Here is a 144179-nt window from a genome sequence, read left to right as displayed (position 1 = left end):
TATGCTTGAAGTATTATTATTTCTACGTCAATATGAACTTTTGTCTTGAATATTTCGGATCTGAATATTCATACCACAATTAAGAAGAATTACATTAAAATTATGCCAAGTAGCACTCCGCATCAAAAATTCTATTTTTATCATTTACCTACTCGAGGACGAGGAGGAATTAAGCTTGGGGATGCTTGATACGTCTCCAATGTATCTATAATTTTTGATTGCTCCATGCTATATTATCTACTGTTTTGGACATTATTGAGCTTTATTATCCACTTTTATATTATTTTTGGGACTAACCTTTTAACCGGAGGCCCAGCCTAGAATTGCTGTTTTTGCCTGTTTTAGGGTTTCAAAGAAAAGGAATATCAAACGGAGTCCAAACGGAATGAAACCTTTGGGAACGTGATTTTCTCAACGAACAAGACCCAAGAGACTTGGACCCTACGTCAAGACACAAAAGAGGAGGCCACGAGGTAGGGAGGCACGCCTACCCCCCAGGCGCACCCTCCACCCTCGTGGGCCCCCTGTTGCTCCCCTGACGTACTTCTTCCGCCTATATATATCCATATACCCTAAAAAGATCGGGGAGGAGAATAGATCGGGAGTTCCGCCGCCAGATGTCTCTGTAGCCACCGAAAGCCAATCTAGACCCGTTTCGGCACCCTGTCGGAGGGGGAATCCCTCTCTGGTGGCTATCTTCATCATCCCGGCGCTCTCCATGACGAGGAGGGAGTAGTTCTCCATCGGGGCTGAGGGTATGTACCAGTAGCTATGTGTTTGATCTCTCTCTCTAGTGTTCTTGAGGTGATACGATCTTGATGTATCGCGAGCTTTGCTATTATAGTTGGATCTTATGCTGTTTTCTCCCCCCTTTACTCTCTTGTAATGGATTGAGTTTCCCCTTTGAAGTTATCTTATCAGATTGAGTCTTTAAAGATTTGAGAACACTTGATGTATGTCTTGCCGTGCGTATCTGTGGTGACAATGGGATATCACGTGATTCACTTGATGTATGTTTTGGTGATCAACTTGCGGGTTCCGCCCATGAACCTATGCATAGGGGTTGGCACACGTTTTCGTCGTGATTCTTCAGTAGAAACTTTGGGGCACTCTTTGAGGTTCTATGTGTTGGTTGAATAGATGAATATGAGATTGTGTGATGCATATCGTATAATCATACCCACGGATACTTGAGGTGACATTGGAGTATCTAGGTGACATTAGGGTTTTGGTTGATTTGTGTCTTAAGGTATTATTCTAGTATGAACTCTAGGGCTGTTTGTGACACTCATAGGAATAGCCCAACGGATTGATTGGAAAGAATAACTTTGAGGTGATTTCGTACCCAACCATAATCTATTCCTTCGTTCTCCGCTATTAGTGACTTTGGAGTGACTCTTTGTTGCATGTTGAGGGATAGTTATGTGATCCAATTATATTATTATTGTTGAGAGGACTTGCACTACTGAAAGTATGAACCCTAGGCCTTGTTTCAACGCATTGCAATACCATTTACGCTCTCTTTTATCATTAGTTACCTTGCTGTTTTTATATTTTCAGATAACAAAAGCCTTTATCTACCATCCATATACCACTTGTATCACCATCTTGTAACATCCCAAATTTTCAATTTGGAATGTTATACATTTGATCATCTATGCATATCATATTTTATTTTGCATTTTGGTTGATCCTAGAAATTTCTACGCAACTCAAGGACCCACGGAGAGAGTTGGGAAATTCTTTATTTTCATATTTGAGTTTTCTCAAATTTTGAGAATAGGATCATTTGATTTTATTTATTTTATCATCAATTATTTCTATTACAAAAATATGAGAGAGGGAATAAAATGACTTTCCCAAAATAAAGAAATATTGAGGACTTAATAATAAAATCAAATAAGATTTTATTTCAGAGTTTTTCATTATTTTATTTGAATTTAGGAAAAATGTGCGTTTTTCAAAATTGCATTTAGGCCCCAAATAAATGTTCACCTTGTGCGGCTTGATTTTAGAAGCCCGGGAAAATTTATTTCGGGATTTTTGGAGTCCGTTTAGTATTTCTTTTTATTTTTCTTCTGCGTGTAATATTTAAAAAAAACGAACCGACCTAGGGGCCGTGTCCGACCCGGACTCCCGGCCTGCTAGGCTTTATATAGCCGGGGGGAGGCCCAGCCGAAACCCTAGCCAGCCCCAGCCGCCCCAAGCCGCCCCAACCGCCGCCGCCGCCCCGCTGCCGCCGCCGGACGCCGCTGCCGTCGGACGCCGCCGCCGCCGACCCGCCGCCCGAGGTCCGCCGCCGCTTCGATTTCCGCGCCGTTTTTTTAATTTTTTTTCGAAAAATCGTTCGGGTTTTCCGTTGGTTTTTTTAGTTTCGGTTTTTTTTATAGATCAGTTTTTTCGATTTATTTAAATAGCGAGCGTTTGTCTGTTCGTTCGTTCTAACGAACGTTCGTCGTTTTTCTTTTCTCGGATTAAATCCGTGATTTTTCTGATCGCGATTCCTGATCCGATTTTCGTTTTAATATAACTTTTCGCTCGTTTATCGGAATTAGGCGATTCAAGCGCCTGGAGATTCTTCTCGAAACCCTCTATCCGTTTAACCAACTTAAACAAGTTTTTGCTACTGTAAAAATTGCCTTAGATCCAGATTAGTAGAACGAAGTTGTTTTCTTTCGTCATTTGATTCTTTTTGCCAACAGGAGTTCTTAAGTTGAACCTTCTGGTTAGATCTCTTATTTGAGTTTTACCCGTGGATTAGATGAGTACTTATTGCATGCTTGTTTGTTTGTCTGCGATAGAATACCCGGAGTGCACGCTTGTTACTTCGAATCGCTATGTTTCCCGGATCATCAACAAGGCAAGTAACACTTTGATCATACCTTTTCTACTACCCAGTTTTATTGCATTAGATCAATCCTCTCACATTGCATGAGTAGGATCTAATTAAATTGTGGTATGGGAAGTAGTTGAGGTAGTACCTATTACCTGTTTTATTGTCAAACCTTTGGGAGTTACTTCTACGTTTGCCATTATGCTATGCTATGCTAGTAGACGTGGATTGGGTGAGTGATATTCATGACAGATGTGAGTTTGTTAATTAATGGTTTATCTAAGGTGGCAACTTAAACACACATCTGGGTGGATTGAGGTACCTGGTTATTCCAAGATTGCCTGTCTAGGCACCTGGGTAGACCAGGATTGCCTGATTTTTTTATGGACCGCCACCCAGGCTCAAAGGGATCATGGGATTATTCATACTAGAAACTTCCGTGTGCAGCCACAAGCCATTATGGGCTCTAGCATAGTTGAATAAGTCGTGCGAACTCTTACAGGGTAGACTAGCAGATGTAGGGGAAAGTAGGTGTAACGGTCTATCCATCGTAAGGTGCTAGCGCTTCTGAAAGATTGTGTCTCGGTCATCCGTCTTCTCAAACACCATGTAGTGCGAGAAACCAAACGGAGGCGATTGAGTCTTGTGGGGAAAGTGCGCAAACCTCTGCAGAGTGAAATAAACTAATCATGATTAGCCGTGTCCCTGGTTATAGACATCTTGAGTATCTAGTACCTGGATTATCATGTGAATCTCAACATGTTACTCTAAATTAATTTTGTTGGGTTTTGTTTAATGATGATGCTTAATTGGGATTGAGAATGCTGTCAACCATTCTCAATGTTTAACAACCACCATGATAGTTAAATAAATTTATTCCTTTGCAGTAGGGAAAATTTGGCTTTATGCAAAACTGTAACCATAGAGCTTTCCACCAGCCAAATATGCATATAGTATAGTGTTTCATTTCATTACTCTCTATGTGTTACCTTGCCAGCATATTCCATGTGCTGACCCGTTTCGGGCTGCAACGTTAATGTTGCAGACTTTTCAGACGACGATTAAGGAGTTTTTAGGTCGTGGTTCTATACTCAGTGATGCCGTTGGAGTTGATGGACTCACTTATCTTCCAAGCCTTCCGCTGTTATCGTTATTAGATGGCCTTAATCCATATTTATTGTAATAAATTCTCTATGAAGACCCTCGATGTAATAAGTGTGTGATTGCTACTCTGTTATAAATTCTCCGAGTACTGTGTGGTGTCAGCATTACTGATCCAGGGATGACACCGGAGCACAGAGATCAGAGTGTTTGAGGTCTGGTCGCTACAGAGATGGTATCAGAGCACACGCTGACTGTAGGACACGACCACTAAGCTAAAAGACCTAGATCACTATCCACTATCCACTCTCTTCTCATCTGACCTCTCATCTTTTCTACTCTTTAGGATGGAGGATGCAAAGAATAAGTTCACGCAACCGGATGAAGATACACCCTTTGGACGTCACTTCAAGGACGTCACTAGATACCTGAACATAGGAGTACCAAGCTTCACCGGAACCTACAACGCCATTTTACCTGAAGAAGAGTGCTGGATGATTCAAGTTCAAGTTCCAGGAAGGACGTTCATGCCAGTCATTGAGCCCATAGAGTTTTCTTTCGATGCACCAACTTGGAGTCTAGGAAAGAGCATGGCAGCTCACATCGCCATGGGACGCATTGGAGAAGTCTACCGCAACGATCTCAAGGATACTATCTACCAGATTTGTGGGCGCCGAGATGAGCACTGGGAGATGATTAGCACCAGAAGGGATAGATCCATTGCAGCTTTTATCCAGGAATTAAACCAGCACATTCGACGACAGGAGAATCAGATGTGCGCCGACATGATAGATATGAAGAAGGCAAGGACTAGAATCAAGGAACTGGAGGAAGAACTCAAGGCTACACGTGAAGATTATGAAGAAGAAATTGAAGTATTGGTGGATAAGAATGCCGACCTAACTATGAAGCTAGCGATATTTATGGGAGACCCTACACCAGTATATGAAGACGAAGAACCCAAGGAGATTAGCCCGGAAGACTACATCATCATCGACGACATAGACTCGGACCTAGACGAAAGCGATAATGACTATGTTGATGAAGCTGGAGCAGATATCATGGAGTCTGCAACTGAAGAATATTTCTAGTAGACCACCTCATCAGTAGTAGTAGTCCACCATGTAAATATAGTAGTCCGAGCACTCTTGTGATAGATAGATCGATTGTATGCCCTTGTTTGATTGAATGAAGTGAATTGTTTGCTTTTGCCTCATGTGCATATGGGTAGTGTTTTCTCTTTAGACCCCCTCTATTCTTACATCTCATCTTTTCTAAAACCCTCAGATGCCTCCGAGACGTGACCCCGGATTTACCTTTCCACCGGAGATCACCCAGTTGATCCAGCAGCAGAACACATTGATGCAGTTGCTAGTCCAGAATCAGAACCAGGGGAACAACAACAACCCACCACCCCCAGCACCTATTGATCACTTAGCCCAATTTCTTAGGCTGAATCCGCTGGTGTTTTCCAGTAGCACCGAGCGATAGTAGAAGATGATTGGCTCCGCAAGACAGCTAGAGAGCTGACCACAGCAGGATGTACAGATGCGGAGAAGGTGAAGTTTGCTGCACATCAGCTTGAAGGACCCGCAGCATCATGGTGGGAGAATTTCACAGCCACTTTCCCCGTCGACACTGTCACATGGGACCAGTTTCAGCAGGCCTTTCGTAGTGCCCATGTTTCAGCAGGAGCTATGGCCATGAAGAAGCGTGAGTTTCGCAACTTGCGCCAAGGAGGACGGACAGTTGGCCAGTATGTGGAGGACTTTAGTAAGTTAGCACGTTATGCCCCAGATGACGTTGCTACGGATGCAGCTAAGCAGGAGAAGTTTCTGGAAGGACTGAATGATGAGTTGAGCATGCAGTTGATGGTAGCAACCTTCAACAACTACCAGGAGTTGGTAGACCGTGCTCTTATGATTGAAGGCAAGCAACAGCAAATTGAGAACCGCAAGAGGAAGTATGGACAAGGGAAGTACAATTCAGGAGCTCAGCAGAAGCCACACTTTACCCCTAGATTGGGAGGAAATTTTCAGCATACCCATAGAGGAGGTAGCTCGCACAATCACAATGGCACCAAGAATGGTAATGGCAATGGAGGAAGCAACGGCCAGAATCGCACCAACCCATCAACCCAGCCAAGAAGGACCTGAGCCAAGTCACTTGCTTTAAGTGTCAGAAGACCGGACATTATGCGAATGAATGTCCTGAAGGACAAAATGGCAATGGAAGTTCTGGGAAGAAGCCAAACCCTTTCAACAGGGGACATGTGAACCACATTAACGTGGAGGAGGTTGAAGAGCAGCCGGATGCCGTAATCGGTAAGTTTTTGGTTAAGTCATTTACTGCACTCGTTCTTTTTGATACTGGTGCATCGCATTCATACATATCAAGGGTATTTGTGGATAAGTATAGCCTGCCCACTAAGGTTCTTAGAACACCTATGCTAGTAAGCTCACCAGGAGCGGAGTATATGGCCAGTCAAGGATGTTTTCAAGTGCCATTGAGTATAGGTAGGCATGTGTTTCCCTCAGATTTGATCATTTTGGAATCACAAGGATTGGATGTAATTCTGGGTATGGATTGGCTGTCGATGTACGGAGGAAACATCGATTGCACCAGTAAGACAATTTTTATTACCACCCCAGAAGGGAGAAGGATCAAGTATGTATCCCGGCATGTCCCCAAGAGGACTCTAGTAAATTGTTTAACAGGAGTAGTGCAGGAGGAAGTACCAGTGGTAAGGGATTTCCCTGAAGTATTTCCAGAAGAGTTGCCAGGCATGCCACCGGATAGAGATATTGAGTTTTTGTTTGAACTATTGCCAGGCACCGGGCCAATATCGAAGAGACCATATAGGATGCCAGCAAAGGATTTGGTGGAAATTAAGAAGCAGATTAAGGAGTTATTGGATAAAGGATATATTCGCCCAAGTTCTTCGCCTTGGGGATCGCCAGTACTTCTAGTAGAGAAGAAGGATGGATCGTTAAGGATGGTTGTTGATTATCAAGGATTGAATGAAGTAACGATCAAGAACAAGTACCCACTACCAATGATTAATGATCTGTTTGATCGATTGCAAGGAGCTAAGGTATTTTCCAAGATTGATCTGCGATCAGGATACCACCAGTTGAAGATTCGAGAACAGGATATTCCTAAGACAGCTTTTACCACCAGGTATGGGCTGTATGAGTATACCGTTATGTCATTTGGTCTGACTAAAGCACCTGCCTATTTTATGAACATGATGAACAAAGTGTTTATGGAGTTCTTGGATAAGTTCGTCGTGGTGTTCATCGATGATATCCTGGTTTACTCGAAGAATGAAGAAGAGCATAAGGAACATTTGCGATTAGTACTTGAAAAGCTCAGAGAACATCAGTTGTATGCCAAGTTCAGCAAATGTGAGTTTTGGCTGAAGGAAGTAGGATTTCTCGGACACGTTATATCCGGAGAAGGAATATCAGTTAATCCCACAAAAGTTGATACCGTGACCAAGTGGGAAGCACCAACCACGGTTGGAGAGATCCGGAGTTTCTTGGACTCGCAGGATACTACCGGAGATTCATTGAGAATTTCTCAAAGATTGCGAAGCCTATGACAGAGTTATTAAAGAAGGATACCAAGTTCAAATGGATGGAGGAATGTGAGGCTAGTTGCCAGGAGTTGAAGAAATGCTTGGTTACATCACCAGTGTTGATTTTGCCAGATCAGACCAAGGACTATGAGGTGTATTGCGACACTTCACGTCAAGGACTTGGAGCAGTGCTGATGCAGGAAGGGAGAGTTGTTTCATATGCCTCAAGACAACTGAAGCATGATTTGGAGTTAGCAGCCGTAGTGCATGCATTGAAAACATGGAGACATTTCCTCATTGGAAACCATTGTGAGGTGTACACGGATCATAAGAGTTTGAAATACATTTTCACACAGAAGGAGTTAAACCTCAGACAAAGGAGATGGTTGGAGCTCATCAAGGATTATGATATGAGATTGCATTACCATCCCAGAAAGGCTAATGTAGTAGCTGACGCATTAAGCCGTAAGAGCCATGTCAATACATTAATGACGGGAAAAATACCAAGGGAGTTAGCCGAAAATCTTCATGAACTATGTTTGGAAATAGTTCCGGAGGCTATGTAGCAGCATTGGAGATTCAGTCAACTTTGATGGATAGAATCAGAGAAGCTCAGAAGACTGACAAGGAGATTGCTTCTATTAAGGAGAAACTTAGCAAAGGAAAGGCTAAAGGATTTCGTGAGGATGAGCACGACACCCTATGGTTTGAAGACCGTGTTTATGTGCCCAATGACCCGGAGATCAGGAAGTTGATTCTGCAAGAGGCACACGATTCACCATATTCGATTCATCCAGGAAATACCAAGATGTATTTGGATTTGAAAGATATTTTCTGGTGGACCGGAATGAAGAAGGATATTGCAGAGTATGTAGCAGTTTGTGATGTATGTCAGAGAGTAAAGGCAGAGCATCAGAAGCCGGCAGGATTGCTACAGCCATTGCCGATACCCGAATGGAAGTGGGATAAGTTAGGCATGGATTTTATCACGGGATTACCCAGGACTCGTTCAGTCTATGACTCAATTTGGGTGGTAGTCGATCGATTGACGAAGGTAGCTCATTTCATCCCGGTAAAGACCACTTACACCAGTGCTAAGTTTGCAAAGATTTACATGACCAGGATCGTATGTCTGCATGGAGTTCCGAGGAGTATCGTATCAGATAGAGGAACCCAGTTTACCTCAAAGTTCTGGAAGCAGTTGCATGAAACCTTGGGAACTAGGCTAGAATTTAGTATAGCTTTTCATCCACAGACAGATGGACAGACCGAGAGAGTTAATCAGATTTTGGAGGATATGCTGAGAGCTTGTGCACTAGATTGCAGATCTAGTTGGGACAATAATTTGCCATATGCAGAGTTCTCTTACAACAACAGTTACCAAACCAGTTTAAAGATGGCCCCTTTCGAAGCCTTGTACGGAAGGAGGTGCAGGACACCGTTGTCATGGGATGAAGTTGGAGACCGCCAGTTGTTTGGACCTGACTTGATTAAGGAGTCTGAACAGAAGGTGAAATTGATTCGCGATAGGCTCAAGATAGTCCAGTCCAGGCAGAAGAGTTATGCAGATTCTAAATGCAAGGAGACAGTTTATGAAGTCGGAGATAGAGCTTATCTTAGAGTATCACCACTTCGGGGAACAAAGCGTTTTGGAGTTAAGTGAAAGTTAGCGCCACGATTTGTAGGACCATATCGAGTTTTGGAGCGTACGGGAGAAGTGGCCTACAAGTTGGAATTGCCCGAAGGATTGTCAGGAGTTCATGATATGTTCCACGTTTCCCAGTTGAAGAAGTGTCACGCTGAGATGGCTGACATACCCTTGAGAGACACAGTGCCATTGGAAACAATTCAGTTGGATAACGATTTGACCTACGAGGAGAAACCAATTAAGATCCTCGAGTTTGCCAGCCGAGTTACCCGCAGCAAGGTTATCAAGTTTTGCAAAGTTCAATGGAGCAACCACACGGAGGATGAAGCCACCTGGGAGCGAGAGGATGATTTGCTCAAGGACCACCCTCACCTATTTTCTAGCCAACCCGAATCTCGAGGGCGAGATTCATCTTAAGGGGGGTAGGTTTGTAACATCCCAAATTTTCAATTTGGAATGTTATACATTAGATCATCTGTGCATATCATATTTTATTTTGCATTTTGGTTGATCCTAGAAATTTCTACGCAACTCAAGGACCCACGGAGAGAGTTGGGAATTTCTTTATTTTCATATTTGAGTTTTCTCAAATTTTGAGAATAGGATCATTTGATTTTATTTATTTTATCATCAATTATTTCTATTACAAAAATATGAGAGAGGGAATAAAATGACTTTCCCAAAATAAAGAAATATTGAGGATTTAATAATAAAATCAAATAATATTTTATTTCGGAGTTTTTCGTTATTTTATTTGAATTTAGGAAAAATGTGTGTTTTTCAAAATTGCATTCAGGCCCCAAATAAATGTTCACCTTGTGCGGCTTGATTTTAGAAGCCCGGGAAAATTTATTTCGGGATTTTTGGAGTCTGTTTAGTCTTTCTTTTTATTTTTCTTCTGCGCGTAATATTTAAAAAAAACAAACCGACCTAGGGGCCGTGTTCGACCCGGACTCCCGGCCCGCTAGGCTTTATATATCCGGGGGGAGGCCCAGCCGAAACCCTAGCCAGCCCCAGCCGCCCCAAGCCGCCCAAGCCGCCGCCGCCGCCGCTGCCCCGCCGCCGCCGCCGGATGCCACCGCCGCCGACCCGCCGCCCGAGGTCCGCCGCCGCCTCGATTTCCGCGCCTTTTTTTTTTCGAAAAATCGTTCAATTTTTTTGTCGGTTTTTTCAGTTTCGGTTTTTTAATGGATCGGCGATTTATTTAAATAGTGAGCGTTCATCCGTTCGGTCGTTCTAACTAATGTTCGTTGTTTTTCTTTTCTCGGATTAAATCCGCGATTTTTCTGATCGCGATTCCTGATCCGATTTTCGTTTTAGTATAACTTTTCGCTCGTTTACCGGAATCAGGCGATTCAAGTGCCTGGAGATTCGTCTCGAAACCCTCTATCCGTTTAACCAACTTAAACAAGTTTTTGCTACTGTAAAAATTGCCTTAGATCTAGATTAGTAGAACAAAGTTGTTTTCTTTCGTCGTTTGATTTTCGCTGCTTTGTTCGATTTGATTCTTTTTGCCAACCAGAGTTCTTAAGTTGAACCTTCTGGTTAGATCTCTTATTTGAGTTTTACCCGTGCATTATTGCATGCTTGTTTGTTTGTCTGCGATAGAATACCCGGAGTGCGCCGCTTGTTACTTCGAATCGCTAGGTTTCCCGGATCATCAGCAAGGCAAGTAACACTTTGATCATACCTTTTCTACTACCTAGTTTTATTGCATTAGATCAATCCTCTCACATTGCATGAGTAGGATCTAATTAAATTGTGGGATGGGAAGTAGTTGAGGTAGTACCTATTACCTGTTTTATTGTCAAACCTTTGGGAGTTACTTCTACGTTTGCCATTATGCTATGCTATGCGAGTAGACGTGGATTGGGTGAGTGATATTCATGACAGATGTGAGTTTGTTAATTAATGGTTTATCTAAGGTGGCAACTTAAACACACATCTGGGTAGATTGAGGTACCTGGTTATTCCAGGATTGCCTGTCTAGGCACCTGGGTAGACCAGGATTGCCTGTTTTTCTATGGACTGCCACCCAGGCTCAAAGGGATAATGGGATTATTCATACTAGAAACTTCCGTGTGCAGCCACAAGCCATTATGGGCTCTGGCATAGTTGAATAAGTCGTGGGAGCTCTTACAGAGTAGACTAGCAGATGTAGGGGAAAGTAGGTGTAACGGTCTATCCATCATAAGGTGCTAGCGCTTCTGAAAGACTGTGTCTCGGTCATCCGTCTTCTCAAACACCATGTAGTGCGAGAAACCAAATGGAGGCAATCGAGTCTTGTGGGGAAAAGTGTGCAAACCTCTGCAGAGTGAAATAAACTAATCATGATTAGCCGTGTCCCCGGTTATGGACATTGAGAATGCTGTCAACCATTCTCAATGTTTAACAACCACCATGATAGTTAAATAAATTTATTCCTTTGCAGTAGGGAAAATTTGGCTTTACGAAAAACTGTAACCATAGAGCTTTCCACCAGCCAAATATGCATATAGTATAGTGTTTCATTCCATTACTCTCTATGTGTTACCTTGCCAGCATATTCCATGTGCTGACCCATTTCGGGCTGCAACGTTAATGTTGCAGACTTTTCAGACGATGATTAAGGAGTTTGTAGGTCATGGTTCTATACTCAGTGATGCCGTTGGAGTTGATGGACTCACTTATCTTCCAGGCCTTCCGCTGTTATCGTTATTAGATGGCCTTAATCCATATTTATTGTAATAAATTCTCTATGAAGACCCTCAATGTAATAAGTGTGTGATTGCTACTCTGTTATAAATCCTCCGAGTACTGTGTGGTGTCAGCATTACTGATCCAGGGATGACACCGGAGCACAGAGATCAGACTGTTTGAGGTCTGGTTGCTACACATCTCTTCGCCGAACTAGTGCACCTATACAATTTACCATTGTATTGGTTGTGTTGGGGACACAAGAGACTCTTTGTTATTTGGTTGCATGGTTGCTTGAGAGAGACCATCTTCATCCTATGCCTCCTACGGATTGATAAACCTTAGTTCATCCACTTGAGGGAAATTTACTACTGTCCTACAAACCTCTGCACTTGGAGGCCCATCAACGTCTACAAGAAGAAGGTTGTGTAGTAGACATCAGGCCACGCGTTGAGCAAGGTCGTGGCTCACCGCCGCCAGCTCTGGGGCGGCCTCTTGCTAGAACGTGGCCAGCTAGGCCAGGTCCAGGCCCTGGTACCACGCCTTGACGAACTCCAGGGCCCTCCGAGCGCCGGCCCGAGCCACGGCGCCCTTCCAAGCTTTGAAGTGGCCGACTGCTACCTCAAACCAGTCGGCAGTCTGGCTGGGAGTGCGCAGGATCTGGGCATCCAGCCAGAGGGCGGTCAACACCTGGGCCTAGACGCGCTGCAGGCGGTGGAGCATCCGATGAGCCGACTGTAGGCGGGCTTGAACGACGAGAAGCTGCTCGTCGAGGGTTCGAGGCGCGTTAGTCGCAATGTCTGCACCGGCCCTTCTTAGCTCATCGTAGCGAGCATCGATGGCCTTGCTGACAGCGACCGATTGACCGAGAAAGAATTCTGCACAAGAAAAAAAGAAGTTAGAAGACAGAAGCCAACTCATACAGTAGTCGGTCGCTGAATGAAAGGAAGAAGCAACTCACCATCGATCATATCCTCGATCTCACCGTAGCCGTCGGACAGGGCCTTCTCCTTCTCGGCCCAGTTCGAGCGAGAAGTCTCGAACTTGTCCTAAAGGTTGGCTTTGCTCTTCTTCAGCTTCTGGAGCTCCACCTTGTGCCTCTCCGCCTAGTCCACCAGCTCCTTGGCCAGGCGGTCGCATTCCTTGGCCACCTGGCTGCGCTCATCCTCCTTGGCACGAAGCGCGGTTTCGGCCACACCTAGGCGCTTTTGCAGAACTGCAGCAGCCTCTGCCAAGACGAAGAAGAAGAAGAGCATCACCAACAAAGAAACATAGTTGCCGAAAGATCCGGACCGACTTCTCAATAGTCGGCCTGAATCTCGGGGGTTACACCCAGCGGGTGCGCTGGCGCGCCCCCGTGAGGAAAAAGATAGACCACTTACTCCGGCTGGCATTGAGGTCGACGGCCCGATTGGCCAGCTCCTAGACTTGGGAGTTGTAGGCCACCGCACGGACGTTGTGATAATCCTGCAGCGAAAAGAACAAAAGGAAAAAACAAGTCAGCACTCGTAACTAACTTGAAGTTTCGAGCCGCCTGATCAGCAGCTGGTTCAGAACTCGGGGGCTACACCCAGTGGGTGCGCTGGCGCGCCCCCGCTGAAGATTGAAGATTACAAGGAATCAAAAAAATCAAGAAGCAAGAAACCTACCCGAACAGCTGCTCGTGTCGCAGGAACTCCTGCGTGTACTGCTAGAGGGCGGCGCCTTGGGAATTGAAATGGGCCTGGACGTCTTGCGTAGCCAAGTTCAAGACACCGGTGCCACCCCATACGTCGAACCCGGTGGGGAGGCACTGGTGGCCTCGGTGTCATGGGCCGACGAGCCGGTGGCCCTGATCTCCAATGGCCGCGGTGCTGAGAGCGCCTTCTTCGGACGATAGCGCGCTGGATAGCAGGCCACAGGAGTCGGCCCCACTATCAGCTCACCGCCAGATGGCGGCACCAGCGGCGCCTCAGGCTGACTGCCCGGTGAGTCGGCAGTCGGTGTGTGTAGGGGCACCTCCGCCCCCAAGACAACGGGGTCGCCCCCTCCCTTCTCCAAGACCGGCTGGTCGGCGCTGGCTTCTCCTATCGGCGCCTGACCTTCCGGCACCAATGGGTCCGCATGTTGCAGGCCGGTGGACTCCGGAGCTCGGCTGCAGGACGCATCCTCCGCCCGCGCCTTGGCAGCGACGTCCGCCTGCGCATTAGCCGCTGTGTTGGCCCGGGTCTTGGACGCGGCATCAGCCTCTGCTTGCACCGCATTGGCCGCCTCCGCCTTCACCCACTCCGCCTCCTCCCGCACCTCGCGTTCCTCTCGTGCGTTCCTCTCCGTCACCTCCTAGAGATCGGCGAGCGGATCCACACGGCGGGGTTCCACAGAGCCGCCTGCTGTCCCAATCACTGAGCCAGACGGGGCCCGCGAGAGAGAAAGAGGGGCCCTATTCGACAAGATAAGAAAAAGAGAAATAAGAGGTTTGCAAAGAAGAAGGAAAGCAAACGCAAAGCAGAAAATGCAAAAAGGATCAATACGCTTACCCGGACACCAGTGTGAGCCGCCTTGGGACCTTCTAGAATTGGGTCGCCTTCGCAGCGGCCTCCAGCCGCTTGGTCGCGGCAGCCGAGTTCTTGGGCTTCTTGGGCCGGCTGCCGTACAACCCGGCGTCGAGCAGTCGGCGGGGCCGAAGAACTCGCGCCTGCCCTGTCGACGCCGCGGCTATGTCGCGGCTCATTGTTCTCCTCGTCGTCATATGGACATTCCCCAAGGCCGCCTCTTGAGGAGCCGCGTGCTCCGTCGCCACCACCGCCTGTGGCGTCATCCTCCTCCATGCGGCTGATGATATGTGGCCGGGCCTGGAGAGGAAGCACTCGGCGCGCCACGAAGGCAGTCAGCAGATCCAAGGCCTTGAGGCCCTCCGACTCCGTCATCTCCTGAAGACGGGAGAGTGCGGCGGAGGAGGTGGCCGACAGGTTCTTCGGCCAAAATTGCCAATTGGTGCGGGGCTCGGTCGGCTGCACTGCATAAGCTGGCAGATTAACATAGTCCATCGTTGGATGGATATTCTTGACGTAGAAATAAGATCTCTGCCACATCTTGGCCGACTGCAGTAGGGAGAGGGCCGGGAAGCGGACCTCGGAACCCGAACGCCGCACTACGATGCAGGCTCCGCACTGGGCCGCCTTGTTCTTGGCGGCGGTACCAATCTTGAGGTAGAAGAACTCCCCACAGATCCTAAGGGTGGGGAGTGTGCTGTGGTAGCCTTCGTAGAGGGTGAAGAAGGCGGCCAGAAGCACCACCGTATTCGGTGTGAGGTGGTGCGGCTAGACTTTGTAGAAAGAGAGGAAGGAGCGAAAGAAGCCGCTCGTCGGCAGACCAAAGACGTGAAGAAAATGTGACAGGAAGACGACGTGTTCCCCGTCCTCTGGCACCAGCGATATCTCCGCCTCGGGAGGAACACTCACCTTTACGTGTGTGTCGCAAGGCATCCGCCGCATCTGGCAAAGAAAGGTGAGGTGTTCTTCATGGAGGTTAGAGCCATCCCAATTACTGGCCCGTTCGCGCCATGGATATGGGTGCTCGATGGAGGCGCGACGCAGCGACGAGTGGGCAAATCCGCGACAGAGCAAGAAAGCCGTGGTGCGAGGAGGCCCAGCGACGGCAAGCTGCTGTAGCGCCTCGGCAAGTGGAAGGGGCGCGACAACGCAAGGGGGAGAGAAAGGAGAAAGGCCGGGTCGAAGGGAGAGGAGGGTGTGCGTGCGTCTGCCGCCCCGTCCTCCCCTACTTATAGCCCCCTGGCGGAGGAGCCCAGGGGGCGAGACATGGGGGTCGTGGGATTAACTTCGCCCACTCCCGCCACGACCCCGCACCTTCCGCGCCTTAACGTCGTGCGGTTAATGGGCCATAGAAGCCCAACCGCCCTCTTCGGCCGCACTGGATCTGTGCGCGTGCCGAGGCCCTGTAGTGGCGGGCCCCGGCCTGCGGCGACGTCCCGTCGCACGTGTGGGCTGGCAGGCCGGCCTTGTCTGCTAGCGCCATGTGGCGGGTGAGCAACGGGCGACAAGCCTATCACCCAGCTGGCGTGCCACTTGGCCCCCACCACGACGTTTCGAATTCACTAGGCGGCCAGCCTGGCCCCGGTCGACTCCAAGCTGATGCCGCCTCCAGAAGACGAACGAAGCTAGATCACCAGGCGACTCAGAGTAGGAAGCTGCTGATGCTTCTTGCCTCTTCAGCCGCGGCGCCCCACCAGCTTCGGGTACTACTCTTGGAGTAAATGACCATGGGTAGCCTCTGGGCTCCCTTTGGTATTTCAAGACATTAGGGCCGACTGCGCCCATCACACCTCCCGGACGAACGGCTGCCTTCTTGGGCCGGCTGGTCCAAACAGCGGGCCCTACTTGTTAGCGAGCCCCATAAGGCGGTGAATCCCTAGCAGGCGGCAACAGGGGTAGGCCGCCTCCTAGCAGGCAGCCCCCTCCCCCCTCAAAGTATGTGCGCCATTAACAAAAAGAGACGAGGAATGGCTACAGTGAACGCCCACCAGGCGGCGGTACTGTAGCCATGTTTCCCCCGACAAAGCATCCATCATCAGTAGCAAGGCTATAGTGCAGAGTGATCAACCAGACCAGCAAGCGGCGGACACGGCCTGTTGGCCAAGTACATGACAGCCGGCGAGACCCACAAAGCGGCAGGCCCCAGCAGCCTGCGGAGAAGCCGGCGTCTAGAGAGACTGACGGCTGGGTCTTACACCCGGCCGGATTACCATTGTACCCCCTGGGGGTAGGCCTATATAGACCCCCTAGGTCACCCATGCAAAGGGTTCAGAACCTTAGAACACACACATACACCCACATAGAGAGAGTGTAGTAGGGCTAGCTTTGTTCTTCTTCCTTCTCGAGCTAAATAGCTCAAGGAGCAAGCTTGTAGCTACCTTGTTAAGATTGTGATCATGCGGAGACCCCGCATAGCAGGACTAGGGGTGTTATCTCCTAGGAGAGCCCCGAACCTGGGTAAGATTCGCAGGCGTATGCGGTCTCGCTCACTCCCGCTTCTAGAGCCCGGTGACATACTCTTGTCCCTCTCCATGATTAGCCATCCCTTGGCATATGTTTCTCCACAACCCGGACACAAACAGAAAATAAAGTCTATTCCTTTTTCCACCATACTTTCACTTTTCATGGCTAACCGTATCCACGGCTTCCTTCCATACAATTACTTTCCAAGGAATTTATTATTTGACAACATAAAGTAAATTCATTTTTCATTTCGGGACTGGGCATCCCTAATACCTTTGCCTTACTCTCGTGCAATGCCAAGTGAATAAACACTCATCGTGAGAATAACACATCTTCCATGGAAAATATTAGCCACCCCTCTCCGCTCCACGAGCGGAACGAACACACAAAAGACAAGTTTATTTTAGAAATTAGATATGGCACATACAAATTTGCTTAGAACGGCAAAAGAATACCACAAATAGGTAGATATAGTGGACTCATGTAGAAAAATTGGTTTAAAGGTTTTTGGATGCACAAGTAGTGATCATACTTAGTGCAAAATGAAGGCTGGCAAAAGATTGAGAAGCGACCAACCAAGAAACGAATAATCTCATAAGCGAGCGTTAAGCATAATTAACACCGAACAATGCACCACAAGTAAGATATAGTTTCATTGCATAATTATTGACTTTCGTGCTTGCATAGGGAATCAAAAACCTTAACACCAATATTCTTACTAAAGCATAATTACTTATCAACATACTCACATATCACATCATCATATCTCAAAACTGTCGGTGTTCTAGGAACGGGGGTACCCAGACTTGCCTGCCTGCGGCCTAGGGCGTGGCTCCACCAGTGGCCTGGTACGGCCCATCTTCATCAGCAAAAACTCAAGACCCTCGCGAGGCGCCAAGCCTCACGAGGCGGACGACACAAGACCTCCTTAGGGGCGGCCTCACTAGGCTGGCTCTCGAGGAGCGGAGCGATCAAGGCGAGGGGCACCTTGTGAGGTTTCCATGACGTGAGCCATGACGACCAAGGCCAGGCGGGTGCAAGGTGGGCGCCAGCGGGTGCAAAGTACCAATTGCCTCTTTGATGCTAAAGAGGCAAGCACAGGCGAGGAGAGCCGAGACATTAGGCAAAGGTTTCCATATCGGTGCAACGAGACCAAGACCAGCAGGACGGCCGGACGGAGGTCATCACGGAGCCCACGACGGCGTCACCACTAGAGCCTTTGGCAGGCGAAGACCACCTTTTATCAGGATAACTTGTACTAGTTGTCTCCCTTCGAATTGTCTGTTGTGGGATCCCTTCCCACCTAATATTTGAGAAGAGGACCCGGGCCTCTATAAATATTACCAGGCACCACCATGGGGATGGAATCTCATCAAATCTGGAGAGGAACTGGACCATCCACACACGCACAAGCTCATCAAGCTCAAGAACACCTCTCCTCAGGAGCCGTTCTTCCCTTGTACTTGTTCATCCTGAGCCTACAACGGTGGCCCGAACCAGTATAAACCCTTGTGTCCCTTGTTCCTTGGGTTCGGCGAGCTAGGCTTTGAGATCATTGTGAGAATGTGAGGTAGGGGGAGAGAGATCTTTGTGCGCACCCCCGTGTTCTAACCTCAAGGGTTTGCCAGAACCCGTAATCCGACATTTGGTGCACCAGGTAGGGGTGCACTAAAGCTTTTCTTCCGTCGATCCGCGTACCACTGCTCCATCGCATCCATGTCTGACGCTCGCCGAGCCCGTGCTGAGCGCCGCGCTGCCCTCGCCGCCCGCGTCACTCAGACGGCGCCCGTTGGCGGACCTCCCCGCTATTCTCCATCACCCGTTGCCAACGCCGCCACTGGCCTGGCAGCGAACAAGCATCAAGCGTCATCACTGCACCCCTCTGTGCGGTGGGACGGCCGCACCGTCACCACGTCGCTGACTCCGGCCGGCTCGTCGTCCCACGCTCATCGCGTGCCCGCGGACGTGCAGGCCGCGCTGCTCATGGCACGCGAGCTCCTGCTTTACCGCCCGGTCGAGGACCTCTACAAGGATTGGCTGGACCGCAGCGCCGAGCTTGTCAGCACCGCTGGGGGCTCCCCTGCACCGTCCCTCTCACTGCCTCGCCCACCTCCAGCCACGGGCGACATAGCTCATGGAGAGCCTCCGCCGCCTCTGCATCAAGACGGCGCCCTCGCGCCGAGACACTCTACTCACGGAGCGCCTCCGCCTCCTCCGGATCAAGACGGTGTCCTCGCCCCAAGACGTGCGGTCCCGCGGCGTGACCCACCACACCGTGCGCCCGTGCACAATGAAGGAAGCTGCCGGGAGGTCCCTCGACCTCAAGAAAACGCCCCTACACTCCCCGCACCACCACGTCAAGACCGTGCGCCGCCTACGGTGGCGGTGAGTGGCTACTAAGACCTGGCTCCACCACCACGACGGGCTCTGGTGACCACATCAAGCTGCTGAGAATTTACTCCAGAGCGGTGCACCGACGTCTGGCCAGGCAATCTCAAGCCGGACCTGCCTCCGCGCTATGAAGGCACCCCCGACCCTGTGGAGTTCTTGCAGCTCTACGAGCTGAGCATCGAGGTGGCCAACGGCAATGAGAAAGTCATGGCGAACTGGTTTCCCATGGCTCTCAAGGATGGTGCTCGCTCGTGGCTCCTAAACCTGCCCACGGTATCGATCTACTCCTGGGGCGAGATGCGCGAGCAGTTCGTCGCCAACTTCCAGGGCACTCGCAACCGCCCGCCGGCCGCGGGTGACCCGCGCCGCATCAAACGGCAGCCCGGGGAGACCCTGCAGAAGTACATCCAGTGCTTCAGCAGCGTCCGCCTTAAGATCCCCAAGGTGATAGACGAGGCCATCATCTCAGCGTTCTCTGATGGCGTCCACGACGTCAAGATGAAGGAGGATCTCACCATCCTCGAGGAGCTATGCTCGGCCCTGGAGATGTTCAACATGGCGACCAAGTGCGCAAGAGCTGAGGAGAGGCGCCTCTCCCTCCTCGAGCTCCCTACTGCTGACCCCGAAGAGAAGAAAGCCAAGGCCAAGGAGGGGAAGCGCAAGGGAGTAGCCGTGCTCGTGGCGGAGCCGGACACGAAGCGCGGCTGGGACCACCCCGAGTCTTCTAAGAGCAGTCGTCCGTTCTGCGCCTTCCACAACGTACACAGCCACACCACCAACGACTGCCAATAGCTCAGGGCTATTCGAGATGGACATTTCGGTCGGCGCCCTGAGCGCATCGACCGGGGCTACGACCGAGGAGTAAGATGAAGTGGGGGACGCTGGAACGACCGTGGCCCCCGTCAGGAATGGAGCGACCGGCCTCGCAAGGACCACTAGCAGGACCGGCCTCATGAGGGCGCCTAGAGGGACCAACCTCGTGAGAACCGTCCTCAAGGCAACGCTGGCCTCCCTCCGCTGCTGCCACCATGAAGGAGGAATGACGACCACCATCAGGACGAGGGGGCTAGGGGCTTCCAGGTGCCACACGCCATCGCCTGCATCTTGGGCGGTGCTCAGGCCCCAGCTTCCCAGCGCACCTTCAAGTAGTTTGCTCGTGAGGTGAACGCAGGCCTTCCCAGGCTCGAGGCCACGTGCCCGCTCAGGTGGTCCAAGTGCACCATCACCTTTAGCTCGGTGGACCAGCTCAAGTGCGCGGCGATCACCGGTGTCCTTCCGATTCTTTGCTCACCCGTCATCAGCAACGTCTAATTCACCAAGACCCTCATCGATGGCGGCGCAGGGCCCAATGTCCCGTTCGTCGAGACGTTCGACAGCCTTCAAGTGCCATACGATCAGCTTCAGCCTACCAATCCTTTCTCAGGAGTGACCGACGGCTCCACCACCCCGATAGGGCAGGTCCGCCTCCCTGTCACCTTCGGCCAGCATGACAACTACCGCACCGAGCTCATCGACTTTGACGTCGCCCACATCCGTTTGCCATACAACGCCATCCTTGGGTATCCAGCATTGGCCAAGTTTATGGTAGTGACCCACCACGGCTACAATGTCCTTAAGATGCCAGGGAGTGGTCACGTCATCGTGGTCCCCTGCGGAGAAAGGGATGCGGTGTGCTCCCTTGAGTGCGCCTTCCAAGCCGCAGCGATCGAAGACCCCGACAACGAAGGCACCCCTTACCCTCCTGAGGCCATCCCCAAGAAGAAGAAGCAGCTACTCCTCCCAGGGCCTCAGGAGAGTGGCGTCTCCAGTGGCACCACCTCAGGATCAGCGCCCGCAGTTGGGGCGCCTCCCTCCCTCGCATAGGAAGGCGTGCCTGGCGCCCTCCTCGGGCAAGGCTCGGGGGCTCTCTTCTGGAGGGCCTCAGACTTGGCCAGCATCACGAGGGAAGTGCTCAGACACCATGTGGAGGTGTGCTTCGCCGCATGTTTCCCTCAGGAGGGCGTTGGGAAAAGAGCGTGCAGTGCTCATGAGTTCATCGTCGGGGCGACCCAGGAGCTTCAAGAGGCAAGGGCCATACGTGGCGACCGCCACCCACCACCCAGAGCAGCTCCCCATCTTGGCGAGGACAGCGGGTTGCGCATCTGCGTCGACATTCCAGGGCTCAGTAGGGCCACATCTCAAGAGCGCTTCTGGCCTTCGTGCATTGGTCGGTGTGAGGGTCCACCTCACAGCTATGTTCGCATGCCGTTTGGTTTGCCGAGCGTGGCTTCCGCCTTCCAGTGTCACCTGTGGAGCATCCATGCGGCTCAGGAGTCCAGGCATCATGCTGGCCTGGTGGAGATGGCGACGGTTCTCCAAGAGCCACCAGGGCCCCCGGAGCCTCTTGAGGCTAAGGGCCCCGGCGGCTCGTGAGGAACGACTCCTTCAGCGTGCATCTTTAGCTACTCCAACATCACTCCAGCGGCGTTATCCGATGACCCTTTCCAGTTCATTCAGTTGGGGGCACCCCTCAGGCTGCATTATCCCCAAGTCGCAAGGGTCTGTCCCTACGACGTATATGCTTTTGCATCTCTAGCTTACTTTGATGGGGGCGCCCCTCGGGCTGCATCATCCCCGGACCGCATGGGTCCATCCCGATGGCATGTATCGTTCTTGAATTTATCTAAGCTAACCCGCCTCTCTGCTAGAGTCGTTTTATGACTATCACCTGCTTATCTGGTACTTTGATACCCCACCCGCAATTGCCCTCGTTACCACGGGAGCCGCGCGCCGGTTGTCTTTCTTTAGGATCCCTCGCATGAGTAGGCTAGGCACGGCGTCTGTGCTCGGGTCCATCCCTGCAGCGTCAATAAACCCAATGACTGAGATCAGTCTGGCAGGCCGGCCCCGTTCACGTCACCTCCTGGGGTCGTTGGTGTCTGGCCTTCTTATGTGACAGCCCCAGGAAATTCGTCTGGCGTAGGTTGCCTAACCATCTTGCAGGACCGCCAAAGCTATCAAGAACCAAGACCAGGTGCAACCCGCCTTGAGGTAGGGCCTCATGAGTCCCGCGCTGGCTCCCGGGTGCCTAGACAGACCTCGTCTAGCCCTGCCGTGCAAGCCACCTGTCAGGGCAGGGTTATACACGCCCCGGGGGCTGCACTCAGAGGGAGCCCTCACCCACACGCCAGTTGAAGCACCATGCTCCGCACTGGCAGTCGACACGGTCGAGGAGAAGCTATGCCCGTGCAAGTGTGGAAGCGCCATGCTCCGTGCTGGTGATAAACAACTAAGGGCGGCCCCATGGCCGTACCAACCTTAGGGAGCCACCCGGCTCATGTCCAGCCTCACCACAACGCTTTCCCCTCGGGAGAGTCGTGGGAGGGGGCTGGGCACGGGGGCTGCGCTCAAGCCTCGCCTAGCGTACGCCGCCCTGCCAGGTCCCTCGGACCTGGTTGTCACGCACCCCTCTAGAGAGGGACCTCGGCGAGGGCAGGTACGAAAGGTCTGTTTACATGTCAAGGGGGACTCCTGAGCATCGTGACTCAGAAGCCTAACTGGCCACGTAGCCCCTCACCCCTTGGTCCATCCTGGTGATCCGGATGGCCCAACGGCGGCTGAGGTATGCGTGGGGTCGGGCCCTGTCGACGTAGAACACTAAGGCCTACTTTAGCGACTCCTTCCTGCAGGCCGTTTGCGTGTCAAGGGGGACTCCTGAGCATCGTGACTCAGGAGCCTAACTGGCCACGTAGCCCCTCACCCCTTGGTCTGTCCTGGTGATCCGGACGGCCCAACGGCGGCTGAGGTATGCGCGGGGTCGAGCCCTGCTGACATAGAACATCAAACAAGCAGGAAGGAAATCTTGGAACCTAAATAAATTATTACACAGCCTATTGTCCCCTAAACGTCAAGCAGAGTTTCAACGTCTCCACGAGGCACATCTCGTTTCACAGGAAAGTAAAGTGAGAAGGAGCGTCGTTCTTCACCAGCAGGCCTTTTTCTTCAGCATTGGGCGCCGTCGTCAGGGAGTGCCTTCCGCCGGCAGCATCACCGCAGGCCGTTGACGGTGTCCTGGACTAGTTGGATTGGGCCGAGGACCCCATGGCCGTTTACTCATGGGCCAGTTCGGACAGCCGAAGACATATACGAGGAAGATTCCACAGGACTTGGTGATCAAGACAAGGACTCCTCTCCACCGACGTATTCGACTAGGACTTTTGTTATCCTAGGCCTCTGGTATGTTATATAAGCCGAGGCCAGGCTAGTCAATAGAGAATTATGACATTACTCATCATATCTATAGGGTTTAGACCACAACATACGATCTCGAGGTAGATCAACTCTTGTAACCCCTATACTCATCGAAGTTAATCCAGCAGGAAGTAGGGTATTACCTCAATCAATAGGGCCCGAACATGGGTAAACATCGTGTCCCCTGTCTTCTGTTACCATCGATCCTTAGATGCACAGTTCGGGACCCCCTACCCGAGATCTGCTGGTTTTGACACCGACAGCCGTGTCGTTGGCCTCCGTCGCAGGATCGGCGGGGCCATTGGTTGGAGGTGCAGGCTCGATGGCGAGGAACTTCTTCAGCAGGGCCTCCACCTGGCCCTCCACGGCTGCGGCAGCATCTGCGTAGCGCTCATCCTCCACGGGCTCAAGCAGCTCGCCGAGGTCGGCGTCGGGGTCGCGAAGATGCAGGTGGCTGAAAATGCGCGTAAGAGACGAATAAGAAAGCGCACGAGCTTCCCCCTCCACCATGGGGACGATCCCATTGATGACACCCTCGAGCACCATGATAAGATAAGGAAGCAGCTGGGCGGGGCCTTCATCGTCCATCGCCAGCGGCTTCTCCAAGCCCTTCTCATAGATTGTCCACAGCGCCTCGCGAGATCTCTCCTCAAGGGACTTAAAGGTCGCACGATCCTCTGCTAGAACCTCCGCCTTGGCCACCAGCTGGTCCTTTTCCGCCGCCACCTTCTTCTCCAGCTCCTCCAGGCGGCTGCATTCAACGGCCTGTACCCTCGCCGACTGCTCCAGCTTGGCGTCACGAGTGGTGACGGCGTCTTCTCGGGCCTTCATCCTCTCCTCCTCCATCTTGCGACCGCGGGCCTCGACCGTGCGCTCGTTGCGCATGGTCTCCAGCTTAGCCTCCCTTGACCGGCAGTGCTCCTTGGCAACCTCGGTGTCCTTCAGCACCACCTCACAGGCGGCCGCGGCTTGGTCAGCGACTCGCTTGTCCTCCTCGGCAGCTGCCACGGCCTGGCTCAACACCGCCCTGACAAACGCATCGGAATGCTGCCAACCAGAGATCAGCTCTAGGCGCCCTACCACCAGGCGGTGGTCGGCGCCTTGAAGGTCGCCCCGAAGCCGCGCTAGTGCGGAAAGAGCCTCCTCCAAGGTGTCGGGCGAAGCGGAAGGATCGCGAGCCAGCGATATGACCGAAGGAGGAGGCTGCGGCATCATCAAGACCTGCGAACTGATGATGGTGGGAGGAGAAGCTGGGGGCTCCTGAACCTTGCCCACATGAACGGGCGAGCTGGGGATGGACGCCTCCAGAGCCGGCTTGGCCGAGGAAATCGCCTTTTCTTGAGAATGGTCCGCTGGGCCTCTCGAGGACGGTCAAGTGGGAGAAGTGTGGGTTCCTTCACCGCCTTTCTGTGCCGGAGGGGGTGCGGCCAGGCCAGGATGCCGGGCTCATGAGGATGTGGTTGCCCCCCCTCTCTTCTTCTTCACCAACATCATCGGCCTGATAATGCAAGAGGAGAACATCAGGAAGAATTAACGGAAGCGGGTATAAGAACAAAGTGAGGGCAAGGTGCTTACTGATCCACGACGGTGTAGTCCCGTGCCCTCTTCAGGAGCATGGAGCCCAAGAGCCTCGCGGCCTGGGGCGCTGGTACTCGGGCTATATGAGTAGATGAAGAAGTAGCAGCCGTCCCAGCGGCAGCACCGGATGGCGCCAGGGCAGGAGCGTCGCCCTGGGAGACCAGTGACGGCCTGCTCTTCATCGGAACCACAGTCGGCGGCTTCTTCGAGGGGGTGACCTTGGACATTGTGGTGACCCCAGCAGGGGGCAGGACCTCCCTCACCGAGTGGTCGCCGCCATCGTCATCGTCAGGCAGGGCGCAAAGGAGATCGGCCTTGCGCGGAGGGGAGGTCTCCAGGTTTCCCTCCAGGGTCGCCTCCAAGTCCTGCTCCTCTTCCCCGTCAGAGTCGCCGGAAGACACTACCATCAGAGTCGTCGCCGCCGGGGCCTCGGAGGGTGCCGGCGGCACGAGCCCACATCCATCGAAGACAGGAATGGCGACGATAGCCTTCGCTCCATCGGGGCGGCCGTATAGAGGAACAAAGGTGTCCAGAGGGTACCCTTGGTCGTCCCTGACCAGGGAGCAAAGAGCCGTGCCCAGTTCCTTGTCAGACAAGGCCTCCAGACGCAGGTGGAGGTCGTCATCCTCATCCTTGAGCTTCCACAAGGGGAGCGAGCGCGCCTGGAGCGGAGCCATGCACTGCGACAAGAATTCCTTGATGATCATGGCCCCCATCAGATTCACCGAATTTGGGTCGTCAGGCTTTAGATCGGCAGTCATCTTCTCCAGCACGCGCTCTGCCCGGGGGTCGGTGAGCTTCGTGCGAAACCACCCATCGTGAGACGTGGGCATCCCCGTCGGCAGCACTTGCCGGGGGTGGGAGCACATGGCATCCATCAGGACCCACTTTCTCTTGAAGCCCTCGGCCTTCTTCCCGGCCTTCGAGATCGTGTTGGTCTTGTTGGCTGCAACAAAGTTGGCGCACCCAGAGCAATAGCCGTCCTTGATCCAGAGATAGAAGAAGTGGCGCAACAGCGCCACGGACGGCATCACCCCGACGTATGCCTCACAGTAGAAGGCGAAGATCGACAGAAGGAGGATAGAGTTGGGATGAAGATGGAGGGCATGCAGCTTGTAATGGCTGAGGACGGAGTAGAAGAAGTCAGAGAAGGGGGGAACCAACCTATAACGCCCTCAATGCGGCTATATCTCCCACATGTCGAAACACGACTTAGAGGCATAACCGCATTGAAAGCAATGTCGCAAGTGAGGTAATATTCACAACAACCCATGTAATACAATAAGGGAATAAGAGTAACATAGTTGGCTTACACTCGCCACGTCATAGAAATACATAAATAACATTACATTCATCCAAATACACTCAAGGTCCGACTACGGAACCAAAATGAAGATAAACCCCAAATGTAACATAGTCCTCGATCGCCCCAACTAGGCACCACTACTGATCATCTGGGAAAGACACGTAGTAACGATGAGAGTCTTCATCGAACTCCCACTTGAGCTCAGTCATATCATCGGGAACGGTATCATCGGTCCCTGCATCTAGTTTGGAAGTAATCTGTGAGTCACGGGGACTCAGCAATCTCACACCCTCGCGATCAAGATTATTTAAACTTATAGGTAAGGTAAAGGTATGATGTGGAGCTGCAGCAAGCGACTAGCATATATGGTGGCTAACATACGCAAATGAGAGCAAGAAGAGAAGGCAAAATCATGGTCGAACAATTATGATCAAGAAGTGATCCTTGAACAACCTACGTCAAGCATTACTCCAACACCGTGTTCACTTCCTGGACTCCCCCGAGAAGAGACCATCACGGTTACACACGCGGTTGATGCAATTTAATTAAGTTAAGTTTCATATTATCTACAAACGGACATTAACAAATTCTCATCTGCCCATAACTACGGGCATGGCTTTCGAAAGTTCAAATCCCTGCAGGGGAGTCCCAACTTAGCCCATCACAAGCTCTCTAGGTCAATGAAGGATATTCCTTCTCCCAAGACAATCCGATCAGACTCGGCATCCCGATTACAAGACAACCTCGACAATGGTAAAACAAGTCCAGCAACACCGCCCGAATGTGCCGACAAATCCCGATAGGAGTTGCACATATCTCGTTCTCAGGGCACACTCAGATGAACACTACGTACAAATAAAACCAACCCTCAAGTTTCCCCGAGGTGGCGCTGCAAGTGGCTCTATTTTGGACCAACACTCAGAGGAGCACTGGCCCGGGGGGTTAATAAAGATCACCCTTGGGCTCCGGAAACCCAAGGAAAAAGAGGCTAGGTGGTGAACGGTAAATGTTGGGAATTGCTGGAGGAGTTTTATTCAAGGCGAACTGTCAAGGGGTTCCCATTATAACCCAACCGTGTAAGGAACGCAAAAATCCGGGAACATAACCCGATATGACGGAAACTAGGGCGGCAAGAGTGGAACAAAACACTAGGCATAAGGCCGAGCCTTCCACCCTTTACCAAGTATATAGGTGCATTAAGATAAACAAGATAATATGATGATATCCCAACAATAAACATGTTCCTACAAGGAACGATCTCCAATCTTCACCTGCAACTAGCAATGCTATAAGAGGGGCTGAGCAAAGCGGTAACATAGCCAACCAACGGTTTGCTAGGACATGGTGGGTTAGAGGTTTGACATGGCAATATGGGAGGCATGATAGCAAGTGGTAGGTATCGTATCATAGGCATAGCAAAAGAGCGAGCATCTAGCAAGCAAAGATAGAAGTGATTTCGAGGGTATGGTCATCTTGCCTGCAAACTTCTCAGAGTTGCCTTGATCCTCGTAAGCGTACTCAACGGGCTCCTCGTTCAAGTACTCATCTCCCGGCTCTACCCAAGCAAGAACAACAAGCAAAAAGGGAGACAATCAACCATGTGCAATGCTCAAACAACATGATGCAAACATGGTATGATATGCGGGATGCGATATGTGATGCATATGCAAGATTTGGAAAGGAATGATTGAACCTGGCCTCAACTTGGAAATCCAAGAGTGCCATTGGAAATATGAGTTGATTTCGGTCGAATTCGATATAAAGATCACCGGAATCAGATGCACGGTTGGGAAATGGCAAGCAAAACAAATATGGCACCGGTCTGCGATAATCAGCACGAGACCATTTAAATGCATCAAGAACAACATGCTACAGCACTCCAACATGGCAACAAAATACATGGCAGGGATCCACTCATGATGCTTGTCAAAAGATGAACACTGAGCTATGGCTAATTCACTCAATAGCAAGCTCAAACAAGCATGGCAAAAATGCAAAAGATAACAGGTTTCAGGAATTTATCATCAGGAAGCAATCTTTAGAGCACGATAACTACATGCTACAGGAACATATCATGGCAAACCAAGGCATGGCATGAAGCTACTCAAAGAATATAACAAAAGTCCCTTAGTGACCATGAGCCAAAAGGGATCAGAAAATACAATTGCAAGCATGTGAACATAGCAAAACAGATAACGAGTAGGCATGTTTACGAGCTCGATGCACTCACCACGAGGCATTGCATGACAAACTAAGCATACACCCAGCAAGTAGACATGGCATATAAGTTATAAATGGCAAGAAGAACAACATAGCATGCATGGATCAACAACAACAAGCTCGGCAAAATTGCTAAACATGTTAACAATCTGCCAGGAACATTTTATAGAAAGAGTAGAGCTCAATTGACCCAAGCTAGTGTGCTCCATAATGGTAAACAAATACATGGATGGATAGAGCACAACATTATCTACAAAACATCTTTACTGATCATTCTCAAAAGAGGCATGGATCACTAGGAAACAACATGAACATACGACATAAAAATAATGACAGGGCAAGGACTTAGTGAAATTCTAAGTCCCTGAAATCAGCATCATTGAGTAAGCTACTTTGCATAGTTGTGCTAGTCACCACAAAGATCACAAAAATACATGGCATAAACCTCTGTAAAGATGGCATGGCATTCTTCAAAACACATGTAGAGCTCAGGATCATAGCATGCACACATTAATCGTGGCAAAAATGACAAAGGTGCATTTGCTGAAACAGATCTGAAACTATCCTCACAAAGCCCTCTTCCAACAGCATTTCGGGCATCAAGATGAGCTCAAATGAAAATGATGCAATGAGATGAAATGATGTAATCGTCGAGACGAACATTTTGATATGCTACACGCATGAATCAGAGCCACGTTGAGGAAGTTATGGCATGTCAAAGTATGCAAAAAAATACTGAGAGAGGGGGAGAAAGTCAACCCCGATCTAGGGTTTACTGTAGCTGACGAACGCACGTGAACCAAGGAGATCACCGGAATTGCTGCAACCCGCCAGAGCATCGCTGGAGTGGATCGGGAAGCCGGATCCGGAGCGGTTCTCGCCGGGGAGGAGGCGGACGGGCACCGGGGCGGCACTGGCGGCGCGGGGAGTGGTGGAGGAGACCGGGCGGCGCGCGCACGGCGAGGCGGCCACCGACGACCGGTGACGAGGCGGCGCGGTGGAGCAGCGGCCGGAGCGAGTCGGCTCGGGCGGCGCTCGGGGAGGACGAGGGCGTGATGCGGCGGCGGGGCGCGATGGGCCGCGGGGGCCGGCCACGGGGCGAGCGGGCCCATGCGGTGCGGTGAAGTGGGCACGGGGCGGCGGCCAATAGGGCGACGACATGTGGCGCTGGCGGGACGAGGCGGACGTGTCCGGCCGGCGAGGTTTCGTCCGGCGGCGCGTGGAGAGGGAGGGGACTAGGGTTTGCCCTAAAAATTCGGGGAGTGACCTTTATATAGAGGTAGAGGAAGCTAGGAAGCTCCAAATGAGGTGCGGTTTGTGGCCACACGGTCGTGATCGAACGACCTAGATGATGGAGGAGGTTTAGGTGGGTTTTGGGCCACTTTGGAGGGGTGTTCGGCTGCAACACACACCAGGCCTTTTCGGTCCCTCGGTTAACCGTTGGAGTATCAAACGAAGTCCAAATGGCACGAAACATGACAGGCGGTCTACCGGTAGTAAACCAAGGCCGCATGGCAAGTCTCGGTCCAATCCGAAAACGTTTAACACCCGCACACGAAAAGAGGTAGAAAGGGACACCGGAGGACATAGGAGCGCCGGAATGCAAAATGGACAACGAGGAAAATGCTCGAATGCATGAGACGAACACGTATGCAAATGCAATGCACATGATGACATGATACGAGATGCATGACAAAGACAAAACACACGGAGACAAAAACCTGACAACGAGGAAATAACATAACTTAGTGCCGGAAACGGCTAGAGTCGGAATACGAATAGGGTAAATTACACCCGGGGTGTTACAACACTCCACCACTACAAAAGGATCTCGTCCTGAGATCTAGGACTGGAAAACTCCGGGTACTCAGAACGGAGGTGATCCTCACGTTCCCAGGTGGCTTCACGGTCGGAATGATGTGACCACTTGACTTTCAGGAACTTGATTGACTTGTTGCGAGTCTTGCGCTCAGTTTCTTCAAGAATAGAAACTGGGTGCTCATGATAAGAAAGGTCTTCTTGGAGATCAATGTCTTCAAAGTTGACGGTGCGGTCAGGAGTCTTGAAACACATGCGGAGTTGAGACACGTGAAACACGTCGTGCACATTTGCAAAGTTGGAGGGAAGCTCAAGTTGATAGGCGAGATCGCCTCTCTTGCTTAAGATCTTGAAAGGACCCACGTATCTAGGGGCAAGCTTCCCTTTGATACCAAAGGGACGAGTACCTTTCATTAGAGAGACGCGGAGGTAGACATGGTCTCCGATCTCGAAAGCCAAGTCACGATGCTTGCTATCATAGTAACTCTTCTGGCGCGATTGCGCGGCTTTGAGATTATCACGAATGACTTTCCACATCTCTTTTGCCTCTGTGATCAAGTCATTACCGAGAAGTTGATGTTCACCAGTCTCTGACCAGTTAAGAGGAGTATGACACTTCCTGCCATAGAGAATTTCAAATGGGGCCTTGCCTGAACTCGCTTGGAAGCTGTTGTTGTAGGAAAACTCGGCATATGGAAGACAATCTTCCCACTTCATACCGAAAGAGATGACACAAGCCCTGAGCATATCATCAAGAATCTAATTTACTCGCTCGACTTGGCCACTGGTTTGAGGATGAAAAGCTGTGCTGAAGTGAATGTTGGTGCCCATGGCCTTCTGAAAAGAATCCCAAAACTTAGAGGTGAAGATGCTGCCATGATCTGAAGATATCAACTGCGGAATGACGTGCAGCGAGACAATCCGGGAGGTATATAGCTCTGCCAACTGAGCTGCTATGATAGATTCTTTGATAGGAAGAAAATGAGCCACTTTAGTGAGTTTGTCGATGACAACGAAGATAGCATCATTGCCACGCTTCGACTTTGGAAATCGAGTCACGAAGTCCATCTCAATGTGGTCAAACTTCCATTTTGGAATGGCAAGAGGTTGGAGGAGACCAACTGGTCGTTGGTGTTCTGCTTTCACTCTTCTGCAGACATCACATTCATTCACGAACTAGGCAATCTCACGCTTCATTCGAGTCCAGCAATACGACTGCTTGAGGTCATGGTACATCTTTGTACTTCCAGGGTGGATAGAGAGGAGTGAATTGTGAGCCTCGTCCATAATGACTTTACAAAGGTCACCTTTAGGCACAACAATGCGATCCTCGGAGAATAGAGTATCCTTGTCATCAAGGCGATAACACTTGTACTTGGATTGACTCTTGGCAATCCCAATCTTCACCTTCTTCACCATAGCAGCAAGAAGTTGAGCCTCGCGAATCTGATCTTCTAAGTAGGAGAGACTTGGAGGTTGGCCAGAAAACCTTGAGGAACAACTTGAAGATTGAGTTTGTGGAAAGCTTCACAAATCTCGGGTTGGTAAGGCTTGAGAATCAAACTGTTGCAGTAAGCCTTTTTGCTCAAAGCATCCACAATTACATTTGCCTTGCCTGGAGTATATTCTATACTCGGATTATACTCTTGAGTCATCTCGACCCAACGAGTCTGCCTGAGGTTGAGATTAGGCTGAGCGAAGATGTACTTGAGACTCTTATGACCAGTGAAGATGTCCACTTTTCTTCCCAATAAGAGATGTCTCCAACTTAAAAGAGCATGGACAACTGCCGCCAACTCGAGGTCATGAGTGGGGTAGTTCTTTTCATTGGGCTTCAACTGGAGAGAGGTATAAGCCACAACTTTCTTCTCTTGCATCAACACTGCACCCAGACCTTGAAGGGAAGCATCACAGAAGACCTCAAACGGTTTGGATTCATCAGGAGGAGTCAGAACTGGAGCAGTGATTTACTTCTCTTTCAGGGTGTTGAAAGAGATGTCACATTCACGAGACCAGACGTACTTCACATGCTTCTGGAGAAGGTTGGAAGTGGCTTCGCGATCTTAGAGAAGTTCTCAATGAACCTTCAACAATAGCTTGCGAGACCAAGGAAGCTGCGGAGTTGCTTCACGTTCTGAGGTGGTTCCCAATTCACAATTGCAGACACCTTCTCAGGATTCGCTGCTATGCCCTTGGCAGAGATGATATGCCCATGGTAGAGAACCTCATCGAGCCAAAACTCGCACTTTGAAAACTTGGGATAGAACTGATGTTCTCTGAGCTTATCCAGCACCCAACGCAAGTGCTTGGCATGATCCTCCTTGTTCTTGGAAAAGACCAAAATGTCATCGAGGTAGACCAAGACGAAGTCATTTGTGTAGGCGTTGAAGATGAAGTTCATCATGCGAGAGAATGTTGGAGGAGCGTTGACGAGGCCGAAAGACATGGCAGTGTATTAATATGAATCATAGCTTGTTCTGAATGCTGTCTTGGGGATATCTTCTTCATGAATGCGAATCTGGTGATAGCCCATACGGAGATCAAGCTTGGAGAATACTTGAGCACCTTTGAGTTGTTCAAACAGCTCGTTGATGTTGGGAAGTGGGTACTTGTTCTTTATAGTCTTTTTGTTCAATGGACAGTAGTCGACACAAAGTCGGTCTGTTCCATCCTTCTTCTTCACAAAAAGAACTCCACAACCCCATGGAGAAGAACTAGGTCGGATGAGACCCATTCGCTCTTGAATATCGAGTTGTTTCTTCATCTCCTTCAACTCTTCAGGTCCAAGCTTGTAAGGACGTTTGCAAACAGGTTCTGTGCCAGGCTCAAGATCGATGATGAATTCAACTGGCCGGTGTGGAGGCATTCTTGGAAGCTCTTCTGGAAAGATTCTTGATATTCACAAACGACTGGAATTTGAGAGATGGCATCCAGCTCGCCCTTCTCATTGAGAGAAAATAGTCGAATGGTATCATCACGAGCGGCAAAGACAATTACATCCTCAGACGAATGAGTCAATTGAATCTGCCTGGTGGCACAATCAAGACGAGCCTTGTGCTTACGAAGCCAGTCCATTCCAAGAATAAGATCAATATCCGAGTTACCAAGGACCACTGGAGAAGATAGAAAGTTATAGTCGCCGAACGTGATAGTAAAATCTGGGATGCAATTTTTAGATGTCATTTGCCTGCCCGGGGACACAATCTTCAATGGGAAAGGAATCTTTTCGGTCACAAATTCATGCTTGGCAACAAATGGTGTCGAAATAAAATAAAGCGATGCACCAGTGTCAAAAAGAACTTTTGCAGGAACATCGTTAACAGGAAGGTTACCCATAATCACATCTGGCGAGTCCTCTGCCTGAGCTGCGTTCAACAAGTTGACCTTGGCGTGCTTGGGGTTATGCTTGACCACTGCACTACTAGCAGATCTCACAGGAGGAGGAGGAAGACGCCTCTGATTGAAGCATTTGTTGGCATAGTGACCCTTCTGCTGACACTTGTTGCACGTGACCTCCGAGAGCGAACGGTGATACAGAGCACTTGATCTTGGAGCTTGAGACGAAGTCTTGCTCTGAAAGCCAGGGTTGGGTGGGTGGGAAGATCCATTGCCACTCTCACTCTTCTGCTGATAAGGCTGACGGAACGGAGGAGGAGGAGGCAGCCAATACTTTTGCTGCTTAGAAACCACTTGAGTTGAGGAAGAAGAAGTCACATCTCTGACTCGCTTCTTGGAAGCATGGCACTTCAGTTGAGCAGTCTCTTGCTTCATTGCCACATTGTAGAACTCATCGTACTTCTTCGGCTCAAAAAGGACGAGAGCTAGTTGGAGATCTTCTCTGAGGCCACCCCTGAACTGATAAATCATGCTCTTCTTGTCAGGGACATCCTGCTTGGCGAAATGAGCGAGCCTGTGGAACATAATGTTATACTGGTAAACAGAGAAGCTGCCTTGCTTCAGGTTGCGGAATTCCTCACGCTTGCTCTCAACAACACTCTGAGGAATGTGATGAGCTTTGAAGTCTTGACGGAATTCATCCCAGGTAATCACACGACCTCCTCTGGAATCTTTGTATTGCTGAAACCATTTTGCAGCTTGGTCTTTGAGTTGGAAGGAGGCAAATTTGACAAAGTCCTCAGGCCTGATGTTACTGCACTCAAAATGCTTGCAGATATCCACGAGCCAATCATCAGCGTCTGAGGCCTTGACACAGTTGCTAAAGATCTTTGGCTGGTTAGCGAGGAACTGGTTGAGTGTAGCAAACTGATTCTGATTGTTGCCATGGCCATGATTCCCTTGGTTGCGCTCTTGCAAGAGCTGCATGATCAGCTGCGTGTTTGCATTGGTAGCGGTCATCACAGCTTGCCATGCCTCCAGAGGAGGAGGTGGTGGCGGCGGATCAGGATTCGGAGTCGTGCGTGTTGGAGGAGCCATCTTGGAGAGGGTGACATCCGTTAGCATCTTGATAGACAAATATTGAAGCTGAATCAAACGGATCAAAATTGCAACATATAGTCTTCACATCCGAACAAAATGAACGAATTCATTCCAATTGAAATGGTCACATTTCCATAAATTGAGAAGCCACTTAGATATAGGAAGAAGAATAAAACAACAAGGTATGGATGAGAGCAAATACTTGGTAAGGATTACCCAATCACAAACCAAATATCCGCGGAAGAAGTACTAGAGCTACAAGAATTCCCACCTATGAAACTCCCGAACCTTTCTGGTTATGCAATCAGGTGTTGGGGATACAGGGGAAGCATAATATCTCACCCAAAGCTAGCAAATCCTACATCCAGCTGTATCCATCCTTCAACACATAACCAAGAAACCTTCGGAAATAATTTACCTCAACCTTCGAAAAGCATCCGTTATACAAGTTATGGCAATACTCCCGAACTGCCGCCCCAGTACTGGGTGGCGTCGAGGTTATCTGACCAACAACTGCATAAAAGAGATTTTCGATGTCGGCGAAACTCAGCTATTCCAGAATCTCAACGGTAAAATTGTGACGACAACACCTCGGAGCTCAACTCCCCGGGACACTGCCACAACCCCTAAATGTCAGGAGGCACCAAGAACAATGTTCTCGTCACAAAACCATCGAAACGATTCCAAGATACCCGCGTGATCCTAAATTTTTTTTAGTGAAATTTGAGAAGAGAAGAGTCAAAACTCTACATCAGGATGCCTCACCAGAGCGACGAAGGGACCGAGGAGTAAAAATAATTCCTAACTCTCGGATATATTTAATCCTAAATGACTCAAAACATTTTTTTCTAGACTCAACAACGCCAACGATTCGATCAAGCAGGGGGCTCCTAAGGTCGGGGAAGGCTCTGATTACCAACTTATAACGCCCTCGATGCGGCTATATCTCCCACGTGTCGAAGCACGACTTAGAGGCATAACCGCATTGGAAGAAATGTCGCAAGTGAGGTAATCTTCACAACAACCCATGTAATACAATAAGGGAATAAGAGTAACATAGTTGGCTTACACTCGCCACGTCACACAAATACATAAATAACGTTACATTCATCCAAACACACTCAAGGTCGAACTACAGAACCAAAATGAAGATAAACCCCAAATGCAACATAGTCCCCGATCGCCCCAACTGGGCACCACTACTGATCATATGGGAAAGACACGTAGTAACGATGAGAGTCTTGATCGAACTCCCACTTGAGCTCGGTCATATCATCTGGAATGGTATCATCAGTCCCTGCATCTGGTTTGGAAGTAATCTGTGAGTCACGGGGACTCAGCAATCTCACACCCTCGCGATCAAGACTATTTAAGCTTATAGGTAAGGTAAAGGTATGATGTGGAGCTGCAGCGAGTGACTAGCATATATGGTGGCTAACATACGCAAATGGGAGCGAGAAGAGAAGGCAAAAGCATGGTCGAACAACTATGATCAAGAAGTGATCCTAGAACAACCTACGTCAAGCATTACTCCAACACCGTGTTCACTTCCCGGACTCCGCCGAGAAGAGACCATCACGGTTACACACGCGGTTGATGCATTTTAATTAAGTTAAGCTTCATATTATCTACAACCGGACATTAACAAATTCCCATCTGCCCATAACCGCGGGTATGGCTTTTGAAAGTTCAAATCCCTGCAGGGGAGTCCCAACTTAGCCCATCACAAGCTCTCATGGTCAACGAAGGATATTCCTTCTCCCAAGACAATCCGATCAGACTCGGCATCCCGGTTATAAGACATCCTCGACAATGGTAAAACAAGTCTAGCAAGACTGCCCGAATGTGCCGACAAATCCCGATAGGAGCTGCACATATCTCGTTCTCGGGGCACACTCAGATGAACACTATGTACAACTAAAAACAACCCTCAAGTTTCCCTGAGGTGGCGCTGCAAGTGGCTCTGTTTTGGACCAACACTCAGAGGAGCACTGGCCCGGGGGTTAATAAAGATGACCCTTTGGCTCCGGAAACCCAAGGGAAAAAGAGGCTAGGTGGCAAATGGTAAAACCAATGTTGGGCATTGCTGGAGGAGTTTTATTCAAGGCGAACTATCAAGGGGTTCCCATTATAACCCAACCGTGTAAGGAACGTAAAAATACTAGAACATAACACCGATATGACGGAAACTAGGGCGGCAAGAGTGGAACAAAACACTAGGCATAAGGACGAGCCTTCCACCCTTTACCAATTATATAGGTGCATTAAGATAAACAGGATAATATGGTGATATCCCAACAATAAACATGTTCCAACAAGGAACGATCTCCAATCTTCACCTGCAACTATTAACGCTATAAGAGGGGCTGAGCAAAGCGGTAACATAGCCAAACAACGGTTTGCTAGGACATGGTGGGTTAGAGGTTTGACATAGCAATATGGGAGGCATGATAGCAAGTGGTAGGTATCGTATCATAGGCATAGCAAAAGAGCGAGCATCTAGCAAGCAAAGATAGAAGTGATTTTGAGGGTATGGTCATCTTGCCTACAAAGTTCTCAGAGTTGCCTTGATCCTTGTAAGAGTACTCAACAGGCTCCTCGTTCACGTACTCGTCTCTCGGCTCTACCAAAGCAAGAACAACAAGCAAAAAGGGAGACAATCAACCACGTGCAATGCTCAAACAACATGACGCAAACATGGTATGATATGCAGGATGCGATATGTGATGCATATGCAAGATTTGGAAAGGAATGATTGAACCTGGCCTCAACATGGAAATCCAAGAGTGCCACTGGTAAGATGAGTTGATTTCGGTCGAAATCGATATAAAGATCACCGGAATCGGATGCACGGTTTGGAAATGGCAAGAAAAACAAATATGGCACCGGTCTGCGATAATGAGCACAAGACCATCTAAATGCATCAGGAACAACATGCTGTAGCACTCCAACATGGCAACAAAATACATGGAAGGGATCCACTCATGATTCTTTTCAAAAGATGAACACTGAGCTATGGCTAATTCACTCGATAGCAAACTCAAACAAGCATGGCAAAAATGCAAAAGATAACAGGTTTCAGACTTACAGAAATTAACAACATATCAGGAATTTATCATCAGGAAGCAATGTTTAGAGCACGATAACTACATGCTACAGGAACATATCATGGCAAATCAAGGCATGGCATGAAGCTACTCAAATAATATAACAAAATTCCCTAAGTGACCATCAGCCAAAAGGGATCATAAAATACAATTGCAAGCATGTGAACATAGCAAAAACATAAACAGATTTAGACTTTGTGAAAAACTGGAACATGGCAAAACAGATAATGAGTAGGCATGTTTACGAGCTCGATGCACTCACCACGAGGCATTGCATGACAAACTAAGCATATACTCAGCAAGTAGACATGGCATAGAAGCTATACATGGCAAGAACAACAACATAGCATGCATGGATCAACAACAACAAGCTCGGCAAAATTGCTAAACATGTTAACAATCTACCAGGAACATTTTATAGCAAAAGTAGAGCTCGATTGACTCAAGCTAGGGTGCTCCATAATTGTAACCAAAGACATGGATGGATAGAGCACAACATTATCTACAAAACATCTTTACTGATCATGCTCAAAAGAGGCATGGATCACTAGGAAACAACATGAACATATGGCATAAAAATAATGACATGGCAATGACTAGTGAAATTCTAAGTCCGTGAAATCAGCATCATTGAGTAAGCTACTTTGCATGCTTGTGCTAGTCACCACAAAGATCACAAAAATACATGGCATACACCCCTGTAAAGATGGCATGGCATTCTTCAAAACACATGTAGAGCTCAGGATCATAGCATGCACACATTAATCATGGCAAAAATGACAAAAGTGCATTTGCTGAAACAGATCTGAAACTATCCTCACATAGCCCTCTTCCAACAGCATTTCGGGCATCAAGATGAGCTCAAATGAAAATGATGCAATGAGATGAAATGATGTACTCGTCGAGACGAACATTTTGATATGCTACACGCATGAATCGGAGCCACGGTGAGGAAGTTATGGCATGTCAAAGTATGCAAAGAAATACTGAGAGAGGGGGAGAAAGTCAACCCAGATCTAGGGTTTACTGTAGCTGACGAACGCACGTGAACCGAGGAGATCGCCGGAATCGCTGCAACCCGCCGGAGCGTCGCCAGAGTGGATCGGGAAGCTCGATCCGGAGCGGTTCTCGCTGGGGAGGAGGCGGACGGGCACCAGGGCGGCACTGGGCGGCGCGGGGCGTGGTGGAGGAGACCGGGCGGTGCACGCACGGCAAGGCGGCCACCGGCGACCGGCGACGAGGCGGCGCTGTGGAGCGGCGGCCGGAGCGGGTCGGCTCGGGCGGCGCTCGGGGAGGACGAGGGCGCGATGCGGCGGCGGGGAGCGCTGGGCCGTGGGGGCCGGCCACGGGGCGAGCGGGCCCGCGCGGTGCGGTGAAGTGGGCACGGGGCGGCGGCCAATAGGGCGGCGACACGTGGCACTGGCGGGACGAGGCGGACGTGTCCGGCCGGCGAGGTTTCGTCCGGCGGTGTGTGGAGAGGGAGGGGACTAGGGTTTGCCCGAAAAATTCGGGGAGTGACCTTTATATAGAGGTAGAGGAAGCTAGGAAGCTCCAAATGAGGTGCAGTTTGCGGCCACGCGATCGTGATCGAACGACCTAGATGATTGAGGAGGTTTAGGTGGGTTTTGGGCCACTTTAGAGGGGTGTTGGGTTGCAACACACACGAGGCCTTTTCGGTCCCTCGGTTAACCGTTGGAGTATCAAACGAAGTCCAAATGGCATGAAACTTGACAGGCGGTCTACCGGTAGTAAACCAAGGCCGCATGGCAAGTCTCGGTCCAATCCGAAAACGTTTAACACCAGCACACGAAAAGAGGTAGAATGGGACACCGGAGGACATAGGAGCACCGGAATGCAAAACGGACAACGGGGAAAATGCTCGAATGCATGAGACGAACACGTATGCAAATGCAATGCACATGATGACATGATATGAGATGCATGACAAAGACAAATCACACAGAGACAAAAACCCGACAACGAGGAAATAACATAACTTTGTGCCGTAAATGGCAAGAGTCGGAATACAAATAGGGTAAATTACATCCGGGGTGTTACACAACCCCGCCACAACGCTGCTCATGAAGAAGGGATAGAAGGTGCTGCCCGAGGCCTCCGGCTCGGCGGAGCCAACCCGGAGCGCGGTCTTCCTCTTCTTGTCACCGCTCTCCGCCGTCATCAGGAGTGTGGCAGCAAAGGTTCTTCTTCGAGACGCTAGGCGCGCTCACACCCGGCTCATACCAGGAGGGTAGAAGGGTGGCCTTTGCCTTGCTGGGCGCCATCGATGGCGGGCTTGGAGGAGGACTGGTGTAGATCAGGAGGCTTGGGAGCAAGGAGCAGGAAAGGGGACCTGGAGCAGGACGAAGGCAAGCATTGAATACACTGTCGCGCGTGCCAGCCTTTTGTCAGTCGGTCGGTTGTCGAGGCAGCATGGGGAAGTGGAGACGCCCACGTCTTGTCAATCGCCACGCGCCAATCAAGGCCTCAGACTGTTAGGGCCCGCAGCGCTCCGCACTCACCTCTTGGCTTCGCCTCAAAGCCAAGTATGAGCGCGCCTTGGGCCCATGGGCTACTGTCGGTGTTCTGGGAACGGGGGTACCTAGACTTGCCTGCCTGCTGCCCAGGGCATGGCTCCACCAGTGGCCTGGTACGACCCATCTTCATCAGCAAACACTCAAGACCCTCGCGAGGGGCCGAACCTCGCAAGACGGACGACACAATACCTCCTCAGGGGCGGCCTCACTAGGCTGGCTCGCAAGGAGTGGAGAGATCAAGGCGAGGGGCAACTCGTGAGGTTTCCTTGACGTGAGCCATGATGACCAAGGCTAGGCGGGTGCTAGGCGACCGCTAGCGGGCGGAGAGTACCAGTTGCCTCGTTGGTGCTAAAGAGGCAAGCACAGGCAAGGAGTCCCGAGGCATCAAGCAAAGGTTTCCATATCGGTGAAACGAGACCAAGACCAGCAGGACAGGAGGATGGAGGTCATCACGAAGCCCACGACGGCGTCACCACCAGAGCCTTTGGCAGGCAAAGACCACCTTTTGTCAGGATAACTTGTACTAGTTGTCCCCCTTCGAATTGGCCGTTGTGGGATCCCTTCCTGCCTAATATTGGGATGAGGACCCGGGCCTCTATAAATAGGACTAGCCACCACCATGGGGATGGAATCTCATCAGATCTTGAGAGGAACCAGACCATCCACACACGCACAAGCTCATTGAGCTCAAGATCACCTCTCCTTAGGAGGCTGTTCTTCCCTTGTACTTGTTCATCCCCAGCCTACAAGGCAATCCACCACTCCACACTGGGGTAGGGTATTACACCACAATGGTGGCCCGAACCAGTATAAACCCTTGTGTCCCTTGTTCCCCGGGTTCGGTGAGCCAGGCTTTGATATTGTTGCGAGAGTGTGAGCTAGGGGGAGAGTGATCTTCATGCGCACCCCAGTGTTCGAACCTCAAGGGTTTGCCGGAACCCGTAATCCGACAAAAACTATTACTAAGAATCAAGTTTATTTTGTCCAGTGATCTTCATGAAAGTTCTTATTATATCCTTCTTGGATATCTGTCACTTTGGGACTAATTTTCATATCTTGCTTTTGATAAGCTCAAACAAATATAAGTGAAGATCATGAGCATAATTTTTCTTTCTCTCAAATTAATTTAAGTGAAGCAAGAGAGAATTTCTTGAAAATTCTACAAACTCTCAAATAAATCTAAGTGAACCAAGAGAGCATTTCTTCAAAAATACTAAAGCACACCATGCTCAAAAAGATATAAGTGAAGCACTAGAGCAAGTCCATAGCTCATAAAAATTCAAGTGAAGCATAGAGAGCAATTCTTACAAGTCATAACACAATTTTGGCTCTCTCAAATAGGTGTGTCCAGCAAGGAATCAAGACTAAAAATAAAAATAAAAACAAGAAAAGACTCATATCATACAAGACTCTCCAAGAAAAACACATAGTATGTGACGAATAAAAATATAGCTTTGAGTAAAATACCGATGGTCGTTAGAATAAAGAGGGGATGCCAGTCGGGGGCATCCCCAAGCTTAGTTGCTTGTTCTCTTTTGGATAATAGCTTGGGATGCTGGGGCATCCCCAAGCTTAGGCCCTTCTTCCTCCTTATTCCTTCATCCATCGTAAGATAATCCAAAACTTGAAAACATCAATCACACAAAACTCAACAAAAGCTTTCGTGAGATCCGTTAGTATAAGAAAACAAATCACTACTATAAGTGTTGTAGTAAACCAATTCATATTTTGTTCTTGCATTATATATACTGTATTCGAACTTTTCGATGGCAAAAACTCATGAAAGAAAACCATAGAGCCCTCAAAATAAGCACACAACGCAAAGAAACAGAATCTGTCAAAAACAGAATAGTCTGTAGCAATCTGGGTGTTTCGAATACTTCTGTAACTCCAAAAACTCTGAAAACTTAGGAAGACCTGAGGAATTTTTATATTGATCTACTGCAAAAGTAATGGATATTTTATTTCTCTCTTGTTAAAAATGAGAATCATTTTCACGAGCGCAAAAGTTTCTGTTTTTTCAGCAAGATCAAACAACTATCACCCAAGAAGATCCTAAAGGCTTTACTTGGAACAAACACTAATTAAAACTTAAAAACACAATCATAACAGTAGTATAATTGTGCTTAAACTAAAGAATAGGAAGCAAAAGTAAAAAATAATTTTTTTCATTGGGTTGCCTCCCAACAAGTGTTATAGTTTTACGCCCTTACCTAGGCATAAAGCAAGGATCTACGTTCTGTCATCTCTGGTTCGAGATCCATAAGATGCCCTCATGATTGATTCATATGGTGGCCTAATTCTTGTTCTAGGGAAGTGTTACATACCCTTCCTCACAGGAAATTAGAACTTAATATTGCCTTCTTTCATATCAATCACGTCACCAATAGTGCGTAAAATGGTCTACCAAGAATAATTGGACAAGATGGATTGTAATCAATATCAAGAACAATAAAATCTATGGGCACATAATTCCTATTTGAAATAATAAGAACATCATGAATTCTTCCCATAGGCTTTTTGATAGTAGAATCCGCCAAGTGCAAATTCAAAGAACATGATTCAATATCGGTAAGACCAAGCACATCACATAAAGATTTCAGAATTGTAGAAACACTAGAACCCAATTCACACAAAGCAAAACACTCATAATTTTTAATCATGAATTTGATAGTAGGTTCCCATTCATCATGCAATTTTCTACGAATTGAGACTTCTAATTCCAATTTTTCTTCTAAAGCTTTCATCATAGCATCAACAATTGTTTAGTAAAACCTTTATTTTTTTCATAAGCATGGGGTGAATTTAGCATGGATTGCAACAAAGAAATACAATCAATCAAAGAGAAACTATCATAATTGAAGTCTTTGTAATCCAAAAGAGTGGGCACATCACTATCTAAAGTCTTGACCTCTTCAAACCCACTTTTATCAATTTTCTCAACAAGATTTTCACCCTCCGAATTATTGGGATGCCTTGTAGCTAAAGTTGACTCTTCTTCAGTCCCTTTTTCATCAATCTTAACTTTACTAAACAAGGAATCAATAGAAGAAACACCAATCATTTTAAGATCTTCATCACTTTTATGAAAGTAATCACTAGAAAACGCTTTTTCTAAAAAATCTCTTTTAGCTCTAAGCATAGCCGTTCTTTTCTTACTTTCATCCATAGAAACATAAAGATATTTAATTGATTCTTCTACCTTAGGCACACATTTTTTCATCTTGATACTTTCCACATCATGAGAAATTCTATCAACACTTCTAGACAAATCATCAATCTTATTCAACTTTGCTTCTATGGTAGTGTTGAAATTTTTTTGTGTGTTGATAAATTCTTTAATATTATTCTCAAGATCAGAGGTGTTCCTATTATTTTTATAATAAGGATTTCCATAGGAATTACCATAATTATTAGAGGAATTACTAGGAAAAGGCCTAGGATTAAAATTACCTCTATAAGCATTGTTGTTGAAATTATTTCGAGAGATAAAATTCACATCTACGGCATTACTAGTTTGCTCAATACAAGTAGACAAAGAAATATCATTCAAATCAATAGGAGCACTTTTACTAGAAACCATTTTCATAAGAGCATCAACTTTTTCACTCAATGAAGAAATTTCTTCAACCGAATTAAAATTTTTACTAGTAGGAGCTCTTTCGGTATGCCATTGTGAATAATTTGCCATGATATTATCAAGCAATTTGATGACTTCACCCAAAGTAATTTCCCTAAAAGTACCACCTATGGCGGAATCTAAAAGATTATGACAAACAAAATTCAATCCTGCATAAAAAAATTGTATGATCATCCAAAGATTTAAGCCATGAGTTGGGAAATTCCTTAGCATCATTTTTATCCTTTCCCAAGATTGTGCAACATGGTCATGTTCAAGTTGCTTGAAATTCATGATCTGGGTTCTAAGGGAAATAATTTTTGCGGGCGTAAAATACTTAGTGACAAAAGCATCTTTGCACTTATTCCAAGAATCGATACTATTGCGAGGCAAAGAAGAGAACCAAATTGTTGCAGAATCACACAAATAAAACGGAAATAATTTCATCTTCACAACATCGTTGTCCACATCTTTTTTCTTTTTCATATCGCATAATTCGACGAAGGTATTAAGATGGGACGTGGTATCCTCATTAGGAGTATCGGGAAATTGATCTTTCATAACAAGATTCAACAAAGCAGTATTAATATCACAAGACTCCACACTAGGGGCGGCAGGAGAAAGCGGAGTGCCAATAAAATCATTGTTGTTGGTATTTGAGAAATCACACAACTTGGTGTTCTCTTGAGTCATGATGACTACGCAACAAGATTGCACTCAAAAACAGATCCGACAAGAAAACGGCGAATGAAAAAAAGGGGCGAATAAAACGACAATTTTTGTGTAGTGGGGGGAGGAAAACGAGAGGCAAATGGCAAATAATGTAAATTGCGAGGAGATGAGATTTGTGATTAGGAACCTGGTATATGTTGAAGTTGTTCCCTGGCAACGGCGCTAGAAATTCATTTTGATGTCGCTTGAATCTACGTCGGTATTTCCCCAAGGAGGAAGGGCTGATGCAGCACAGCGGTGGTAGGTATTTCCCTCAGATGTGAAACCAAGGTTATCGAACCAGTAGGAGAACCAAGGAACACAACGTAAACAACACATGCACACAAATAACAAATACTCGCAACCCGACGTGTAAAAGGGGTTGTCAACCCCTTTCGGGTAACGACGCTAGAAATTGGCGAACGGGCGTGAGAGAGTTGTAAATATTGATAGATTGAACACCAAATAGAATAAATTGCAGCAAGGTATCTTTGTATTTTTGGTTTTGTAGATCTGAAAATAAAAGGCAAATAAAATAGATCACAAAGGCAAATAATATGAGAAAGAGACCCGGGGGGCCGTAGGTTTCACTAGTGGCTTCTCTCGAGAAAAATAGCAAATGGTGGGTAAAAAAAATTACTGTTGGGCAATTGATAGAACTTCAAATACTCACGACGATATCCAGGCAGTGATCATTACATAGGCGTCACGTCCAAGATTAGTAGACCAACTCCTTCCTGCATCTACTACTATTACTCCACACATCAAACCCCTTCTATCACTGGGATCAAGAACCGTAAGATCAAACCCACTACAAAGCACCTCTTCCCATTGCAAGATAAATAGATCAAGTTGGCCAACCAAAACCCAAATATCAGAAAAGAAATACGAGGCTATAAGAAATCATGCATATAAGAGATCAAAGAAACTCAAATAACTTTCATGGATATAAAAAGATAGATCTAATCATAAACTCAAAGTTCATCCGATCCCAACAAACACACTGCAAAAAGAGACCGTTGTATTGAGAATCAAACGAGAGAGAGGAATCCATCTAGCTACTAACTACGGACCCGAAGGTCTACAAAGAACTACTCACGCATCATCGGAGAGGCACCAATGGAAGTGGTGAATCCCTCCGTGATGGTGTCTAGATTGGATCTGGTGGTTCTGGACTCTACAGCGGCTGGAATTGATTTTCGTTGACTCCCCTAGGGTTTCTAGAATATTGGGGTATTTATAGAGCAAAGAGGTAGTCCGGGGGCCACCCGAGGTGGGCACAACCCACCAGGGCACGCCTGGGCCTCCTGGCGCACCTTGGTGGGTTGTTCTCTCCTCGGAGAACCCCCCCAGGCGCAGCCTTAGCCCATTAGGTGTCTTTTGGTCCATAAAAATCTCCGTAAAGTTTCATTGCATTTGGACTCCGTTTGGTATTGATTTTCTGCGATGTAAAGAACATGAAAAAACATCAACTGGCACTTGGCACTATGTCAATAGGTTAGTACATAAAATGACTATAAAATGATTATAAAACATCCAATGATAATATAACAGCATGGAACAATCAAAAATTGTAGATATGTTGGAGACGTATCATTATGCAGCTGGCAAAAACTACAAGGACGATGTTTCTTGTTGATCTAACAGCTTGGCCAACCAAGATCCTGGACTGAGGCATTGCTATGATCTTGTAAGTGCGTCTCTCTCTCTTGTATTGTTGTGTGCCTGCCAACGTGCTTTGCTAGGATTTTCGACCAGTAATCCCTTTGTGCAGACAATAATTTCCATTACTGGCTGCTAAATTAGAGATGTAGATGTCATACATGATACTCCCTCCGTTCCTAAATATAAGTCTGTCTAGAGATTACACTATAGACTACATATACAGAGCAAAATGAGTGAATCTACACTCGTAAATGCATCTATATACATCTGTATGTGCTCCATACTGGAATCTCTACAAAGACATATATTTAGGAACAGAGGTAGTACATTACACAAAATCGTAGGTGCCATGTAGGAATTCCAGTGCACTACATTAGGCTCCCTTAGAGTGCCTGCTAGTCCAGTACACAGACTCATGGCTAGTTTATGCCATGCACACAATCGTTAATTGGCGGTTTGAATATGCGCAAGAGATATGCAATGTATTATCATGTAGAGATATCTCAAATTAGCCATGTCAACTTGAATATGGGGTGCCGCAATGAAAAAGTACAAGATTTCTTAGTAGAAGATGTATGTGGCAATTTCATGGAACATCGCAAAAAAAGGAGAGGCAGCGGTGAGCATATACTATGTGCTATGGTTGGTCCATTGCAATCACCATGACATGTTATTTATATGTCAGTGTTGTTGGCCAAGTTTCTTAGGGACAATTATTTCGAGTTGTCCTAAGAAAATAAGCACCTTTGAATATAACCTCCAGATAATAAACCAACTCGTTCTTTTCATTGCCTGCCTTTTTAGCTTATTTTTTGTATGATGAATGAAAATTCTAGATTGCAATATATGTTGTCATTTTGCTTCCCATATGAAAATTAATTTGACTTGCAAACATCACAAATTGAACCTAGTGCAGTAATTAATATGATAGGAAAACTGACCATCAATATTTGTTCAAAATGCAAATACAAAGATACCATCTACTTGGCGCAATCTAATCTGGTCAAGGTCTTCCATAGAGAGCCCATTGCCTAATTTCAATGAAGAACGCACTACCTAAATTTAAATTAAGGACCATTAGTTATCGAAATTCAATGGTCCAAGTGGCTGGTTTTTATCAAATAGTAGCACCACCTGAAAGCATCATTCGCACCAACAACTCATAGCAACTCATCATAAAGCAGCAGCAGCAGCTAGCAATTCATCATATACTAGTAGCATGTCATAGCAATTCATCATATAGCAGTAGCAGGAGTAGCTCATAGCAAATTCATTATATAGAAGCAGCATGAGTAGCTTATGGCAACTCATCATATAGCAGCAGCAGCTCATAGCAATTCATCGTATAGCAGTAGCAGCTCATAGCAATTCATCATATAGCAGCAGCTCATAGCAATTAATTGTATAGTGGATCAGAATGAAAATTTGGCAAAAAATCAGAGGAGATCCTCACCTTGTTGGATGAGCTCATCTTTGAACCGCACCTCAAGGCCACGGCCTTGGAGGAGGGGAGGGGGAATGAGGTGCCTTCTGCCGGAGTGGGGCATCGGCCGTAGTTGTGCGGCGGCCACAGGAGTAGTGCGTTGGACGGACCATAGCGGAGCAGCTGCTGAAGTCCATGAGAATGAGGGGCAGCACAAGAGGGAGGAGCAGCCGAGGAGATTTGACCCTACCCGCCGGCCATGTAGCCTACACTACAAAAAAAGACACTTCAGTGATGATACGTGTTTGTCATAGTTGGTCACCTTTTCTATCATGCATGTACATCCATGACAATTTTATGACAGAATCAAGATAGTCATATATATGATGTCGTAGAAGTGTTCCATGACATTACCAAAATTATCTTCACGGAAGTGTTCACTTCCATGACGATAAATCGCGCGTCATAGAAGTGCTTTCGTCAAGGGTGACCGACACGTGGCATCCACCATAACGGGACGCCGTTAAGCTATCGGGTCCGCCTTTGGATCCGATAACCCGCTAACAGCCACGACCAATGCCGATTTTCCATGTGTAAAATTCTCATTGGCTGACGGAACCACGTGCCAGCTCCGCGTTGGCACAGGTGTCACTCATCCAATGGGTGAGATGCGCCTATGATACGTTGACACGTGGACCGGCCCAAAAGTGGCCCATAAAGATTAAATGGGCCGGCCCAACTAAAGGCCTACAAGATTTAGTGGGCCATAATGGGCCGGCCCAGCTAAAGGCCCACAAGATTTTGCAGACCATAATGGGTCGGCCCAGCTAAGGGCCCAACATTCTCAGTTAAAGCCCGTATGCCTAGTGTCAAATCTGCCCTTCAACGGCCCGTCCTAAACTTGTCATCATCGTGGCCCATGGTCACTTCTGGCCCATTAACACTCCGCTAAGAATTTGGGCTGACTTACGACCCGATGTGTTTCTGGCCTGTTAAAGGTCCTGCTTCATTTGGGCCCATTTATTGGCCATTGAAACTTTCAGCCCATAAACGACCGTGAAGGATATGGGTCATATTCGGCCATGTTTGACACTCGGCCTTTTAGAGGCCCACTACAGATTTGGGCCAATTTCAGCCTTTTGTGACTTTCGGCCTGTTAACGTCGGACGAAATCCATGGGCCATATGTGGCCCAACGCCACATCGGGCCTACTAATGGCCCATATAAAGATGACACTAATCAAGCTCGACCGAACTTCCGTCCTGTTAAAGGCCCGTGTAGTAGGTTGGCGCATTTACGGCCCATCTGAATTTCGGCCTGTGGACGATCCGCATAGTAAATGGGCCACCATTTCGGCCTGCTAAGACCAGCGGGTTATTGCTACCTCTTGAGCACTGCGTTGGTTTTCCCCGAAGAGGAAGGGATGACGCAGCAAGGTAGTGTAAGTATTTCCCTCAGTTTTTGAGAACCAAGGTATCAATCCAGTAGGAGGCTACGCACGAGTCCCTCGTACCTACACAAAACAAATAAATCCTCGCAACCAATGCAAATAGGGGTTGTCAATCCCTATAAGGCCACTTACGAGAGTGAGATCTAATAGATATGATAAGATAATATTTTTAGTATTTTTATGATAAATATGCAAAGTAAAATAAAGGAAAAGTAAATAGCAAAGGAAATAACTAAGTAGTAGGAGATCAATATGATAAAGATAGACCCGGGGGCCATAGGTTTCACTAGTGGCTTCTCTCGAGAGCATAAGTATTCTACGGTGGGTGAACAAATTACTATTGAGAAATTGACAGAATTGAGCATAGTTATGAGAATATCTAGGTATGATCATTTATATAGGCATCACGTTCGAGACAAGTAGACTGACTCCTGCCTGCATCTACTTCTATTACTCCACTCATCAACCACTATCCAGCATGCATCTAGAGTATTAAGTTAAGAACAGAGTAACGCCTTAAGCAAGATGACATGATGTAGAGGGATAGACTCATGCAATATGAAGAAAACCCCATCTTGTTATCCTCAATGGCAAAAATACAATACGTGCCTTGCTTCCCCTACTGTCACTGGGAAAGGACACCGCAAGATTGAACCCAAAGCTAAGCACTTCTCCCATTGCAAGAAAGATCAACCTCGTAGGGCAAACCAAACTGATAATTCGAAGAGACTTGCAAAGATAACCAATCATACATAAAAGAAATCAGAGAAGATTCAAATATTATTCATAGATAGACTTGATTATAAACCCACAATTCATCGGCCTCAACAAACACACCACAAAAATAAGATTACATCGAATAGTTCTCGACAAGAGAGGGGGAGAACATTGTATTGAGATCCAGAAAGAGAGAAGAAGCCATCTAGCTACTAACTATGGACCCGTAGGTCTGAGGTAAACTACTCACACTTCATCGGAGAGGCTATGGTGTTGATGTAGATGCCCTCTGTGATTGATTCCCCCTCCGGCGGAGCTCCGGAACAGGCCCCAAGATGGGATCTCGTCGATATAGAAAGTTGCAGCAGTGGAATTTGGTTTTTGGCTCCGTATTTGATCATTTGGGGGTACGTAGGTATATATAGGAGGAAGGAGTACGTCGTTGGAGCAACAGGGGGCCCACGAGGGTGGAGGGCGCGCCTGGGGTAGGCAGGCGCGCCCCCTACCTCGTGGCCTCCTCTTTTCTTTCTTGACGTAGGGTCCAAGTCTCCCGGGTCTTGTTCGTTGAGAAAATCACGTTCCCGAAAGTTTCATTCCGTTTGGACTCTGTTTGATATTCCTTTTCTTCGAAACCCTAAAACAGGAAAAAAACAGCAATTCTGGGCTGGGCCTCCGTTTAATACGTTAGTATCAAAAATAATATAAAAGTGGATAATAAAGCCCAATAATGTCAAAAACAATAGATACTATAGCATGGAGCAATCAAAAATTATAGATACATTGGAGGCGTATCAATCATCCCCAAGCTTAATTCCTGCTTGTCCTCAAGTAGGTAAATGATAAAAACAGAATTTTTGATGCGGAGTGCTACTTGGCATAATTTTAATGTAATTCTTCTTAATTGTGGTATGAATATTCAGATCTGAAAGATTCAAGACAAAAGTTCATATTGACATAAAAATAATAATACTTCAAGTATACTAACAAAGCAATTATGTCTTCTCAAAATAACATGGCTAAAGAAAGTTATCCTTACAAAATCATATAGTCTGGCTATGCTCTATATTCACCACACAAAATATTTAAATCATGCACAACCCCGATGACAAGCCAAGCAATTGTTTCATACTTTTGACATTCTCAAAACTTTTTCAATCTTCACACAATACATGAGCATGAGCCATGGATATAGCACTATAGGTGGAATAGAGTGGTGGTTGTGGAGAAGACAAAAAGGGAGAAGATAGTCTCACATCAACTAGGCGTATCAACGGGCTATGGAGATGCCCATCAATAGATAGCAATGTGAGTGAGTATGGATTGCCATGCAATGGATGCACAAGAGCTATAAGTATATGAAAGCTCAAAAAGAAACTAAGTGGGTGTGCATCCAACTTGCTTGCTCATGAAGACCTAGGGCATTTTGAGGAAGCCCATCATTGGAATATACAAGCCAAGTTCTATAATGAAAGATTCCCACTAGTATATGAAAGTGATAACATGAGAGACTCTCTACTATGAAGATCATGGTGCTACTTTGAAGCACAAGTGTGGTAAAAGGATAGTAACATTGTCCCTTCTCTCTTTTTCTCTCATTTTTTATTTGGGCCTTTTCTCTTTTTTATGGCCTCTTTTCTTTCTCCTTTTTTTAATTTTTCGTCCGGAGTCTCATCCTGACTTGTGGGGGAATCATAGTCTCCATCATCCTTTCCTCACTAGGACAATGCTCTAATAATGATGATCATCACACTTTTATTTTTCTTACAACTCAACAATTACAACTCGATACTTAGAACAAAATATGACTCTATATGAATGCCTCCGGCGGTGTACCGGGATATGCAATGAATCATGAGTGACATGTTTGAAACAATTATGAATGGTGGCTTTGCCACAATTACGACATCAGTTACATGATCATGCTAAGAAATATGACAATGATGAAGTGTGTCATAATAAACGGAACGGTGGAAAGTTGCATGGCAATATATCTCGGAATGGCTATGGAAATTCCATAATAGGTAGGTATGGTGGCTGTTTTGAGGAAGGTATATGGTGGGTGTATGATACCGGCGAAAGGTGCGCAGTATTAGAGAGGCTAGCAAAGGTGGAAGGGTGAGAGAAGTGCGTATAATCCATGGACTCAACATTAGTCATAAAGAACTCATATACTTATTGCAAAAATCTACAAGTTATCAAAGCAAAGTATTACACGCATGATCCTAGGGGGATAGATTGGTAGGAAAAGACCATCGCTCGTCCCCGATCGCCACTCATAAGGAAGGCAATCAAAAAATAAATCATCCTCCGACTTCATCACATAACGGTTCACCATACGTGCATGCTACGGGAATCACAAGTTTCAACACAAGTATTTCTCAAATTCACAACTACTCAACTAGCATGACTTTAATATCACCATCTCCATATCTCAAAACAATTATCAAGTATCAAACTTATCATAGTATTCAACACACTCATAAGAGAATTTTTTTTATTCTTGAATACCTAGCATATTAGGATTTAAAGAAAATTACCATGCTATTAATACTCTCAAAATAATCTAAGTGAAGCATGAGAGATCAATAGTTTCTATAAAACAAATCCACCACCGTGCTCTAAAAGATATAAGTGAAGTACTAGAGCAATATTATATAACTCAAAAGATATAAGCGGAGCACATAGAGTATTCTAACAAATTATAAATCATGTGTGGCTCTCTAAAAAGCTGTGTACAGCAAGGATGATTGTGGTAAACTAAGAAGCAAAGACTCAAATAATACAAGACGCTCCAAGCAAAACACATATCATGTGGCGAATAAAAATATAGCTCCAAGTAAAGTTACCGATAGAAGTAGACGAAAGAGGGGATGCCTTCTAGGGCATCCCAAGCTTTGGATTTTAGGTGTCCTTAGATTATCTTGGGGGTGCCATGGGCATCCCCAAGCTTAGGATCTTGCCACTCCTTGTTCCATAATCCATCAAATCTTTACCCAAAACTTGAAAACTTCACAACACAAAACTTAAAGTAGAAATCTCGTGAGTTCCGTTAGCGAAAGAAAATACAAGACCACTTCAAGGTACTGTAATGAACTCATTATTTATTTATATTGGTGTTATACCTACTGTATTCCAACTTCTCTATGGTTTATAAACTATTTTACTAGCCATAGATTCATCAAAATAAGCAAACAACACACGAAAAACAGAATCTGTCAAAAACAGAACAGTCTGTAGTAATCTGTATCTAGCGCAAAATCTGGAACCCCAAAAATTCTAAAATAAATTGATGGACATGAGGAATTTATCTATTAATCATCTGCAAAACTAATTAACTAAATGGAACTTTCCAAATAAAAATGACAGCAGTTCTCGTGAGCGCTAAAGTTTTTGTTTTTTACAGCAAGTTCGACAAGACTTTCCCCAATTCTTCCCAACGGTTCTACTTGGCACAAACACTAATTAAACACAAAAAACACAACCAAAATAGAGGCTAGATAAATTGTTTATTAATAAACAGGAGCAAAAATCAAGAAATAAAAATAAAATTGGGTTGCCTCCCAACAAGCGCTATCGTTTAACGCCCCTAGCTAGGCATAACAAGCAAGAATAGATCTAGGTATTGCCATAATAGTAAGATAGATTATTAAAACTCATCTCATATTCTCTATGTTCGGCGGCAATTTTTCTTTGAGGCAATAAAAAGTAATCAAAAGGGCTAAATTTAATGGGACAAAAGTCCCCAAGATCAACCTTGGGAGGTATAGGTTCCTCCTTTGGTCCTTCATATTGCACAACCAATTCATCATTATGAGCATTCTTTTGACAGAACTTTGTGAGCCTATATTCAAGAGAATATCCTAGTTCATTATTTCGAATAGCCAAATCATCATTAAGTTCAGAGATTCTGTCAACTAAAACATTGGTAGGAACCCTTTTCCTAAGATTTTCATTAAAAGCAACATAGTCTAGAGATTGAAAACACATTATTTCTTCTTGATCAAAGAGGATAGCCTCTACGGGAGGACGGCAAGCGTCCTTGGCCTCTTTTATTATGAATCTAAACTCATGAGCCAAAAAGATAGTAGGGGCACGCTTAACAGAAGAATGCTCAATATTAGAAAAATTCCAGAAAAATCCTTTGTATGGAAGGATGCATGTGCATGAATTGTCTTTCAAGTTCAACTACAAGCATGGCAATAGCGTTCGCAAGACTACTAGTTCTATGAACGATAGAACTACCCATAGAAGGTAAAGCACCGGCACAAGTAAAGAAATCTTGAATAACTCCTTTTCCAATAATATTACCACTACCAACACGGAATCTTTTTGTATGTGAGATAATGAGTTCTTTAGTAGGAGCATCAGAATTATTATCGACAATAGTTTCCCCAATTTCAGACATAGAGGCATAAGGTAAAGGACTAGCCATAACGACAAGCAAGCAAACTAACACACAAGCAAACAAAAAGCAAGCGGGCAAAAAGAGGCAAATAGAGAGGAAGAGGGAGGATAGAGAGAGAGGGAGAATAAAACGGCAAGGGTGAAGTGGGTGGAGAGGAAAACGAGAGGCAAATGGCAAATAATGTAATGCGGGAGATAAGGGTATGTGATGGGTACTTGGTATGTTGACTTTTGCGTAGACCTCCACGGCAACGGCGCCAGAAATCCTTCTTGCTACCTCTTGAGCACTGCGTTGGTTTTCCCCGAAGAGGAAGGGATGATGCAACAAAGTAGCATAAGTATTTCCCTCAGTTTTTGAGAACCAAGGTATAAATCCAGTAGGAGGCTACGCGCGAGTCCCTCGTACCTGCACAAAACAAATAAATCCTCGCAACCAACGCAAATAGGGGTTGTCAATCCCTATAAGGCCACTTACGAGAGTGAGATCTGATAGATATGATATGATAATATTTTTGGTATTTTATGATAAATATGCAAAGTAAAATAAAGGCAAAGTAAATAGCAAAGGAAATAACTAAGTAGTAGGAGATCAATATGATAAAGATACACCCAGGGCCACAGGTTTCACTAGTGGCTTCTCTCGGGAGCATAAGTATTCTACGGTGGGTGAACAAATTCCTGTTGAGCAATTGACAGAATTGAGCATAGTTATGAGAATATCTAGGTATGATCATGTATATAGGCATCACGTCCGAGACAAGTAGACTGACTCCTGCCTGCATCTACTACTATTACTCCACTCATCGACCGCTATCCAGCATGCATCTAGAGTATTAAGTTAAAAACAGAGTAACGCCTTAAGCAAGATGACATGATGTAGAGGGATAGACTCATGCAATATGAAGAAAACCCCTTCTTGTTATCCTTGATGGCAACACTACAATACGTGCCTTGCTGCCCCTACTATCACTGGGAAAGGACACCGCAAGATTGAACCCAAAGCTAAGCACTTCTCCCATTGCAAGAAGGATCAATCTAGTAGGCCAAACCAACCTGGTAATTCGAAGAGACTTGCAAAGATATCCAATCATACAAAAAAGAAATCAGAGAACATTCAAATATTATTCATAGATAGACTTGATCATAAACCGACAATTCATCGGTCTCAACAAACACACCGCAAAAAGAAGATTACATCAAATAATTCTCCACAAGAGATGGGGAGAACATTGTATTGAGATCCAAAAAGAGAGAAGAAGCCATCTAGCTACTAACTATGGACCCGTAGGTCTGAGGTAAACTACTCACACTTCATCGAAGAGGCTATGGTGTTGATGTAGAAGCCCTCCATGATCAATGCCCCCTCCGGCGGAGCTCCGGAATGGGCCCCAAGATGGGATCTTGTGGATACAGAAAGTTGCGGCGGTGGAAGTAGGTTTTTGGCTCCGTATCTGACCGTTTGGGGGTACGTAGGTATATATAGAAGGAAGGAGTACGTCGGTGGAGCAACAGGGGGCTAACGAGGGTGGAGGGCGTGCCTGGGGTAGGCAGGCGCGCCGCCCTACCTCGTGGCCTCCTCTTCTCTTTCTTGACGTAGGGTCCAAGTCTCTCGGGTCTTGTTCGTTGAGAAAAATCACGTTCCCGAAGGTTTCATTCCGTTTGGACTCCGTTTGATATTCCTTTTCTTCGAAACCCTAAAATAGGCAAAAAACAACAATTCTGGGCTGGGCCTCCGGTTAATAGGTTAGTCCCAAAAATAATATAAAAGTGGATAATAAAGCCCAATAATGTCCAAAACAGTAGATAATATAGCATGGAGCAATCAAAAATTATAGATACGTTGGAGACGTATCAGTTATTTGGCACAATCAGGGCCCAATCTTACTTCGGCCTATTAAAGGCCAATGTTTTTTATGGGCTCGAGATATTTACACATGTAAACGGCCTATTATTAGTGAGGGACCAAATTATGTTTAGGCCTGTTAAAGGCCCACTATGGGCACAGGCCTACCAGAAAAATATGAAAGTTTATGCTGATTTAGGCCCAGATATTTTTAGTGGGCTACATGCAAATTTCGGCCCAGAATTATTTTTAGCCCAATTGGAATGGGCCCGACGAATGTTGGCATGTTGGGCTCCTACGAAGCTTTCGGCCAAATACATTACTAAGATAAACCTATAAACCTACACTATACAAAAATAGCGTTGTAATTACTGCAGCCTTTGGCAGCATCATAAATGCTGTACCACAACAAAATAAATTCCAACCATACAACAAAAGGCATGTTGGCATAAAGTTTACAGTCCTTGCAGATAAAAGCACCATCAGATGTATAGAAGTACAAATCATTTGACCTGAGTGCTTATGTTCAGGCTGTAGAATCCGATGGAGCAGGACGATCTTCCCCCTTTTTCCGCATTGCTCTTGAACAACGAAGCAAATGTCCAATAGTCTAGTTTCAAAACCATTCATATCTTCACGACATTTGTCAACCACTATTTTTATTTCCGACACAACGTCCATTAGGGATTGGAGTTGTGTCTGGAGCACAGATATATCACTCTGTGATTTGGACGAGGTTACCTTGACAACCAACCCAGAATTACACAGGAAGGTGTTGTTTCCACTGTTAGCGGAGAGATACTGACGCACTGCAGCAAGAGGTGCCATTGTGCCTGTGGTAGCCTCGTCGCCTTTAGGTGGTTGTGGTTGTTCAATCATTTGTTCCATAGCTTGATGAAAGTTTGAACTTGTAGATTAGTGTACCAGATAAGTTACTAATGAGACAAAAACAAACAAAGTAGGTTTCACGTTTATACATAACTTATTTTGGTGAACTACTTGAATACATTAGCATGTATTGTAGTGCCAACTACATAATAAAATCACATTCGAAACATATGCCCATGTAGCATGCCTACTGTATTGTCTGTTTCCTCACATTCATTGACATCTAAAAATAAAGAGACATGGTTTAAAGTAGGATGAACATAGTATGACATCATTCATATCATGGGCAAACAGATATAAAACAAATAGGCTATTGTATCATTGTGTGCACACATGAACATCACAACTAGATTACAGATCAAGACCAAAAGAATATCCTTCATATCTTTTAAACCATGTAAGATGAAATGATATGTTAAAACAATTGTGTATAAAAGTGTGTCGGTGTACTAGAGTAGGGGTACCCTTAGTACCCCGAACTTGTGCACGGGCAGTCGCAGCGTCCCGCGGCAAGGCCTGCCAGGTCACCGCCAAGATCCTTCCGAGATTCCTCTGAAGACCATTCAAGAACAAAGTACTCAAGACAAGACCCCGGCAAGAGGAGCTTGCCGGGAAGAAGGCAAGACCCCGGCAAGAGGAGCTTGCCGGGAAGGCCATCAGAAGCGTCCCAAGGCCCCGGCAAGAGGTGCTTGCCGGGAAGGCCATCCAAGGCATTCCAAGGAACTTGCTGCGGCGCGCTACGCGCCCCGACAAGGCCCGGTGAGCGACAAGCTCCCGGAAGCAACAAGTCAACGGCCGCGGCAAGGCGCTTGCCGCGGCAAGCCCCCACTCCACGCCCGCGCTCCAGCACATCCACCCACGTGTCGCTGCGGGGCTCCTCCCGAGCGCACATGGCAGGAGGCTGTGCAGCTCGGGGCATGCGGTGGCACGCAGGCGCTGACAAGACAACCATCGTGGCAAGACGGTGGCGTCCCTAGCGGTCCCTTTCGGTGCTGTCTAGGCGACACAGACGGGCATTTAATGCCCTTGTCCCCTGCCGTCAGTGTTAGGTATGATAACACTGTAGCAGCTAGCTGTGCCTACTACAACACCTAGCCGTGCCTACCCACGGCACCCTTTCCATTTTTTCCCTTAGCCCCCGTTGCTCTATGTCGGTAACCCCTTGAGTATAAAAGGAGGCCCGTGCAACGTAGGGGGGAGGTCGGCCATTTTGAGAGCCTCGGGGTTCAGCAATTCCACACACTCACGCTCGGACTCGCTCCCGAGCTAGAAATCAATACCAATGCACAAAGCAGGAGTAGGGTTTTACGCATCCGTGTGGCCCGAACCTGGGTAAATCGCTCGCGTGTTTCGCCTCGATCTGCTCTTTGCGCAACCTCCGCCCCCGCCGAACCAAAAAGGTACCCGGTCCGCCGGTCCCATAGGTGCCCGTGGATCAGAAACCCCGGCATCTCTGGCGCGCCGGGTAGGGGGCGTCGAAGTTGTGTGAATCAGATCTGGCATTCTTGCGGGCTAGATCTTCATTTTCTTCATCGATCTTCATCTTCTTCATCAACATTCCACCGAAGAAGAAAGCTTCGGAGGCAGCTGCTCCGTCCGCGCCGAGCCACCCACCGCCGGAGCAAACGGATGGTGGTGCAGGCGCCGGCGGAAGGGCACGCATCGACGAGGGAACTCACGGTGCTGCCAGGTCCCAGGGCAAAGCTGCGCTGCCCATCGGCGGTGTAGCCGGCTCCCACGACGACCGGGCGCACTCCAAGACCTCGGCATCCGTGCATGCACCGCGCCCATCTCAGGAGGCGCGGGACCGGCAGCATCATGGTACACACGGTACCATGCACTCGCTAGATCAAGATCGAGTTGGTGGATCTCGGAGCGCCCAAGACCACCATGCATGTCAACACGCCCAGAACAGATAAGTTGCCAAAGCCTGAGCAACCGGATCTCTAATTTTTGAGTTATCTCCCCTGCACGGCCGCACTTTGTGTGGAAAACCTGAGCGCGGAGGAGCCAACTCGTAGCTGGCTGCGCCCTTGCGTTGTTTCAAGCTCGCTCAACAACATTAGGTGAGCTGCGGCTAGTTGCTACACTAGCCGCGCCCTTGCATTGTTTCGAGCCTGCTCAACAACATAAGTTAGCTGCGGCTAGTTGCTTAACTAGCCGCGCCCTTACTTTGCTTTGAGCCCCGCTCAGCAACTTAAGTGAGCTGCAGCTAGCTGCGACGAGGTTTCTTGCCGGTAGCGGCACCGCCAACAGCCTGCTGATGTTCCGCACTCAGCACTCGCGCCCCTGGTGCGTGCGCCGGCAAGTTCCCTAAAAGCGTGGGGTAAAAACACACAAAGTTGGCGCCGAAATGGGAAGGCCCTTACCGGGTGAAACGAGTCACAAGGCCCGGCGCTGTCCACCTTGGGACCGAAGATAGCATCCCAGCGAGTAATTCCTGGAGCATCGAGCATCTTCGTAAGTTTTACCCGTAAGGCGCGGTTGTCGGAACCCGTTCCGGCAACCACCTCTTGTACAAAGTCTTGCCGCTGTTGCATGTAATCCTTTGTACGAGGCCGGGCGCAGATCCCGTGCGCAGCAGAGCTCGCGTGCTCCGCACATTTTGTCGATTTTATGCTTTCTATTTTCTGGCATATATGATCTGACATTTGTGCAGCACCAACCCCATGGTAAGCGATAACGAGCCGCGAGGCTCTATATCTTTATTTTCTCTTCTTTCTTTTCTTCCCAGGAAAGAAAGGTTCCCTCGCCCACAAGTTTGCCGGGGGGGAAGGGAAAAGAAAAGGGTATGGACCAGGCGTCGTTCAAGAATTTCGTCTTGGCGGGAAGCAAACGACAGAAAAGCTAAGTTGCCAAAGTTTGAGCAGCCAATTTTTTTAAATATCAAGTTATCTCCCTTGAACGACTGCACTTTGTATGGGAAACCTGTGCGCGGAGGAGCCAACTCGTAGCTGGCTGCGCCCTTGCGTTGTTTCGAGCTCGCTCAACAACATTAGGTGAGCTGCGGCTGGTTGCTACACTAGCCGCGCCCTTGCATTGTTTTGAGCCTGCTCAACAACGTAAGTTAGCTGCGGCTAGTTGCTTAACTAGCCGCGCCCTTACTTTGCTTCGAGCCCCGCTCAGCAACTTAAGTGAGCTGCAACTGGCTGCGACAAGGTTTCTTGCTGGTAGCGGCACCGCCGGTTCTGCGCCCAGCGCTCGCGGTCCGGATGCCTGCACCGGCAAGTTCCCTAAAAGCATAGGGCAAAAACATACAAAGGGAGGAGTCAAGTAAAGGGAATAACATTGCAATGGCTACCCAAGATAAAGTTATATTACAAAATAGCTTGTTGCAGCTCTAATAAATGTTTTCTATGACATAGCTAGCAGCGACAAGGAAAGAAGGAAGCCGGCGGCCTAATCGACGCGGTCGCCCTCGACCCTCTTGATCCCGCTCACCTTGTCCACAATGGGTGCGACAAGGGCCTTGAGCTCTTCCTGATCAATATCAGGCGGCAAGGATCTGAGGACGTTGTGGAGGCGGAGGCCTGGATTGCGGAAGGCCACCTTCATCAACACCTTCTGAAGGGCTCCCGCACAGATCTCGCGCGACTCGTCGGCCAGCTGCTTCGGGATCTCATCCTGGAGCCGCTGGAGCGCCGTCGCCACGCCTTGGAAGAACATAGTGAGCTTGGCGCTAGGTTGGAGGTTCTCGTTGGAGGAGTACCCGAAGTCCTCCACCCCCAGCTGCGCCAGCTCCTTATCGATGTCCCCGGCGGCGTTCACGAGGCTCTCCGTCCAGTGCTCCACCGTATCCCTAAAGGCGTTTTGGGTGGTGGCAGCACTCTCCAGCAACGCCTTGTCGGCATCGATCTCCTTCTTCAGGGCCGCCTCCCGCTCCTTGGCGCCGTCCAGCGCCTTGGTCAAAGCGACCAGCCTCGACTCGAGGGCGGCGTTGGAGTCCTTGGCGGCGCTGAGCTCTTCGCCGTATGCTTTGCGGTCAGCCTCCAGCTGCACCACCTTCATCTCCAGCACCTTTTTGGCGGCCTCGGCAGCGGCGGCAGCGTCCTCCGCTTGCTTGAGGGCTCCGCCCAGCTTCTCCTCGCGCGTGGCAAGCTCCTCCTCGTGAGCGTCAAGGTTGACCTTCCGCTGCGCCTGCTCGCCCTCTTCCGCGGCTAGCTTCACGGCGGCAAGTCGCTGCAGCTCCTCGGCTTCGGCCTTCTCGAGGAGAAAGGCCTTCTTCGCTTCAGCAAGCTACTCCCGCTCCTCCGCCAGGGATCGGAGAGCTTCCCGGTGGAAACCTCCGAGCTCGTCTGCGCGCTTCTCAATGTCTGCTCCCGCCTTCGCGACAAGCGCCTCGTGGGACTCCAGCTTGGCTTGTCGCGCGCGGTAGAGCGACATCAACCTGCGAAGCAGCCGCTCCTCTTCGGGCTCGTTGCTGCTGCTGCTCGGCGCGTCGACCAGCTTCAGTCCCGCGGAGGCGAGCACTTCCCCGTCGAAGACCTCCCCCTCGACCGGCGCTCTGGAGCTTGATGCCCAGGGGAGGTTGATGAAGACGCCTTCGCCGGCTATCAAGTAAACGCCCGGCTGGGGCTCCTCGGTGCTTGGCGCTGCGGCCTCGGCGGGCGGGTCGGCGGTCGGTGCAGCGCCTGGCGCTCCTGCGGCCTCTGGGCCATCAGTACGATCGCCAGATCCCTCGCCAGCCGCCGCGGCGCCAGCCTTGGCGGCCTCAGCACCGGCGGCGTCGCCACCACCGGCTACGTCCTCGGCGGCGACCTCGGTCTCCATCCGCTCCGCAGCGGATGGATCTGATGGCCGGCAAAGGGGGGAAGAGTCAAACAAGATCCAGCCAAAAACTCAAGAAGATCAGAAGAAGAAGAACCCAAGGGAAGTTTTGAAGCAAGAAGATTACCTGCGCTGGGCTCGGTGGCCATGGTCTCTGCCGCTGGGGGGATGCTGGTGTCGTCCCTTGGCGGGGAGCTTCCCCTTGCCGGAGAGCCACCCCCTGCCGGAGAATCTCTTGCCGGAGAATTTTCCCTGGGCAGCGTAGTTGAAGCAGATGGCATGCCGGGGGCTGTCTCCGGACGCTCCTGGTCAGGCTGCTCTGCTCCTACACAAGGCAACAAGCGGATATCAGCAAAGACAAGTACCCATGCGCGCCTCACCACGGCAAAAAGTTCACACACTTACGCTGGGGGCTGCCATGGAGGAAAGTCGCCAGGTCCGGCAAAGTTGTCTCGGGCGCGCCACCTGTTGTCGCAGTGGGCACGTCCTCGATGATGACCACCGGGGCCTTAGCTCTCTTTGCCGCTCTCTGGGCCAGAGTCCTAAAAAGGAGCAGGCTCAGGGAAAAGCAATTGAGAAGCAAGAACAACAACAAAAACCGAAGAAATGCGAGTGCAGCAAGAGAAGCTTACTCTTCTTCATCCTCCTCGTCGGAGCTCAGCGCGGAGAAGTCGAAGCCCGGCGCGCTCCCAGAGCGAGGAGGTGGAGGAGAAGCTTCCCTTGGCCGCTTAGCGGGAGCAGTGGTGGCGGTTTGAGAAGACCCCGCTCCGGCTGTCGGCACGGCACGGGAAGCGACAGGGACCAAAGCGGTGGTCCGGCTGGACCCCGCTCCAGTTGCCGTCGTAGCATGAGGCGCTCCCGCGGCAACAGTGTTTGCCGTGGTCGAGCGTGTCACGCGGCGTGGCGACTGTTGACCCGCTTGCCGCTCCGCCTCATCGCCAACCTTGCGGAGACGCCTCCTGGGCGGCGTTGGGGCCTCTGATTCTGGTGGGCTGTCCGGAGGCAAGGAGGAAGAGGAGTCGATTTGCCGCGAGCTGCCCGTATCTTTGGTAGGCTCGCTCGGCTCAGCATCTTGCCCGGCAAGCCCCTCCTTGCTGGCAGGCTCCCCTTGCTCGCCACAGCTCGCCACTTCTGCCGCGTCTGCTTCCGCGGTGGTGAACCCAAACTCGCCCGCGGCTGCGGCTGCCGCCGCCTCCTCCAGCCTGGTGGCGATGCGCGCCATCTCCGCGTCAGTGGTGTCGCGGGTGAGGCCGTCCTTCTCGTCGGGGCGGACGGCCACTTCCACCAAGTTGTCGAAGAAGTGCTGCACGACCTCGTCGGCAGGCTCCTGCCAAGTTGGCACAATCCCATGCGAGTCGCATTCCGGCATCATCGCACGGATGCGGTCGAGCGCGGAATTGTTGCACAAAGGCACGACGCCCCCCGGCAACCTGAACACCTCGGGGTGCTGGGGGTCATACTTGAACAGCTCCTGCAGCATCGCATGGAGCTCCAGAACCGTGAAGTTGAAATTGAGGCCCGACCGTAGCCTCATGATGCCTGCCGTGTTCTTGAACTCCCAAGTGGGCCTCCCCCGCTCTTGCAGGGGGGCGATGCGGCGGCAGAGGAAGTCTGCGCCAACTGCACCGACAGTGAGCCCGGCATTCCGGAGGCACAGGATCCTGGTGATGGCGATCCCCAGCCTGTCGTCCTCCGGGGCCAGGTCGCTCCAGTCGTCGCCGCGCGCCACCGGGGTTTGGCGCCGGGCGGTGAAAGGCTGCGGACTCTCCTCGACAATCCAGCACCAATCAGCCCTCCACTCCTCCCACTTGCCGTGGAACTCTCCCTCCAGATAGGTCTCCTTCTTGCCGGTCCTCGAGATCTAGGCGATCCCGCCGGATAGAGGCTCTCCTCTCTCTACTCGAGGAGTGAAGAAATGGCGGAAGAGGGCTACGTTGGGAAGAACTCCGACAAAGTTTTCGCAGAGATGCGCGAAAACTGCCATCGTCAGAACGGCGTTGGGGGTGAAGTCGAGGAGGTGGAACCCATAGGTGTTCATGATGTCGCAGAAGAAATCAGAGAAGGGCGGGCAGAGCCCGCAATAGAAGAACAACGCGAAGAAGGCGTACCCATTTGGGGCAGTCTTACAAGCGGCGTCGGGGAGAACTCTTGTGCGCGGATGCGCGCGCGTCTCCGCCGACCAGAACAGAGAATAGTCCGCCGTCAGCTCCTTCGCACCGAGCCTGGGGGGAAAACGCCCCGCGTCTTCCGCAGCGCCGCGAGCCGCTGCGCCTCGGTCGTCTTCACGGTCTTCCCCCTGTCGGCTTTCGGAGCCATGGAGGAAGCAGTGGAGGGGGTCGACGGCATTGGTGGTGCTGGCGACGGGGGAGGGCGGAGCGCTGCTCTCTCTCTGCTTTGGGGAGGCGAGAGGGCGGCAGAGATTTCCGAGATTGGGAATGGCAACGGGCGAATGGGTCAACTGCCCCCGCTTCCCCTGCTCTTAAAGGGGGAAGGGGGCGGACGTTCCACATTTCGAGAAAAGGAACCCCCACGACCTCTCCCACGATGCCGCATTCAACGCGCGCCGTTCGGGGGGAGGGCGCGGTGGATGCGGGGGAAGATTCGGCGTAACCTAGGCCGCGCGTGCCCGTGCACTGCTCTGGGCCTGGCCCAACAGCGCTCGGCACCGTGTCTGGCCCAGGCCCGGGGGCTCCTGTCGGTGTACTAGAGTAGGGGTACCCTTAGTACCCCGAACTTGTGCACGGGCAGTCGCAGCGTCCCGCGGCAAGGCCTGCCAGGTCACCGCCAAGATCCTTCCGAGATTCCTCTGAAGACCATTCAAGAACAAAGTACTCAAGACAAGACCCCGGCAAGAGGAGCTTGCAGGGAAGAAGGCAAGACCCCGGCAAGAGGAGCTTGCCGGGAAGGCCATCAGAAGCGTCCCAAGGCCCCGGCAAGAGGTGCTTGCCGGGAAGGCCATCCAAGGCATTCCAAGGAACTTGCCGCGGCGCGCTACGCGCCCCGACAAGGCCCGGTGAGCGACAAGCTCCCGGAAGCGACAAGTCGACGGCCGCGGCAAGGCGCTTGCCGCGGCAAGCCCCCACTCCACGCCCGCGCTGCAGCACATCCACCCATGTGTCGCTCTGGGGCTCCTCCCGAGCGCACGTGGCAGGAGGCTGTGCAGCTCGGGGCGTGCGGTGGCACGCAGGCGCTGACAAGACAACCATCGTGGCAAGACGGTGGCGTCCCTAGCGGTCCCTTTCGGTGCTGTCTAGGCGACACAGACGGGCATTTAATGCCCTTGTCCCCTGCCGTCAGTGTTAGGTATGATAACACTGTAGCAGCTAGCTGTGCCTACTACAACACCTAGCTGTGCCTACCCACGGCACCCTTTCCATTTTTTCCCTTGGCCCCCGTTGCTCTATGTCGGTAACCCCTTGAGTATAAAAGGAGGCCCGTGCAACGTAGGGGGGAGGTCGGCCATTTTGAGAGCCTCGGGGTTCAGCAATTCCACACACTCACGCTCGGACTCGCTCCCAAGCTAGAAATCAATACCAATCCACAAAGCAGGAGTAGGGTTTTACGCATCCGTGCGGCCCGAACCTGGGTAAATCGCTCGCGTGTTTCGCCTCGATCTTCTCTTTGCGCAACCTCCGCCCCCCCGCCGAACCAAAAAGGGACCCGGTCTGCCGGTCCCATAGGTGCCCGTGGATCAGAAACCTCGGCAAAGTGAACAGAGTAACTGACATTGGCTGCAAACCAAGCAGTTAAATGAACACATCACAATACCAATCAGTTCAAAGGTAGGAGGAGTAAGGACTTACAATAGCGTCCTGAACTGGTGTGCTCATGGCCTTCATCTTGCTGGTGCGGAAATCCTTGAAGATTTGCACTGCATTTAGTTCAGGTTCTTTTTGGTCCGCATGGGTTTTCCTATATATTTGGAACAAGTCAATATAGATACGATAACATGGCACAGAAAAAAGAAGGAACTAGCAGCTATTTACAAGAGCCTCACAGTGTGCAATATAGCTACGAGATCTTGTTGTCTGTTGGAATTTCACTTTAGAATGGTTGGTCTTGTTCTTCAAATAGTTAGCCTATAAGAAGATACAGTTGTAAGGCACATACATAAATACAAGTTCAATATGTGATCTAATCAAATACATATACCCTACCTAATACTTTGGATCAAACTAGTGTTTAACAAGGGTTGTCCAGTCTTCATCTGTAATATATTCCACTTGAGATGTTTGGGCGATTTCATTGTTAGCCTTCCCTTCAAAGTGAGATTTTCTAAGGTGGTACCGATACTGTCGCAGAGCAGACTGAAAAACATGGGTGCATGCTTGTTTAGTTGCATCATCTTTCAGATCCAACTTGAACCTCATCTATTGAAAAAAGAATGTGAGTCTTATTAGGAGGAAGGTAGAAAGTATGGCACAGAGCAAGACAATATTACAAATTGCGATGAATAACATTACTTACGGATAAATGGTCAAGGAAGGTGTTAAACTAGGTATTGTCTTTCTCATTCCTGTACTGGATCCACGTTGGGAGGATACGTGCATGACACCTAACCGCAATGGCTGCCTCTAATACTAACTTGGCTGACTCTGTAGCATCACGTGGCCTTTTTAAACCTACCTCAAAATGGATCTCCATTCTTTCTCCTTTAGATTTTGTTAATCTGTCAAGCATTATCCCTTATGTCTGTTTCTGCTTGCGCCGTGGTGCTAGTTCAACAACGAATATGGAAAGTGTTAGTGCACATCAAACTATGAGAGTACATATAAAGGAGCATGCAACTGCAACTTGACTCGGTCAGGTACCGTCTTGGTGTTGATGCTCATGAGGTTCATCTGATCTTGCCAACTCCTGTTGTGTCAGCAGTGCTTCGGAAGTAGTGTTAGGTGTGAATGCAGCTTGGGAACTGACCAGTTCCAGAACAAACGAATGAGTAACTCGTTGATATGCTGGTACAGTTGAAGCGGGTGTTGCAGGTGATACTGTGTTTGTAGATTTAGCTGGTGGACTTGGACCTTCTACTGCACTATAAGTACCAGCAGAATCTCGAGGGCAGATCCTTTTCCGTTTCACTTGACGAGTAACACCATTCCCTACTATATTCTTTTCCTTGCTCTTTTTTGACTTTGCCATGTCAAGGTGTACCCACAACACAAAAGAATAAAATTGATCTTCAGAACTCATTGATGCATGATACAGACAAGCAATACTTTGATGTAAGACAACCGTATGAGGATGGAATATGTAAGAAAAACATGATAGCATGACATATTCACAGCTACGACGTGTAAACTAAGCAGAAGGATTTTCAAGAAAATAGAAGTAATGCAAGCTAGACACCATATGAAAGATGCAACCAACATCACTCTGCCTAGTTAAAAGTGTCTTGTCATAAGTGGCATTTCAAAAAATTAGAAGAAGTACAACGTAAAAATCAATGCAAGAGGCAACCACTATCAAACTGCCATGTTAAAAGCGTCCAATCATGAGTGACTAATGCAGGATACACAACAGCAGTACTTCGATGTAAGAACATGGTGTGATTGATAGATGCAGTGTATTGTAGACACAAAAAGGCATGTCATATGCACATGTATAACGTATAAACTCAGCAGGAGAAATTTAAACAAAATAGAAGAAATATAGGCTAGACAACATATGCAACATGAAACCAATTACCACACTGTCAACTTAGCAAGCACCTATGATGGTGGAGTACGGGAGATGAACTCACCATGTAGACTTGAGACTTCAACTTCATTGGCAGTAGCAGTGGACAATCTAGAGAGCCTCTATTTGTGTCAGTCCAGAGGACCACCTACATCCCCTAACTTACTCGTTTCCTTCCTATTTTCTCTGATATTACCTTATGAAGTCAAAACCAAAAGAAGATGAATAAAATTAGCTCTGCATAACTGGTTGACGCATGATATAGATGAACACTACTTTGATGTAAGGCAAACATAGGATAGGGGGAAGGAATATATACAAAAAAGACATCATTGCATATTCATACGTATGATAAGAGGATGGAATTATGTATGAAAAATAGTAAGCAGAAGGCATTTCAACAAAATTACAAGAAATTAAAGCTAGGCACCATATGAACATGCAACCAATATCACTCTATCAGGTAAAAAGTGTCTCGTCGTAAGTGCCATTTCAAGAAATTAGAAGCAGCACAAGCTAGAAGACAATGCAAGATGCAACCTACATCACACTCCCAAGTTAAATGTGTCTTATGGGTAAGTGATCATTGCAAGTATAAGTTGTAAGCTACGCAGCTGCAATTCAACAAAATCAGAAGCAATACAAACTAGACATCATACGGAACACGCAACCACATATAACAGTTCCAAGTTAGAGCAAGCACCTGTGATGGTGGAGTAGGGGAGATGTGCTCATCATCCACATGTATGTTCTAGAAATAGGAACAGGTGTCATATTCATAGGCATTATGTGTAAAGTAAGCAGATGCAATTCAACAAAGTTAGAAGCAATATAAGCTAGACATCATATGCAACATGCAACCACATATAATAGTGCCAAGTTAGAGAAAGCACCTGTGATGGTGGAGTAGGGGAGATGTGCTCATCATCTACACAGGTACGTTGACTGTCTAGCCTTGCGTTGTCTCGAGAATCCTGTAGGGAGGATGGCGGAGTAGAATATGTAGAGACCCTCCATTTCAGTTGCTCGGAAGGACCACCATCATCCAATGACTTACCAATTTCCTTCCGCTTTATCGATTTTCCATTGTGAGGTCAAACCGATAAGAAAAGGGAATAAAATTCGCTCTTCAGAACTCATTTATGCATGATACTGACGAATACTACTCTGATGAAAGGCAAAGTCATGATACGAGGATGGAATATGTATGAAAAACTAGACGGCTTGACATATTCACACCTATGATGTGGTAACTAAGCAGAAGGCACTTCAACAAATTAGAAGCACTGCAAGCTAGACACCATATGGAAGGTGCAATCAATATCACTCTACCAAGTTAAAACTGTCTTGTCATAGGTGGCGTTCATCAAACTAGAAGCACTACATGCTAGATATCATATTCAAGATGCAAACCAATATCACACTGCCAATTTAAAGGTGTCCCATCATATGTGACTGATGCAGGATACACAAGAAGAGTAGTTTCATGTAAGAACATGGTGTGATAAACAGATATAGTATGTACCAAAAACAGGAAAGCTTGTCATATTCACATGTATCATGTATAAGCGAAGCAGATGCAGTTTACACTACTTAGGAGCAATACAAGCTAGACACCATATGCAACATGCAACCAGATATCACACTGCCAAGTTAGAGCAAGCACCTTGGATGGTGGAGTAGGGGAGCGGAGACTTGGAACTTGTAATGCACTAGCAGTGCAAGGAGAATCCATACAGATGCTCCGTTTATGTTGCTGCAGAGGACCACCATCATCGCCTTCTATACTCTTTTCCTTCCACTTTTTTGATTTTGCCTTATCAAGTCAAACCCACAAGAAAAAGGAATAAAATTTGCTCTTCATAACTCATTGATGCATGATACTGACGAACACTAGTATGTACCAAAAACAGGAAGATGTAGTATGTACCAAAAACAGGAAGGCGTGTCATATTCACATGTATAATGTGTAAGCTAAGGAGATGCAATTTAACAAATTAGGAGCAATACAAGCTAGGCACCATATGCAACATGCAACCAGATATCATACTGCCATGTTAAAGCAAGCACCTGGGGTTATGGAGTAGGGGAGATGAGATTTGGAACTTGCACTACAGTAGGAGTAGCAGGAGAATCTACAGAGATCATCTATTTCGGTTGCTCCAGAAGACCACCATCATTCCATGCCTTTGTCCTTTTAGATTTTGCCGTGTCAAGTAAACAGAAAAGAAAAAGTAATTAAATTCGCACTTCCAAATTCGTTGATGCATGATACTGACGAACACAACTTTTATGTATGGCAACCACATTGTAGAAGGATGGAATATGTATGAAAAACGCTAAGCAGAAGGCATTTCAACAAATTGGAAGCAATGCAATCTAGACACCATATGAAAGATCCAACCAAAATAACTCTACCAAGTTAGATGTGTCTCATTATAAGTGGCACTTCACCAAATTAGAGTAAAATACATGTTTGAAATGATATGCAAGATGCAACCAATATTACACTGTCAACTTGAAGTTGTCTTGTCAGAAGTGATTGATGAGGGATGCAGAAGAAAAGTAGTTTGATTAAGAACATGGTTAATATAAAGACGTAATATGTACCAAAAACAGGAACGCATGTCATATTCACAGGTATAATGTGTTAACTAAGCAGATGCAATTTACCCTAATTAGAAGCATTACAAGGTAGACACCATATGCAACATGCAACCACATATCACACTGCCAAGTAAGAGCAAGCACCTGCGATGGTGGTGTGGGGGAATTGCGGTCATCAACTAGAGAGCTACATTGACTATCTTCATTTAGCCTTGCTATTTCTTGAGGATCATGTGGGGAGTATGACACTGCACTCTTTGAACGAGTAGCACATCTCACACTAACCCAATGGGGTGACTATCTCGTCATAAGTGATTGATGAGGAATACAAAAGAGAATTAGTTTGATGTATGAACATGGTTAATAGACATATGTAGTATGTATCAAAAACAGGAAGGCATGTCATTATCAAAGGTATAATGTGTAAAGTAAGCTGATGCAATTTAACCAAATTGGAAACAATACAATCTAGACACCATATGCAACATGCAACCACATTTGACAGCGCAAAGTTAAAGCAAGCACCTGGGATGGTTGTGTGTGGCAATTGAGATCATCAACTGCAGAGCTACGTTTACTGTCTCCATCTGCTGGCATTGCACCCTTTAGAGCGCTGGGAAACTTAGTGCTTGTCTTCGAATTACACTGGAGCGACTTCTGTGTTTTATTTTTTGTATTCATCAACACTGTGTCAGAGTCTGAAATACCCATGCATAAAAAGCAATAGTGTGAGTATGTGTGAAGTGTGTGCACAAGTAGTACAGTGTAAAGGTAGTAGATAGCAGGTCGGTGAGAAATATATGACGGGAGACATATGATAGCTCTACAACATGCATGGCACACGAAATTACTAGATTCTAGGATTTTGAAATATGAGCATAGGGATGGCTGGGAAATGCAGATGCTCCTCCAGCACATTACAAGATGTGGTCCTAGGAAAATAACAGTCGACTGAAAACAAATAGGTTAGTCCATTTTTTCTGCACCGTCTGATGTACGAAGAACGGGCAGATCGTCTTCATCTACCTCCAGCCAGTCAGTGTTACGATCTTCCTCGAAACGCCAGCGACCACCGGTGCAGTCCCCTACCTCCGCCCTCCCCTCGACCTCACCGCACCGCCGTGCTTGGCACCGCCCCCGGCCAACCCTTCAAGCCCCGCCGACCACCAGATCGGGCGCAAGCAGCTCCTGTGCCCCACACCCCTATGATAGACACTGATGCGCCGCTTCCTCGGCGAACAGGCGGACTAGGTGTTGCGCACGCCTAAGCGGGTGCTGCTTCTTTTAATTGTGATTCGACTGATCCTAAATTGAAATCCAGGCGGGCTACTGACCTCTAGCAAAGGTGAAATAGTAAATGGGAGGAAACCTTGTGCATTTAGTATCATGAAGAAGATGCAGTACAAAGTGCTCAACCAGTTTATTTTGTGGGATGAATACGGTGTGAGTAGAGACGTAAGATTTGCACTAATAAGGGAAGAGGACAACCTCTTTCTGCTGGCAGTGTTGTGTCCTCCTTCTGTTTTTCCAACGATCTTCTTGTGGTTCGCTAGAAAGGAGAAGTTGTGGAGGACGGTGGAGCCTTGGACGAACCCATGGCCAAGTTGTTGAGTGTGGTGCGGTGGCTGTCTGTTGGTGTCGGGGAACCAGATATGAGGCGGCGAGCGACGGTGTAGCGGGAACAACTCCGGTGTGGTGGACGCTTGCGACAGTGGAGCAGCAGCGGTGATGTGTAGGATGGCTTGGTCGAAGTGGTTCTGGTACAGCGCACGTCGGTGTCGGGGTCATGGAGGCAGCTCTGCCTCGGCTTCAGCTGCTAAGTCCTTGAGGGTGTTGTGGTTGCGGTTGCATTGGACGACAACATCGGGGTACTGGCTCCGGCATGATGGAGGAGGGCGGCGGTGGATTGGGCACGATGGGGTGGAGGACGGAGGAGGCTGGGGTTTCGCGGCTGGTGGAGAGGGCGTTTTGGCGCCCACGGAGTATGAATGGGGAAATGGAGGGGGGAACTAAGGGTGAACAATGTTTCGGTTTGGGACGCGCTTGTTTGAAATTTTGGGGAAGTTACAAACTTTGCCCCCATCTAAACTTTCGGACATATTGCAGGTTGGGGGTAGGATAGTAATGTCAGGTGTCCCAAATGGTGGACGGGATAGATTTCGGCCAAGCGCATGGGTGCTTACGCGCCCACGGCGTATGAATTCTTCTCGGAGGCGGTTGAGACTGGCGTCTTGGTGAAGTTACAAACCTACCCCGGTTTAGACCTTTGGACATCGGGCCGATAGGCTACACGTGCCAAAGTCAGGACAATAATTTCCTACCACCAAACATTAGTCTCACGCGGTTTCGGGTGACCAGAGTCTTATTTGGCGCTTCATTCAATATTTGGGAGTAGAAGCATTAAAGTTTTTGTTTCTATTGAATTGAACTTTCAGGATTTGTCAAACTTCATAAATCTTTACTCTTGAAAATCCTAAAACTATGATTATTTTGGAATGGAGGGGGTACATTTGAATATACATTGTATATGAGTATATACTAAAAAATATGCAACTTACCTCAGTTCATGCATAGTTCTAGATATAATCTCCTTGGTGCAAAAAAATAGTTAGACACGCGTATGAATATATAGCATGTTCAAACGCACAACAATCATTGATGCCCTCTTTTAGATCTGATATACAAATGCCATTATCTCAAGTTCAAATAGATGAATGCACTTCCTATGAATTAGAATCTGCTAAACCCCCTTTATGTTGAATTCAACATGTTTTCTATTTCGTAGCTAGCAATTTGGAATGTATCCATGTAAGTAACAAATGTATAAAGTGCTTCACACTAACAACATGGAGTGCACTAATTAAAGTTTATATACGAATTGCAAAAGTAATGCATTGCCTATATTTCAAACCGCTCTCACTCTATGGATCGATAATATGAAATAAACACATGCACATGTTAGAATTCAATAGAGTATGGGTGTCTAATAGACCGATTTTCATTCATACGCAAATTGCAAAATTCATGATCTCATCAAAAAATAATAATGCCATTCATATTTTAATTTAATGCATAGAACCGCCTTTTACACGTAGATGCACTATGCCTCGGCCCGTTCCCACAAACATGCTATATCTCTCTCTATCTAACGCATAAGTGCACACACTTTATATACATCGGCATTTCTCTTTCACACATGCTCACACTCTCTCCCAGGGTGTCGGGATGTTTCACGCACACACACTCTCTGTATCTCTCTCTCTCTCTCTCTGACTGCTATTGTAGCGACCAGACCTCAAACAGTCTGATCTCTGTGCTCCGGTGTCATCCCTGGATCAGTAATGCTGACACCACACAGTACTCGGAGGATTTATAGCAGAGTAGCAATCACACACTTATTACATCGAGTGTCTCAAAAGAGAACTTATTACAATAAATATGGCTTAAGGCCATCTAATAACGATAACAGCGGAAGGCTTGGAAGATAAGTGAGTCCATCAACTCTAACGGCATCACTGAGTATAGGACCACGATCTAAAAACTCCTTAATCATCGTCTGAAAAGTCTGCAACATTAACGTTGCAGCCCGAAACGGGTCAGCACATGGAATATGCTGGCAAGGTAACACATAGAGAGTAATGGAATGAAACAGCTATACTATATGCATATTTGGCTGGTGGAAAGCTCTATGGTTACAGTTTTGCGTAAAGCCAATTTTTCCCTACTTCAAAGGAATAAAATTTAATTACTATCATGGTGGTTGTTAAACATTGAGAATGGTTGACAACATTCTCAATCCCAATTAAGCATCATCATTAATCATAACCCAACAAAATTAATTTAGAGTAACATGTTGAGATTCACATGATAATCCAGGTACTAGAAACTCAAGATGTCCATAACCGGGGACACAGCTAACCATGATTAGTTTATTACACTCTGCAGAGGTTTGCGCACTTTTCCCCACAAGACTCGATCGCCTCCGTTTGGTTTCTCGCACAACAGGGTGTTTGAGAAGACGGATGACCGAGACATAGTCTTTCAGAAGCGCTAGCACCTTACGATCGGGTAGACCGTACCACCTACATCCCCTACATCTTCTAGTCTACCACCGTAAGAGTTCGCACAACTTAGTCAACTATGCTAGAGCCCATAATAGCTTGTGGCTGCACACGGAAGTTTCTAGTATGAATAGTCTCATGATCCCTTTGAGCCTGGGTGGCGGTCCAAAAGAAAACAGGCAAGTCCTGGAATACCCAGGTGCCTCAATCCACCCAGATGTGTGTTTAAGTTGCCAGCTTAGATAAACCATTAATTAACAATCTCAAATCTGTCATGGATATCACTCATCCAATCCACGTCTACTAGCATAGCATGGCATAGTAAGAAAACGTAGAAGTAACTCCCAAAGGTTTGATAATAACAGGTAATAGGTACTACCTCATCTACTTCCCATCCCACAATTTAATTAGATCCTAATCATGCAATGTGTGAGGGTTGATATAATGCAATAAAACTGGGTAGTAGAAAAGGTATGATCAAAGTGTTACTTGCCTTGCTGATGATCCGCGAAACCTAACGATTCGAAGTAACAGGCGGCGCACTCCGGGTATTCTATCGCAAATAAACAAACAAGCATACAATAAGTACTCATCTAATGCACAGGTAAAACTCAAATAAGAGATCTAACCAGAAGGTTCAACTTAAGAACTCCGGTTGGCAAAAAGAATCAAATCGAACGAAGCAACAAAAGTCAAACGGCGAAAGAAAACACTTTGTTCTAGTAATCTGGATCTAGGGAAAATTTTACTGTAGAAAAATCTTGTTTAAGTTGGTTAAACGGATAGAGGGTTTCGAGACGAATCCCTAGGCGCTTGAAACGCCTGATTCCGATAAACGAGCGAAAAGTTATACTAAAACGAAAATCGGGTCAGGAATCGCGATCAGAAAAATCGCGGATTTAATCCGAGAAAAAGAAAAACGACAAACGCCGAATAATTTTTTTTTCGACATGGAAAACGAGCCGCGACGAACCTCGGCGGCGGCAGCAGCGGGCTAGGGTTTCGCTCGGGGTGGGCTGCCCCATCTTATAAAGCCTCCCCTCGGGCCGGAGTCCTAGTCGGACACGGCCCGTAGGTCGGTTCGTTTTTTTTAATTATTCCGCTCGGAAGAAAAATAAAAAGAAATACTAAACGGACTCCAAAAATTCCGAAATAAATTTTCACGGGCTTCTAAAATCAAGCCGCACAAGGTGAACATTTATTTGGGCCCTAAATGCAATTTTGAAAAACGCAAATTTTTCCTAAATTCAAATAAAACACCGAAAAACTCTGAAATAAAATCTTATTTGATTTTATTATTAAATCCTCAATATTTCTTTATTTTGGGAAAGTCATTTTATTCCCTCTCTCATTTTTTTGTAATAGAAATAATTGATGATAAAGTAAATAAAATCAAATGATCCTATTCTCAAAATTTGAGAAAACTCAAATATGAAAATAACGAAATCCCCAACTCTCTCCGTGGGTCATTGAGTTGCGTAGAATTTCTAGGATCAACCAAAAATGAAAAAAAATATGATATGCATGATGCTCTAATGTATAACATTCCAAATTGAAAATTTGGGATGTTACAGCTATGTACCACTCTTTTCACTAATCTCAGTTGGAAAACACTATTTCTCTCACATGCATATATACACACGCACGGTCTCTACTAGCCTTATATACGCATATATATGTGCCTACGTGTCTCCCGCACGCACATTATCTTTAGGCCTCTCTCGCACACATTGCACCCCCCCACAGACACACGTCTCTCTTAGTAGTTGGCAGATATGATTCGATCAGATCATTCGGTACAACATCCCTGGCTGTTAAGCTGGATGGTAATACGAGGCAAAGTTTTACCCAAGTTAGGACCCTTGCAGTTGAGGAAAAAGCCCACTCCTGGTACTGTATATTAGTGATAGGGGTGTGTACAAAGTACACGTGAATACCAGGCATTGTGCGTGTGTGTATACTATCGATGAACTAGCCCCCAGGCTTCTATAACATACTCGGGGCCTAGGGTTACAAATGGGGATAGAGTCCTCCATGACTCTCGTAGCTTCGTGTTGTATGCCGAGTCCTCCACATGGGTCTTCGTACAAGATGGAACAGACCCATGAGTCCTCATGTTGACCCACCACAACTAGAAATGATGTGCCCACCCCAACTAGAAATGATGTGCCCACCACACCACACATGCAATCGGCCACTAAGAAAATAAGCATATACAATAGTACAATGTTATACATGAAAGTTAATTGCATGGTGCATCCAAAAAATTTGTTCTGCATTGTGAATGTTTATATTTTCTCCTAAAATATTAGTCATGGGAAAGAGAAACGAAGGGCATATCTCTCCTTGTCTCCACCGGACACCCCCTCTTTCTACACCACTTTCACTATGCACACAAACTATCTCTCGGCCCTCTAAAAGTATGCATGCCCATGACACATTCACGCGTGAAGGTCACTGTATTTCAAGCAAAAGCACTATACAGTCGGTGGACTTCAGAATATGCTCATTATGGTCACCGTATACATTCTCGTGGTGATCATACGGTATCTATCTCAAGATACGTCTCCGTATTTTATTGATGACACCGACGGACATTGTATTTGATGCGTGCTCCGTATTTTGTTGACGACACTTACGGTCATTGTATTTGAAGCGAAAGCACGATATGGTCACTGGACTTTGGAACAAGCTCATCATGGTCAGCACATATATTTTGTGGTGCTAACCAACCCGTGGTTGGATGGTTAGGAGGACAGTGGTTTCTCGAGCACACCAGGGTTAAAGTCCTGGTGCTCGCATTTATCCTAGGTTAATTTCAGTATTTTTCCGGTGATGTGCGTTCAGTGGGAGGAGACGTTCCACTCGACTATGAGGCACCTATGGTGACTTCGTAAAATCTCAAGATCATATGCTAGCTCACTCTCTCGAAGGTGCTCATAGGGGTAGGGTCTGCATGTGTGCGCTTATAACGGTGAGTGCTTGCGCGTATATATGGGTGCTTGTGTCTGTACCGTGTTAAAAAAATACATGTCGTGATTATACGGTCACTAGCTCACCCATACAACTCCGTATTTTTTTTGATGACACAATCAATTGACCAGTCAAACGTTCCACGTGGCGCAACTAGTGTTGCACCATCGAGGCGCGTAACCATGGGGCGCACCTGTCAGCGCGTATATGAAAGAAAGAAATGGTAGTTTGAGTCTATACTATGTTAATAAAATACATTTTAGGGTGATCATACGGTCACTGGCTCACCATACAGCTCTGTAATTAGTTGACGACATGATCAATTGACCAGTCAAGCGGCCCACATTCAACAGTGCACATTACCATAGGGCCCACCTGTCAGCGCATATATGAAGGACATAAATGGTAATAAGTTAGTGGCGGTGGGGATTCAAAGTCATGAGTTGGCAGTCGCCGGCGGCGGGGGGCGCAGTGATTGGGCGGTGGTGTGGGGATCGCCAGAGAAAAAGCTCGGCACAGGGGGGGCTAGTGGGATGGCCGGGCGGCGGGGGAACGGCGGTGGGGAGTGGTTTCGGGGCGGCTTGGCCGCGGGCGGCGGCGGCCGGCGGTTCGGCCGGCGACGGCTGGCGGCTCAGGGGGTGGAGGTTGAAGATAAAATGCAGGCCCTTGATTTCGTATCCAACGGCTGGAAAATCTACTGACCAGAGATGAAAAATTCAGTCGACTGATGTGTAGCCTCACCCCGCACGTACACATGCACACACGCACGCATGCAGGCGTGCAACACTGACACTTACACATAACGAACACACGCACGCATGCAGGCGTGCAACACTGACACGTACACAAGCACTCACGAACACATGCACGTACGCACACATGCATGCAACAATGAAACGTACAAATGCACGCACGCAACACTAGCACTCCTGCATGCACACCGCACACGATGCAAGACACACGCTCAACCTATACGTGCGTGCACCCTTTGTTAAGGACATGGATTGTTACCGGTATTAATAAATCTTATCTTTTTTTGCAAAGTTGAATCAATCTTATCTGTGATAAGCAGAACATTGATGTTGGCAGCGGTCTTTATGAATCATAACATATCGAACAGGCTATCAAAATATATATGAAAATTTTAAAATTCTCTTACATTATATAGTAGGCTTATCTAGATGAAATAGATGATGTCACACTCAATGAACAATTATAGGTTTATGAAATGCCCGCTTCTGACCACCCTGGCCCACCAAAAGTTCCTGTGCCGTGCGCTGCCTGCGTTGGGTCACTGACATGCAGGCCATGTACCCAAAGAGCCCACACGTCAGTTGAAGAATGGCACGGTGTCGTACGTCAGAGTCGAGGGCGCCACTCGATGCACGCCCGGCTAAACACGCCTCCTTGCCGCATTCAAACGCCTCCATGAAACCCGTGTGGAAGCCGAGAAACCCACTCTGGACAAACGTCTGCTCATGACCGGGCCCGCATTAAACGCAACACCGACCGAGCTCCTCCCGTCGGCCATCTATTTAATCTCCTATTTAAACGAGGCCAAACACCGGCCATGAATCGCACACCTCCACCGCTCCCCTATCTCCTCCTTCACCATTTTGTCTACCCTTACAATGGCTTATGAAGAGTAGTTATCCTGCATCCGAGCCGGCTGGGTGGCTCGCCGAGCCTGCCATATACGAGCTATGCAGCTTGCTGATCCAACTCCCTCCCCTCGCCCGACGGAGCCAGTTGCCACCCCAAGCCGGCGCGCGGTTCAGCAACTCACCTCTCTAGGCCAGCTCGACGAGGAGCGGCGCACGGGCGTCGTCACTGCCGTCCACGCTGCCGCCTCGTACCGCGCCTCCCGTGTCTGCGACCGCGTCTCCCATTTCTGTGGCCGAGACTCCCATGCCGGGGGTCGTGCCATGCAAGCAGAGACAGAAGCCGCGTGCGTGCAGAGCGACGAGTTGGTGGCCAGCGCCTCCGCGTAGGCCGCCATCATCGAGGAGAAGTAGAACACGGGAGGCCGCCACTGCTTGGGTCCCGTGAAGGCCACCGCGAAGGCGATGCCGGCATAAATTGCAGGTGTCTTGTTGGATCCTTTCGTTGCAAGGACCTTCGTCGACCCTGCATGGGCTCCACGGAAGCGGAGAAGCCCCCTTCCACCATCATCTTGGACAGCCAACCATATCAGTTGGGCAGCGGGGAAGCAAGCCGTCCATTGCGTTGAAGCATATACCTCCGGGGTTCCCGGTAGTCCGGTGATCATGCTGCCGGACATGAGGAACACAAATGGATCAGCAAGCGACCATTTAGGCCAAGTATTATATACATGTGTTGTCCATAACTAGCACCGCTTAGTTGATTTGAATGTAATGAAACCCGTCATGTTTGTATGGAAATCCGGTATTTTATATGAATTCTGTCATTGTTGATGAGAAATATCGCCGTGTTTGCATGAATTTTGTCCTTTTGGTTGAGTTGCTATCAGAATGTGTGCGGCTACGGTTGGATAGCATAATATGTGGGTCACCGATCGGTCTGCGGCCGGCTTGGGCGGCGTGGTGGGACAAAAAAAAAGCACAGCTCGTGCAAGCTCGTCTCCAACATGCGCGCTGGAGGATGCATGAGCACCCGAGCCATTCCTCATTCATCGGTGGCAAAGGCACCGGTGGACAAAAGGGTCGCCAATATTTTGGCTACCCCGGGCAAAATCCAAACAGCTGCTCCCAGCAGATTCAAATCCCTCGTTCGCCGTGAAATTTTGCCATGTGTCGTTTTCATGGACTAGCATGATGCTTGTGCATTGCACGGAACATCAAGATGCATTTTTTTTATAAAACACCTGATATGGTTTCTCGAGAATTTTATTAAAAACATGGTATCTCGACCATTTCATCGAAAAAACGATATCTCCAGAAAGATGATAAATAAGGTGAGGAGGAGTGGGGCGTGGTGGTGACTAGTGGTCGGACTGGGCGGAGGAATGGGGATGGACAGCGCATTATGTCTAGGTTTGTATCTCTCTCACACACACCCACGTACATGGGGGACATGCACGAAGAGAAGAGGTGCACGCATGGCGCACGTACTCCCGTCTCTTTCCCAACCACACCCGCGTGGGTACACGGTGGAGCTCATTTCTGTACGAAAAGGCAGCCCACATGGTAATTTGACACGTGTACTGGTTCTCCACTTGATGGAGGATCATCTACCATGGGTGAACAAACAAATTGTGACTTGACTCATTATGTTAAAAAAGAGGCAAGGTTCTATACACTCGAGATACTCTGTATGTATTACTTTTGATATGTCCCGTCAACTCGCAGAACGAGGAGAAGCTTGCTTACTATGCCGTCTCCCCCGCCCACGGGCGTGGTGGCTCGCAGGACGAAATTTGGCACGAACTACAAAGGTGACCTATAAACCAGGACGGTGGTAGTAGTAGTACTACACCTTAGGCTAGCCATAGTGGACAGTAACATACACATATTCCTAGACTATGTTACTACCTTCATAGTGGGTAGTAACATAAGTGTGGTAACATGCAAAGCTTCATTTATTAGGTTATAGACTCATATTGCATCGGGACATGTGATGTTACAATAACTAGCTAAGTTACCCAAACTACCTCTCTCCTCATTAACTCTTTGCCACATAAGCAAATTTGCAAAGTTGGACTCGATGTTACCGCTGAAGTTACTCCCACTATGGCTAGTCTTACGCCCGCTCCCTCGCCCACGCGCACAGTGGCTTGTATGACGAGGAGAAAATTTTACTACTCCCTCCCTTTACTCCTCGTCCCTACCTTGGTTAGAGAGATTATCATATTGTTTGGAATATATGCCTTTTAATGGGATTACTAGTAGGAATAGTACAGTGGTATATAGGAGTAGTAGTACTACCACAATTTCCTTGGAGTCCATGGTGCAGCAAGCTACCCTAGGCTATGTTACTACTCCCTCCTTTCCAGTTTATGTCTCAATTTCAAAATCTCTCCAACCAAGGTAGACGGTGAGTGGTGGAATTAATTTGTAGTTTGCACAAGTAATGTATGCCCGTTTTTCTCAAGAAGTTATGTGTACCGAGGCATTAATTAGAACGAATGCATGCATGACCACTAAATTTCCATGAACTTCTACATGCATTTGTGAGTTTTCTCTTGACAATGCTTGCATCGGGTGATTTAACGCACCTCGAAATCCAACATGTGATGGTACTACTAATACTAGTAGTAGAATTGAGACTTATAAAATAGAAAACGAATTTTTTTAGACGAGCCTTATAAACCGGAAAGGAGGGAGTAGTAAGTAGTATACTACCTCCATAGTGGGTACGTACTCCGTAAAATCACATTTTCCCAAAACTAAGTCGCTCAATCTTTATTTGCTTGTTTCCCTTCCTGCCTCGTTGCCTCGGACAGACTATGCCAAAATCCCCTGCCTGCCGTGCGGGAAAAAACCTGCCCTCGCATTTTGTTTAGTCTGGGTTTGTATCAATGGATCGCGTGAAGCAGCAAAAACCAAGCCGTGTCTTGTACTCCTCCGTCAATGCTCGCTTTCATGAATTCGGTACTTCCTCTCGCCGACATGTGGGACATATAGCAACCGGGTTGACGTGGCATGCACCAAATAAAAGTGCTGAACAGCAGGGGGACGCACCCGAGTCGTACCGCCCTAGTAGTAGTAATGAGCAATGAGACGTCAAATTACAATGCCGCACCTTCCCATACAGACGAAGCAACCATTATTTCACACTTCACTTCGCCATCATCTCCTTCAAGAAAACCACGTAGTATTGCTTCTGCCATTGTTCTGCCTCAAGAGGGACATGCACATCGCCTTGGTACATCATGACATGTGGGACCGCATGACAGGCCATGCTCCCCTGCCCATCGCTCGGTAAAATCACCTTATTTTTACTACTTCCTCCGTATCGGTTTAGAGGGCATGCATGTCATTCTAGCTTGATAATTTAACTGGCTATATATGTGATGAACAACATATGTTTAGAAACTACATCCGCTTAAGAATCGAATGCTATACTTTTTGTGACATAGTAACTCATATTTAGTTAGTCAAATGGATGACCAAGAACTACGTGTGCGCCCTATAAACCGAGACGGAGAGGGTAGTATAGTATGTATCTTTTTAGATCAATATAGCCGGGATTCACCAAGGACAAAACCAAGTGGTAGGCTGCTCCTATCGTGTTGGCGTAACAACTCAAACAGGGTCAGCCCGCACACGAAATGGTGACACATGTAACAGGACCCCATTGGCCGACATGTGGCTCATCCACCGTCTTGTTCCACGTGCGATGCTCCAAATTATAGTTTGGAGCAGCAGTTGGACTTAGAGGCACCCCGGTCGTAACGCTGCAGTAGTAGTAAATGAGCGATGAGGGGTTAAATCACAAAGCCCCACCTTTCCCGCAATCAGATGGACGGACGAAGCAACCATCATTTCACTCTAGGGCGCAAGAGCATAAAGAAAAGATAAAACCAATCATGCGTGCGGCAGCTACCTCGGGCACCCTAGGGTAGGGGCTCCACTACAAATCCGCTTCTCCCTTGTCCTCTTGAAGAAAACTGATGATGCGTGTGGCAGTAGGGTTTGTAGGAGTACTACGGCGTGCGGGGCCACATCTTAGTAAATGGGAGACGGATTGAGTTCGAGTCGACGCCTTAATATGTGTGGGCCGCTTGGTTTTACGGGAACGAGGCAACATTTTGTGTTTAGGGACCAGTGGAGATATACATACAAAAATTTGTGGACGTAGGTTCGCCCGAAAGGCAATGATGCATGGGCCTTGCATTTTGATATACCCGGGGCCGCGTTGTGGCACCCCGGCTCAGAGAAACCGGAACGCCCCGTATTCCAGCCCAGAGATCAAGGAGAAGTCTCTGGAATACGGCACTGCTTGACATAGAACAAATCAACTCTTATTACAAAAATAATAATTACACGGGTCTGATGTTACAATGATCACATCAGCATGGCGACACTACGCCTGCGATACTACACTTGCTCTATGCCAGTAGCGGAACAACTCATAGCTGCGGAAAACTTCTAGCAGCGGAACAACGATGAAGGTGGTGAACTCCACTCTGCAGGGACTCTGGCTGGGACACAATCTAGCTCGCATGTACGGCAACCACGACAAGCAATCAAGCAATCACGGCATCACCTGTAATCTGGCATGGCACGCCAGGTCAGTACATTGAATGTACTTGTAAGCTCACAACAACCATAAGCATCAAGGCAAGACAATAACATAGCATTAATAGGTTAATTGAATTAACATCTACCATGATACAACATCAACTACTAAGCATGACATGGAACTACTACAATATTGATGAACCAACATCTCATATCTCCAAAACCATATCTCTCTTGGCTAACCGGCCAAGCAATATACCATCTCGATCACCTCGTGATCAAAACCAAACTGTGATCTTTCCAGCGATCACTACCATGACCAACACTTGGTCTCAAACTGTGATCTTTCCGACGATCACTACCACGACCAACACTTGGTCTCCAACCTCATCATCAACATCCTACCAATCTGTACTGCTCAACATATCAACATATAAATCACCTATAAGTCATTCCGTCATGTGAGTGTTGATCGAATGGTGGGACCTAGTACGGACGCAACTATCGATAGATTAAATACACTCTGCAGAGGTAGCACACTGTACCCACACCACGGAACCCATGGCCTCGCACTCCCATTCGGGTGAACCAACGGCATTCCGACAAAACTGATCTACTGCCGTGACACTCTCCCGGCCACTCCGACCCAAATCCCCAGCGGGCTGGTCCTGGGTGGCCCCGTGTCTACCAAAGATTACCCGACCACCGTCGTGGTCAAAACACTCCCACTCGGGGACACTCCCACTCAGGGACTCGGATCCATAAAAAACAACAACGAGCACACAAGGTTATGTCTCTTACCGGGCCAGGGTACGCACGCCCATAACCTTCCCTAGTTGGAGGCACCGGCGAGAGGCACGACAATAGACTGCATTAGGGCCTTCCCATAAAGGAAAATGTGGTTGCACTGGAAAAGCCTGGTTCGGCGGCACCTGACCAACTTAATGACGGATTTTATCCGCAAAAATATAGCTGTGGTAACTGCTACTCCAACATCAACTATTAAACTATAATCCAAATCATGGCAATATCCAACAAATAATCCAAGCATAATATCATCATCTCAAATACTCCAAGGGTAGCACAACACTACTGTCATGATGAATCCGAAAACAATACTCCTACTACTCCAATAACAAGAATAAAGCTATTCGGCTAGGATCATATGTAAACATCATCTCTGAAAGTAATACTCCGAGCAATAGAACATTAACTAGCATCTTGAAAATAATCATACTAACCACTAATAATCCAAAGGCAGCATGATATCCAAGGTAATACTCCGAAAGATAATAACAGGTATCATCATGAAAATAATCATGCTAACCACTAATAATCCAAAGGCAGCATGATATCCAAGGTAATACTCCCAAAGATAATAAGAGGTATCATCATGAAAATAATCATGCTAACCAGTAATAATCCAAAGGCAGCATGATATCCAAGGTAATACTCCCAAAGACAATAACAGGTATCATCAGGAAAATAATCATGCTAACCACTAATAATCCAAAGGCAGCATGATATCCAAGGTAATACTCCCAAAGACAATAACAGGTATCATCATGAAAATAATCATGCTAACCACTAATACTCCAAAGGCAGCATGATATCCAAAGTAATACTCCAAAGGTATCATATCCAACACCACCATGAAAATAATCATAGCATAAGCCACTAATAATCCAATGGCAACATGTCAACCACATAAGCTACAAAATATAAGTCCTAGGAATGCAAACCACATCATGGCAATAACAAGATCAAAATACAACTCCGAGGAATTGCCATGCACAAAGTCATGTAGCTAAAGCAATATTTTAAACAAGTTCAAATAATTTAAACCATGTCACTGCATTGCAATCATGCAAATGGAGGGTGTGGCTTGCCTGGGGTGGAAGAAATCACCGGGAGAAAGTGCGAGAAACTCACGGAAAGGATCGCCGGAAAACATACCCTCTCGGAGGGGGCTGAATAAGGGCAGGGGCAAAATGGTCATTTTCAGAATGTCAAAACATGGTGAAAATACTTCCATCAGAACGGACTCGATGAAACAAAGAAGTGGGCTTTGGAATCACCTCATTTGGAGTTGGGAGTAAAAAGATATAAGGGTTTTTCTACCAGGGACCTTTCTCCAATAAAATCATCACAAACAGGCCCTTGGCTGGAAAACCAGAACACGCCTTTTGCCAGAATACACTTTTCAACAGAGAAAACATAAACTGGGTCAAAGCAGCGCCAAAGTACGTTTTTGGAAAGGGAAGACGTATTTTGTGGAATACGCTTCCACTTATCCTAGTCAGTAGAGGTGGGGCTAGGTACGCTGGTCGCTGATGTGCAGGTCCCACGGGGCGGGGCCCGTCACTTATCCACGTCGGCTGACCAGGTCAACGCGCGTAGAGGCGGGACCTGGTTGGTGCGGCTGACGGGTGGGGTCAGGGAGGACGAACGGGGCCTGCCTGGCTCCTGTCTCCTTCTTCCTCTCGCTGGCCCGACCGAAGTAGAGGAGGGGCAGGGGAGAGGCGACGCCGGCGACTGCCCCGACGGCTCCGGCAGTCCCCGGCTGTGCTGAGGCCACCGACGAGACCAGCGAGGAGCGGCGCATCCATCTGGGCAGGCTGTGGGCGCCGGGGAGGGATGGAGCACGAGGTGGCCATGGCAACAGAGAACCGGGCGGCGGCCGATCCTGGGGGAAGCGCGGCCACGCCTACTCCGGTGACTAGGCAAGGGGATGGGGAGGCTAGGGGGTAGTGGAGAGGCCTCTGGTGGCGACAGAATGATGAGGGAGTGCTCGATTCGACTGAATTTAAGCAAAGGCCGGCGACGAGGCTTCGGCCATGGGAGGGCAGGAGAGGCTCTCCGGCTCGGTTGACTGGTCGGGGAGGTCTAGGGGAGAGGAGTGAGGCTGCTGGTGTGCTCGAACGGCTCGGGGGAGGCCTGCTGGTGTGCTCGAACGGCTCGGGGGAGGCCTATATATAGCCGCGGCGTGCCGAGGGGTGAGCGCGGCCGCGGTGACGCGTGTGCCGTTGCGCTGGCGCGAGCAGAGGCACGGAGAGGGCTCGGGAAGGCGACGAGCTATTGATGTAGGGATCACGGAGAGGTAGACAATGCCGAGGAGCAGAGGAAGAAGCCGAGTGCCATTAAAGCTCGGTCGGCCATAGTGCGCCCATGGGCGAGCATCGGTGAGCATCGGCGAGGGGTTTTACGGAGGGGGAAAGAGGTCCAGGAGGACGGCGACGATGCGGTAAAACAGTTGGACATGCTTGTGCTAGCTGAGACGCCGAGCAGAGGAGGGGCCCGAGCAAGAAGCCATTCTGGACACGTGCACTACATGCCAAGTCGGTGGTCACCGCGCAGACTAGCGAGGAGAAGATGACAAGGGTGGGCAAACATTGTCTAGGGCGTAGTCCATCTAGGGGAGGTTGCAACCATGGTGGTAGATCGATTAAAAGTGATCTGGTTAAACGGTGAGAGCCCTCTGAAGTTTACTACAGTAAACTTGGGTGAGCACTAGTGATCAACAGGGAGGGTTTTGGATCCAATGGGGTTGTCTGCAAGGTTGAGGTAAAGAAGGACTTTCATCCTGGTAACTTGGAGAAGAATTGGATCAAGATAAATCATAGTTGCTTTGCAACTGACCAAAATGGTCCAGAAACTTTATCAGGATGGTGCACTCAAATGGTGTGGCCACTTGAGCTCAAGTTTCGCAAATCTTCATGATTTGATCATATAAAGATGTTGTATAAGTTTCATACCAATTGGATTCACCGAAATGGTACTTGCTTCACAAACATCCTTTCTGACTAGAAACTTGCAAAAATTCTAGAGGAATAATGGCTTGCTGAACCATGCCCAAAATGGGTGGAGGTAGGTTATATGGATAATAGAAGGCCTAGAAAAATTGGCAGCCATAATGGAGGAAGATAAAATATAATTGCTTCACAAACTTAAATTTTGGGCAGAATCAAAGAATTGAAGATGAGCTCACATGGAGGCATGAAATGAGCTCTACTTTGGTAAAGGCCTATGATATGATGATATGAGGGATCATGCAAAAGGGCAACTCATTTTGATATGCCTAACTTGTACTTCCTTCACAACCACTTCCCTTAGACAGGAACTTTAGAAAATCATAATTAAATAATTACTAGGAAAATGAGGTTGCACTTTGGTATGTGACAATGATATGGACAGGAAAAGGGGTCCAAGGAGTTTTAGGTCAATTGGGCAAAGGAAAATAGCACTTGCTTCTCAATGTGCCATTTAGGGAAGAATAGGAAATGAATTAATTGAGCAAGAGGATAAACATGACAAATGAAATATTTTGCCATATTTGAGAAAGATATGACCCAAACAATTTATGAGAATTATTTGGGAATTTTAGGAGTGATGGAAATAAAGGTTGCTTCACAACCTAGGGCAGACAGGGTTATTCCTTTAATAGAAAAAGGAATATTCCTGAGAAAAAGATTTTAGGGTTTGGTCAAGGAGTGAAGTGACATGATCATGGCGAGGTTTTGAGAATGACGAGCCACTTGGGATGGGAAATGAGGATGATTTCCTAGGTGACAAGGCCACAGAACCACTCAAAAAGAAAAACAGAGCAAAAACCAATAAATCGAAAAGAAAAAGAAAAGGGCCAAAATCCAGGCTGTTACACGCGTCAAATTTTCTACTCTACTCAAAACTAGTAAGGTACACATGCATTGAACGCATGATATTTGGAAACCAAATTATGAATAAATACACACTATAGCATGTAAAGCTTTGAGTCATATGTGCATGATGTAGATGTTCGTTTTGTTCTTATAGCTAATCTCATTCAAAATCAATTAGTTTTATAAAAAGGTTAAGATTCATGGGATTGTGCGTTGTAAAGCATAAAGTAAAAAACAAATAATGGCAATTCATTTAGAAAAAAAGTTTGGGCAATTATGATACAGAAGATTCTAGAATAAAGGAGAAGTGCTTGTGTTTTGGGAATGCATGCACGGCCCACATCTCTTATTGGTTGATATGTCACGAAACAAGAAATGAGGAGGGAGTTAATGTACCGTGCCAAAGTGTTTTGCGGTTATTTGGTTTTCGGGAGATGAATTACACACCTAGACAGAGGGAGTACAAAGATAAAAAAATGAATTGCAGTTAAAAGAATGACATTTCTAACAAAAATGTGAATGTGAACTACATATGTGTGCACGTGACCGGCACATACATTCTCAATGCAAAATTTAATGCAAGAAATAACTTATGAGTAACATGCATGATGTGTTCTTGTGCCATAGTTGCATGTCTAGGAAAAAAGCTACTAGTGGGTTGTACTAGCTATTTAGGAATAGAAGATGTATGCATGGAAGTTGTAGGTAAAGAGATGACATGTATCTCAATTCCTATGAGTAGGGATTGGAAAAGAGATGTCATTTGGTTCACATCATAGGAACTTTTCTCTTGAATCTAGAGATGACATGTATCTCAATTCCGATGAGGAGGTGAAAGTGCAACTATCCCTAGGTGGTTTTGGTAATTCATAACAACATATAGCTCATTGAGCTAATGCTATTCTAAGATGATTATTTCAGGAAAGCTCAATGATTGGCATGGCATGGATATGAAAGTGGAGCCCTCAAAATGCTAAGGACAATGGATTGGCTCAAGCTCAAAAGCTCAAGACTCTTCATTTCATATTTTAGTGATCAAAGATCACATTGAGTCCATAGGAAAAGCCAATACTATCAAGGAGGGATGAGGTGTTGCTTAATGAGCCTCTTGCTTCATGTGCTTAATGATATGCTCCAAAATCCTCAACTACTTTCCCATATCCACATATGACCTAAACTCTAAGCCAAACTCAGTCCTACCGATTTTTCCTATCCGGCGCCACCGAGTTTCAATTGTCATTAGCCACTGCCAAACCCTAGCAATTCGGTCCAACCGATAAGCATCTCGGTCCCACCGAGATGGGGTTGCAAACTCTCTGTTTCCCTTTCGTAACTTTTCGGTCCCACCGAAAGAGCAAATCGGTCCCACCGAGATTGCAATGTAAACTCAGTGTTTCCCCTTTGTAACTTTTCAGTCTCACCGAGTTCCACTCGGTCTCACCGAAAGAGCAAATTGGTCCCACCGAGTTTTCCTGACCAACTCTCTGGTTAGCTAATTACCAAACTCGGTCTCACCGAGTTTGTGTAATCGGTCTCACCGAGATTACGTTATGCCCAAACCCTAACCGAATCGGTCCTATCGAGTTGCATGTCAGTCCCACCGAAATTCCTAACGGTCACTAGGTTTACCTTTTCGGTCCGACCGAGTTTTCTGATTCGGTCCCACCGAGATTGGTAAACTGTGTGTAATGGTTGGATTTTGAGTGGAGGCTATATATACCCCTCCACCTCCTTCTCATTCGATGAGAGAGCCATCAGAACACACACATCAACGTTGCCCTTGGGTGGAGCCCTGTGTGGACTCGCGCAACCGTTACCCTTCGTGGGTTGAAGTTTCCATCAACGTGGATGTAGGATAGCACCACCTATCCGAACCACGGGAAAAACATCCGTGTCTCCAATAGCGTTCGAATTCTCCAAACCCTTCCCTTTACATTCTTGCAAGTTGCATGCTTTACTTTCCGCTTCCAATATACTCTTTGCATGCTTGCTTGAATTGTGTGATGATTGCTTGACTTATCCTAGAATAGATAAAATCTGCCAAGAACTAAAATTGGGAAAAGGTTAAGTTTTTATTTGGTCAAGTAGTCTAATCACCCCCCCTCTAGACATACTTTCGATCCTACAAGTGGTATCAAAGCCTTGGTCTCCATTTGCTTGATCTCCGTAGCTTTAGGTGGTCATAGCCTTGGTTTCACAACCTAGGAGAGTATGGCGTCTAGCGAGGGAAATTATCACCGTTGAGGTCCTTACTTTGATGGTACTAATTTTGCTAGTTGGAAGCATAAAATGAAAATGCATATTCTTGGACATAACCCCGCCGTTTGGGCTATTGTGTGTGTTGGTTTTCAAGGTGACTTCTTTGATGGGAAAGAACCAAACCGTGAAGCTACCGCGGATGAGTTGAAGATGTTGCAATACAATGCTCAAGCTTGTGATATTCTCTTCAACGGATTGTGCCCCGAAGAATTTGACAAAATCAGCCGCCTTGAGAATGCAAAGGAAATTTGGGACACTTTGATTGATATGCACGAAGGTACCGACTCCGTCAAGGAATCCAAGTTGGATGTGCTTCAAAGCCAACTTGACAAGTTCAAGATGAAGGATGGTGAAGGTGTCGCCGAAATGTACTCTAGGCTTGCTCTCATCACAAATGAGATTGCCGGCTTAGGAAGTGAAGAGATGACCGATAAATTCATCATCAAGAAGATCCTAAGAGCCTTGGATGGAAAATATGATACCGTGTGCACATTGATCCAAATGATGCCCAATTACAAAGATCTCAAACCAATGGAAGTGATTGGAAGAATTGTTGCTCATGAGATGTCACTTAAGGATAAATAGGAACTTCACAACAAATCAAGTGGTGCCTACAAAGCCTCATGTGAAGCCCCTACATCATCAAGTGAGAAACAAGACTTCAATGAAGAATTGAGCTTAATGGTGAAGAACTTCAAAAAGTTCTACAAGAGTAGAAGCAAAGATAGAAGCTCCAAATCAAGGTCCTACAATGACAAAAGATCTTCTAGTCGAGAGCGAAACTGCTACAATTGTGGAAGACCCGGACACTATTCCAATGAGTGTACGGCTCCCTACAAGAGAAGAGAAGATTCTCCGAAAAGAAGAAGCAAAGGATCACCACCAAGAGAGAGAGGAGTAGAGATGATCGTTATGAACGAAGATACTCACGGAGAAGCAAGGACTCGGAAAGGAAGGAAAAATCATCAAGGAGCTACACAAGACGAAGACATCAAGCTCATGTTGGTGAATGGGTATCCGGCTCCGACTCCGACAGCCACTCCGAGAGAAGTTATCACTCCGACTCCGAAGATACTCAAGATGAAGGTGTTGCTGGTCTAGCACTTGTGTCAACCAACTCCTAAGACATATTTGACTCACCAAATGAAGGAATTGGAAGATGCTTCATGGCCAAAGGTCCTAAGGTAACACACCCCGAGTATGTTGATTTCAATAGTGATGAAGATGACTTGTTAGGTGATGATTTGATTGGTGACAACTCTAGTGATGAATACTATGATGAAAGACCAATTAATCATGCTAATCAAGATAAAACAAATGACAATGACAAGGAGAAGATTGAGGCTCTAACTAAAGAACTAAAAACTCTTAAGTTAGCTCATGACACTATCTTCGAAGATCATCGAGAACTTTTAAGGGCTCACGAGAAGCTACGCTTTGAAAAGCTCAATCTTGAGCAAGAGCATGAGTTCTTAAAGGCAATCAATGATGATCTCCGCAAGAAAATTTCTTCTTACATTGCCAAGCATTTACTCTTATCCACTTACATGCCTCAAGTCAAATCTAACAAGAAAGATTCTTCCTCTAGTAGTAACAATGATCATGCTAAATCCAATATTGTTGCTTCTAGTAGTTCTCTTGATTCCACTAATGATTCTCTTAGCCAAGTTACACTTGAGCAAGAAAATAGCTTATTGAAGGGAATTATAGAGAAAGGAGTGTACAAGAGCCTTGCCGGGAGTAAGCAATTCGAGGAAATTGTGCGCAAGCAAGGAATGCACCGGAAGAATCAAGGTGTTGGTTTTTAACGAAAGTTCAATGCCAATGGAGTTGAATGGGAAGAAGATCAATACCCCAAGACGAAGTTTGTCCCTCAACAAGAGAAGTATACTTCTTTCAAGGGGACACAAGCTCAAGATGATCTTCCACCACAAGACTACGAGCACAAAGGCAAGGACAAGCTTCAAGAGGAAATTGATGCATTTGAAGAAGCTCCTAAGACCTTAGTCAAGTGGATTCCCAAGACTACTTCAAGTTCCACTTCATCAAGTACGACTACAACTCCAAGGATTCCCATCAAGATGATCTGGATCCAAAAGAAGAAGAACTAGAGAGTTCTTGAGGGTGACTCCGCCAACATACTTCACTCTTATCATTTTGGCAAGAACAAGTGCAAGCAACTTCCACATCTTGCACTAGTTCAAGGAGTCACAAACCCTCTTGTTGGTAAGACAAGGGACAAGGTAACCTAAAGTTTTCATGGACATCATCTTTTGTGTGCATCACTCTATGTCTATGGATATCCTTGTTTGTTCCTTGTGGGACTAACCCATGTAGGTATTGAAAGTGCAATTCACTCAAAAGGATAGCTCCAAGAGATCTACATCAACATTGAGCATCCACATCTTCAATATCTACATGAAGTCATCATCGACAAAACCCAAGGTTAGTTCATCCCTCTTAAGGGGGGATATCACATCTAGGGGGAGCTTTACTCTAAGACTTGAGCTAAAGAAACTCTAAAGATGTGAACAAAACAATGCTTTATGTAAAAGTGGTAACCCCAATTGAGCTTAAACGATGAGTACGACCTACGATCAAGTGTTCTCACTTGACTCCTAAGTCAATATACTCATATATAGATGACCTAGTCATCGCAAATTGCTTGATAGATGCTAGAATTGGTTGTGCATTCTTTGCCACATATTTCATTTGCTATCTTATTGTGTGAGCATGCTGATTGCATATTTTACTCATTCGAGGACATCCACTTGTTGCTTTGATTGTTTGGCTTTATCTTCTTTTGCCAAGTGGATGGACAAGAATGCCTAAGAACCTCCTCTAGCTATGTATGCTTTTCTCGTCTCAAACTCTATTCATGCTGCATCACAAATTTTGATCAAGTCAGATTCGAACCACTCTGTGTGAGGAGAGCTTGGAGTCCCCGATTCGTCATAGACTTAAACTTCCAAAACCTCTTTATGAATCTCGGTCCGACCGATACTCCATTTCGGTCCTACCGAGTTCATTAAGTTGATCTAGGTTTTTGATCTCGGTGCAACCGATTTGAACTTTTCGGTCACACCGAGTTGCAATAACTGCACACAGTTTTGCATCTCGGTGCCACCGAGTTGTTCCACTCGGTCACACCGACAGGGTCGGGCTATATATAGTGACGGGCATAATTTTGGAAATTTCTCCGAAACCTCCTCGCCCGCGCGATAGCCTGCTCTGCCCTCGAGGTCTCTGGATCATCTCCTCGCCGCCAGCAGCCTCCTGTCGCTGGTCTTCGCCGCCGTCAACAGATTTCTGCCCCGCCGTTGCCGCCGTAGCAAGTCCACGCCGAACTAGGGTATGGACTTGATCATTGTGCTATTCCTCAATCTGATTCCTAGCACATTGTGATTATCATGAATCTTGCCACAATTGATAAACTTCTATCCAGTCAAAACACTCGTAGATTAGGTTTAATTCAAAAAATTTAGGGTTAGGTTTCCGCCGAAACCATCTCGGACCCACCGAGTTGAAAAACTCGGTCCCACCGATCTGGCTTTTGCCATTGCACAAGTTAAACTCGGTCTGACCGAGAATAACTTATCGGTGCGACCGATTTTGGAATTCTGTGAAACCCTAGCAGTCTCGGTGCCACCGAACTGTGACTCGGTTTGACCGAGTTCACCAGTTCTGGTGCCAAAACTGCTTCGGTGTCACCGAGTTTGAAAATCGGTAGATCCGAGATGCTTTCTATGGAAAACTAAAACTAAGTTTTTGAATTAATCTTTTGCAAAAATCTTTGCTTTTTGTGATGCTCATCCACTCTATCTCTTCTATAATCTATTCACAGGGTCAGCAGTCAGTTTGCAACATGTCTGATCAAAGTGACAGCCAGAACATCTCAGAGCAGCAAGTTGTGATGAGTGAGGGCACTAGCCCCTCAAGTTCTTCTGATGATGGCAGCAGGAGCACACCCAGCAATCTGCCTAAGGCTGCCACACGTCAAAGGAAGAAGAGAACGTATGATTCTGAGGATGAAGACTATGTGGCAGAGGCAGAGGCCACTTCCAAGAGGGTTGAGCCAGCTCAAGGCTCAAGGCCAGGCCTGAAAATCAAGAGGCCAGCAGGCAGGCAGCCAATGTCTAAGGCTAGAGCATCAACTGAGAAGCCTGCACCTGCTCCCATTGAGCCCATTGCTGCTGAGGGAAAGAAGAGGAAAGAGAGAGTGAAGAAGACTGTAGCCATAGTGCTTGGGAGAGCCTCCATCATGGTAGAAGAGGAGGAGGAAGAAGAGGTTGCTGCACCAGCACCCAAGGCAGCCAAACTTATGGGAGATGCCATAAGGTGAGGGAGAGCTGCATCCAAGCCCAAGGAAGCTCCTAAGGCTGCATCTAAGCCTAAGATAGCTCCAAAGAGAAACACAAGGAGTATACCTGCTGCAGAAAAGAACAAGGCCCAGTGCCTGAAGCTATTGAAGAAGAGGAAGAGAGTGTCCTTCGGAAGCTCAAGCCCAAGATCCCAGACCACAACGATGCTCATCCTGTGGCTGAGGACATGAAGCTTAGGAGAGACTCAGGGATCAGGAAATGGAGGGAAGCAGATCCATATGCTTCTAGGAGAAGGACTGCCGTGGACTACAGATTTCACACAAAGGAGCAACAAGATTTTTATGAGACTGTTTTGCTTGACAAGAAGCCAATCGTTTGTGACATGAGATGGGTCGACTGGACCTATATCAAAGAGAATGAAGAGCACTATCCAGGAGTTCAGGATAGCTTCAGAGCGTGTGGAGTAGAGGACTTTGTTGGGCAGAAGCTCACAAGGTGGAACGAGGAACTCATCACGCAGTTCTACTCCACAGCTCACTTTTATCCGGATGGAAGGATTACATGGATGTCAGAGGGTACAAGGTACCAATCTACAGTGGCTGAGTGGGCACAGATCATCAATGCCCCAGAAGAGCAAGATGAGGACTTGGACATCTATGCCAAGAAGAAAATGGACCATAACTCCATGTCCAACATGTACAAGGAAATTCCCAATGAAGCTCTTGACTCATTCAAGTTTGGCTCAGTGCACTATCTGCTCTCAGGATTGCCTACTATCAATTGGATACTAAGGCACACTCTGTTGCCTAAGTCTGGAGATCACAAGATGATCAGAGGTCACGCAATCAACCTGCTTCATGTCTTTGACGTGCCTCAGAAATTCAAGGTCATGAGTCTCATTGTGGAAACCATTAAGAGGACAGCTGCAGATCAAAAGAGGAGCTGTGGATATGCCCCTCAGATTCAGGAGCTCATCAACTCCAAGACGGGTATGGGCATATATCTTTTGGATAAGGAACACCTGCCCATCCGTCCAGATTTTGAGAACAATGAAGTTGTGATGACAGAGAATGAGCCATGGTCTGCACAAGCATTTGCAAAGAAGGAGAAGGCGAAGAAGGAGAAAGCTGCCAGGATGCCTACTCAAGAGGAGGCATCTGAGTACTTCTTGAAGACCAAACAAGAGCAGCTCAGTTACTTGATTGCATCCTCGCTGAGAATTGAGCAAAGTATAGCCAACCTCACCAAAAATGAGCAGAGCCTAGAGAGGATCATGGAACAGAAGTTCTATGACTTGGATGTCAAGGTAACAGAAGTCCAGTCTGTAGTGGAGAAGCTCCAGGAGGACATGAATGAGAGGAGAGGCAGGACCACAACTCATGCTTTTTCTAGAGTGCCACGAGGTCCGAGGTCGTCTGCACTGCCAGTTGCTGACACCAGAGCTACAACGTCTGCACCAGCCACAGCCTCAGCTCCAGCGTCTACCTCAGCTCCAACTCCAGCGACTACTTCAGCATCTACAGAAGCCTTCGTCCTTGGAGTGATCCGGACTCCACCACCACCTGAAGATCAAGCCTGAGCGACGACTTAGCACTATGCATTTTCTAGGAACATTTTGGTAACTTGTTGCCAAAGGGGGAGAAGATGTATAGATCATAGGCTTCGAGAGAGAGAGTGTTGCTTTTCTCTCTTGCTTTATTTGGTGGTCTTTTGAACTTTTCTACTTTTGAGTGCTTGATACTATGTCATTAATTGTGAGACATTGATGATCATGTCTTTGATCATAAGCTACACTTAATGTTTGCTTAATGCTTGCTTAAATATTATCATGCTATATATAGTTTGTGATCATTCACTATTCTTGGTGATGAGTGCATGTATTTCATTCTTATCATTTTGAGCGCTCCACCAAGATGTATGTGACACGGAAGAGTAACCCATGACTCTAACTCTTTGTGCATTTGCAGTCCAAAGCAAATTTTATATATGCACAAATTTAGGGGGAGCTCTTACTTATCACATACTTCTCAAAGCGACGATATACTTCATGCTTATTATCATTTGTCGAAGCTTTGATCTATATGTTGTCATCAATTACCAAAAAGGGGGAGATTGAAAGTGCAACTATCCCTAGGTGGTTTTGGTAATTCATAACAACATATAGCTCATTGAGCTAATGCTATTCCAAGATGATTATTTCAGGAAAGCTCAATGATTGGCATGGCATGGATATGAAAGTGGAACCCTCAAAATGCTAAGGACAATGGATTGGCTCAAGCTCAAAAGCTCAAGACTCTTCATTTCATATTTTAGTGATCCAAGATCACATTGAGTCCATAGGAAAAGCCAATACTATCAAGGAGGGATGAGGTGTTGCTTAATGAGTCTCTTGCTTCATGTGCTTAATGATATGCTCCAAAATCCTCAACTACTTTCCCATATCCACATATGACCTAAACTTTAAGCCAAACTCGGTCCTACCGATTTTTCCTATCCGGCGCCACCGAGTTTCAATTGTCATTAGCCACTGCCAAACCCTAGCAATTCGGTCCTACCGATAAGGATCTCGGTCCCACCGAGATGGGGTTGCAAACTCTCTGTTTCCCTTTCGTAACTTTTCGGTCCCACCGAGATTGCAATGTAAACTCAGTGTTTCTCCTTTGTAACTTTTCGGTCTCACCGAGTTACACTCGGTCTCACCGAAAGAGCAAATCGGTCCCACCGAGTTTGCCTGACCAACTCTCTGGTTAGCTAATTACCAAACTTGGTCTCACCGAGTTTGTGTAATCGGTATCACCGAGATTACGTTATGCCCAAACCCTAACCGAATCGGTCCTACTGAGTTGCATGTCAGTCCCACCGAAATTCCTAACGGTCACTAGGTTTACCTTTTCGGTCCGACCGAGTTTTCTGATTCGGTCCCACCGAGATTGGTAAATTGTGTGTAACAGTTGGATTTTGAGTGGAGGCTATATATACCCCTCCACCTCCTTCTCATTCGATGAGAGAGCCATCAGAACACACACATCATTCCTACTCATATGTTCTGAGAGAAAACCACCTACTCATGTGTTGACATCCAGATATTCCATTCCTACCATATGAATCTTGATTTCTAGCCTTCCCAAGTTGCTTTCCACTCAAATCTTCTTTCCACCAAATCCAAATCCTATGAGAGAGAGTTGAGTGTTGGGGAGACTATCATTTGAAGCACAAGAGCAAGGAGTTCATTACTTACACACCATTTGTTACTTCTTGGAGAGTGGTGTCTCCTAGATTGGCTAGGTGTCACTTGGGAGCCTCCGACAAGATTGTGGAGTTGAACCAAGGAGTTTGTAAGGGCAAGGAGATCGCCTACTTCGTGAAGATCTACCGCTAGTGAGGCAAGTCCTTCGTGGGCGATGGCCATGGTGGGATAGACAAGGTTGCTTCTTCGTGGACCCTTTGTGGGTGGTTGCTTCTTCGTGGACCCTTCGTGGGTGGAGCCCTCCGTGGACTCGCGCAACCGTTGCCCTTGGGTGGAGCCCTGTGTGGACTCGCACAACCGTTACCCTTCGTGGGTTGAAGTCTCCATCAACGTGGATGTAGGATAGCACCACCTATCCGAACCACGGGAAAAACATCCGTGTCTCCAATAGTGTTTGAATTCTCCAAACCCTTCCCTTTACATTCTTGCAAGTTGCATGCTTTACTTTCCGCTGCCAATATACTCTTTGCATGCTTGCTTGAATTGTGTGATGATTGCTTGACTTATCCTAGAATAGATAAAATCTGCCAAGAACTAAAATTGGGAAAAGGTTAAGTTTTTATTTGGTCAAGTAGTCTAATCACCCCCCCTCTAGACATACTTTCGATCCTACAGGAGGGATTAGAAAAAGAGATGTCATTTGGTTCACATCGTAGGAACTTTTCTATTGAATATACGCTAATGTTTATTTTCCTTGGAAATTATGGGAGTATAGGAATCCATTCATATGAACCAAGTGGCTCTAAAGCTATAAAAATGATATCATGTTTATTTCCTTTGAAATGTGGAGTATATGAATCTATCACTGTGAACAAATTGGCTCTAAAGGAAAAAATCCTATAAAAATCATATCATATAGAGTTCCTATGATATTCCTCCACACCAAAGGATGGCTAAAATTGTTGTAGTTGATACGACGGTCTTTCTTTGTAGACTCCTCCACCATCTTTACAGTTACCTCTCGAAGATGAATGAAATGATATATATTGGGTATTCTATATGTGCATTTTGGTACACGAAAACTTGGTAAAAGTTTGCGAGGTTCGAATTTTCAATAAAGCTATATGCACTACATTTTGGAACGGAGGGAGGAGCATACAACAGTTGCTAACACTCACGTGGAAGATTTGTGTGTAGGAGGAGTGGCTGCTCTGTTAAATGACATGGAAAAACTGACACTGTCGGATGCCGATCTAACGGTTCTTACGGCGTTTGTCGGGAAACGGCTTGTGGCGAACGTTTGTCAGATAATGATTTATGGACACAAGCATTGCATTGATATGTGCCCCCTCTCCCTCACGCACACATGCACCCTCACGAGTCACGACTCTCCCGACTCCACTCGCACCCACCGTCTATCTGCAGGTAGACGTCACACACATATGTGCTCTTCACACCCTAACCTCAGAACTTCTAGAAAACAAAAGACGTCGCGCACATTTTATTTCAGCTCACACGTCACACAGTTATACTATTACTCTTGTGGCAAACGTTCTTTGGGCATAGTATATTGTACTCTCAAGAAGAGAAGTGGTGCACGCACGCAGTAGTTCTCTCACACCCACTCGCGGGTACACGTAGGAGCGCATTTTTTTGAAGTAGGTACAACAAAATCACTCCACTATATATATAAACAGGAGCCTTAGCGCTTGCTTTACTAGGGTTCCTCTCTTTCACTCTCTCATGCTCTCTAGATCTAAGCAAGACATAGGTGGCCACACTCTCTCTCTTTGCTCACGGCTGGTCACAAATCTGGCTGGACCACCTCGACCGGGGAAGGGGTGTAGGCGCATCGTTCATGCTGTCGTCGGCGGCGAGGGAGGAGACCAACAGCTGCCCGCGCGTCCCGATCGGTGGCAGTGCCGTTCTCTCCGACCCCTTCTTCCTCCCTGCAATATTGTGGCCAAGGTGCGGCCTCCCGACGCCGTCTTTGCCATAGGCCGACGACCCTTAGGTATATATTCCTTCGAAACCTACCTTGCTCTACTGCCCCAGCACCGCATGTGACTGCGTGTGGATCTTTTTCTACTTCCATCGGTTGTTCCAAAGCCACCTAGACTTCTACTATTATTAGAGGTAAAGCTAGTTCATACAGTCGAATCTAAGAGTTGGTTCAAACAGGGAAGAAAATGGGAAAGCTGTAGCATGAATCTAGGACTTGGTTCTAAGAGGAAACGGGGGAAAGTAGTAGATGCTGGCTACCCAACCGGTCTATTGGTTGAAAAGGCGAAGAAAGCATGGTGGATGGCGAAGGGTGGGGAAACGGGAGAAAGTAGTCGATACTTAAATCTCACACCGCTAACATTGCTTCATCCCAGTGGAACTACACAAATTTGATTGCACATTTACTGACCACGTGCTACTCTCCTGACAGTAATACTAATGCTATTGTTCTGCATGTTAATTTAGTGGCAGTGTTGATGTGATGTGATGCCACTTACTTAAGGGCACTTTCATACAGTCAGTCTAGTGCCAATTATAACACAATAGATGCTGATGTTAATCATATGCCACTGCAAATATCTGTCACTGTTCAAATAACCGTATTTCATATTTGAGCAAACAGGGATGTCTGTCTCCATATCGTTTCTATCTGCGCAATCAAAAGTACACACCTCATTTTTAGTACAACTGCACAAAATGAGATGGCTATTCCTAGTTGTCGTCCTCTAACCACCAGTGTTCCAGGTATTCCTAGATTGGTTCTAACTAGGTAGAATGACCAACGCAATCTAACAGTAGCTAATTCGTATGTTTTACTTCCTGATTGCAGTGCAGGGACGAGCAAAAACAACTGCATCCTAGTCCAAAATGCACTTTCTATGAGTTGATCCATGGACCAAGGACTAGCTGGCACAGCTGCATGGAGGTTTTTGGGACAGGTGCGCGGGCAAGAGGCATTGTGGTCTGCTTATTTCTGCAAATAGCGGTGCTTAAATTTAATGGAATGCACAAGAATTTCACCTTGTTAGTACACTACATGGTTTAGTTCAACATTCCAGCTGAGAACACAATTATAATTGGTTATTCTTGATTGAGAGAACCTAACCATGGATGGTGGCAACAAGAAAAAACCAGAGTGAACTCCGGGAAATTTAAGCCTGCCGGGAGGCCCTTTGCTCAGAGAAGCCTTGCTTGTTTTTTCCTGATTTGTAAACCTTCTAACAAAATTGTCTTTTGCTATGAACTAGTATATGTTTGTTATGTTCTATGAATCATTGAGATGTATAAAATTGCTTAACTTATTCTTTTCAAGTTTTTATGAAGCCGAGTTTAATGTGAGTGTTCCACATGAACGCTGGACTAGTGTGTGAATGTTTGGAATTTACATTGTTGCCTCAGTTAACTGCATGAACCATTGTAACAAGATACGTAGTTGCTTATATGTCACACAGCTGATTATTGACTGTTAGGTATTCGATGGCCTAGTGTTGAAGCAAGCTGAGCCAATGTGTCGTGTTTTGCACAACTGCTTACAAGTGGGGTAGCACCAACAGTGTTTACAAGTACTTATGTATACATAGGTGCACATTTCTCGAACGAGTACTCTATTTCATCAAACACACACTGCTCATATGATAAACCGTGACAACTTATGTCTTACCATGTCATATTCATGAAAAAACTAGTGAGGACGCATCTGTTTCGGCAACAATTATGATGGTTCTTACATGATTCACGGGCACACAAAAGTAGCAGCAGTTCCCATAGACGGATTCAAACAGAGTACTAGCCCAAAGGGCTCGATAACAGGCAAGGTTTGGATAAGTAGACACAATCCAAACTAGTATTAAACACTAGCTGGGGCAACTATTTCATGCCTTGGTCTAATTTGTGCTAGAATCAAGACGGACCTTGCCATGAACATCATCGAGGACGTCCGGCAGCAGCTCAATCTTGTGAACCTTCATGAGGATAACCTTGTGGCCTTGCCACTCATAAACTTTTTTGTGGAGGCATGCCATGGCATCTTCCCGCGTAAGCTTGAGAAGAACAATATTCCTCACAAACGAAGGAGTAGCTTTGAACTTCTTGTGCTTCAGTACACCCTGGACAACACGCCTGACAACAGTGAGGTTGGAATACAACTCGACATCGGTATAAGCGCAAATGGCTTACAAGATCCAGCAGCCTAAGAACTATGTTTTCCCAGTGCGTATATTCAGGTCATCTGCCTCATAGCGAGTGACATGTACAACCACACAATCCTTGTCTGCATCAGGGCTCTAATTGAAACAGAAACAAATTATGAATTACTTTCCAGTACAAGAAACAAAAGTTATTTAAACCACTATGTATAGCAGGGCATCGAAGCTAATAAAATTTTACATTATTCATCACCACATACTTAGATGAAAAACCACAATCGAGATCGGCAAAGAAGAGAATCACCTTGGGCAGCTCAGTGGGGGGACACATCCTCGAAGGGGGAAAACTGCTCCTGCAGTGCCACGGGGGCTGTAACCTCAAATGTGGCGTTGACCATCTCGGTAGTGGCCGTGAGCGTATCTGGCATCGGCTCGGTGGCTGCCTCCATCTTCTGGGAGCTCTCTGTCTCATGGGGACTAGCCTCCCGCGTTTATTCCAATATCGGCAGATCTTTGCCTGGTTCTCCTTGGTCCATCATGAAACTGTACTAGTAGTAACTGTTTCTCTGGGCCCAAGACAAAACAGCCCATCCACCCTAGTAAATAATAAAATCAATTCAAAAGCCCATATATTTACTTAATGAGAGGCGCTACCCACACCCAGCACACTGCCACCCCAAAACCTGGGTGCTCTTCTTCCACCGCACTCCCACCAACCTCACGTCAGCTCGTTCCACTCATACCCCCAAATTCCTCACCTCACTCCTACAGTAAATCGTAACTCCCCTTCTTCCTCACTACTACAGAAAAACCCCAACTCCCCTTCTTCTTCACACACACTACAACTAGGCTCGTCATTCGTTACTCTGCTCAAATATGTGAGCACGATGCAACGCCCTCGAGGAAAATGGAGTCGGCTGACCCCAGCGCCAAGAAGATGAGGCTCCCGCCAGCGGTGACGCCTATTGTAGATCCTGCACCTGGCAGCGCGTGGAGAAGCGGCGACCCCGCCCCCACCGGATCCTAGGAACCTATAGAATCTTGGGTGGACCGCATGAGCGATCTCCCAAATGCCGTCCTTGGGGAGATCAATTCGCTTCTCCCCCACCAAGGATTGATGTCGCACCAAGTCCTCTCAATTCGGTGGCACCCTCTATGGCGCACCATGCCCCTTAATCTCGACTGTCCTCAGCTATGTCTCTTCAATGATTTTGAAATCCCTAGAGCCATCATCTCCTCCCACCAGGGCTCTGTTCAAAGCCTCTGCATCCCGTCATGCTACCTGAGCAAGCATACCATGCCCTGCATGGTGGATGCCTGGCTGAAATCCACTGAATTCATAGAACTACAACTACTTGAGTTCTACTATTCCCTTGGAAATGACCTACCAGATACCGAACGCCATCTACTTGTGCCCTCAACACCGATGTCCATCTCGCGGTTTTCCTCCTCTCTCCACACCGCCACCTTTGCGTTGTGCTACCTACCAGACAATCTGGTACTAAACCTTCGACTCCCATTTCTCAAGAAACTTTCACTTGTGCGGGTTCATATATCGGAGGCCTCATTGCACAACATCATCCACTCGAGTTGCCTTGCCCTGGAGCGCTTGGTGCTTGTTTTAACAGTTAGAATCGGTTGTCTCCAAATAAAGTTGCCTAACCTTGTAAGAATAGGAATTTCTTTTGATGGAAAGTAGCTCATCATCCAAGATGCCCCTTCACTTCAAAGGTTGATCCTTGATCTAGTTATTCACCGTCGCAAATAAACGTCCTCTCTGCGCCTAAACTAGAGACCTTGGGTGTAATATATGATCTCTGTGCTCATTTCAAGATGGTGTTTGGCTCCACAGTTCTTCAGGTACTATATATTATCATCTACACTTGTAACCATAAGTTGCATTTCAAATTTCTGCGCATAAGTTATATATCATCTCGGAGTACACATTTTGTACTAATATTATGTTCTATGCTCAATGAAGAGTTTCTCCATGGATAGCCTATCAATGGTGCTGGATTCCGTCAAGATCTTATATATCCAAATGAATAGTTTTGATCTGAACAAGATTTTTGGTTTGCGGCAATGCTTTCCATGTCTGGAGAAGTTATATATAAAGGTGATAATTTCACGCACATTGGAAGCTCGCATATAGTGTACTAGAATTAACTGTTCAGCTGTTGCTCTTTCCACACTCTTTTTTTAGACCTTAACTGTTTTCAATCTTCATGTCTATTTAGGCAATAGGACGAGGTAAGGAAGTTATAACCAATCGGTGGATTCGTAAGCACCGGGATTTTCTCAGTTCTCATGGCATTCGATTGAAGACGATAACGCTAGAACGATATGTAGCCAACCATGCAAACACTAGATTTGTCACATTATTCCTGCTGAATGCGAGGTTACTATTGTCCATCAGGCTTAAGTTTATCAGCAACATGGTTTTGATGGATGGGTATGTCAAAGAGCAAAAAAAGGAGTTTTAGGTGGGCAAAAGAGCTTTTGAATGTGTCGGGCTTCTATTTATAACATATTGTGGTCATAATCCAGTAAATTTTACGACCCAGGATGTTCATTCTATGGACCTGACTGGCCCATTTTACTGTGACTATCGAAAACATTGCTGGAGTTAGTGTTGTTGCCCTTTTCAACCTGGGTTTTCTCTAAACCTGGTAAACAATTAACCCTTGTGCTTTTGTACAGTTTGTTAGCTGGAGTTAGATGTTCTTGCCCTTTTCAACTGGGCCGTGACCGTCATATTTTCTTTGAAACAAGGCAAATGGCTTGCCATTCATTTAATTTAGAGTGAAATATTGTAACAAATCCCAACCAAGGGAAATAACATCACTCTCGCCGGCTGCTTGAGCTCACTGTGCATTACTGAAGCCAAGTGATTAGGCCCCACCAGCACCCACAAACTTATTTCGAACTAGCACACCAAATGGGCTATAAATTTTCATAGGAAAGGCTGCATGACCGTCGCTGATTTGGATTCTAACATTTGGACCCACGAGGAAATATCCTATCCAAGGTGGTGTCGACTTACTAGCTAGTGAGCAAACGATTCTGCCCACCAGTCGTTGGATTGACATCCAACATCTGTCATGTATCTTCTATCTCTTGTATTCTTCCTCCAGTCGCCCAAACCAAACCACCCCGTTGGCTCCACCTGCTCTCGCCTCCCATGGCTAGATGCGCCTTCGCTGCCCTACCGTACCCTCCAACGTTGGCCAGTCCCTCCCTCTATTTCCCCACACGTCCTGTTATTCTCCGGCGACGTCAGCCCCAACACGCACCCGCACCCGAACCACTCAACCCTCGTACTCCCCTCCGCCTACGACTGGACCGACGCATCTTCCATGTCTCCTATTCGTTCCATTCGAGGCCTCAATGTCGTCCTCGGCCTTGGTTCGCCCTCCGTGTGCGGTGGGCCACCCTCTTTCATTGTCAACGTTGTCAACAACCGAGAGGAACAAGGATATGACAGTACGTAAAGAGGATGATAGTAGGGACCCACCAGCGTCATGGCAGTACGCAAGCAAGTGCCTTGTTATTATAAGCCCCAAAAATGGTTCCTCCTAATAGTTGGACATCTGGGGCTCACACCATTGTCAACGTAGTCAATAAACGAGAGAATTACACAACGAGCGGCTGACACCAGGGACCCAGCAGGTCGCGAAATTGTTATTTACTTTTTTGAGGAACAAATAGTTGTTATTTATACTAGTTTTAGCGACGGATCAGGGTAACAACGGGGCTGTGCGGGGGCTGTGGCCCATCTAGCCAGGGTTTTATTTATGTTTACCACATCATGAGCCCAGCTGTGTTTTTTTGTTGCTGAAAATGGCTAGCCCAGTTCTATTTTTTATAAGAAATACCCAAACAAGGCCTACTTGCTTTATCAGCCCTGTTGGGATACAAATCTTTCAAGATGAGGAGACTTTCATTCGGTTTGCCCAGAAATGGGTTGTACAGTTTTAAAACACATCAAACCGAGATTTAGTTTCAATTTTTTTTCATTACAAGATTTTAAATCCCATTGATTTTTATGCATGGACAATTATTTGGATTTTATATTTATATAAATTATTTTTCAAAATAGTTTAAATGTGACTTGATATTTTGGGATTAAAAACAGTTGACTGCACCGAAATATGCAAAATTTTGTATAATTTTTAACCGTGGCCATAATATGGGGTGTAATGCTAACAAAAATAAGATGGGCTCCAAAAAATTCTTAAGAATTGGCAAATGGGCTGTAAATTATTAGAAATAATGGCAGATAGGTTGTATGCTGTTTTCCACATATTTGAGGCTGACTTGAGCGCCTACTATAGGTTGACGCGTATGCTTTCCTAAAAATAAGGTTGACGCACACGCAACGCCATGTCAACGTAGTCAACACACCAGAGCAGTGACTGTTGGATGTCCATCCAACGACCGTCGTGCTTCTTCAATCTCTGCTCTTCCTGCTCCAGCCGCTCAAACAAGCGCCGGCGGGACTGCCTGCTCCCTCCTCCCGCGGTCGGCTATGCTGCCGCACAGGCCTCACCGCCTCATCGCTCTTCCATCGCTGGCCTACCATCCCTCTACTCACCCACACCTGTTGTTATTCTCCGGCGACGGCAGACGAACCAGTAAACCCTTGCACTCCCCTCCGCATGGGAAACAACTGTCGAGTCTTCCCTGGCCCCATGTCGTTCCCTTCCTAGGCCTTGCCGTTGTCCACCACCCGGGTGCTCTCGGTGCGGCGTGGTCAACGTGGTCAACGAATGACATGCATCTGAAGTGGACTGTTCATGGAGAGGCTGACAGTTGGGTCCACAGCGGCACGCAAGGAAATGGCTCCTTATTACGCACAAAATAATGATTCATCCACCTGACAGCTGGGACCCACCGGAAGGGCCTCAGTATTTCATGAAAAAATTCCCCCGCTGACAGGTCAGACCCACCAGCTATATCTTCACACGCAAGGAAGTGCCTCGTTATTACGCACAAAAAATGAATACCCCCTGCTAGCTGGGACCCACCATAGTGGGAGGCTGACTTGTGGGCCTACTAAGATGACAGGGACGGAGGGATGTGTCAACTTAGTCAATATGAACGATTCTAGCTCCAGTGACCGTACGATGTCCATCCAATGGCCGTAGTGCTTCTTCAACCTCTGGTCTTCTTGCTCCAGCCGCCCAAACAAGCGTCGGCCGTGCCGCCTGCTCCTGCCTCCCGTGTCCGGCTGTGCTGCCACCGCTGGCCATGCCATCCCTCTATACTCACCCACACCTCCTGTTATTCTCCGGCGACGGCAGGCTCACACCGCAGCCGAACCAGTGAACCCTCGTACTCCTCTCCGTGTGGGCATCCACTACTTGGTCGTCCCAGGCTTCATGTCGTCCCCTTCCTAGGCCTCGTCATCGTCCACCGCCCTGGTGCTCTCGGCGCGCCGTGGTCAACATGGTCAATGAATGACATCCATCGGACATGGACATTATGTGGAGAGGCTGATAGCTGGGTCCACAGCCGCACACAAGGAAATGGCTCCTTATTATGCGCAAAATAATGGTTCCTCCACCTGACATCTGGGACCCATCAGAAGGGCCTCTGTATTTCGTGAAAAAAATGTTCCCCCGCTGACAGGTCGGACCCACCAGCTATATCTTTGCACGCAAGGAAGTGCCTCCTTATTAAGCACAAAAACATGAATACTCCCCCTGCTAGCTGGGACCCAGCATAGTGGGAGGCTGACATGTGGGACTACTAAGTTAACGGGGACAGAGGGCTTTGTCAACTTAGTCAATATGAACGATTCTAGCTCCAGCGAGCGTACGATGTCCATCCAACGGCCGTAGTGCTTCTTCAACCTCTGGTCTTCTTGCTCCAGCCGCCCAAACAAACATCGGCCGTGCCACCTGCTGCCTCCCATGTCTGGTTGTGCTACCATCGCTGGCAATGCCATCCCTCTATACTCACCCACACCTCCTATTATTCTCCGGCAATAGTAGCCTCACACTGCAGCCGAAGTAGTCGACCCACGTACTCCCCTCCGCGTGGGCATCCACTGCCGCGTCTTCCCCAGCTCCGCGTCGTCCCCTTCCTAGGCCTCACCGTCGTCCACTGCCCTGGTTCTCTCGGTGCGGCGTGGTCAAAATGGTCAAGGAACGACTTCCATTGGAAGAGTACTGTACGTGGAGAGGCCGATAGCTGGGTCCATGGCAGCAGCGAGGAAGTGCCTCCTTATTACGCGGAAAATAATTATTCCTCCACCTGACAGCAAGGACCCACTGGACGGGCCACCGTATTTCGCAAAAAAAGCATGCGTAGCGTTGTCATTCTAGTCACGAACGTGTATGTACATACTGGTCGATCGGTCCCTTTGCAAGTATGAACTGTGGCCGAGTAAGTAGCGGCACGTGTGTCGTTGTAGAGCACCCGACATAGCAGTTCACGTAGTCCCGTCTAAGTCCTGTACACGTACGTACAACCACAGGGCAAAAAATACAGCCACGTATGTACATATGGGTTGGGTCTCGAGCGCGTACTCATGGACTGCCAAGGCTTGTGTACATGGAGAGGCAACGGACGGGAGCAACGGCGTCCTGTTCATTGGGCAGCGAACCAACTGGGTCGGAACGGAGAAACAACGGCGTGTACATTAGGAGGCAACGGAACGCGTGCTTTTCATTGGGAGCCAACCGTCTTGGACAGAACAGCCGATGGAAACGAGGCCTGGCGTACCGCAGAACGGAGGAAACGGCCTTGTGTTCGACAGGCCACGGTCAAAACGGGATCCTGTTCATCGGGAGGGGTCTGGCGTACTGCAAAACGGAGGAAACGGACCTCCTACGATGGAAACGGGGTCCTGTTGATCGGTAGGGGTGTGGCGTACCACAAAACGGAGGAAACAGACTTGTGTTGGAGCACTACGATCGAAACAGGGGTCCTGTTCAACGAGAGAGGTGTGGCGTACCGCAAAATGGGACTCCACGAGATACTGTTCATCTCCACCGTCAACCTCCTCTAGCCTTCACGGGCTACTGTTCATCCACCGTCGACCTCCTCCATCCTCCACCTACGAATGTTCATCCACGGGCTCCTGTTCATCTTGCCTCCACCGCGCTCGTCCACTGGCTACTGTTCAACCAGCCCTCTCCACGGGGTCGTGTTCAACCACCCCTCCACAGGCTACTGTTCATCCAGCCCTAGACCGGCTACTGTTCAACCAACCCTCCACAGGGTCCTATTCATCTAGCCCTCCATGGGGTCTTGTTCATCCACCCCTCCACAGGGTCATGTTCATCCACCGGCTCGATCGATCGGGGTACTATTCATCGAACGGCAACGGCCTCTACTACCACAGGGTCCTGTTTATCCAACCCCCCACCAGGAACTGTTCATCCAACCCCCCCCCCCAATAACGCTCACTGTTCATCCAGAGGCAGCATCGATCGGCTTTAGTTAGCAGCAGTAGTGAAGGAATCACTCGGGTTTAGTTAACAGCAAGGGATTGATCGATCACTCGAGTTCAGTCATGTAGCTAGTGCAATCGCTCAGGTTCAGTTAGAGTCCAACACCTCGCTCGGGTTTAGTTAGAGCCCAACACCTCGCACACACGCTCGTACGTACGAGAGAAACGTGCATCGCTCGACCCCCGACCACCCACCATAACCGGGAACTCCCCCGATATTTTCCTCGCCCTCGCTTCTACCACGGTTTTTTTGTCATGGATGGCCCAAAGAATGTCATGCAGCTGCATCTCCGGCCCGCCCAGGACGAAAAGCCCACTTTCTGTCATGATTTTTTTTCATAGAGGTAGGACCCCACCACATAAATGATGATACCGGGTTTTGTCACAATTATCATCATAGAAGTGTCATAAGTATGACAGAAAAAATTCGTTCGGCCCAAAATGTCACGGATGTGTATTTTTTTGCAGTGCTAGGTGGACAGAGCATCGTCGAGGAGCAGGCCAGATGGGACCAGTGGCGACTACTCGCTGGAGGAACCCTATCATTGTAGGCAGGGGATCGAGGTAGAGGGAAAGGGGAGAGGCGATGCACACGGACAGGGCAATGAACGCTTGCATCTTTGTTTTTACTTGCAGGTTAGGTGTGACGCGGGCGTGAGCAGTGGCATTTTGAGTGTAATATAGGAAGACAACAGAGTCATTTCGCTATTCCCCTTCCCTTCAATTTTTAGTGAGCTTCTACCCAAAGCACTTCCTCCCCCCAAAGCGAAATAAGTTAAGCCGAAGCCTATAACTCAAAAACAACTTCTTTACATCTTTTATGGCTTATTTTGACAATAAGTGCTGAAAAGGCGGAATAGAACTTGCCCTTAACCTGCAATTCAATTGTGCGTGCAATGATGAATGACTCCTTCCTGCTATAGTGTACATTTAGGCATCATACATGGCATAACCTAACACATGTGCATTTCATTATAGAATCTAAAATATGCAATGCTTATGTTAATTCATACGTTGCATACATGATGTTTAAATGCCCCTTAAATCTGGTCAGTGAAGTGATGGTCTTTAAGCCTCCTTCTATGCTTCTTTTCTTGATATGTAATTAAGTGTTGTGCAAGATTTGCTCACACATCAGTTCAATTGCTTGTTTGTATCAGCCAGCCATACTAGGACTGTTTGCTTTGATTACTTGCTGTTCTTGACCTAACAGAGCTTGTCAATGATTTAAACACTAAGAGCTACTGTAGTGGGGCTTGTATAACTCAAAGGTGACATAAAGGTTTGGCTATACACTAAAGTATGATCTCCAAGAGTACCTGGAGATCCAGTTTGAAGGTATGCCTAGTTTTTACACAACGCACACATAGTAAATGCTCATTTTATTGTGTGCAAGAGATGTGGCATGTTTCATTATGTGGTGTTGTTAAACTCATCCTTCGGTGTTGTTCACAGACTAGAAAGTATGCATATTTATCTTCCAAGGAGACCATTAACTAGTTTGTGTCACCTTGCAGAGGGGGTGCAATGAAGATAATATTGAGGATTTCCAAGTACAAGATGTTAGGAAGGAGCCTTGCAAGAGAAGGAGGAGAAGCGCTGACCCTGTTCAACCAGTTATGGTAAGTCAGTGTATTACAATTACCAAGACATCCTATTTATCTGACATTGTGCTTGCGTAGGGTTCTTCACCTGTAACCCAGTCATTGGGCCATTGATTAAAAATCCCTCCGGTCACTACTATGTGATGTTCTAACTTTTTTGTAAATCAGATGTATGTAAACACATTTTAATGTGTATGTTCACTCATTACGAATGTAGTCTACTTTTAAATATCTAAAACATCTTATAGTAGTGAACAGTGTGAAACTGCTTCCTTCTATTGTAGAGTTGTTGATGTCATAACCAAACGCATATTCACATCATTAGCCTCCCTATCATTAATAGGATCTTGATTACATACTAGTCGAGATACTTCATAGGGGGCAAACAATATTACAGTACTTGTTCCTTTATATAGTAAATGTAGCTAGGCCATGGATGTTATTGAGGCGTGCATGTATGCCTGCTGGCAACTCAACAGTTCAATTGCTTGTTTGTTTTAGGCATACTTAAATTGCTCTTTTTATTTTTTTTTGACTAGGAACTATGGGGCAACACCCCCACAGCATATCAAAAGCTTTAAATAAAATAGGGTACAAGTACAAGGCAGGGATTACAAGATGTACTCAAACAAACTGGCCTAAAAGAGGGAAAATAAAAGATTACACTACTGAGCCACAAGGGGGCAGCAAAGAAACCCATCTCAAAAGATCACCCTTGTAGGCAGCTTCAACTCTGTATTGCATAAGGCTGATATCATGCAAAAAGGCACATCTCCATTTATTAAAACTGGCCCTCTCACTCCTGAAGACTTTAGCATTTCTGATGATCCAGATATTCCAAAAGGCAATGAATACCACTTCAGTGAAGAAAGGTTTGTCAAAACTTCTCCTAGCATGAATAACCAATTCAGTCACTGGGTCTCCAGAGGACCAATCAATCTATAGATAGTTCCACACTCTCACACTGAAATTGCAGTTAAAAAACAAATGATCCCTAGTTTATCTAGCTTGCAAAGGGCAAAGCACACAATTCGCTCCATCTTCCATATGCCAGTGCCTCCGCTCCACCATATCCTTTGTGTTCAATCTATCCATAATGAGCATCCAAGCAAACACCTTGATTTTCATGGTACAGGAGGATTTCCATATCCAAGTAGTCAAGGGATTAAAGGATTCAGAAGCAAAAGTGTGGGAGTAAAACATCTTGGGCTTGTACTCCTTGGAAGAACCTTGTCAAAACCAAACATCCTTAGACCGAGGTATTCTATTATGGATGTCCATCTGGGACTACCAAAGAACCAGATCATCATATGCCCGTGCTGATAGTGGAAGATGAAAATGTTGGTAGATGTCTTGTGTGTCAAAAATCTCTTTAACCGAAATCCATGGATCCTTGGCATACGAAAAAAGCCTAGGGAATCTAGACTGTAGGGTAGAAACCTCTTGACCAAGTTGCCATTTGTCCGACCAGAATAGTGTAGTGTCACCTTCATTTATCTTGACCCAGGAACAAGCTCTGAATCTCTACATTACTTTGCAAATATCACTCCACCAAAAATAACCACAGTCAGAAGTTCCCCGGGGCACCCTGCCATGGTAATATGAGTTCCAACATCCAAGGAAAATCTTTCCTATGTAGGAATTTCTTTGCATGTTTGAGAAGAAGAGCCACATTCTGCACCCCCAGATTAAGTATACCAATACCTCCCCTGTTTTTGGGCCTAAAAATAAGCTCCCAAGCAGCAAGGGGTGGAGCTGGCTCATCTCTATGCTTCCTCCAAAGGCATTGTCTCTGTATTCTCTCAAGCTGCTTCAGAATGCCAGCAGGGACAACCAGACTACATAGGAAGAAGATAGGCATGGAAGACAAGGAAGAATTTAAAAACTGTAATCTTTCTCCTTGATTTAAGTAGGAGGAGCTAGTTGTCATTCCTCTCTCCATGCAATCCACCAAAGGCATAAAATCAACCATTTTAGGTCTTGTGGTTTCTACTGGCAATCCAAGATAAGTGAAAGGCATTTTCCCAATTTGACAGCCAAAGGCAATAGACAATTCATTCATCTAAGCCGTATCAACATTAATTTGGATGATGAAAGATTTGTGATAATTCACATCAAGACCAGTGGACTGTGAGAAAACCTTAAGCATGTCCTTCAAAGCAATAAGTTGGGCCTTGTCAGCAGGTAAGATGATCAAAGTGTCATCTGCATACTGAATCACTTGGTAATCCTGATCATGACAAGGAATAGGTAACTGGAGGATGCCTCTTCTAAGCATGTCATTGATGACTGTCTGCAAGAGATCAGCAACTAAAACAAACAAAAGAGGAGAGACGGGATCCCCTTGTCAAACTCCCTTTTTGCAGATGAATTTTCTCCCAGGAACACCATTGAGTAAAACTGAGGAGGTGCCAGCAGACAGTAGTTGCTTCATCCAAAGTATCCACTTTTCATTGAAACCTTTATATCTCAAAATTTGAATAATAGCCTCATGTTCCAGAGAGTCAAAAGCCTTCTCAAAGTCAAGTTTGAGAATTACAATTGGCCTCTTGGATTGTTGACACTGGTGTAGATACTCAAAGGTCCAACCAATGCAATCCTGGATTGTTCTGCTTTTGATAAATCCATATTGATTCTTGTGGACACATTGCATAATCACATCTTGAAACCTGTTGGCTTCCATTTTTGAAAGAAACTTCAGACCCATCCCAGTTAAAGAGATAGGTATAAAGTCTCCCACTTCCTCAGGCGAGAGTTTTTTTGGGCACAAGAGTGATGTATGAGCCATTAATATTTTCCAACATAGCAGAACCATCATAGAAATCCTGGGCCAGCTCATAAAAATCTTTGGAAATTATATGCCAGCACTTCTTGAAGAACAGACCATTGAAACCATCAGGTCCTGGAGCTTTATCCACTGGCATGTGTTTGACAACATTGTCCATTTCTTCCTTCTCAAAGGGCCTGGTGAGCACATCAAGACCCTCCACATGAGTGATGAGAGCAGAGAGGTCAAATCCCATAACAATTCCTCTTGAAGTACCCATTTTGTTTTTGAAACAATTACAAATCTCTCCCTCCATTTGAGAGTGCTCAGTCACAACTGTACCATCAGGTTATTTCAGACTTGCAATGGAATTCCTCCTGTGCCTTTCAGTGGTCATGGCATGAAAAAACTTTGTATTTTCTCCACCCCCATTTAATGTACCTAATAGTACATCTTTTATTCCAATAAAGGAATTGGAGATGAAGTAACTTTTCCACATGTGCCTTAACAATTCTTCTGAAATTAGACTCATGTCTGAACAGAGGCCTACACTCTTCAAGCTCATCCAAAAGCAGAATTACATGATTGCATTTACAAACCAAGGTTTTTAATTTTGAAACATTCATTTGCCACCTCTTTAGGCTCATTCTCAAAGACTTAAACTTATCTCCAATCCTAGCAGTAATGTGGCCCTTCTAGGAGTGTTTTTGCCAAGATAACTCCACACAATCCATGAAACCCTCCAAATCTAACCAATAATTCTCAGACCTAAAGAGATTTGATTTTGGGATGGAAGTTTTAATGGTAACTACACATGGGACATGGTCAACAGCAGTTGTAGCTAGGGGAAGCACCTCAGTCATAGGATAGTCAGATATCTAGTCCACAGAAGTGAAGAACCAGTCTAGTTGCTCAAGAAGAGGTGTATCTTGCATGTTTGACCAAGTAAAATATCTACCTTTGATGGGCAACTCCAAAAGGCCCAAGTGCCCAATTATCTCATTGAAGATAAACATATCATTCAAATCTCCACCAGGTAAGTCTCTATTATCCAGGGACCTCATGAAATTAAAGTCCCCCCAAAAGCATCCAATTTTCTTCCACAGGAATATGCAAATTGTAGAGTCAATTAACAAAATTATCTCTGGCTTCACCCTGGCAAGACCCATACACAACAACTAATGTCCATTTTTCATTATTCTGCCTGGATACAAACTCAATCAACACAACAAATTGTTGAACTTCTAATGAAGTCCCAACAAAAATAGAGGAACTCCAGACCACAATAATTCCACCAGAAGCACCCATAGAAGGAGAGTAGGCAAAACAATCAAACCTCTTAGGACAAAATCTTTTAATTGTTCCAAAATCAAATGAGGTGCATTTAGTTTCTTGTAAGCAAGCTATAGCACATTGGCTCTCATCAATTTTCTGCCTAACAACTCTTTGCCTAGTCTCAGAATTTAAACCCCTGACATTCCAACACAGAACATACCAGATTCTACAAGAATTACTCATAAATAAAGATCATTATAAGGTCCACAAACCACATGACACACAATGTCATGTGCCCAAAAAGCACAGATAAGTCTGACCCAGAATTATTACATGATAGTTTTCCATAACATAAAAGCCATATGCATGTAAAATAAAAAACACATTAGGGGCTTGCCAGACCCAGCAGGACATTACCACACTGTTCATTAGTGGTATTGTTTCCAGCATTGAGAGGATCCACCATAAGTGCATCCACTATTAGCAGATTTGCATCAATTTCCAGCTCCTTCCCTATTGCCTACAGACGACTGACTGGAGTTGCTCCACCCCTGGTATCTCAGCAGAGAGAGGCTTGGCCTTGGGCTTCTTTCTCTTGAGTTGTAGGGCTAGCTCCTGGAAGGTGGGATTAAACCCATCACTCTAAACTGAGCTTCTAGTGCATCTTCTAACCGAAGTTTCCACAAGAGGAGTTGGCGCCAAAGTCTTGCGGGGCCTCCTTGCTTTTTTGCTCACAATAGGAATGGAAACAGCCTCAACATTTCCTTCCTTCTCAACATCCTCAGAAAACAGAGCTCTAGCAACAGGCCTAGCAGGTTCCTGCTCCTTCCATGTCCGCAGAGGAAGATCATCATGTATGAAAGCAAGGTCCCAATTCCTCTTGGGTAAAATCATAGGAGATACAAGTTGAAACAGTAGGGATTTGGTATTTCAAATATAGTAGGTGCTTCCAATAATTTTTCAAAAGACCTCCTCCAAACCATCTCAGGAGGCAAATGTGGCCCAAAAGGTACAGCAACAGATGTAATCTCCACAACTGGTATGTTTATCACAGGGGGGTGGTACACTATGATTGCCCAATTGTTGGCTTCTACCTCTGCCTGCACATCAACCATAGGAGCATCTTGATTTTCAAAATGATCCTCATCAATGGGAACAACTGCAGTTGTGGGCATCTGCTGTTGTGTTTCAGAACTAGGCTAAGCAGATAGATCCACTACCATTGATTCTTGGTCTTGGACTTCGGGCTGTTCATCAGGCTCATTCCAGTTTCCCTAATTGTCATCTTCCACTTCATTATGTGTAGATTCTGGAGGGGGAGGGGGTACATCATTCCAGCCCAGAGCAGGAAACAGTGGCAATACGGAAGGGGGCATCTCTAGGAAGGGCACACCAGGAACAAGATGAGGATTGCCATTGATGGGCATCCAGTCCTCATCCTGAGGCATTTGCTTTGCAAAGTTTGTACCCAGAATATACAGTGGCGCTATCCATGACACCCTAGCCCCTCCCCAAGTAGCAAAATCCATGAACACGACATCCCTTGGCATAAGAATATCCTCAGGGAAGGATGCAAATACCAAAGTTCGAACCAAATATGGGTCCTCACTATTCTAGTGGTGAAATTTGCCAAAAGTGTTGACTGCTGCCCTGATGCAATCGGTGTTACGAACATCAAGAGGGATACCGAAAAACATGAGCAAACCCTGACGAAAACCCTGATCCCCATGAAAAAGACTCACCCTCATCATGCTTCATGAAACAAAGAAAGTGATCGTTGCCAAGAGGTTGGGGCGGCAGCTGCAATAGCGAGAACCAGACCACAACAACTTTGAGTTCAAAAAGACCAATAGAATGAATCCATGGCTATGCAAACCTCACAAAAGCCCCCATGTGGTTGGAGCCACTGAACCACTTCTTCCCTAGCAGCACCAATCTGGTCGGGTGGAGGAATAGGCATTACCTCAGCAAGCATGAACTCTTCGTGGCGTTGCACAATCGGGGTATGCAGCATCACAAAGTCCGAGGCTCACGCGCTTCCCCGCCATCAACAATGTGATGGCCAGCCGGCACATACAACATCAGATCGAGGTGGAAGTTAGCCATCGGAGCAGAGCACACATGGCTCATCGCAGACGTCGAGTACTCCGTCAGTGGTGGTGTTTCAGGCGGTGCAGCTGATGGTGTCTTGGCATCAGGGCTGATGGTACTGGTTGAGGGAGTAAATGTGGAAGTGCAAGGGATGTCCATGTTTGGTAAAAGCTGTGTCAGAGAGATATTCTCTCTATGAGACGATCGATCCTCGGAAGTTGCAATGTTACTGGGTTTTGGTTGCCAAACCAAACCCAGAATCTGTGCAAATCGGTTACAATGTTTTTTAATATGCTCGACCCGCAAGCAAGAATTACACCAAAGCTTGGACGTGCACGCTGAGGCAAAATTGGTCTTTCTTAAGCACTTTTGACACGTATGGATTTCCTCAACCATTTCCGAGAACAAATTATCAAAATCATCCTTGGACTGTTGAGAAGACGGTATATCAAGAGGCCCATTAGTGTTAATTGGCTCGGCCCGGTCCGTAGCACGTACAGCTGAAGGCCCAACATGGGCTAGCACGTCCACATTCAAAGAATCGAGATTCCTTCCCGAGGAAGACGGCGCCCCATCAGCCGTAGCTATCCGATCTTGAACCATACCAAAAGATATCGATGGCCTCGTCGACGTCCACTGGAGATTAACTGGCGGCGTGGGATGAATGACCACCCTCTCATGACTAGGGATTGAATAACCCGCATCTTCGGTAGTTTGAATGCAGTTCTGGGTGGCTGGATAACGATAACTATGACAAGCCGGATAGTTTTGGAAGATTAAAAATGATAGCTTCTTGCCAACATAACGAGTAGATCTTATCGAAGACTTTGATGGACTGGAGTGCATAGCGAACATACCCAGGGCAGCACGCCTTTTTGAGGGGCTTACAATGATCCATTCAGCATCAAATTCCAATTTCCAAAGCTTAAACTCACGACCAAACAATGATGCCTGATGTTGGGTACTCCATTAAATTACTTGTAGCTGCGTGTATAACTATTAGTTGACATAATTAAAGGCCTTACCATTTAATTACTCTGGCGAAGTGTGCTTAAAGCTTTGAAGTCTATTAACCAACTATTACTGCATGAGGCTCACAATCTAGTTTAGACGAGGCTAATGATTGCATAGTTTTGCTTGTTTAGTAGGTTTGTATGAATCCCTCTGTTGTTCATTATGCTCCTTAAGACTTTAATTGAGCTACAGAATGGCCAACTGCTTGCTTACTTATACGCAAGATATATATAATTTTCAGTAGCTGCGTCTGGTCTAAATTTGTAGCCTGTCTGTTTTGGATTTAGCCCCAACATCATGCTCCTCTAGTTAGCTAAGAGAGATTTCTGTATGCGGCCTGCACATGCTACCATTTTTATAACTTTTAAAATATCACATGCTTATGCTTCATGACGTGTAACATTATTGTTAGTCTTGTTTTTCCATGTACAAAATAGTCTGTCTTGCTTGCTTCATTGTTGTAACTATATTTTTGCCCTATTCATGTGTACTTACAGAAACATTTTAGGATGAAGTGACATCAACACAAAGATCTGGGAGCAGTGTGGCATGGCCATTACCAAATGATTATGGATTGGAATTGGAATGTGCTGACATTCTCGAGCATCAACTAGAGGTGGCAAGACAACGTGTACATGATTCTCAACATGCAATCAACATGTTGAGACTACAGTTGCAGGTATTAGATGCAGGAGTCAAAAAATGAAACAAGACACTGAGGTAACCACAAAGGAATTGGAGATTTTCTTGACTGAAATTTGTGCTACCTGAATCCGGCCAATCCTATTTTCTGAAGATATTATAGTTTAAATGGTAAGTTTTGTTGATGCGTGTCCATGATGTATGAGCTTTATTTGTCCAGTGTTTGTAATTTATTGTTTGTATACGCTTTATTATCACGGGTGCCAAACTGTAATGGCCAGTGGGTATAATCTGCTATAATTTATTTATTGTATAGTGTAGGATTATTCTTCGTTTCTATGCCTTTGTCTCTTTATTGTATAGTGTAGGTTTTTTAAAGGCGATAGTATAGAGTAGGATAATTCTTTGTATATGCTATATTGTTGAAACTGGGGCCAACACGGCCAAACATTACCTGGACACCATCCAAATGAAAAAACATGTCAAAGCGGGCCTTAATTGGGTTGGTCAACTTAATACTTAGTGCTTCCCAAACGATGTGGCTCACTTTAACAACAGCTCTTAGCAGGTCGTTAATAGGCCAAAATCTCGATAGGGCCATATAAATGGAAATGGCCCGCGGGTCTCTAGTGGGCTGAATTAATTGTTAATTTTATGTTGGCCCTTTTACATGATGGGCCAGTAAGAGGCCAAAAGTGTTTTGGCACAAAAGAGGCCCAATTTACAAAATAGGCGTTTAACAGGCCGAAAGTCGCGTCCGGTTGAAAGTGTGCCCTGCGGAATGTGGGCTGCTAATGGACTCAAAATCAAGTGGCACCATCAAAGGCCCAACTATTGTGCAGGCCGTTAACAGGCCAAAAGACAAAATGGGCTAGGAATTGGCCCATTTACAAAATGGGTCGAGGAAAGGCTGGAAGTCACAATGGGCTAGAAGTTGGCCCAACTACAGAATGGGCCGAGAAAAGGCCGAAAGACGTACCGGCGGCATATTGGTCCATATCTATAATGGGATGCTAACAGGATGAAAGTAGGTCAGGCCATAATTGGGCCCAAAGATGTAGCGGGCCATTAACAGGCTGCAGCTGACGATGGGCTGGAAATTGTCGAATCTAGAATGGATCTTTGATGGCTCGATTCTGCGTAACTTGTATGGGCCATGCTTGTGAATGGGCCTAACTCAAGTAGGCCGCTAATGGGCTGGCCCGCTTATTTTGATAGGCCAGCCTTTTAACCTAAACGGGCCACTTTTGGGTCGAGCCACGTGTTGACGTACCATAGGCACGTCCCGTCCACTCACCGGATGAAGCCTGTCCCAATGCGGAGCTGACACATGGATACTATGGCGAATCACAATTTTACACAAAGAAAATCCCCATTGGTCGACGTGGTTAACGGGTTATCGAATCGAAATCGAACCCGATAGGCTAACGGCGACCCGTTACGGTGGATGTCACGTGTCGGTTACCCTTGATGAAACCACTTCCATGACGCACCATTTATCGTCATGGATGTGGACACTTCTGTGATGATATTTTTTGTATTGTCATGGAACACTTGTACGACAGCACAGGTGTGACTATCTTGATTCTGTCATAAAATCGTCATGGATGTACATGCATGGCAGAAAACATGACCTACTGTGACAAACACGTATCATCAAGGAAGTGTATTTTTTGTGGTGCAGGTTCTGAAATTGCTAGTTCAACTATATATACTAGCTAATTTTAAGTATGTTGTATAGTTCCACCACATCTATAGTCAGATGAACTGAACAAAAAAGCCCCTAAATACAACTACTATGGAGGGGCTTTGTACTACTTCTCGCAGCCTCTCCTCTATCGAGCGCTCTCAGTAAGAGGCAGAGGAGGAGGAGCCTACCGACGAGCTGGACAACTACAATACGGTGCCTGCCACTTCTGCACCTTCAGCGACGCTCACCTCAAACGCCCTCTGCTGCTTCAGACGACCCCTCTCGAAGCGGTAGGACTCCTCATAGATATCCTGATTACTCGCCTCTGCGACGGCTTGTGCTACGGCCATGGCGGCAGTAAGGCTCTTTGCATGCTCGACGAGGCGCTCCCCTCCTCCCACAGGAACTCGATGTAAACCACAAGGTCGCTGACGCACGTGTGGGCCTTCACCTCCTCCTCCCGCCTTCGATCGGCAGTGGCGGAGCGGGCGATGACCCCGGCAGTCGACGGTGGGCTGGCGGCCACGGGGACCGATGATGGGGTGGCGGCCACGACCACCACCTCCTGCCTTGGGCCGCGGTAGCGGAGCGGGTGATGGCCACAGTGGCCGGCAGTGGGGTGGCGGCTGATACGTCCATTTTGCATCATGTTTTCCTACTGTTATTCATGATGTTTTTATGCATAATAATGCTTTTTGGAGTAATTCTAATTCCTTTTCTCTCATAGTTTACAAGGTACACACAAAAAGGAAGAATTCCGGAAGCTGGAAATCTGGACCTAGAAAAGCTATGTCGGGCTACCTATTCTGCACAACTCCAAGCAAGCTGAAACTTCACGGAGAATTTTTATGGAATATATGAAGAATATTGGAGCAAATAAGTACCAGAGGGGGCCCACCAGGTGGGTATGGGTGCACCAGGGAGCCCAGGCACACTCTGGTGGGTTGTTCTCACCTAGGCCTAGCTCCGGTGCCCATATTCTGGTATATAAGTCATTTTGACCTAGAAAAAATAAGGAGAGGTCTTTCGGGACGGAGAGCCGCCGTCTCGAGGCGGAACTTGTGTAGGAGCATTTTTGCCCTCCGGCGGAGCGATTCCGCCGGGGAACTTGCCTCCCGGAGGGGGAAATCATCGTCATCATCATCACCAACAACTCTCCCATCTTACGGAGGGCAATCTCCATCAACATCTTCAACAACACCATCTCATCTCAAACCCTAGTTCATCTCTTGTGTTCAATCTTCTTACCAGAACTGTAGATTGGTGCTTGTGGGTTACTAGTAGTGTTGATTACATCTTGTAGTTGATTACTATCTGGTTTATTTGGTGGAAGATTATATGTTCAGATCCATTATGTTATTTAATACCCCTGTGATCTTGAGCTTGATTATCATTTGTGAGTACTTACTTTTGTTCTTGTGGTCTCGGGAGAAATCATGTTGCAAGTAATCATGTGAACTTGATATGTGTTCGATATTTTGATAGTATGTATGTTGTGATTCCCTTAGTAGTGTCATGTGAACGTCGACTACATGACACTTCACCATATTTGGGCCTAATGGAATGCATTGTGGAGTAGTGATTAGATGATGGGTTGCGAGAGTGACAGAAGCTTAAACCCTAGTTCATGCACTATTCCGTAAGGGACCGATTGGATCCAAAAGTTTAATGCTATGGTTAGAATTTATTCTTAATACTTTTCTCGTAGTTGCGGATGCTTGAAGGAGGGTTAATGATAAGTAGGAGGTTTGTTCAAGTAATAACAACACCTAAGCACCGGTCCACCCACATGTCAAATTATCAAAGTAGCGAACACAAATCGAACCAACATGATGAAAGTGACTAGATGAAATTCCCATGTACCCTCAAGAACGCTTTGCCTATTATAAGAGACCATTTTGGCCTATCCTTTGCCTCAAAAGTATTGGGCTACCTTGCTGCACTTTTACTACTATTTTCGTTACTTGCTCGTTACAAATTATCTTGCTATCATACTAATCTGTTACTTACAATTCCAGCACTTGCAGACATTACCTTGCTAAAAACCACTTGTCATTTCCTTCTGCTCCTCATTGAGTTCGACACTCTTACTTATCAAAAGGACCTACAATTGATCCCCTATACTTGTGGGTCATCAAGGCTATTTTCGGGTGCCGTTGCCGGGGAGTGAAGCGCCTTTGGTAAGTGGAATTTGCTAAGGAAACATTTATATAGTGTGCTGAAATTTACTATCACTTGTTACTATGGAAAACAATCCTTTGAGGGGTTTGTTCGGGGTATCTTCGCCTCGACCGGAACCACAATTAGCTACCCCTCAACCTACTGCGCCTACTGAAAATATTGAATATGAAATTCCTTTGGTTATGATAGAACAACTTCTAGCTAATCATTATGCAGGAGATGGAACCGAACATCCTGATATGCACTTGATATATGTGGAACAAATTTGTGTATTGCTTAAGCTTGCAGGTTTACCCGGAGATGACGTTAAGAAGAAGGTTTTCCATTTATCTTTGAAGGGAAAAGCATTGGCATGATATAGGCTATGCGATGATATTGGATCTTGGAATTGGAATCGATTGAAATTGGAGTTCCATCAAAAAAATCCTATGCATCTAGTTCATCGTGATCGGAATTACATATATAATTTTTGGCCTCGTGAAGGAGAAAGTATCGCTCTAGCTTGGGGGAGTCTGAAGTCAATGTTATATTCATGCCCCAATCATGAGCTCTCAAGAGAAATTATTATCCAGAATTTTTATGCGCAGCTTTCTCATAATGATCGATCCATGCTTGATACTTCTTGTGCTGGTTCTTTTATGAAGAAGACTATTAAATTCCGGTGGGATCTTTTAGAAAGAATTAAATGCATCTCTAAAGATTGGGAACTCGATGAAGGTAAAGAGTTAGGTATTAAGCTTGAGTATGATTGTATTAAATATTTTATGAATACTGATACTTTTCAAAAGTTTAGCACTAAATATGGACTTGACTTTGAGATATTAGCCTCCTTTTGTGAATCATATGCTACTCATGTTGATCTCCCTAAAGAGAAGTGGTTTAAATATCACCCACCTATTAAAGAAGAAATTAAAGAACCAATACTAGCTAAAGTAGAAACTATACTTTATAATGTTGATTCACTTGTTCCTATTGCTTATGTCAAGAAACCACCTTTCCCTATTAGGATAAAGGAACATGCTAAAGTTTCAACTGTGGTCAACAAAAGTTATATTAGAACACCTAAACCTGATGAATAAATTAAAGTTGAACCTAGTGTTTCTATGGATAAAGATCTCTTGGAAGAAAATATAGATGGGCATGTTATTTACTTCTGTAATGAAGCTACTAGAATTGTCAAACCAGATAGAACGGATAATAGACCTGTTGTTGGCATGCCCGTTGTCTCAGTTAAAATAGGAGATCAATGTTATCATGGTTAATGTGACATAGGTGCTAGCATGAGTGCTATTCCTTATTCCTTATATCAAGAAATTATGAATGACATAGTGATGTCGCTTGAAGCTATGTCAGTATTTCCCCAAAGAGGAAGGGATGATGCAGCACAATGGTAGTAGGTATTTCCCTCAGATTTGAAACCAAGGTTATCGAACCAGTAGGAGAACCAAGCAACACAACATAAACAACACCTGCACACAAATAACAAATACTCGCAACCCGACGTGTAAAAGGGGCAATCAATCCCTTTTGGGTAACGGCGCCAGAAATTGGCAAACAGACGAGAGTTGTAAATATTGATAGATCGAACGCCAAATAAAATAAATTGCATCAAGGTATTTTTATATTTTTGGTTTAGTAGATCTAAAAATAAAAGGCAAATAAAATAGATCGCGAAGGCAAATAATATGAGAAAAAGACCCAGGGGCCGTAGGTTTCACTAGCGGCTTATCTCGAGAAAAATAGCAAATGGTGGGTAAACAAATTACTTTTTGGCAATTGATAGAACTTCAAATACTCATGACGATATCCAGGCAATGATCATTACATAGGCATCACGTCCAACATTAGTAGACCGACTCCTGCCTGCATCTACTACTATTACTCCACAGATCGACCGCTGTCCAGCATGCATCTAGTGTATTAAGTTCATGGAGAAACGGAGTAATGCAATAAGAACGATGACATGATGTAGACAAGATCAATCTATGTAGATATAGACCCCATTGTTTTATCCTTAGTAGCAACGATACATACGTGTCGGTTCCCCTTCTATCACTGGGATCAAGCACCATAAGATCGAACCCACTACAAAGCACCTCTTCCCTTTGCAAGATAAATAGATCAAGTTGGCCAAACAAAACCCAAATATCAGAGAAGAAATATGAGGCTATAAGCAATCATGCATATAAGAGAACAAAGAAACTCAAATAACTTTCATGGATATAAAAATATAGATCTGATCATAAACTCAAAGTTCATCTGATCCCAACAAAGACACCACAAAAAGAGTTACATCATATGGATCTCCAAGAGACCTTTGTATTCAGAATCAAACGAGAGAGAGAAAGCCATCTAGCTACTAAGGTCTACAAAGAACTACTCACGCATCATCGGAGAGGCACCAATGGAAGTGGTGAACCCCACCGTGATAGTGTCTAGATTAGATCTGGTGGTTCTGGACTCTGCGGCGGCTGGAATTGATTTTCGTCGACACCCCTCGGGTTTCTGGAATATTGGGGTATTTATAGAGCAAAGAGGCAGTCTGAGGGGCACTCGAGGTGGGCACAACCCACCAGGGTGCGCCTGGGCCTCCTGGCGTGCCCTGGTGGGTTGGGCTCTCCTCGGAGCACCCCCAGGCGCAGCCTTGGCCCATTAGGTGTCTTCTAGTCCATAAAAAATCTCCTTAAAGTTTTGATTTTCTATGATGTAAAAAACATGCAAAAAACAGCAACTAGGACTTAGCACTATGTCAATAGGTTAGTACCAAAAAATGATATAAAATGACTATAAAACATCCAAGATTGATAATATAACAACATGGAACAATCAAAAATTATAGATATGTTGGAGATGTATCAGCATCCCCAAGATTAAATCCTACTCGTCATCGAGTAGGTAAGTGATAAAAATAGAATTTTTGATGTGGAATGCTGCCTAACATGTCATATCATATTCTTTTCTTTATAGCATGGACATTTGGACATTTATATTGTTCAAAGCAATAGTCTAGTTTTGACATGATAACTTCAATACTCAAGCATATCAACAAGCAACCATGTCTTTTAAATTATCAATGCTAAAATAAGCTATCCCTAGCCCATCATGCTCAATCATTGATCCATTAATGAAACACACTCGTGTATTAACTACACCCAATGCTCAAGTACGATCATAGTGCCTCCTAGTTGGTTCTTTTATAAGAGAAGATGGAGACTCAAATTCAAAAATAAAAATTGCATGAATTAAAAGAAAGGCCCTTCGTAGAGGGAAGTAGGGATTTGTAGAGGTGCCAGAGCTCAAAGCAAAAAACTTAAGAGATAAAAACATTTTGGGAGGTGTGCCCTTCCCACCAACGAAAATGACTTAGAGTTCCCAACACTTTCCATGCTAGATATATCATAGGCGGTTCCCAAACAAAAAATAAAGTTTATTCCTTTTTCCACCATACTTTCACTTTCCATGGCTAACTGTATTCACGAGTGCCTTCCATACCAACACATTCCAAGGAATTTGATATTTGACAACATAAAGTAAATTCATTTTTCATTTCGAGACTGGGCATCCCTAATACCTTTGCCTTACTCTCGTGCAATGACAAGTGAATAAACACTCATCGTGGGAATAACACATCTAGCATGGAAAATATTAGCCACCTCTCACTGCTCCGCGAGCGGAATGAACACACAAATGAGAAGTTTATTGTGAAAATTAGAGATGGCACATACAAATTTTCTTCGAACGGCAAAAGAATACCGCATATAGGTAGATATAGTGGACTCATATGGAAAAACTGGTTTAAAGGTTTTTGGATGCACAAGTAGTGATCATACTTAGTGCAAAATGAAGGCTAGCAAAAGATTGAGAAGCGACCAACCAAGAAACGAATAATCTCATAAGCGAGCATTACGCATAATTAACACCGAATAATGCACCAGAAGTAGGATATAATTTCATTGCATAATTATTGACTTTCGTGATTGCATAGGGAATCACAAACCTTAACAGCAATATTCTTACTAAAGCATAATTACTCATCAAGATAACTCACATATCACATCATCATATCTTAAAACTATTACTAAGAATCAAGTTTATTTTGTCCAGTGATCTTCATGAAAGTTTTTATTATATCCTTCTTGGATATCTATCACTTTGGGACTTATTTTCATATGTTGCTTTTGATAAGCTCAAACAAATATAAGTGAAGATCATGAGCGTAATTTTTCTTTCTCTCAAATTAATTTAAGTGAAGCAAGAGAGAATTTCTTGAAAATTTTACTAACTCTCAAATAAATCTAAGTGAAGCAAGAGAGGATTTCTTCAAAAATACTAAAGCACACCGTGCTCAAAAAGATATAAGTGAAGCACTACAGCAAGTCCATAGCTCATAAAAATTTAAGTGAAGCATAGAGAGCAATTCTAACAAGTCATGACACAATTTTGGCTCTCTCAAATAGGTGTGTCCAGCAAGGAATCAAGACTTAAAACAAAAAATAAAACAAGCAAAGACTCATATCATACAAGATGCTCCAAGCAAAACACATAGTATGTGACAAAGAAAAATATAGCTTCGAGTAAAATACCGATGGTCGTTAGAAGAAAGAGGGGATTCCACTCGGGGGCATCTCTAAGCTTAGTTCCTTGCACTCTTTTGGATAATAGCTTGGGATGCCGGGGCATCCCTAGAAAACAAATCACTACTATAAGTGATGTAGTAAACCAATTCATATTTTGTTCTTGCATTATATCTACTGTATTCCAACTTTTCTATGGCAAAAACTCATCAAAGAAAACCATAGATTCATCAAAACAAGCACACAATGCAAAGAAAACAGAATCTGTCAAAATAGAATAGACTGTAGCAATCTGGGTGTTTCGAATTTTTCTGTAACTCCAAAGACTCTGAAAATTTAGGACGGCCTAAGCAATTTTTATATTAATATACTGCAAAAGGAATGGGTATTTTATCACTCTCTGGTTAAAAACGAGAATTATTTTCGCAAGCGCAAAAGTTCTGGTTTTTTCAGCAAGATCAAACAACTATCACCCAAGAAGATCCTAAAGGCTTTACTTGGCACGAACACTAAGTAAAACATAAAAAACACAATCATAATAGTAGCATAATTGTGCTAACACTTAAGAACAGGAAGCAAAAGCAGAAATAAATTTTATTCATTGGGTTGCCTCCCAACAAGTGGTATGGTTTTACGCCCTTAGCTAGGCATAAAGCAAGGATCTAAGTTTTGTCATCCTTCTCCTTAAATCCCTTAGAGGTGTTTTCATCATGGGGTTTTCTAAAAAAACATAAAACATATTATCCATAGAAACCTTAGCATTATTAAGTTGCCCATTATTATAACCACGTTGATTTCCGGCAACAATCCAAGAGTAATGTTGATGAACATTATTAAAAACTTGTTGAATTACATCTATAATAGGGACTTCCTTTTTAAGATTCCCATCAAAGATTTTATTATCCCCAAGAAAATGTCTTAAAGCATAATCACTATTGTAGAGTACTTCATCTATCACGGGCTTTTCACGATTCATACCATAAAAATTAAATATTACCCTAGCTTCCCGTATGATGTAATCAAACTCATTCATAAGAACAAGAGTGGAAAACTTTTTAGCCTTAGGATTCTTTATAACAGGAAGCTCAAAAAACAATCTTTGCAAAGTTGGATGCGTACGGATAAATTTAGTCTCATTTTTCAGAACTAGTGCTGAAATAGCATCCGCATAAGATCTAGTAGTTCTAAGTATAGGAGCATCGTCAAGACTTAGATTTCCCACACAATTGAAAAGTTCTTGGATACGTTCCTTTCCCATAACATTCCCCTGCCCCAAGATAAAAGTTTTAGCATCCAGATTGCCCGTACATCCAACTTTAGGAGTTAGGCCATCATCTATTGGTGCCATACCAAAATCACTCATGATTGCAAGCAAAGGATAGATCCGACGAGAAAACAACGAACGAAAAAGAGGAGCGAATAAAATGGCAAATTTTTGTGAAGTGGGGGAGAGGAAAACAAGAGGAAAATGGCAAATAATGTAAATTGCGAGGAGATGAGATTTGTGATTAGGAACCTGGTATGTGTTGAAGATCGTCCCCGGCAATAGCGCTAGAAATTCCTTTTGATGTCGCTTGAAGCTACGTTGGTATTTCCCCAAAGAGGAAGAGATGATGCAACACAACGGCGGTAGGTATTTCCCTCAGATGTGAAACCAAGGTTATCGAACCAGTAGGAGAACCAAGCAACACAACAGTCGGTGCAACAAACCCTGGGTCTATTGACCAACTATGCATAGGCACAAGATCAAGATTGAAGCACCAACTTAAGTCAGAGGTTGAAGGACCAAGAGATTTGAAGAACCAACATGCAGCTCAGAAGGACAAAGATTGAGCCTAAGGAGTGAGATATCGGCAAGAGAAGGGCCTCCTTTGTCGGGTAGGCGAGCTCATCAAGGGGTGAGGCCGCCACCAAAAGCAAGCAACCGAGGCTCCCCGGCAGAGCCTGGTGAGGCTCGTGGGGGCAGAACCACCCCACCAACCACTCAAGCACGACTCACGTCGTCGATCAGTGCGGTGTCAAGCCGCAAGATGATTAAGTGGTAGCCATTCGCCACATGGCAGCCATTTCCTACAGAGAAGCCTACAGATGACACCCGTCCTGTGACATGTCAAGAGAGCAGGTGAGGATCTGGCAAGATAGCTCGGCAGGCCTTGTCGGGCGACCAGTGATGTGACACTCAGCGATGCATTTAATGCACCCTGTCAGCCCACACAGTTAGGTATGATAGCACTGTTCGCTATCATATCAGTGGATAATGACAAGTTTTGCCACTGTGGTGACCCCTTAATCTATAAAAGGAGGCCCGGGGCACTCGTAGGAGGGGTTAGAAGGTTGGAAAGTTGTCGGGCAAGTGTACTAGGCACCACCGCATTCATTCTTCCATCAATCTACTAAAGCAAGATTAGATTCTTATGCCTCACGGTGGCCCGAACCTGGGTAAATCGTTTGTGTGTTCTCTGCCGCGCTGCCGTACGCTGGTCTGCTCTTTGTGCAACGCGCCGTTTCCCTGCCGAACGTACAAGGGGCCACCTAGTCCCATTAGGTGGCCGTGGAAATCCTGCGACATCTTTGGCGCTCCAGGTAGGGGGAGCACTTGCACGAACCAGAAAGTGTACGCCGTGCGTCATCTTCATTGATATCTTCATCCTCGACACCGCCATCGACCATGGCGCCCAAGAAGAAATCTGGCACCTTGGCCCATCCATCCACCTCGAAGGCTCCTCGGCCCGTGGCCTCTAACACCGCGGGAGACAAGGGAGCGCGCGAGGACGTGGACGCTGCTGGGGGCGTGGTTGGAGCAGGTGGTGCCATTACCACCTCCCTCGTGGTCGACATGGGGGCTGAAGCTGCCGGAGGAGAACAGCATTAGCAGCGTCTCGACGGTCATGCTCTGCAAGGTACGAACGAGGGGGTCACTCCGTCCGCGCCCCCATCTGTAGCGACCCGACCTCAGACGGTCAAGTCTCTGTGCATAAGTGTCATCCCTGGATCGGTAATGCTGACACACACAATACTCGAAGAATTTATAACAGAGTAGCAATCACAGAGTTATTACATTGATAGTCTCCAAAGAGAACTTATTATAATAAATATGTCTTAAGGACATCTAAATAGATAACAGCGGAAGGCTTGGAAGATAACACGGGTCCTCCGGGATCACACGGGTCCTCCGGGATCCCCTTGGGCAAGCACTGGGTTCTCCAGGTGCCCGGGCAAACTACTGGGTGCTCCAGGGTGCCCCTACCATTCCACCCAGATATGTATTAAAGTAGCCACCTTAAGTTAAGCATTAAATAATAACTCTCACAACTATCATGAATCACTCAACCAATCCACGTTTACGAGCTTAGCAGAGCAGTATGAGCATAACGTAGAAATAATTCCCAAGGTTTGAATGTAGGACAATAGGTTCCTACCTCATCAACTACTTCCCAATACCCACATGTTATCAAGTCCTAACCATGCAGTGTTCGAGGGTTGAAACTAATGCATAAAAACTGGGTATGAAAGGGATATGATCAAAGTGTGAACTTTCCTTGCTGATGATCCGCAAAACATAGTGACTCCTAGTAGCAGGCTTCGCACTCCGGGAATTCTATCACAAACACACAATAGCATACATAAGAACTCAAGCAAAGATGCACGGGTAAACCTCAAATAAGAAGATCTAACCAGAAAGTTCAACTGAAGAACTCCGGTTTGCAAAAAGTATCAAATCAAACGGAGCAACGAAACTCAATATACGAAAGAAACAAGATCCGTTTACTAATCTGGACTAGAGTCAAATTTTACAGTACCAAAATCTTGTTCAAGTTGGCTAAAGAGAAAGAGGGTTTCGAGACGAAGGTCTAGGTGCTTGTTTCACCTGATTTGGATAAATGAGCAAAAAGATAAACTAAAACAAAGATCAGGGTAGAAATCGCGATCGAAAATAATCACGGAAAAATCCTGGAAATGAAAAACAAGACGAACAGGCCAAAGAACGAACGTTCGCTGTCTGCGGCTAGCTGACGAACAACATTCATTAAAACAAACAAATGGACGAGCGTCCGCTAAATAACTAAACCGAGAAAAACCGAACCGAAAAAAATAAAAATAAAAACGCATCTAGGTTTTTTTAAAAACCGGGGTTTTACCTAAAACCAAAGAAAAAACCGACGAACGGATCGGATCGGGACCGGCGGCTCTAGCGACGTCTCCGGTGAGGTGGGGCATGACGGGACGGCGACGGCGCTGGGCGGGGCGGGGCGCTGCAGCGAGCGGCGCGGCGACGGCTGCTGCGGGCCGCGGCTGCTGCTGCTGCTGGAGGCAGGGCGAGGCGGGGTTGAGGGCGGCGGCGGGGTGCGGTTATAAAGGGGAGGGGCGACTCGGCTTCGGGCGGAGGCAACCCGGACGGCGGCGGCGTCCCGGACTCCGATGGAGTCCGGCTCCGGCACGGGCGCGAGCGCGAGGGAGGCGGTGCGGGCGGCGTGGGCTTGGCCCAGCTCGGCTGGGCCGCCGGCCCAGTCGGGTGCTGACTTTTTTTAAAACAGATTTCACTGGAAAAAAATCTGGAAAATACAAAAAAAATCTAAAAATGCCAAAGCAAATTTTCGCTGTCTAAATAAAATATTTAGAACAGGATGAACATTTTTTTGGCCTAAAAATGCAATTTTGAAAATGCATTTTTTTTCTAATTCAAATAAAATTGCAATAAAATCCAAATAAAACTATTTATTTGATTTTAATATTTTTCCTCGAATATTTCATTTATTTTGTAGAAGTCATATTATCTCCTCTCATATATTTTTAATATGAAATATTTTTGAAGAGAAAATTATTTAAAACCAAAAAAGATCCTTGTTTTGATATTTGAGAAGAATTCAAATATGAAAACGATGAAATCCCCAACTCTCTCCGCGGGTCCTTGAGTTGCTTAGAATTTCGAGGATCGCGAAACGAAATGCAATAAAATATGATATGCATGAATGATCTAAGTATAACATTCCAAATTGGAAATTTGGGATGTTACACCTTCTCTCGCCGACGAGCACAGCCACAGCAACGGTGCTCGGTCCAGGGTGAGCCATCGCCCTTTGGTCACCCCCATCACGGGAGCGGCCGCGGCGCATGCGCCTCCTCCCAGACGAGCCAACCAGGCCGCTGCGCTCAACGAAGCCGCCGATCTTCGAGCACCACCGCGACGCGACCCTGCTGCCTCGATGGTCGTCCCACAGCAGCTTGGGTCGGGCACCGCCGCCGCCGCTGGCACCATCCAGAGCCAGGCGATGGTGCGGTCGACGTCATCGACATCCATGCCAAGCACGGCCACGGAAGCCTTGGCGCGAGCTCAACTATTGGTGAGGTTCCCGCCAGCGACCGAGCATATGGATGACTGGCGTGCCACTATCCAAAGCCTGCTCGATTTCGCCGAACTTGGGGGCTCACGACGAGCTTGCCCACTACAACCTCCCCAGGCAACAGCCACCGCCCGCGCCGCCAGCCGTATGAAGGGGGGCGTCCCCACTGTTCAGTCCCCACCACGAAAGCCGACGAGGGCGCAGCAGAATCAAGACCCCGAAGACATCTCGATGGCCTCTTCTGACCCTCGAGCATGTACAGGACAACGTCGAGCCCCGGAAGACAGGCAACGGCGGGACGGGCGCATCATCGCCGAGTGGCACCGCAATGATCCTCGCCAGACCGACGGGTGCGATGACCTCTACATCAACGAGCCTACGGAAATGTGCATATGGTATTGCAGTCTGGATTATTAGACGTTGTGTACCTGAGCATGAACAGAGATAAATCCTACGGAAATGTCACTCTGAAGCTTATGGAGGACATCATGCGGGAGACAGAACTGCTCACATGGTATTGCAGTCTGGATTTTATTGGCCTACTCTCTTCAAGGATGCACGTAAATTCATCTTATCTTGTGATGAACGCCAAAGAATAGGTAATATCGGTAAGCGTCAAGAAATGCCTATGAATTATTCACTTGCTGTTGAACCATTTGATGTTTGGGGATTTGATTATATGGGAGATTTTCCTTCCTCTAATGGGTATACACATATTTTGGTTGCTTTTGATTATGTTACTAAGTGGGTAGAAGATATCCCATCTAGTAGTGCTGATCACAACACCTCTATTAAAATGCTTAAGGATGTTATTTTCCCAAGGTTTGGAGTCCCTAGATATTTAATGACTGATGGCGGTTCACACTTTATTCATGGTGCTTTCTATAAAATGTTTGCCAAGTATGATGTTAACTTTAGAATTGCATCACCTTATCATCCTCAGTCTAGAGGTCAAGTTGAACTTATTAGCAATAGAGAAATAAAAATTAATCTTGCAAAAGACTGTCAATAGGTCCCGAAAGAATTGGTCCAAGAAATCAGATGATGCCCTTTGGGCTTATAGAACAACATATTAAAATCCTATGGGTATGTCTCCTTATAAAATGGTATATGGAAAAGCTTGTCATTTGCCTCTTAAGTTAGAACAAAAGCGTATTGGGCAATCAAAGAACTCAACTATGATTTCAAACTTTCCGGTGAAAAGAGGTTATTTGATATTAGCTATTTAGATGAATGGCCAAGCTTATGACAATGCCAAGTTATTTAAAGAAAAAGTTAAAAGATGGCATGATAAAAGAATTCAAACGCGTGAGTTTAAAGTTGGAGAATATGTTCTTTTGTACAACTCTCGCTTTAGATTCTTTGTAGGAAAACTCCTCTCAAAATGGGAAGGACCCTATGTTATCGAGGAGGTTTATCGTTCTGGAGCTATCAAAATAAATAATGTCAAAGGTACTAAACCGAAGGTTGTTAATGTGCAATGAATAAAACATTATATCTAAGGTATGCCCATTAATGTTGAAAGTAATATTATCCGAACTTCGACATTGGAAGAACACATAAAAGAGTCTTTCTGGGACACTCCAAAATCATGAAAATAAGGAGGTATGTGATACGGTAAGTAAACGGACTTCGAAAAATCTAAAAAAAAGTTTGTCAGTTTTGGAATATTTAGAAAATTAGGAAAATAGGAAAAAACCAGGAAGAGTACCCTGGTGGGCACAAGACACCAGGGTGCGCCTGGCAGGCTGATATGTCTCCGTCGTATCTACTTTTCCAAACACTTTTGCCCTTGTTTTGGACTCTAACTTGCATGATTTGAATGGAACTAACCCGGACTGACATTGTTTTCAGCAGAATTGCCATGGTGTTATTTATGTGCAGAAACAAAAGTTCTCGGAATGACCTGAAACTCCACAGAGATTATTTTTGGAAATAATAATAAATACTGGCAAAGAATCAAGGCCAGGGGCCCACACCCTAGCCATGAGGGTGGGGGCGCACCTGCCCCCTGGGCGCGCCCCCTGCCTCGTGGGCCCCCGGGAGCTCCACCGACCTCAACTCCAACTCCATATATTCATGTTCGGGGAGAAAAAAATAGAGAAGAAGGATCCATCATGTTTTACGATACGGAGCCGCCGCCAAGCCCTAAACTCTCTCAGGAGGGCTGATCTGGAGTCCGTTCGGGGCTCCGGAGAGGGGAATCCACCGCCGTCGTCATCATCAACCATCCTCCATCACCAATTTCATGATGCTCACTGTTGTGCGTGAATAATTCCATCCTTGCTGGACGGTGATGGGTTGGATGAGATTTATCATGTAATCGAGTTAGTTTTGTTAGGGTTTGATCCCTAGTATCCACTATGTTCTGAGATTGATGTTGCTATGACTTTGCTATGCTTAATGCTTGTCACTAGGGCCTGAGTGCCATGATTTCAGATCTGAACCTATTATGCTTTCACGAATATATGTGAGTTCTTGATCCTATCTTGCAAGTCTATAGTCACCTACTATGTGTTATGATCCGGCAACCCCAAAGTGACAATAATCGGGACAACTCCCGGTGATGACTGTAGTTTGAGGAGTTCATGTATTCACTATGTGTTAATGCTTTGGTCCGGTACTCTATTAAAAGGAGGCGTTAATATCCCTTAGTTTCCATTAGGACCCCGCTGCCACGGGAGGGTAGGACAAAAGATGCCATGCAAGTTCTTTTCCATAAGCACGGATGACTATATTCGGAATACATGCCTACATTACATTGATGAATTGGATCTAGTTCTGTGTCACCCTATGTTATGACTGTTACATGATGAACCACATCCGGCATAATTCTCCATCACCGATCTAATGCCTGCGAGCTTTCCATATATTTTTCTTCGCTTATTTACTTTTTCATTGGTATTGTTATACCTGCTTCTGCTATTAATTCTGATATGTCGCATATTATTGATGATGCCACTTCTGCTATGCATAATACTTATGATGAAACTACTTCTATGCTTGATACTATTGTGCCACTTGGTGAATTTCTTGATGAACAACTTGCTAGGGTTAGAGAGAATGAAATTATTGAAAATGATAATATTGATGAATGTGATGATGAAGTCTCTCCTAATAAATATGAATTGCCTGTTGTGCCTGAGGGCTATGTTATGGATGAAGAAACTAAAAGAGACTTTCTTGCATGCAATGATAGAAGTGATCTTAAGAAATTATTAGCTAAGGTTAAACAAAAAACTCTGAATGCTAGAATGAAATATGATCCTGCTTATGCTACTTCACCTATCTTTGTTACTGATAAGGATTATGAATTCTCTATTGATCCTGATATAATTACTTTGGTTGAATCTGATCCTTTTTACGGCTATGAATCTGAAATTATTGTGGCACATCTTACTAAATTAAATGATATAGCCACCCTGTTCACTAATGATGAGAGAACTCGCTACTTTTACATCCTTAAAATATTTCAGTTCTCATTAAAGGGTGATGCTAAGATATGGTTTAATTCTCTTGATCCTGGTTGTGTGCGAAGTCCCTGGGATACGATTTATTATTTCTCTGCTAAATATTTCCCTGCTCATAAGAAACAAGCTGCCTTAACGGATATATATAATTTTATGCAAATTGAAGAAGAGAGTCTCCCACAAGCTTGGGGGAGGCTTCTCCAATTACTTAATGCTTTGCATGATCATCCTCTTAAGAAAAATGAAATACTCGATATCTTTTATAATGGACTAACTGATGCTTCCAGAGACCACCTGGATAGTTGTGATGGTTCTTTTTTCAGGGAAAGAACACCGGATGAAGCTGAAATTCTATTGAATAATATGTGGACAAATGAAAATAATTGGACACTTCCTAAGCCATCTCCTAAGCCAACTCCTGAGCCAACTCCTGAGCCTATTCCTAAACCAACTCCGAAGAAAAGGGGTGTTCTATTTCTCAGTGCTAAAGATATGCAAGAGGCAGAGAAATATATGAAAGAAAAGGGTATTAAAGCTGAAGATGTTAAAAAGTTACCTCCTATTGAAGAAATACATGGTCTTAATTTACCATCTGTTGAAGAAATATATGGTTTTAATCCATCACCTATTGAAGAAACACATGGTCTTGACAACCCGACATAGGTAGTAAAGGTAAATTCTCTCTATAGATATGATAAAGGTGAAATCCCTCCTACTAAGTTTGCTAGCCAATGTTTGGATAAGTTTGATAGCTTTATGGTTAGGCAAGAAGACTTCAATGCTTACTTTGGTACACAATTAAACCAAAATGCTTGTATGATTGAACACTTGGGTGATTATATGTCTAGAGTTAAAGGTGAACCTAAACTCATTAGTCAACATGCTTCTATGGTTACCACTCAAGTAGAACAAGTACTTAAAGCTCAGAATGATTTGCTCAATGAATTAAATAGTAAGAAAAATGATAATGCTGTTAGAGTTATGACTAGAGGTGGTAAAATGACCCATGAACCTTTTTATCCTGAGGGCCATCCTCAGAGAATTGAACAAGATTCTCAGAGAAATAATATAGATGCACCTGGTCCTTCTAAAAGGAAGAAAGAGAAAAATGATAGGACTTTGCATGCTTCTACTGAACATGTTATTGACACACATGAGAATCCCAATGATATCTCTATTTCTGATGCTGAAACACAATCTGGTAATTAACATGAAACTAGTGATAATGTTAATGATAATGTTCATGTTGATGCTCAACCTAATAATGACAATGATGTAGAGATTGAACCTGATGTTGATCTTGATAACCCACAATCAAAGAATCAACGATATGATAAAAGAGACTTTGTTTCTAGGAAACACGGTAAGGAAAGAGAGCCTAGGGTTCAAAAACCCATGCCTTTTCCTCCTAAGCCATCCAAGAAAAAGGATGATGAGGATTTTGAGTGATTTGCGAAAATGATTAGACCTATCTTTTTGCGTATGCGTTTGGCCGATATGCTTAAAATGAATCCTTATGCTAAGTACATGAAAGATATTGTTACTAATAAAAGAAAGATACCGGAAGCTGAAATTTCCACCATGCTTGCTAATTATACTTTTAAGGGTGGAATACCTATGAAGCTAGGAGATCCAGGAGTACCAACTATACCATGCTCCATTAAAAAGAAACTATGTTAAAAACTGCTTTATGTGATCTTGGAGCCGGTGTTAGTGTTATGCCTCTTTCTTTATATCGTAGACTTGATTTGAATAAGTTCACACCTACTGAAATATCTTTGCAAATGGTTGATAAATCAACTGCTATACCTATCGGTATCTGTGAGGATGTGCCTGTTGTAGTTGCAAACGTTACTATTTTAACAGACTTTGTTATTCTTGATATTCCCGAGGACGATAGTATGTCTATTATTCTTGGAAGACCTTTTTTGAATACTGCAGGGGCTGTTATTGATTGCACCAAAGGCACTGTCACTTTTCATGTTAATGGTCATGAGCATACGGTACACTTTCCGAGGAAACAACCTCAAGTCCACAGTATCAATTCTATTGGAAAAAATCCATCAGTTACTTTTGGAGATTTTGAATTTTCTCTTCCTACTGTCAAGAAGAAATATGATATTCTTATTATTGGGGATGTGCATATCCCCGTTGAGGTGACATAGTGGCATTCGAAATTTCTCCGGTTTCATGCTACTCGATATGAGTTTGTTAACAAGACTTGATCAACCTTGTTAGTGGATTCCTTTTGATGATCATGAGATGGATGAAGTTAGAAAGCACAACCTTCTATACCCTCTTTTAATTTCTGTTATTTAGTTGAAATAAAGTAAAAATAGTATTTTTGTCTATTTTCTGATTTATCCATGCAATCTAAAAATACCTCGAAAATAAAAGTTCTCAAAATGCCCTGAAATTTAAATATGATTTTTTCTGGAACATTTGAGAATATCTGACACTGAGAACACAGCTGGGGAGCAAGCACCTGGCCACGAGGGTCCAGGGCACGCCCACCCCCCTAGGCGCGCCCCTGCCTTGTGGGCCCATGGTGGCTCCCCTCCACTTATTCCTACACCCACACACTTCTTCTTCCTCCCAAAAAAATCACCATCCAGCTCAAGCACGAGTTCTAGCTCATTTTGCTGCAGTTTTCGATCTCCTTGCTCAAAGCACCTCTCACAAAACTGCTTTGGGGGATTGTTCCTTGGTATGTGACTTCTCCATTGGTCCAATTAGTTTTTGTTCTAGTGCTTTATTCATTGCAAATTTGTGCTGCCTAGGTGACCATGTTCCTGAGCTTGCATGTCAAGTTTATATGGTTCCAAGTAGTTCTAATGCATGATATAGGCTCTAGGCACTTGTAGGAGTAGTTGCTATCAATTTTGTTGAGTTTGGTTTACTTTTATTTGAAGTCACTAAAAATTTCGGAATTTTTCAGAAATTAATGAAGAGATTTTTGAGGGGCTCATCGAGCCGAAGCTCGAAGGAAACGCAAAATGAAGAAGCAAAGAGGCCCAAATATAATCTGCCTCGCACAGTGGAGGTTCGGCCGTGTGAATGGCCTTCTGATGATTTCTTGAGAGCAGCCGGGATTTATGATGATTTTCATGAATTGGCTAAGAATGCAGGCCTCACCGACTTCCTCCGCGACCAACGCGAACAGTATCTCTTACTCACCAATACTTTTGTGCAAAACTTCTACTATTATCCTAGGGAATTACCTCCTTCAGTAGAGTTTCATTTATATGATGTGGTTAAGAAGATGTCACTATATGAATTTTGCAGGGTCTGCAAAATACCTTTCGAGGGTAGCTTAGAGGAACCACATCGTAGATATGTGAACGGGTTTATTGACACTATCACGGTAGGGGAAACTAGGAAAGTTTCCAATGCAAGAATCACTAGCATACATTTTCTTGTTTTACACTACTTTGCAATATTTGCTAGTCGTTGCTTCATTGGTCGCGGAAACTGTGGAAACCTTAGTGTTCATGTATTATTAGTTTGTTCCATGGTTTATTCCGTGACGACTCTGTTAGTGTGGGCGGTATTATTGCCAAACGGTTAAGTCTGAACCATTCAAAGGGCTCCATCTTTGGAGGTGTCTATACTTCACGCCTTGCTGCATACTATAACATACCTATTCGGCACTACGAAAAGGAAGAAAAATTGATGCCTACTGTTTATTTAGATTATAAGTGTATGGTAGCACATGATTTTATTGTTAAGAATATGGAAAATGAGCTTAAATACAAACTTTTCTTTGATAAACATCATCTTGAGACTATTACCCTGCCTGCTCCTTCCTTGTTTGATTTATCTGTAGGCAAGTACCTTGTTCCGTTGGAGGCCATTCACGCCTACCGGAACCCTACATCAGCTGCAGAGCCAGAGCCGGAACCACAATTTGAGCCTCCACGACACTCTGATTACCAGTGGGATCCGGAGGTGTTTGCCAGCCAGTGGCAATGTGAGTATCCATCATAGTATGACCCCAACTATTACTTTGGATATCCACCAGGCCAACCGTGGCCATAGACCAAGTTAGGCCAAAATCCTAAGCTTGGGGGAGTACGTATTTCCCACCGACATTACATTTATGTTCACACACTCATTGCTAGATGTCGGTGCTAATACCTTTTCATTGTAATATCCATGCTAGTTTATTTCCTTTTTATGATTTCTTCTTGTGTGTTTGATAAACCTTAAGAAAAACCAAAAAAATTAGTTGTAGCTTTTAGCTAGCTTTAATTTCTATGCTTGTAGTAGTAATTAAAAAGAAAACCCGAAAAGATTTCATGTTCTTCTTTTGCTTGTTGGGAGCTTTCCTGTGTAAATAGTTTTATTTCTTTTCTTTTCTTTGGGGGTCGATAGGAGAAGACCATAATTAAATTGTTAAAGTGGCTCTTATATGCATTATTGTTGATCTGACAAAAGAGCCCATATTGCCTTGTCTTCTCCTGTTTATTGAATGCTTGCAGTCCAGCTTAGTCCAATGCGCGTGCACTATTACTATTATTCACATCGTTCGGTCGTGCAAGTGAAAGGCAATTATGACAATATATGATGGACTGATTGAGATGGGAGAAGCTGGTATGAACTCGACCTCTCTTGTTTTTGTAAATATGATTAGTTCATCATTCCTGATTCAGCCTATTCTGAATAAACATGTTTGCAATGACAATTAGAGATTATAGTTGCTTATGCCATGCTTAATTAGCTAGGAGCTTATAATGGTTTACCTTGCGTGCCAACATGCTATTAAAATGGTTGTGATGTGGTATGATAGGGTGGTATCCTCTTTTGAACGATTCGAGTGCTTGACTTGGCACATGTTTACGCATGTAGTTGAAACAAAATCAACATAACCTCTACGATATTTATGTTCATGGTGCATTATATCCTACTCATGCTTCCATTCGGTGTTGATTAATTTTAATGCATGTTCATGACTGTTGTCGCTCTCTAGTTGGTCGCTTCCCAGTCTTTTTCTAGCCTTCACCTGTACTAAGCGGAAATACTGCTTGTGCATCCAATCGCATAAACCCCAAAGTTGTTCCATATGAGTCCACCATACCTACCTATATACGGTATCTACCTGATGTTCCAAGTAAATTTGTATGTGCCAAACTCTAAACCTTCAAATAAACATTCTGTTTTGTATGCTCGAATAGATCATGTATCAACTACGGCTGTTTGTATCTTCAATGTTAGGCAGGTTATTCTCAAGAGGAGTGGAATCCGCTCCTCACTCACGAGAAAATGACTGGTCACCGGGATGCCCAGTCCCATGCTTTATGCAAATCAAATCAAAATAATTGCAAACAAAACTCCCCCGGGACTGTTGTTAGCTGGAGGCACTCGTTGTTTGGAGCAAGCCATGGATTGATGCTTGTTGGTGGAGGGGGAGTATAAACTTTACCATTCTGTTTGGGAACTGCCTATAATGTGTGTAGCATGGAAAATATCGCCATCTCTTGGTTGTTATGTTGACAGTGAAAGTATACCGCTCAAAATATTATTCACCTCTATTTCAAAATCGAGCTCTGGCACCTCTACAAATCCCTACTTCCCTCTGTGAAGGGCCTATCTATTTACTTTTATGTTGAGTCATCATCCTCTTATTAAAAAGCACCAGTTGGAGAGCACCGCTATCATTTTCATTCATTACTGATTAGTTTACATTGAGTATGACTTGATTGGATCTCTTTTACCATGAATTACAATGTCTAGTCAGTCCTTGATCTCAGAAAGGGCTAGCGAGATACCATCTTGTTATATCATATTATGATTGTTTTGAGAAAGTGTTGTCATCCGAGATTTATTATTATTGCTCGCTAGTTGATTATGCCATTGATATGAGTAAACATGAGACCTAAGAGTTATTGTGAATATGGTTAGTTCATAATCTTTGCTGAAAACTTGAATGCTGGCTTTACATATTTATAACATCAAGAGCAAACAGAGTTTGTAAAAGATTTTCTTTATCACTTTCAGTTTGTCAACTGAATTGCTTGAGGACAAGCAAAGGTTTAAGCTTGGGGGAGTTGATACGTCTCCATCGTATCTACTTTTCCAAACACTTTTGCCCTTGTTTTGGTCTCTAACTTGCATGATTTGAATGGAACTAACCCGGACTGACGCTGTTTTCAGCAGAATTGCCATGGTGTTATTTATGTGCAGAGACAAAAGTTCTCGGAATGACCTGAAACTCCACGGAGATTATTTTTGGAAATAATAAAAAATACTGGCAAAGAATCAATGCCAAGGAGCCCACACCCTAGCCACGAGGGTGGGGGGCGCGCCCCCCTGCCTCGTAGGCCCCCTGGAGCTCGATCGACCACAACTCCAACTCCATAGATTCGTGTTTGGGGAGAAAAAAATAGAGAAGAAGGATTCTTCGCGTTTTATGATACGGAGCCGCCGCCAAGCCCTAAACTCTCTGTCGGGAGGGCTGATCTGGAGTTCGTTCGGGGCTCCGGAGAGGGGAATCTGTCGCTGTCGTCATCATCAACCATCCCCCATCACCAATTTCATGATGCTCACCGCCGTGCGTGAGTAATTCCATCGTAGGCTTGCTGGACGGTGATGGGTTGGATGAGATTTATCATGTAATCAAGTTAGTTTTATTAGGGTTTGATCCCTAGTATCCACTATGTTCTGAGATTGATGTTGCTATGACTTTGCTATGCTTGATGGTTGTCACTAGGGCCCGAGTGCCATGATTTCATATCTGAACCTATTATGTTTTCATGAATATATGTGAGTTCTTGATCCTATCTTGCAAGTCTATAGTCACCAACTATGTGTTATGATCCGGCAACCCCTAAGTGACAATAATCGGGACCACTCCCGGTGATGACCGTAGTTTGAGGAGTTCATGTATTCACTATGTGTTAATGCTTTGGTCCAGTACTCTATTAAAAGGAGGCCTTAATATCCCTTAGTTTCCATTAGGACCCCACTGCCACGGGAGGGTAGGACAAAAGATGTCATGCAAGTTTTTTTCCATAAGCACGTATGACTATATTCGGAATACATGCCTACATTACATTGATGAATTGGATCTAGTTCTGTGTCACCCTATGTTATGACTGTTACATGATGAACCACATCCGGCATAATTCTCCATCACCGATCCAATGCCTACGAGCTTTCCATATATTGTTCTTCGCTTATTTACTTTTCTGTTGCTATTGTTATCATCACTACAAAATACCAAAAATATTACTTTTTCTACCGTTACTACTACTATCATAGTACTTTGCTACTAAACACTTTTCTACAGATATTAAGTTTCCAGGTGTGGTTGAGTTGACAACTCAGCTGCTAATACATGAGAATATTATTTGGCTCCCCTTGTGTCGAATCAATAAATTTGGGTGTAATACTCTACCCTCGAAAACTGTTGTGATCCCCTATACTTGTGGGTTATCACAGGCGCGCCCAGCTGGGTTGTGCCCACCTCGGGTACCTTCCGGACTCCGTTTTTCTACAGCTTGCTTGTTTTCCAAGATAAAAATATATTTATATAGCCCCCAAACCTATTGACCACCGTATCGTGGAGAAATCCTTTGTTTTCTTTTCTCATTGATTTCGGTCAGATCTGTTGAGCCGGGTATCATGTCTTCTTCCCCCTCCAACAATGAAGAAGAAGACGTAGGGCTGGTGCAGGAGGATATATGAGGAGAAGAAGCTGAGGACGTTGCCATGGAGGAAGAGACGAGGGATATTCCCTTGGGGTTCACTCTCCAACTTCTGAGTGAGGCACATTGGCAGGTACCTCCACTCGTCCTAATCCTCATCAGGCAATGAGATCATCAAACAATGCAGATAGCCCCGAAGTGCATGAAGGACTCCCACCAAGGAGGCCTTTACACAAGTTACATCGTAACAATTTCCACAATTTGATTCACAGTTATGGGTTCGAAAATACCCCATAGATGCACATACCGTCCAATTGGGATATATCTCGCCAAATAGAAAGTGATGCATGAACAAACACCTGGGGCCCGGAAAATAAACACATTATAGCTGAAGTGAATAAAAATACTGAGTTACTTCATCAAGCTCTT

This window comes from Triticum urartu, chromosome 3 (assembly GCF_003073215.2).
Source record: "Triticum urartu cultivar G1812 chromosome 3, Tu2.1, whole genome shotgun sequence".
NCBI classification, from domain to species: domain Eukaryota; kingdom Viridiplantae; phylum Streptophyta; class Magnoliopsida; order Poales; family Poaceae; genus Triticum; species Triticum urartu.
Note: the sequence above shows the minus strand (reverse complement) of the source record.